A 115,540-nucleotide genomic window follows, 5' to 3' on the forward strand; every position below is an offset into this window, starting at 1 on the left:
CTGTGTGTGTGCCTAAAGCTGTGGAATAAGCAGCAGGGAACCCCGAAATTCAGAAGGAAAAAAAGCTGAGATGTGCACTAAGGACCCAAGAAATTACTCTTCGTTCTGACAGATACGGGGAGGGGGAAGGGCAGCAGTGCTCATTTTACAGAATTTATTCCACCAGCATCATCAAAAGAGATTCTATAGCACTGGAGCTGTGCACGGGGGAGGGAGCTAATGCAACTAATAGGGCTCTATAACGCCTCGCTGTAGCGCCCGCTCTAGTCAACGCCAGGAGCCATTGTCACCTGAGGGCGTGTCTGTTACTGGAGGATCCCCGCCTACGGGGGGAGGGGGAGGGGAGAAGGCAGAGCAGCCCCTCCCTGGCGAGCAATGCTGCAGCTGTGAGCGGCGCGGGAGGGGCACTAAGACCCCGCAGCCCGGCTCGGGGAAGGGGTGGAAGAGCCGACCGAGGGCTGCCGGCAGTGCCTAGGAATCGGTGCTGGCGGAGGCTGAGCGGGGAGCGGAATGGACCTCAGCCTGGAGAGAGTGAACGGTAAGGAGCGGCTGCACAGCCGCCCCCCTCTGCCTCCCCTCCCCTGTCTTGGTTTGGTGGGGTGGGGGGTATCGGGGGGGCTCTTTCGGTCAGATGGCACCGGACTGCGGGGGGAGGGGGTGTCCTCGGTTTCGGGACGGTTTCTGTAGGCGATCGTTGTGCGGGAATTGAAGAAAGTGGTGTCTTATCCAGATAACAGGTGAAAGCAGACGCTCTGCCTCCCTTTGGAATAAATGTACAGTGGCTGCTGCTCTTTGCCCATGTAGGGATGTCCCTGAAAGGATTTCTAGGAAGGTCATCGCTTCCCAGCCCCTACGGGGTCTAATGTCACCCTGATCAGTGCTGCCTCCGTTCTGCCCCTACTTACTGTATCATTCTGGACCCCTGCAGACCTTTTCCAAAGTTATCCAGAGCCCCCCCCCCCCCCCAGCTAGCCCCCAGGACAAGGCATGCCTGCTCCCTCATGCCCACCTGCTGCGCTCTGTTTCTTGCCCCTCTGCAGTGCAGAGCAGCCCACCACCCCCTACCCAAAGGAGGTAGAAAGGGGACTGTGGAGCCACAGTTCATGGTGCAAAGCTTCATCCCTGTGTTCTTGCATTTGGAAGCGGTGCTCCTGGGAATATCTGAATATCATGTTTTGGGAGTTCAGCCCAGACCCTGTTATGGAGGATGAGTTTCCTGTTCTAGTGAAGAATCCCAGTAGCCGGGGGTTATAGGACTTGGGTTGCAATTTGCAAGTGCTAACTCGCATCTGTTTCACAGTCTGATTTTCTCCTACTCTGCAAAATAGAACAAATGAAATGGTTAAAAGCCGGATCCACCCGATCTAGTTAATCCACCTTAAAGAAGTTGCACAGATCCTCCGGATTTTTAAATCCGCTCCCCAAGCAGGTACAATACCAATGAGGCACCTGCCCCCACCCTGTAAAGAAGGGAAGAGAAGTATTGGTGGCCAAATGGGAAACAAGTGTCAAAAGTTGCACCACTGTGCGGATCCTCCCAAGACTTTTAAAACCACCAATGACGGTCAGTGTAAACAATTAATCTGTGCAATGAAAACAAAAACTAGCTGATTGGGAAGGGGAGGTATCTGATTTAAGATGGAAATCTTGAGATCTGTATTTATTCAAAACTTGCTAAAGCTGATGAACAGATCACAGCGGTTTACTAAATAAAAAAAAGCATAGGAAAAGAAATACAATAAATGATGATAGAAAAGAAAGGCATAGACACAAGAAACTTACGTATACATTTAACACATTGTTATATCTACTACTATCTTCCAAGTGCCTGCACCCTACAAAGCCACCTCACTCACTGGTAGACCTTTTGAAATAACCAAGTTTTAAGAAGTGTTTATTATTCACAACCAACAGTTAATGGCATGGAATTCCAAAAATCTGTGATAAAGAAGAAAAATGCACTGTGACATGTAGTTTCTAACTGGGCAAACCCAGGTCCTGGTGATGCCATTCGGTGATTATTAATAGACCATAAGACATGGGTTGAGGATTGATTTTTACCTATTTGTTCAAACAAGGAAGGCACTGAAATATTATGCTCTGTATTCTTTCTAGCAGCTTTGGAATGAGGTGTCTCATAAACTGGAGGATTCTCATGGTGTTGATTGGCAAAGGAGGTGCCCTGCCTCTGCTTTAGAAGACCAGAGTGACTGCTGTGTAATCACATAGCCTCTGTCCTGTATAGCAGGAGTGGGAAGAGCCAGGCATGTTGGTACTTTGGGTTATGCTGCTGGGTGATTTTGTCTGCAATTAAATCTTAGAAAAGATATTTGCCTTCCTCTGTGCTTCAACCCATTACATTATAGAAAATAGAGAAGGGGAGCAAAGGAAGCCCCAGTACCTGTGTGGTGACCAAGGGTGTTGGGGGTGCATGGAGACACAAAGAGGTGCAGTCTCCTGGAATACCTGGGGGAAAGGTTGGATGAGGTCTAGTTATTTATTTATTTATTTATTTATTAACGTTTAAGGTGTTAGATTGTGTCTTACTTCTAAATGGGATCCATGTCTAAGGGATGGATTCTGAGAAGATCACAGATTGTTAGATATGTTGGACTGCAAGAGGTTTATATTGCATGTGTGTAGGAGTAGCCTAGTGGTTAGGGTGGTGGACTTTGGTCCTGGGGAACTGAGGAACTGAGTTCGATTCCCGGCACAGGCAGCTCCTTGTGACTCTGGGCAAGTCACCTAACCCTCCATTGCCTGCCGCATTGAGCCTGCCATGAGTGGGAAAAGTGCGGGGTACAAATTTAACAAAAAAAAAAAAAAAAATGAGCCTGAGATACCCCTGTAGAGAGAGGGTGGAGGTATCAGGTACTTCAGTGTCCAAGTCTACTGATTCTGGAGGAAAACCCTAGATCAAACTTGAGTTTTCATAACTTCCTGTCACCCATTTGCCCTGTTGCATTCTGGTACCTAGAGAAAAAATCAGGGATTATACATCCCACAGTGAACTAGGATGTAAGGCGAAAAGCTGAGATTTGTTCTAATGTCTCCTTCCTGGCTTACCAGTAAAGGCTCTGTTCATCCCAAGGAGGTTTGATAACAACAGGAGATAGCATGGCATCACAAGGCTGAAGCTGGTCTCCACCCACGCCACCCAAAGAGGTTTTAATTCTCCCCAATGCCAGATGCCGCCATCTTGGTACAACAAAAAAAATGACATGGATAAGGTGACAAGCTCCACCTACTGGCTTCAGCCCACATAATGGGCCAGATAAGCTCACGCCATCTCCTGTTATCAAACCCCTTGGTTCATCCCTCCTCCTGAACCCCAGAACTGAGCCAAGCAGCAATGCCAGGTCTGTTCTGTACATGAAGTCTCATAGAGACTGACCACAAAATGCCTATGTTGATAAAGGAATTTTGATGGTATCTGAAGCACTTTTTATCTCTACCTAACAGAACATGGCCTCCACTGGGGTGGGAACTCATTTGTGCATGCACTGACAGTGTGATTGAAGGGAAGATGAAAGGCGGGGCTCTTTGACCTTCACCAGGTCAGGTAGTCGGTCAGTGGTGCTGAGGTCTCCAGTATACCTCCTGGTTCCAGGTTTGTTTAGGGCTCTACAGGAAAGTTTCTGGCTACCAGAGAGAAGATTCAGAGCTACTTATTAACATGACCTGACCTGCAGGTCAGGGAATCACAGGGCTCCTGAGAAAGCCAGGCATGGGATGCTGGGAGGTGAGACTTGGCAGTGTGTTCCTTTCTCTGTGTAACTGAGCCAGGCTTGTGGGTGGGATACATACAGCAGGGGAGGATATGTGAGTGTACTAAGCTGAGTCAAGCTAAGTTCAAGCATTTTGTGTTTGCACTGATAATTAACAGTATTGGTTTCTGAAGCACATCCCCATGTATTGTGCAGCTTTCCTCATTTGGAAACAGTGTTACGGGTGCTAAGATGCATTTGGAAAACATAAGCTGGGGCTGGTCTGAAATTTTTCCCAGGAGCTAGATCACGGAGGGGCTTTGCCAGATGTGTGCACACGTGTGTGAATGTAAGATGTTCCACAGTAGAATTAACCTCACATATGTAATGGTGTGGTGTGGTGTGTGCCCTGGCTCTCGCAGCCTGCAGAACACTGAGAGGTACTGAGATCTCACTCCCAGTGTACAAATGTTAACAGCTACAGGGATCACCAATCCCCAGACTGCAGCTTAGACACAGAACCTCTTCTGAAATAACATTACACCAGTACCACCAGTCTCTCTGGCTCTCTGTAACATAAGAGGGCCAGAATCGAGGTTAGACTTTTGCTGATCTGGCAAAGAGAAATTCCGTTCTGGGTCTAGGAGCTATAGAGTAAAGATGTGCCTTTAATTTTATTTATTATTAGGACTGATTTATCACCTTTTTGAAGGAACTCACTCAAGGTGGTATACAGCAAGAATAAGTCAAACATAAGCAATAGACAATTACAGCAGTAAAAATATTCAAACAACAATAGAAAGTATTTAGTAACAAGTGTTTCAGATTACAGGCACATCTGTAGGAACAAGGAGACCCTAGTGACACAGCAGTTGTCAGTTTTAAAGCCGTTGAGAGCCGCAGGCCGAATTACACCTCGATATTCAAAGCTGGCCTAATCTGGGCCTCAGTACAGGATATCCGGGTCATCAGCCACCATCAGTTATGGAAATGGAATGGAAATGGGACTTGATACACTTCCTTTCTGAGGTTTTTGCAACTACATTCAAAGCGGTTTACATATATTCAGGTACTATTTTGTACCAGGGGCAGTTTATCCAGTTGCCAGCTGACATTTAGATCATTGCTGCCTTTTTGTTGTCATAACTTTATCCAAGCATTTAGCAGCCGTGACTTCGCCCCCGGAGTGCCCTGGCGCTTATTGGGCATTAGTGTGTCATTCAGAGCATTTAGAAAATCTGCTCCCCTGTTCTTATGCCCCGATGCTCAGAAGTAAACATGGGTGCTACAGACCATTAATGCTGGAAACGATGTGCCCCCCCCCCCCCCCCCCCGCCATCAGTGCAAGTGGTTTGCTAAGATAGCCAAAAGCATGCAAATGGGGGTCATTTCTTATTCCCTCCAATGCCCAGAGCACAGTGCAGGGAACCAGGGCACCCATACCACTGCAAACTCTATGCCAGCTTGGAGCTTGCCTTAGGATCCTGAAGAGGCAGGAGAAGCATTTCTCGTCTGGCTGCAAGAAGACAGCCGCAGCACCACCCACCCACGTGCTGCAAAAACAGTGTCCCGTTTTATAAACTCTTGACCTGTTCTGCACCCAGATAACAAAGAAAACGTAAAACTCTCATGTACCTGTCCCTGCATGGATGCCCAAGTGCTGCCTGGTCTTGCCGCTAACCCCCGCTTGGAGCCCCTCACGCAGGCAATGACAGAGAGGCAACTGGCAGCTCTTCCTCCTCCTCTCTGACGCTTCTGCTTCCCGGACTGGGCATGAGCACAAGAGCTTGCTTACCACGCAGTTCTTGTGCACAAGCCCCAGGCACCATCCTCCCTCTTAACTTCCAAACAACTTCCTAATGCTCAACGCTTACCTATCTCTAAGTTAGCCATCTCTCTGGCCTCATGTGCAACTTTCTTTAAATCAGTCACCTTACTTTCTAACTCTTCTTACTCTCTTACCTATCTACATGTTCCATCTTTGCTTATACCCTACACCGTCAATTAAAATGTTCTATTACGTATTGTGTTGGCATTGTAAGTAGTAACTATGCCACACTTTGTATTGCTACTTGAATATTTTTACTGCTGTAATTGTCTATTGCTCATGTTTGATTTATTCTTACTGTACACTGCCTGGAGTGAATTCCTTCAAAAACGCGGTAAATAAATCCTAATAATAAAATAATAACAGTGTTCTTATATTTGCATATCATTAGTGTTGAGCATTAGAGAGTTGTTTGGCCACACTGTTTGATGCGATTCTTCTGGCGCTGTTCCGTTCAGCGCTGGAGTTTTGAGCATCAGTCCCTAAAAGTTACACTTGACTCCCTGAAGCACTCTGACAAATATTTTATATTATATTTTATAATATATATAAGGTGATACGTTTTTATCAGACTTAATTAGAACATGTTTTAATTGGGTTAATTTTGGAAAGTGCATTTTGCACAGACAGGGCTCTTTATTAAATGCCTGGGGTATGTGTCTGTATACTTATACACATACCCTGTGCTTGCAAACATTCCCCAGCCGAAGTTGAGGGACCCCTCGGGACAGGGTTTGGGTAGAATTTGCATATGTGCATACAATGAGCCTGGAAATCTGTGTGCACCTCAGAGCAGGTGTACATATGGCCATGTACTTCCCAGGCCCATAGATTGTTCCTAGCAATACTTTCACTTTTTAAAGCTGAAGTAATATTTGCAATTCCAGAATCTAAGCCACTCATAAAAAGAATTTCACTGCCTGAAGGGGAAAAGTGGGGCAAATGGGAAAGTTGGTGGGTTATCACAAGTTCACTTTTAAGTCTTATTATGTTGCCCTTTCCTTGGCTAAGTCCTTTCTTGTTAGTTTCAAAGCGTCTGACCATTTTAGCTTCAAAAGTCTTACATTCCTGGATTGTTTTTAAATTTCCTTTGCATGTCTAGATCCTAAGGTTAATAATACAGTGTTCAGGTCTCTCTGGGAAACGGAAGGGCTGATCTCAGCAGAGGATATTAGTGACTTCCTCATCAGTTGGTCTTTGTCAGAAGTGTGTAGCAGAGCAGAGCAGACCACCACCAGGACACGGGGATTTTCGCTATTGAAAAATATTCAGATCCCTCTAGAAACATGAGCTCTGTACTATATGTTCATCCTGTCCCATACTTTGATGCACTACAGACCATAAATTTCACTCTTGAAATTTCACTTCTGTGCCAGATTTTCCCGCACCCTCCCCCACTTCACTGCTCTGTTTACAGTGATGGTTTAGTCCATCATTTTTGTGTGCATTTGCATTTAAAGACTGCCATTGAAATGCTTTTATGTTTCACTTATATTCTAATATTTGTCAACATTTGCTTATTTCTGATTTGAAGAAGGGTTACCTTTGAAAGCTAATCAAAAAATGTATTAAGGGTTAGTCCAATAAAAAAAGGTATCATCTTCTTTTCTATATTTTATTTTATTTCTATTTATTACGAAGGAATAATATAAGAGCTTAAAGGCTCTATGCTGTGCTCTTCAGTGCCAATTCCACTTACTGCAGGGAAATGGCTGGCGTTAGTTGGCACACCTAACTGTGATAGCACCTCCACGCCGTAGTAATTATGTGCAACCTTCTAGAATAATGTGCAGCGTCTGTTCACGCTTTCCAAAAATACTAGGACTAGGGGGCATGCGATGAAACTACAGTGTAGTAAATTTAAAACAAATCGAAGAAAAGTTTTCTTCACCCAACGCATAATTAAACTCTGGAATTCGTTACCGGAGAACGTGGTGAAGGCGGTTAGCTTAGCAGAATTTAAAAAGGGGTTAGGCAGTTTCCTAAAGGACAAGTCCATAAACCACTACTAAATGGACTTGGGAAAAATCCACAATTCCAGGAATAACATGTATAGTATGTTTGAGAAGCTCACCAGGTGCCCTTGGCCTGGATTGGCCGCTGTCGTGGACAGGATGCTGGGTTCGATGGACCTTTGGTCTTTTCCCAGTGTGGCATTACTTATGTACTTATGTTCACTTGTCACAAATTGGTGCTTTTAAGAACGCAAGGCACATGCTCCTGCATGCGCCAGTTATAGAAGTGTTTTTCATATGCCAGGTATAAAGTCTGGCTCTGCTCAGGTGTTGAGGGAATCGCTGGCATCTCTACAACCCTTTAGACATAAGTATGGAATTCTTCAGAATGACTCAAGGATACAGAGCAGAGAGAATGAAAGGGATCAGGGCAGGTCGAGGGGGAGGGGAAACCCCAAGCACAGGGAGGAGGATGGTGTCCACAATGTACAAGCTTTGTTTGATTGTAGAATGATTCATATAAAAGAATTTGTAAAAACTAGACTGTAACTAGAACAGAGCAAAAAATGGCCACCTCAGCAGGAGAGAAGACCTGTGGAATCATGGGGAAAATGGAAAGATGGGGGGAAGGAGGGGAGAGAGAAAGGGGCCAGAATAATGGAAGGATTGGTCGGGTTAATGAAGAAACGCTGAGGGTGGGATGCAAGGGTGGCGAGGTAGGGGGTGGAGAAGTGAGGTGAAAGGTGTTCTGTGCTTGTATTACTTAAGTGATTAGTATATAATCTGCTCCTGATTTCACCAGCAGGTTTTACAAGTACTTGGACAGGATTAGAGTTCCCTGGGCATTTGAGGCTTAAGGTCCTTCTTTTTCCTAAAGAAAAAACAAAACAAAACAAAAAACAAGCTGTTTCCAGAAGCAGGATTTGGAACTGTGTAGCTTCTTTCTGAAGCAGCCTTGCTTATCAAGTCTGTAGGGAAATAGGGTAAGGGCAGGTTTTTCTGGTTGGGGTCCAGCTGCAGTTCTGAGGGGCCTGGTACTTACAGCTCTTCCACCCCCTTCGTGCCACCTACCGTGTCCTTCTAACAACTGAGGTCACGACACTACTTCTGACCCTTTTCCTTCCAAATCCTAGCCCTGGATTGAAGGTGTGTGGCAGAAAATCCCCTGTGAATAGGGGAAGGCATCATGACTAGGAATTAACACACAATGGGAAAAGACATTTCATGGTTTATGTCTCACTCTGTGCCCTCAGAACAGGGGCCAACCTAATAAAGAGGTTGATGGTCAAAACCAACGCCAGCGGTAAAAAAAAAAACAGCGCCTGATTTGCATGCGTGTTTATTGTGCACTGAATGGGCTTGCACACAAGTGTTAACATGTGTGCTAAAGGTGGCCACAGATTGTATTGAAATGTATGAAGGTGGTAGAACTAGAGGGCATGAATTGAGGTTGAAGGGGGGCAGACTCAGGAGTAATGTCGGGAAGTATTTTTTCATGGAGAGGGTGTTGGATTCGTGGAATGCCCTCCCGCGGGAGGTGGTAGAGATGAAAACAGTAATGGAATTGAAATATGCGTTGGATAAACACAAAGGAATCCTGTTTAGAAGGAATGGTTATGTGGAATCTTAGCGGAGATTGGGTGGTGACACCGGTAATTGAAAACAAAACGGGAGCTCGTCAAACTTCTATGGTCTACACCCTGATCATGACTGAATAGATATGGATGGGCTGGAGTGTAAATTTTAAGGGGCTTCGATGTTATCTTCAGAACTTGGTACAAGAACAGTACTGGGCAGACTTCTACGGTCTGTGCCCTGAGAAAGGCAATGACAAATCAAAGTCAGGTATACATATAAAGTACACATACCATGTAAAATGAGTTTATCTTGTTAGGCAGACTGGCTGGACCGTACAGGTCTTTGTCTGCCATCACTTACTATAATGTTACTCACGTATTCAAATGGATGTAAATGAGGTCACTAAGGATTCTTTCTGCAATGCACAGAAAGAAATGATGTTCTCTCACGCCAAAAAAATTCACGGCAGGTTAGAGATCACCTAGAAGGTTTTGAGGAGAGGATTTTTGTGTCAGTCTTCCAGATTGAACTGCGGGTGTTTAATTTCTTTTGCAAGCAGAAGGAAGCCCATGCAAGTTTAAGCTCTGATATATTGAGACACAAATATTTTAAAGCACAGAAGAATAGCGCTGATGTGCGCTTGGGCACATGCAAAAGAGCTGCGCTTACTGCAAAATCTTTGTGTGCCTGTGCCAGGCGCGGTTCTCGCTTTACTTTTCAATTGTTAGTGCAAATTAAGCATGCATATCATTTGCATATGATTTAATCCACATTCCTGTATGTGCTTTGAGCATCAGTCCCAAAGTGCACAAGGCTGTGCACACATCTGCGTTTGGCTTTTGTGCCCTATGTTGTGGGTTCCCTATACTGAAATACGTTTTGCACAAGACCTAACTCTGTGCAAAAGCTCATGCTGACATCAGTGCACAGTTCATTTACATTACATGGTTATGAACGTATTAGCTGTTCAATGCAGAAGCAGAGACGTGCGCAGAAAACCTGAAGGCTGAGGAGGAGTTAAGGGTTAGCTCTTTCTTCTGCGGTCAGCATTACTGAGGATTTCAAACTGTTTCTTCTCTTTACTGCCAGCATACAGGACCTGGACAGGGATAGGTACAAAGTGGAAGGGGTGAGGAGCTAAGATTGAGTTGAACCAGAACAGAGTAACGTGATGGTTAGTTGAGAAGTCTGCAGTCTAATTTTAAGATTTATGTATACATAAATATTGCCACACTGGGACAGACCAAAGGTCCATCAAGCCCAGCATCCTGTTTCCAACAGTGGCCAATCCAGGTCACAAGTACCTGGCAGAGACCCAGTTAGTAGCAACATTCCAGAACGTCAAAGAGTAGCAACATTCCATGTAGAACCCCAAAGAGCAGCAAGATTCTAGAATTCTAAAGAACAACAAGATTCCATGCAGAATTTCAAAGTGTAGCAAGATTCCATGTAGAACCCCAAAGAGTAGCAAGATTCCATTCAGAATCCCAAGTACATAAGTGTTGCCATACTGGGACAGACCAAACATCCATCAAGCCCAGTGTCCTGTTTCCAACAGTGGCCAATCAGGTCACAAATACCTGGCAAGATCCCAAAAAAGTACAAAACATTTTATGCTGCTTATCCCAGAAATAAGCAGTGGAGTTTCCCAAGTCCATTTTTCCGAGGTCGAGAGTGAGGGCAAGGGGGAGGGATTGGAGAGATCATGAGAGCAGAATGGCTGAGCCACATTTGTCTATTTATTTATTTTAAAAACATATCCCGCTTAAGGGGCCCTTTTACAAAGGTGCGTAAGGAGCCTACTCATGTCCAGCACATGCCAAATCGGTATTACCGTCCAGCTGCCCGGGTAGCATATGAGACCTTACTGCTAAGTCAATGGGTAGCAGTAAGGTCTCAGGTCAAAAATGGATATGCAGTGGTTTTTATTTTGCCGCACTTCCATTTCCGGCCCCTTTTCCAGGACGCAGTAAAAACTGTCCTGGCGCGTTCCCAAATGATGCACTCATACTGCCACAGGCCACTTTTTGCTGTGGCTTAGTAAAAGGGCCCCTAAATTTAGGGGGATTGATTCCCAAGGGAACAGAGGGTGGCCTTGCCGGGTAATATTTAACGAAGCTCCTCCCAAATAGAAGGCCTTTCACCCTGCTCCTCAGAGGCAGATTACCCACTCTCCCACCCTCATGTATGATTTGTTTTGCAGGCAGTTGCTGTTATGCAGGGAGGTTGCTGTTCTATCACAGCTCCTGGTTACCCGAGCTACGGGGTATTGGCTCAGAAGGGATGAGCCGGAACATAAGTAATACTCTGAGAGCAAGTCTCTAGGTGGGTCAGGTGACCCGGATGTTAAGTTGGCATGAAGCACCATGCTATCTCTTTTGCTCTAGTTGTTAAGGTGGGGCAGTAGTTGAGAGCTGCTTAGCTGTCATGGCAATCAGTTGGGTGAAGGCAGCTTTACTTTATTTGTAAAACACTGTTGTTTATTCAAATGTTCAAAATAAAGCAAGCTGTAGCCTATTTGTAAGACCAACCTGGTTTAAGTGTGGTGGCTATTTAACTGTAAATTGCATAGTGAGGGGAGGGAAGGGTGCTATGGTTTGGAGTGAGGAGGAAGCAGTCCCCTCTACAGGGCTAGAATGCAGGCTGGGGGGTGGGAGGGATATTGCAGAGTTCCCAAAATGGTCTTCTCCACCTTGTCGTAATGCAGAAGCAGCTTACAAACCCATGGCAGAGTAGACTGGCTGAAAAGTGGTACAGTTTGGTGGGCAGGCCACAGCCTCCACAACATAAAGTCAGTGTTCCCTGCATGACTTCTCCCAACTTCAAGTGGCTCGGGAACCCATAACCTTCCACACTGTGAGACAGAGCTGCAGTTCAACCAACAGCATTGATCTATCTATTCTTGTCTTTAACCCCACTGCATGTAGGGACTTGTAGCCTTGATTTCCCAATTACATTTCCTAAGGAAGGTGCGTGCAGAGGGGTTACAGATGGAACTAGGTCAACACTGTTGTCCAAATCAGCAGCCAGCTCTCAACCTTATCTCACAGTGTGGAAGGTTCTGGGTCTCGGAAACACTGACTCTTGAAGTCTGTGAGGCTTTCTGATGGAAGCTGTGCAAGTCCATTGGGTTGCATCCTACAACAGTGCAGTCGTTTTGAGAGCAGGGATCGATCAGCTATTCTTTCTTCAGCTCAGAGTCTGTATTTATCCTCAGTTCCTGGCTCAAACTGTACTGCTTTTGTTTATTGCTGGTTTCCTTGGCTGGAGGTTTCTCTCAAATTGTATAGTATTTTTGTAATCTGAGTACCTGCAGTGCTCTGAAATGTCCAGGGTAACCTTAATCGTGTTTCTAAAGGAGTCATGGGATAGGGAGGTGGTGGATGAGTTCCAAGTTGATGAGAAAAGCACAAGTTCCAGGTTACCACCTTAGTCCCTGCCTCTGAGTCCATGAAAGGATCTTTGCCTCTATAAGGAGAAGGTCTGGTCTCTTCCCCAGAGCCCAGTATCCCACTGTCTCTCTGACAGAGCTAGAAAACTGAAGAGAAATTGCAAAGGGCATTCTGGTGTATTTATCTCTCTGCTTGTAGGTGAGAGCTGCTGTTTGAAATCAGGTTTACTGTCTTCTATCCTGCTCTCTCTGCTGGTTTGGACCATGTCAGTCTTCTGTACATTGAGATCGTTCCAGGCAGAGGGTTGAAGGGTATTTGTGTACAGAGCTACAGCATCAGAAGAAATTAAACAAAAGCTGGGATGACCTGAATAACACACACACCAAAAAAATTCTTCTGGGTGTTTATCTACTCAGGCTACCCACCCTATCTCCCTTCTTTTGTTGTTTCTTACATCCCAACTCGTAATCTGTGCTCCTTAGATTCTTATAGATTATTTCTGCCGAATCCCAGACAGGATCACCTGTTTAATTCTAGTCTAGTTTGTGGGTATTTTCCACCCTCTTGGGGGAAAATTGTGTTCACCCTGATCCCAAAAAATCCTAGGGATGACTTACTTTCTGTTAACCATTATCGACCTGTTGCCTCCATTCCTCTGTTTATAAGAACGTTAGAGAGATGTATAGTGAAGTTGCTGGATGATCCTGTTGATAATCATAGTATTCTCCATGTTTCCCAGTCTGGATTCAGAAAGAATCATAGTAGTGAAACAATATGAGGGGCTCTGATTGCTTATGGTAAATCTTTAATGAGTAAGGGACAAAACGCTAGGATTGGAGAACAGCGGACGTGGTCCCTCTTCACAAAAGTGGTGATAGGGAAGAAGCTGGAAACTACAGGCCAGTAAGCCTCACTTCGGTTATTGGAAAAGTAATGGAAGCGATGCTAAAGGAAAGGATAGTGAATTTCCTGGAAGCCAATAAGTTGCAAGATCCAAGACAGCATGGGTTTACCAAAGGGAAATCGTGCCAAATGAATCTCATTGAATTCTTTGACTGGGTGCGTGTCAGCGGCGTAGAGAAGGCGGGACATGGGCGGGCATGGGCATGGCTACCAGATGGCCGGCTTTCGTGGATAATGGAAAAAAAAAAGCGGCGTTAAGCAGTATTTCGCTGGGTTTACTTGGTCCTTTTATTTTCACAACCAAGCCTCAAAAAGGTGCCCCAACTCACCAGATGACAACCGGAAGGAATCGGGGATGACCTCCCCGTACTCCCCCAGTGGTCACCAACCCCCTCCCACACTAAAAAAATAAAAATAAAACATTTTACCAGCCTCTATGCCAGCCTCAAATGCCGTACCTACCTCCATGACAGCAGAATGTGTTCTATCCTTTGACAGCCCTTCCCTGGTTGTGATGTGGCTCTCGGATGAGTGTGACACCTTTTCTGTTAGGTGCACTGCAGAGTCACATCAGCAATGCATTGTGGTGGGTGTAGGGTAGTGGGCTCTACTCCCATGGTGCTTTGCCCCCTGCTAACTGGGTCAGAGTGTGTCCAGTTTTGTTTCCGGTAGTCCATGAGAGAGTGGCCATTTTTGTAAGACACTTTTAGATCCCTTTCATGTGTTACCCACGTTAGAGAACTTAGTTCTTCCCTTGAATGTTGCTGAAAGAGGACATTGTACACCATTCTGCCAGCTCTGACCTACTGCTCATCTCAGTACCAGGGAGACTCTTTGCCAGTGGGGCACAACCTCTGATCTGCAGTTAACTGTGAGTAAACGTGCTTGTTCCAATAAAGGACTTTTCAAAGAGATTAGTCTTCAGGTGTCAACTGGTGTGCCAAGGTTATACAGCAGCAACAAGTCCTAGAGGTCTGCATGTATGCAGGTCCCTGGAGCACTTTTAGTGGGTATCGCAGTGCACTTAAGGCAGGCGGACCCAGGCCCATCCCCCCCTATCTGTAACACTTGTGCTAGTAAATGAGAGCCCTGCAAAACCCACTGTACCCACATGTAGTTGCCCCCTTCACCCCTAAGAGCTACGGTAGTGTTCTACATTTGTGGGAAGTGGGTTTTGGGGGGGGGGGGTTGGGGGGCTCAGCACCCAAAGTAAGGGAGCTATGCATGTGGGAGCTTTTTTTGAAGTCCACCACACTGACCCCTAGGGTGCCCAGTTGGTGTCCTGGCATGTGAGGGGGACCAGTGCACTACAAATGCTGGCTCCTCCCACGACCAAATGGCTTGGATGTCGCCGGGTTTGAGATTGCCGGCATTTTTTTCCATTATCTCTGAAAAACAAAACCAGCCATCTCAAACCCGGCGAACTCTGGCATTTGGCCGGGTTAAACTGTATTATCGAAAAAAAAGATGGCCGGACATCTTTTTCGATAATACGGTTCCGGCCAGCTGTAGCGCTGCCGCCAAAATAGATCGCCGGCGATGTTCGATTATGCCCCTCCACGTTATTCAATTTGATCTTTCTTCACTGTTTGATTTAGTAGATCTTTTACTGTTTCACTTGAGTGGGTGGACTGGTATTCTCTCGTCTTAGATTTGGAAGCCTGGTTGTGGAGTGCCCCAGGGGTCGGCACTGTCTCTCACTTTGTTTAATGTGCTGCTCCACAGCTTGAGCAGCTGAAAATACCGTTTGATATATATGCAGACGATATAACATTGCTGTTACCGATTGGTAAAGATTGGGCTACTACCTTGAATAGCATGATGGATTGTGTTAGACTTATTGATAGTTGGATCACCAACAATTGTTTTTATAGCTGGGGCTTGAAAATCTAAACTTTCCACATAATTTTCAGACAGGAACTGATTCTTTTGTTTTTGAGAATTCTTCACGAATTTTAGGAGTCGATGTCGATAGTCTTTTGACCTTCTCAGATCATGTTAAAGAGATTGTGCAAAAATCTTTCTGTACTATGCAAAAGCTAAGAGCAATTCATAAATGTTTTGGTTCAATGGAATTCAGATTGCTGGTTCAAGCATTGGTCCTAAGCAGATTGGATTGCTGCAATACTGGAAGTTAGTAAGCAGAATACAATTAGTGCGGTTTCTAGATTTGAATCTTCTACCCCGCTTCTTGAGAAGCTTCATTGGCTTCCGATTGAAGCAAGGGCTGAATTTAAACTCTGCTCTTTTGTTTATAAAATATTAACTGGGTTAGCTCCTTTTTATCTTGCTGACTGGGCTAATCTATTTTGTTCTAATTCTTCTTATTCAGTGCGTAAACTAATGTCGCTACAGTTTCCTTGTAGTAGACAGCTTAGACATAAAGCTATATTTAATTCTTCATTGCATTATCAGGCTGCAGTGGTTTGGAACCTTCTACCTTTAGCAATTCGTACCATCTTGAACTATTTGATTTTTCAGAAAAAGTTTAAAACGTGGTTATTTAAGAATTTTTTTGGGGAGTTTAATCCTGTTTTAACTTTGAAATTTTTTGTATTGCCTGGAAGGTTTTGATCCAGTCTTCTTTATGTAATCTGCGACGAACTGGTCAGATGTTTTACGGACTAGAAGCACAGTATAGTATAATATAGTGTCCACGAGGTAGTCAACGTTTCCTTTCTTAGCACCCAAGGTTTGTAGCAATTTACCCCTTTACATGTTGGGAGAACAGTCTTTTACACAATTTTAAATCAGCCCTGAAAACTTACTATTTTCAGCTAGCATTTGGTTATGGTGATGTTGCTCTCAGGACCAGCTGATCGGATCTATACTGTAAAATTGTAATATTGCTCTCTGTGTTGAATGATTGTGCTATCCTATATTCCTTTTCTTATTTCTGTGTGGTGAGTTTTATTGTATACCACTGAGATCCACTAGTTTGGCGTGAGCAGTATATAAAATATTTTAAATAAAAGGGCCCCTTAGATTGTGAGCCCTCTGGGGACAGGAAAATATCTCATCTACCTGAATGTAACTCGCCTTGAGCTACAACTGAAAAAGGTGTGAGATAAATCCAAAAGTTCCTGATGTGATTCTGCTGTCTTTCTCCATTTCTAGGGCTGATGTTAGGTGTGTGTGTGGTGGGGGGGGGGGGGGGGGGGGTGCAAACAGGATAGTTACCCTGGGTCTCCAAGCTTATTTAAAGCTACAGAACATACAGCTTGCTGGTAGCCTTTGGATTCACTCCCAAAAGTATCAGCCTTGCCCATTCCCTATCCTATTTTTCTCTTTTCTCAGGTGTTTCTCTCGTTTCTTCCCTTCCCCCTCTCCCATGAAATCAGGTTTAAGCTGGAAACCTGTTCTTTGCACAGCCTTGAGAGACTTGCTGAAACAAGTTAGGTGGGATGGATTGGCGGCTTTACTTGTGGAGTCTTTGTGAGAAATAGTTTGATTCCTCCAGTTGATGCTAAAGAGGAGAACAGTGGGGGAGGGGGGAATGAGAAGAATATTAACCTCATTTTTTAATTGAAACCGCCCTAAAGTTTGCGGTCAAACAGATGATGAAGTCTTTAACAATAGACAGAATGAATCCATTGCTCATCTTTCAAGTCTGATTTGATGGGGTTTTGTTTGGTTTTTTTTTTGTTTAGGGCATGTGTTCATGGTTGCAGTGGTAGTACTGTTGAAGCACATGCAAATAATCAGCATTTACCACTCGGGGAATGAGGTTAGACAACTGTGGAAAAGTAGGCATCGAACTTCTGGGCATCTTTCAACCTCCGCAGCTCTGCCGTTGTGTATCTGAGGAGCTAAAGTTTTTGCAAGTTTGGTCACACATTTTAGATGTTACAGACATTATGATTAGACTCAACAATATTCACACTGCATGTGGGTGAGATGCTGTTGGGGAAGGAGAGATTTGAGGAGAGAAGTTCTTCTCAAGCTGAGAACTGGAACTCTAAAGTGATCCTTCTCTTCCAGGAGAATCAGGATCTATAGCATGTTTTTGCAAAAAACAAACAAACCCCAAAACACCAACTTGTTTCACTAGAGTTGAAGGTGTTGAGAACAACTGAATAACATTTGTAAATGTGCAAATAGGAAGGTAGTCAAAAGGGGCAAAAGAGGCAGGAATATAAGAGGTCGTGCTCTTGCACTGGAGCCAAAAGGATGAATAATGGCAGGAATGGGAGGAGGCTGGATCAGGAATTTACACATGGGGTAATAACATAGGCGAGGCAAGTGTATTATCACCCCCCCTCCCAACCCAGCCCCTTCACATCCTTCATGGTAGTTCATACAAAGAGGCAAGATCAAAATTGGACTCTCAGAAGGCCACAGTTTATTTGGTTAACCAAACCCAATCATTAACAATATTGATAACCCCCATTGACACTGATGCCCTGCCCCCTCCCCAATTCATGCCATAGCCACATAGGATTCTATGAGCCACACTCTGCATTAGAGTGAGGAATGTTTCTCTTCCTAGAAGGTTCTTGGTCTTTGATTTTTTTTTCCACTCCAAGAGTTTTGTAGAGCCATGAATGAGTCAGATCAGAGCTGCCAACTCACAGAACAAGCATTAATGTAAAAAAATCCAGCTCAGTGCTATGCTTTCCTTTCACACATGTATATCATCCCTTCCCCTGTCTCTCACATCTCTGATGTATTTTTTGAAAGATTTCTATCCTGCTCCATCTATCTAGATGTGTGTGCAGTTGCACACAATTCCATTCACATTTTCATATGCTCCTGGGACTCCAGTGTTCCTTTTACAGCCTTGCCTTTGAGGACATTACTGTTCCTTCCTCTTTGGTCTTATACAAAGGTCTTTTCCTTCTATCCCTAGTGAAGGCCAAGAGAGCTGGAAAAGGACAGCAAAGGAGGAGGAAGAGAGGGAGTTGGCCATTGGTCACAAATTTAAAAATAAACACTTCCTCTTCTTCAGTAGGACCCTCAGGCTTCTGCTGCTGCTACATGGACTTAGGACGTTGTATGTACAGTCAAAGTCACTGCTGGCATTGCCCAGCCCAACTCATAGACATGGCTGCATTCTTTGAGGCCAGATCCTCACTAAAGAATTCTATAGTATGCCAGACTGCATTAACCCTTTAAAAACTGTAGATGGTACAGAAACAAAAGTCTGAATTATAGACTTTTATCGTGGAAACAGATGGAAGAGTGCAGATACTCTTCGTGGAAATGTTGGACTAGCTGCTTTCATTCAGCTAGATTTTGAAAAGTGGAGGTCACTTATGGCTAGAAATAAAAAGAAAGGAAGCCAGATAGTAGGGCTGGACCTTACCACATAGTCCCAGGAGGGAAAGGGAACCCTCCCATACCTGCCCTGTTGGGGATCCTCAAGTCTGAATTTCCTTTCTGCTAATGGGAGGGAGGGGTTTTCCCATTATTGTTCCTTTGTTTTATCGGGGAAAGGAGAGTTTTCCTTTAAATTTCAAGCTTGGGAAGTTGTTTAGGAATGCCACATGACGTTGTCCAGTATGGTGGGAATAGGGCACTGGGAATTGTTCTCAGTGCACGTCTGAACCCTCTGGTAAAGCCTTCAGTAAACACAGGAGAAACCTTGTCAAAGTAAAATGAAATTGAACCCAAGATAAACACCAGAGGGTCTGTAAAATCTGTCACAGTGTAGCATATACGTTACAGCTACAGAAACACTCACCCCTTACTCTAAATATTATACACTGCTCCTACAACTACATGTATAGACACATGAACAGGCACACAGAAAAAATCCAACCCCCCCCCCCACCCCCGCATAGTACAGCACTGGACTGAACAAGGAAAAGTAGAGGCTGACCAAAAGACAAATCCAACACTGGAGATGTTATGGAGAGATACTTTACTGATGCTAATATTGAGGGACCTGACACAGTCCGTGTTTCAGTGTCACAAAACGCCTACATCAGGGGTCAAATTAATAATTCCTTGGAAAGAACCTATATTCCAAATCAATCAGGAAATATCAAACCAAAGAACTGTACGAGCAGACCCCACAGAGGCTCGCAGTGTCAGTCTATTTGTGTATGCCTTTTGGTCAGTTTGGCTGCACCATAGTTCTTCGGTTTGATATTTCCTAACTGATTTGGAATATAGATTCCCAATATCAGCATCAATAAAGTATCTCTCCATAACATCTCCAGTGTTGGATTCGTCTTTTGGTAAGCCTCTAGTTTAGTCTTCCTGACATAGAGGCTCCTCCTGTTTTTGTTTTGACTCATAGCACTGGACTGCACATAGACAGACTAAAATCATACCTACAACATTTTCTAATGTACCACAAAGGCAATGTGACACCCATGGTGGAGGAAGAGAACCCACCCACAAAAAAAGAAAGTGTCTGAAGACGGACATGTGAGACGAGCCTGCCACGGCTTTCCAGCTATTGCATGGCAAGTTACTGGGGCCCACTAGAGCACTAGAAATCCTATCAGTCCTCCCAGCATGGGCTACTGTCCTAATTCAGGCAGGATATAACCCAGAAATGGTTCTTCCGGCCTGCCTCAGGTTTGATCAAGGCAGGATATGACCCACACGTGGTTCTTCCTGCCTTGTCAGGTTTATCTATGAAGTCCTTCTGTTTCCGCCTATCCCACCGCAGCATTAACACTCTCTCTGCCATCTGGCCGAGGACGGATATGACCAGTATATCCTCCCTTGAAGCCACCTTAGGGAAACAGATGTTGTGTTAAAGGATGTGGACTCTGGTTTGTTCCCATATAGGTGGAGCATCTCACAAAGGACAGATAAAGAGAGCACTAATGTCCTGTGCTTCCAAGCTGGTCCCCCTAACCCCCCCCCCCCCCCCCCACACACACACCCGTGATCCCTTGTCCTAGAGCTCATTATGCTGCTACAGCTTTTAATGCACCGAGCTGCTGCTTCAAACTTCCATTCAATGAAGGGAGGTGAAAAGTTGGTACAAGTCAAAGAAAGCCAAAGATTACAGGACCCTTTTATTAAACTGCTCTGGTAAATGGGTTAGCACGTCTAATGCGGGACTTTCTCCATGATAAGCCCATTTCTAGCACGGCCATAAATTTGGCCTTTTTCTGTTCATTGAGTTTCTAGCCGTGCACTAAATGTTATCATTAGCACACGCCCACTTAAAAAAAATAATAAAGCAGGAGCCCTCGCTGCTTCCTATTTAGGGCTTCCATGTTATGACCACCATAACCAGTAATGTTGGTGTGCTGGCTGAATAATACTTTCACACTTATTCTCCGCCCCGACACGCTCCCTCAAAAAAATCTAAATAAATAAATACTGCTCGCTTAGCGAGTGCCAATGGCGAAATTAACATGGGACACTTTAGTGCGTCCTGCATTAGGGCCATTAATCGCACATTGGCGCTTAACGGTGTAACTGAAGCAGGAATGAAACTTGGCAAAATATATGGGCCTGAGGGGCCTTGTCTACTGTCAGCTTGTATGGGACGAATATGCAAAACAGTTTAACCGGGCAGGAGAGGTTCTCTCCCTGAATGGGTCAGGAGGGGATATTTAGTGGCACTTAAGTGGCCAGTGCCAGTGAGTCTGCCCTCTGATCACCATGGCATTGTCCAGGCAGGACAATATAATCCAGGACAAAGTCTGGGTGGAGCTGGGAGTTATCTGAGCACCACAGCAGCAATATTCAGTGACGGTGGCCACAGAGTTTACCAGGGAAGTTGGACCACATAAATAGCTGTTCTGTCTTTTGCCTGGTTAGCAATGAATACTGGCTGTACCCACATAATTTCCAAGAACCGCTTCTGACTGGATACCTGGATATGACCCAGCACTGAATATCTGGGGCTAAATTAGCCGACAGTGGTGGGCATTTATAAAAACACTGACCACTGCTGGTTCAAGCTTGACCAGTATGTTTTCATCAACAGACAAAACCAGTCCTGGTCTTACTGCCTTACATGCATGGTCATGTAAATCCAGGAGTGAATTAGTCCGGTAGCAACCCTACTGGAGTCATTCACATCTTACATAGGAAAAGTACTTCTTCCGTGTACTAAGTGTCTGCCCAGGCCAAGCACGGGATGGTCCATCTCTTCTGCCACAAAGACCTGTCTTCCTCCGTACGAACCCTGCAGGTGAGAGTCGAAAGCCAAACTTTCTTGTTTCAAACTGATCAGCAGCACTGGGGACTGAAATGAGGGCTTGATCCTGTCAGCTTTTTATAGACCCTGTTATGTTAGAGTCTCAACTGTTTTATGACAAATTCTCTTTTAGTTTTTGATCCCAGTACTCCTCTGTCCTTCTCCCACACAATGAAAGAAAACCACAAGAGTTCTATTGCCTAGAAAGAAGAAGTCAGGCAAAACTCATCCTCAGAGTCTTCACCAGCATCATCAGCTCAGGTTCTGGCCTGCCTTCATGTGAGACTGGGTTTCTTCTCCGAGGGGGGGGGGGGGGGCTCTTTGAAGTCTGAGTCCTTCTCATGTATTCCATTGCCTGAGGTTCCTTAACATTGGAAAATCACATCCTCCAGAGGTTTCATTCCTCATGGATATCAATAGAAATCAAACAAAATAAAACATGGAAAAGAAATAAGATGATACCTTTTTTTATTGGACATAACTTAATACATTTCTTTATTAGCTTTTGAAGGTTGCCCTTCTTCGTCAGATCGGAAATAAGCAAATGTGCTAGCTGACAGTGGATATAAGTGAAAACCTTCAAGCATTACTATGACAGTCTGACAGGGTGGGAGGATGGGGGTGGGTCGGAGGTATGCATGGGGACATCAAAGCATATCATTGATATTCTAACAGGATGGGTGTGGATAGGTGAGGGGTGGGGTGATCAACAGAGACATACAGCTTTATGGTTTATAATGGGCTAGGAACCCCAGGTCCTTGTTAAGTCCTTTCTGTTGGGTGTTAAAATATTCAATCATTCTGACTTCAAAGGTCTTACGTTCTTGTATGGTTTTAAAGTTACCTTTCAGTATTCTCACTGTGAAATCACTGGTACAGTGTCCTGGTTCTGTGAAGTGCTGTCCCACCGGGGTGGGGGCCCTACTGGCTGTATTGTTCATATGATGTCTATGTAAATTGAATCTTGTCTTAAGCATCTGGCCTGTTTCTCCAATATAGCATCCTTCGTTACATTTTTACACTGAATGATATATACCACATTGGAAAAAATGTAACGAAGGATGCTATATTGGAGAAACAGGCCAGATGCTTAAGACAAGATTCAATTTACATAGACATCATATGAACAATACAGCCAGTAGGGCCCCCACCCCGGTGGGACAGCACTTCACAGAACCAGGACACTGTACCATTGATTTCACAGTGAGAATACTGAAAGGTAACTTTAAAACCATACAAGAATGTAAGACCTTTGAAGTCAGAATGATTGAATATTTTAACACCCAACAGAAAGGACTTAACAAGGATCTGGGGTTCCTAGCCCATTATAAACCATAAAGCTGTATGTCTCTGTTGATCACCCCACCCCTCACCTATCCACACCCATCCTGTTAGAATATCATTGATATGCTTTGATGTCCCCATGCATACCTCCGACCCACCCCCATCCTCCCACCCTGTCAGACTGTCATAGTAATGCTTGAAGGTTTTCACTTATATACACTGTCAGCTAGCACATTTGCTTATTTCCGATCTGACGAAGAAGGGGCAACCTTCGAAAGCTAATCAAGAAATGTATTGTTATGTCCAATAAAAAAGGTATCATTTTATTTTCTTTTCCATGTTTTATTTTGTTTGATTTCTATTGATAACCTTAAGAGTGGACTAACACGGCTACCACACTCCTCTACTTAATTCCTCATGGATGAAGGAGTTTTCAGCTCTACAGGAAGAGCAAAAACAGGCCTAAAAAAAACGGAAGATGCTTCCAAAGGGAATGAGCAGGAAAGGCCAAGCCTTAGTCTGGTCACACACAAAGTGCCAATGGCCTAGGGAATTATTATTATTTATTTGGATTTTACTCTCGCCTTTTTCAGTAGTAGCTCAAGGTGAGTTACATTCAGGTACACTGGATATTTCTCTGTCCCAGGAGGGCTCACAGTCTAGGTTTGTACCTGAGGCAATGGAGGGTTAAGTGACTTGCCCAAGATCACAAGGAGCAGCAGCGGGATTTGAACCGGCCACCTCTGGATGTCAAGACTGGTTCTCTAACCACTGGAAAGTTTTTCTTTTAACATCTCATTTGTTACTGTTTTTAATATAGCTCTATAGTTTTGACAGAATGAATTTAATTAGCTCTCCTGCAACTCTGTGAAACAGGTGTGTCAAGGTGAGGACTGGAAAGGGTACAGACCCCCCCCCCCCCCCCCCCCCCCCACTGACTCTGCACAGTCCGATCTGTGCCATCTTTGAAAGGCTATGTCCTCTGATTACCTCTGCAGTGCAATCAGTCTATACAAAGCTGGTGAAGATTATTTCCATGATGCGACATCCTGGCCCTAAACATATTCGACTCCGATGCTGAACGGAGGTTGAGTGTCATGGAATCTGCAGATGTGCATCTCTGTGGCACCTGTGCACCAAGACCATGGGTTCTGTTTCACAATTGATGAGGTGGTTTTGTGAATAGTGCCGTCACCAGCATTTTCAGAGAGGTTTGTTAGGAATTAGCGAGGAGTGAAGAAGGGGTGGGTTGGATGGAGGGGTTACAATATTATATGTTTCTGTTTCTTGTTATTGTACCTTACTTTGAACTTCTTGAAAGAAGCATGTAATTAAGTGTGATAAATAAATGAAAAATGTAAGTGCATGTAGCCTTTCCAGCTCCCCCCCCCCCAAGTCTCCCTCTCCCAGTATTAAGAATTCAACCCCTGCAGTGTAGCACCTGGTTCCATGGTGGATGCTCTCCATAAAAAGCAATTAAATACATCCAAATGAAAAATGGATATGACTTACAGTCCAACACTATTTCCTTTCTGCCCCCTGTAGCCATAAGCCATTATCAAACTAATAACCTAGGAAATGAAACCTTTCCTCCTTGCCATGACTGGGAAATGTATCCTCTGATCAACCACCCGCCTTCTCCGTTCACTGCTCCTCACTGACATTTTTAGGTTTCGGTGTAATAAGCCAGAGGGGATGAAGACAAAGAAATCTTCAGATACTGGGTCTGCCCCTTACACGGCCTATCACCATGACCTCACTGCTCAGCCATGCTCAGACACAAGTCTTCTGTATCCCGGCTCTTCCTGCAGCCTTTGGGTCATTTCTGGGGACTCAGCTTTTGTGTGTGAGGGAGCTGGTTAAGCGCCTTCTCATTACCCAGAGGGCACCATGACCTGCGTTTTTGCTCCCTTTGCTAGGCGCATTCCTGCCTAGCACTGAAGGAAATCCCCAGATGGACCACAGATAAATGGAATCTGCAGAATCCTTTTAGAATATATATTTCAGAGGAATTTAATGCCCATCAAAAGTGCCAAACTATGAATACTTGAAAGCAATTTATCAAGGTAGTGGCAGGTGCAGACAGGATACAGGAACAAGCTGGACTCTACTGATCCCTACCCAAACTTACATGCTGAGAGGACACATCACCTTAGTCAAACATGCAGAACACAGAGAAACCAGACTCTGCATGCACTACAACCCTGAAGAAATAGAAACAGGAATGCATTTCCTCCTGTACTGCAGAGATGCACATTTCCTAAAGCTGAGAGAGAAAATAAGACTTCCACAAAATCAGCAATAACTCCGTATAATCCCAGGGGAAAGGTAATAACCAAAAGGATTTGAGACTGCTCTCGCCCTCTCACCTCCCAATAGAAACCATACCCGTACACAAGAATTCCACCACATCATCATTTGGAAGAAAAACTCGTCCACAAACGAACAGCTGACCTCACCTGAACATAGAAACATTTTCATAAATACGCAACTACCCATCTGAGAGCCTGATACAAGCTTTGCTGCCTGCACAAAGGGCTACCGCAGTGAAGAACCAAGCAAAGCCAGCTAGAACAAGTAAGGTTTCAATAATGCCCAAAACTTCAATATGACTGTTCTGCAGAGAGAAAACCGGAAACAAGAGTTCCCTAAAAATAAGGAGATACCAAAGGATACAGAGTGCTTGGTGGACTCAAAGAAAGACATGAGCAGAAAAGTGGGAGTGTTCAGCAGAGAAACACAATGACCAGGTGGGGGTATAAAGAAGCATCAAAGTAGGGTGGAGTTAGTGGGATACCTTATGGGTCACTGTTATGCTCTTAGGTTGTATATGTGGCTTATTCTTTTTCACCAAATCGGTGCTTCAGTCATCTCCTCTCTTAGATGGGCTGATGGTCCAGTAAATCCACGTGAGCCTGAGCTGTAGGTATGTGAAGAGTTGCTTATTGGGAATAGAGTATTTGGGGAAATCTTCATTTAGTGCATCACCCAAGGCCCAGATTCCCCTCTCCACGTGCTCGTGAAAGACCCAACACTGCATACTGGGGAAGAACTTGTACCTGTTATGAGTAACAATGGAGAAATTCTAGGATTCCTTATAAGCAGTTTACCACTATTCTCAAACGTTTGACTAGGATGTGGCAGATTATATGAACAGGCAACAGATTCCTCTGTAGAACATAACTTGGATGCAAAGGGTTAAGTATAGCCTGTCTGAAGTCCCATGCTGACTAGTTCATGTTAACGGGGTCTCATTCCATACAACCTCCTTGTATGTTCTAATATCTGGGAGCTCCCCTCCTCCCTTACCAAAGGGTTTCAACAAAGTCTGCATCAGTGTCCTGGCTCTTTTACCCTGCCACAAAAGCTTACTACCACATTAATTAACATTTTCCTACTCTATAGGTTAAATACAATGAAAGCATTTGCAAAACATAAAATTATTATGGAACTATTAAAATATATTTGAACACACAGCAGACCTGCAACAACTCCTGTGTTTTCCTGTGTGCACTAAAATTTGTAAAATACTGAAATGAATAGGATGGTGAACTAACAAATGTTTATCTCTAACAATTTTCAAACTAAAAGCTTGCGCCTTGTTTCACTTTGAAAATTACCCAAGGAAAGGGTCAGCACATATTTGCATTTGTTAATTTGTGTGCATAATTTGAAAAATCAAAAGCATACTGCATGTAGAATTCAAAACTTACTCAAACCCAGTGGTAGGAAGACCTCCTCCCACCAGAGGTTAAAAATATGCACAAAATGCTACTTCATGTGTTCTTTTACCCAGATAGAGATCCAACAGTTTTTAATCGTCATATTCCTTCAGGCAAATCACTACTTTACCTGTGAAAATAGCTTTGGAAATTGCCCTTTTCCAGAGCCCCTGACAGACACATCATCAAGCAAGGAAGCCTGAAAAATGTCAATGAAGCCATGCATGCAGGCATAGGATGGACTTCAAACATGCCCGTCCAAATTCTTAGTGCTGGGTTGGCCACTTGGTCCTTCTACTTGTGAATAACTCCTGAGTCTGGGAATAAGACAGGTAAGGAAGGACTGAGAAACATTAGCAGAGGACATGGGCAGCTTGAGTTTCCTGCAAAAACATGCCAGATGTGTCTAAGGGAAATACTTATCCATCCGTTATCTGTTGAGAGATCAGAGATTGGTGAAAACTAGGGATGTGCATTTGTTAGAGTACATTTTGGTTTGCTGGTGAGATTTAGGAAGGAAGTTATCAACATGGGCTACTGTTAAAAGATGTGTGGTTTTACTGTTAACCCCAGTTACTGGTAACTAGGTCTCATTGCATAAAATGGGACCTGTGGTAAAATAATACATCTTAAAGGGCATTTCACATTAATAACTGCGTCTCTTAGTGCAAGCTAAATCAATTTAACATGTGTTAAAATTAGTATTAACACAAATGTGTGAAGTGAACCCAAAAATGTCTCAAAATCAGGGGGAAAAGTCTGAAATGATCTAAAAATGAACTAAAAATTTTTGTGTAGATGCCAAGTGAGAACTGTCATTGGTCTTGCAAGAAAGGTACAGAACAGGAATGGAACATGTTCAGTTTCATGCTTGAAAAATACCTATATAGATTTAAGAACCTGCACCTGTATTTTCTCTCCACCAACCATCTCCATCCCCAGGTGGCCAGTTTTTGACAAGGTAATCCAAGGCGGCTAGATTTAGGCATTTTGAGGGTGCCGTTTTTATTTGTAGCCTCCCTGTCAAAATAATGCTTAAAATAGTTTACAGCATTATTAAAATAAATCCCTACCCCAAACTGAAGCAGTGGGAGAGAAAGTGTCTTGCCAAAGGTCTTAAGGAGTGGCTGATGGGAGATGTGGAATCTGAGCCCATTGTTCTAACTACCAGGCCACTCCTAAATTTTCATCTCGGGAGTTCCATCCCCTATTTCGTTAACTAGCTGAATCCTTTTTGAAAACTGTCCTTGATGTGTTACAGAAGAGCATGAGGGAGAAAAGGGAACATATGGCTGCCAAGGGACATATGCTGGTGTCACTAATCTCCCCTGTATTTTTAACATCTCAGCAGACTGCTGGTTTGCACTGTTCTTAAAGTCACAGTAGATTCTAAACTGGAAGCCTTCTCCTTCCCCGCATTCCTCACAAATCTGTGAAGACTGGCCAGGGCTGGTAAGCAAGAGGGGAAAAGGAGTGTGTGAAGGAGGTGTATGGCACAATGGGAGGAATGGTGTTGGATGGAGTTGCAGGCAGCAATGACTGGGGGAAGGTGTGGGACAAAGGTACATGTTACAGTGGGAGGAGAGAAGAAATGTGGGATGAAAGTGCATGCTACAGTGAGAGAGAAGGTGTGGGACTGAGGTGCATGCCACAGTGTTTAGGGGGGGGGGGTGGAAGTGCATGCCACAGTGGGAGAAAAGAGGTGGGGGGAGGTGCTTGGCACAGTGAGAGGGAAGATGTGGAATGGACTGGACATACATGCCACCCTGGGAGTGGAGATAGATCACTTCATTCTGATAGTTTCAGTCTAGGCTTCCTTTATTCCACTGATTTTTATTTATTTATTTATTGCATTTGTATCCCACATTTTCCCACCTTTTTGCGGGCTCAGTGTGGCTTACAATACATTATGAATGATGGAAATACAGTTTGTTACAATTCGGTTATGGATTACATTGTGAAGAGTTATACGAGACAAAATCAAAGTATCGTTAAGGAATATATCAATGGAAAAAAACATTGAAACATTGGAAGGAAAACAACGGGAAACTAGAGGGTCTGAGGACAATATATAATATATAATAACGAAAAACATATGGTATACATTTTCTGTGATTAAAGGTATGAGTGTGGTGAGATTTCAGGATTGAGAATTCATAAGTGGATGTGTTGATGTATAACTGAACAGTGAGTGTGGATTTTATATGTTTTGGTTCTTTCCGTAGATTTTATCAAAAAGATGTGTTTTCAGTAATTTGCGGAAGTTGATGTTTGGCCGGTGTAGAAGAGAGCAGGAAGGTCTGCTGGGAAGATATAAGTCTTAGAGGAAATTGAGACACGGAAGCTCTTCTACATCTCAGAGGATGGAGGGCAAGAAGCTGATGGACTTCCACAGATTGTGGGATAAAAATACAGAAGAGAATGTGAGGGAGCAACACCCCATCAGACAGGAGGAATGGGATAGTTGGGTAACAGTGCAGGGAGATGCTTGAACTCACTCAGTGGCTTCCAAGTACATTGCAAACACCACAGAACCTGATTCGCTGCTCCTGGGAATTTGTGGTTAGAGCAACAAGCTGATAACCAGGGAAGCCAAGGTCCAAATCTTGCTTTTCCCACTGATTCTCCTTGTGACCTTTTGCAAGTCACTTCTCTTTCTGTTGCCCCAGGTAAAAGCTTAGGGTTAGTTTACTGAAAGGCATTATCACATTTGCATACAGTCAGTCCCATTTTAAGCAATAGAACTTAAATATGATAATGCATATTATCGGACTTAGCATGCACTGATGCAGTAACGCAGTGTAATAAATCAAGCCTTTAGATTGTAAACTCTACTGTATCTGAATTTTACTTGTCTTGAGCTACCAATGAAGAGGCATGAGTTAAATCTAAATAAGTGAAAAATGCAGGACAATGTCACTTTGTTTGTGTGTAATGCCCTGTGTCTGTACAGTATATGCTTACTTTTGTGTGGGTGCTTGTTGAGGAGCCTCTTCTATCAAGGGACGGCTAAGGACACTGCTGATGACAGACAAGTCACAACACATGCCAAGCACTTTGAATCCCTATTACTTTTGGGAATGTATGAGATGCTGGCCTTCAGATATTTGTGATTGAACCCCTGGAAATGATTCTGCAAGCATAAAGTGGAACAAATAAATAGTGAAGAGTTTCTCAGATAACATCGAGATGGCATTTGGCCTGGCAAATGTGCCAGAGAGCAAATTTCCTTAGAAAAAAACTAAGCAAAACTGAAAGCATCTCTCTGCTTGAGCATTGCAATATAAAAGAACTTGAGCAGGAAGGCATATACTGTATAAATGTCTAGGCGCAGAAAGAGTTCAACTAATTGGATGCAAGAACTAGAAAACTCTTCCATGCTCACCAGCTAATCCATAAGAACTTATCTATACTGAGTATATACATCCCAAGAACTAAAGGATGTGGGTTTTCTAGAAATAGATTTAAATGCATAGAAATACTTTTTCTAACCTAGCAGATTCCTTTTTCTCCTTTTGTACCTGGGGCTCATTCAGAACCCATACTGGAATCTGGTACCATAACCTTCATTTGCAAGTACTCCAGAATTTTTGTGGAATTTTGCCCCAGTTTTGTTATTTTGCCCCTGCCTCCACACATACCTAGCTGCCAAGTCCTTAGCCAAGGACCATGCTGCAGGGTCCCTATGTTAATCCTGCAATCATGTATCTGAGTCCCGTCCCAAGGTATTGCCCTCAAACAATGGCTATGGCCTCTTCTCCAGGGATGCTGCTTTTGTAGTATCACCAGCTCCAGTAAATGTGGGGGGAGGGGACTGGAAGACTCAACTTAGCATTTGAACCAAGTACTTTTGGGATAGTGGTGTGGCCGTTGTCCCTTCAGGAATAGGTAACAACATCAACAGATGGAAATTCTTAAAAAGTGCTACAGTACAAAATTAAAGAACCACAGTCTATCTCCACCTGGACAAGTGTTCTATAGAACTGATGCTAATTATTCTGGCTCTGCCTATCCATAACTTCTTCCTTTCTTCACCCTTGACCTTTCATACTTAAATTATTTATGCTATGTTATTTATTTATTTATTAACTGCCTTTATGAAGAGATTCACCTAAGGCGGTGTACAGCAAGTACAGTTTAACATAAAACTTACAATTTTGTTAATAGCATAACAATAGTAAAATAACCAAGAATAAACATAAATATGATAAATGAGGTAAACTAGAAAACAGTAAGTTGAAACCTAATACTAGAACTACCATGAAACAGTATGAAAAATATACACATTTGACAGCACTGGAATTCAAATACCAGAGATATAATTCAATTTTAGCATAATACTAATGATACACCTAATAAACATGCATTAGAACATTCAACTAACAGATATGATGCTAAAGATGTTCTACAATATGGCTTACCATATAGCTGGGACCAAGAGAAGATGGGATGGGAACAAGATGCCTGGTATAGTCAGTTGGTTGTCAAGTGGTGTAGGTGACAATTAAGGGGGAAGTTATCATTACCCTGCATGCTCTGGACTCAAGTATAAAACCACATTTGCTTCCACCTTTTCCTATGTCAGTACTCATATGTGGAATGCATTACCTAAATCAGTAAAAACGGTCCAAGATCATCTGACCTTCAGGAAGTCTCTCAAGACCTACTTATTTGGGCAAGCCTACCTTAAAGATCCTGCCTTGCCTCAGTGACCCCTGGACTCCGGCCCTCTAGTGATCTTTTGGATTTACCTACCTTTTCGCCTTTACCTTTCCACCCCACTTACCCCTTTCTATTTATTGTACTCGCCTATTTGTTACTTAAATGTTGTAAGCCACATTGAGCCTGCCAGCGGTGGGAAATTGTGGGGTATAAGTGCTGTAAAATAAATAAATAAATAAACTTGGGTTACCATTAAGATGTTGTTGTGTTGTTGGGTTTTTTTTGTTTGTTTTTTTACTGTTAACCCCAGTTATTAGTAACTAGGTCTTGTTGCATAAAATGAGACCCTGTGCTAACATGTGGTAAAATAACCTGCCTTAACAGTAGCCTACGTTGATAACTTCCCCTCAACCAGAATTTTGTCTTTGTCACCTTCTTTGTTTGTGGGTAGAAGGGAAGCACTTCATCCCTGCTCATCTGTAAGAGCACTGGGTGGGAAACCAGATGTTATCTCACTTACCCTAGTACAGTGACCAATCTTGAGCTCTGCAGATTTTGAAAGTATTCTGGCCCTTGTGGAGGCAGCAAAACTTTTGGGCAAGAGATGGCACAGTTCTGTCAGCAGCAAAATAACAGAGAGTGTGTTATTGGGAGGTTGCTAAGCAGAACACTGGAAGAAAAGGGTGAAGAGATTATCAGAGAGAAGTTTGGGACATGTGTAATGCTGTCTCTGGGCTCTCCCTAGGAATCAGACACTGGGGGAGGGGGTGGAGCATGAGATAGTGGCTACCAAGGAGCAATACTTTGTGTGAGGAAGGCTTACTGGACCAGATGTCTTCCCAAATTTGTTGTATATGTGTGAACAAGTGTGAGATAGCAGGAAACTGGGGAAAGTAGATAAAGTGGATTGAATGTGTCTGCTTTATATTGGGGGGGGGGGGGCAGGGAATTAAAGAGAACCAGAATACCTTCAGAGGGACCCCCTTCCACACCCATTATGTATTGATTTGTGGAGTTGCGACATGATATTCAACTCTGAAACCATTGGCCACCTCTTGGGGCTCAGAGTAGGTGCTGTGTGAGAGAAAACACCAATTTATGATGAGAAGTAAAGAGTCAGTATGGCATGTTCCCCCATCCACACCCTACTACCAGCCTACTGTAGAAACTGCACCCGCAGAGTTAATGTGATATCGCTTCCTCTCCCTCCATTGCTTCCCCTGGGTACACAGAGGAGTTCCTACAGGTAATGGAAAGGATGTGCCTTCCTCTTCCTGCCTTAGGACCTGCTTAGCATTTCTGCAAAGATCTATTTGCTACACAGCAATCTATTGCTGAAATATAGGGTGACTCTTGTGGTCTGAGAGCAAGGGTGGTAGCAGTGCCAATACCAGATGTGTGTTCATGTATGTAAGATTTCTCTGACGCTACAGACACACTGTCCTCACTACAAGGTCCTCAGAGCGATTGAGCTTCCGTGCCTTCTGCCACTGGTATATTCCTGCCTGGTGTTCTACATGGTTACCCCATGGTGCCTGCAGCCTGTTTGAGGAATGAAAAGGGCCTGCTGAGCGCAACCCCTCCCATGATCCCACTTCTAGACAGGGTCTACCTAAGCTCTTTGTCAGCAAAAAGGTAGATAAGATAACAGGCCTTAGCTAATCCTACCAATGTAAGCCTTCTCCCTAGTGATAATAAGGTTTATCTGATTTTGTTATCTTTTAAATACTGGTGGCATCTGTCATGGAAAATAGCAAGACAGTCACAGGAGAAAGATCTGTATACAGACACAGAGAAATTCTGCATCAATCCTTTGTTGCCCTGTGGATTTTCTGACTTATCTCATTGAAATGTCTCTGGGTAGATGAGTGCTAGTAGCAGTTCACTGCTCTTTGCCTGAAACAAGAGAAATGACATATGTAACATATCCTCTTCACCTGATGGTTCTCCTCCTCTCTGCAGTGCTGGAACAACTCATTCCTGAACTCAATGTGCTGCTCAAGCTGTTGGACCATGAGTACCTGAGCACGACCACTCTGGAAAAGAAGACGATTGTGTCCTCCATCCTAGCAAAATTGCAGCCCGGAACAGGTCAGTGTGTGATGACCTCCACTCTCCTCCCCACTGTAGAACCAGGGGCCTGGTACAGGTCACTCTGTGATATCCCCAACTAGTGGCATAGCTATGTGGGGCCACAGGGGCCTGCCCCCCCCAAATTTCCTCTTGGCCCCTGGTTTTGCTGGTGGGGGTTGGGGACCCCGTCAACTGAAGCATTAGACCAGCGCTGGACAATGCTTCAGCTGGCAGAGGTTAGGGACCCCCACCAGCCAAGGTATTTGCTGCGACAGTGGGTGGGGAGCGGCAGGGCGGCAGAACAAAATGTGCCCCCCACCTCAGGCTCTGGCCCCCTCCCACTGCGAAGTCTGGCTATGCCCCTGTCCCCAACCCCATCCCCACTGCAGAAACGGCAGCCCCAACATAAGTTACTGTGTGATATCCTCCCCTCCCCACTGCAGAACCAGCGACCCAGCACGGATCAGTGTGTGATATCCCCCACCCTCTATAATAATGTTATATAATGGCAACACCCAATATACTATTATCCAGTGGCAGTAACTTAGAGCAAAAAATGTTTCACAGCATCCCTCACAGAGTGAGGCTGGAATCCAAGGGCTGTCTCTGCCAAACCCAGCATTTCTGCTTCCCGTTTAGAGAGACACTGGGGTAAGTGACAGCAGCAAAGGAGAAGACTCCCTGCTATAGAGACACCCCACCAAGCTCTGAGATCCAAGCTGGAATTCTAACTTTTCCTGAGGAAATGAGGCCTGCAGCCCAGCTTCCTTCCTGATAGTTGAACTCTGCTAGGTGAACGGGCCCAAAGGAAGACTAGATTAACTCCCTCCTCCCTGCACTTGGAACCTTTGGCATCTCTCGAGGGTGTGTATGGAATCCTGTGCTTCCCTTTCCACCCAGCAGACATCCTGGGCACACCATGCTACTCCCTCACAGGAAGTAACACTGTATGGTTATAGGGAAGTGAAGCATACACTTAACACACTATCTTGTTCTCCTGCATGTCCCCTAGATGAGGGAGCAAGTCATGCTAGTGGGGGGAGGGGGAAGGGAGCGAAGGAACCTAGGTTCTTAGACTAAGGCCTAGATGCACAAAACTCTAACAACCCTTTAACGACAAAATTTGCCACCGTTGCATGCATTATAGGCCTTTTTCTGAAGCCGCTAGCAGATAATGAAAACGGAATGCAAACCAGAAACTACCATTGAAATGTGGACAATTCGCAATGCACTAACCATACCGACGATTCTAACGAATCATTTAACGTGAGAAATTTAGCGAGATCTCAGACCTGTCGCTCAGGCCTGAGCTGTCATCTCCCCACTCCCTCCTGCACCTTGAACATGCAAGCTGGCAAGTAAAAAAAAAAAAAAAGTTATATAAAACACAAACCGGTAGTTCCCCACTACCCCCTGCACTAACAGAAACAAAAAAAAATTCAAATAGATCGGGAGGGAGCAAAGGCGCTCGTCAGGAGCGTCCTGTATGGGCGCCCTTGCCCCCCCCCCCCCCCCCCGATATCGTCACTGTTCCCCGCTTCAGCCGGTTTGAATAAAAACAAATCTCCGCATTTTCTCATCCCCGGTCCCCCTTCCTTCCTGTGTTTCCTGTCCCTTGCTCCAGGGATCCACCTCCTGCCATCCTCTGCCTCCGCCCCCGTGCCCCGCCCCCCTGGGATCGTCGCCGCCGCTCCCACCCTCCACCGGACCCCCCCTCCGCATTACCGTCCCGCGCAGCGCCTGTCACCTGTATGGGAAGGTGCTGCACGGGATAAAACATCTGATCGCCAATTGCTTCTCCCTCCTCCGACGTCAGTCTGTTGTTCCTGGGCCCGCCCTCCATTGACGTAAGTTACCAACGTAGATAACTAACGTAAGTAACTTACGTCAATGGAGGGCGGGCCCAGGAACAACAGACTGACGTCGGAGGAGGGAGAAGCAATTGGCAATCAGATGTTTTATCCCGTGCAGCACCTTCCCATACAGGTGACAGGCGCTGCGCGGAACGGTAATGCGGAGGGGGGTCCGGTGGAGGGTGGGAGCAGCGGCGACGATCCCAGGGGGGCGGGGCACGAGGGTGCAGGTGGAGGATGGCAGGAGGTGGAGCCCTGGAGCAAAGGACAGGAGACACAGGAAGGGAGGGGGAGCGGGGATGAGAAAATTTGGAGATTTGTTTTTATTAAAACCGGCTGAAGCGGGGAACAGCGGCGATCTCGGGGGGGGGGGGTGTGCAAGGGCGACCATACAGGATGCTCCTGACGAGCACCTTTGCTCCCTCCCGATCTATTTGGATTTTTTTTTGTTTTGGTTAGTGCAGGGGGAAGTGGGGAGCCACGTGTTTGTGTTGTGGTTTTTTTTGGACGTTTGTGGCATGCGCAGAGCAGCCAGCATAACGCTTGGCTGCTCTGCGCATGATTTAAGGGCCCATTACCGACGGGGATTACGATTCATTGATACATTGTACTTCTCGATACCGCAACGAACATGTTTGACCTGTTTTTTTGGTGCATGCTTCGGTTTTTCAAAATCGTTAAGGACTTTAACGATTTAGATTTTTTTACGTTTGTTTGATGCATCTGGGCCTAAGAATGCAAGAGATACTGTGCAAAAAGAAAAATTCAAGAGGGAGCCCCGGTGCATGGCCCCTGCACAGAACTGAAAGAAATTAAGGGGATTTATAAAACAGGGGGGAAATTCTCCACAGTGCCAGATCGTAGCACTAGTTGTGCTACGATCTGGCACTGTGGAGAATTTCCCCCCTGTTTTATAAATCCCCTTAATTTCTTTCAGTTCTGTAAGCTCAAAGGAGTAGGAGAATGCCAGACCCATCTCCCAAAAGATCACAGGCTGGAGCTCAATGAGGGGAGTTAGAACCTGCAGGTTGGGATTATACAGAAGCCGGTAACTGATGTGCTGGTGGGTTATGCTCTGAAATTCAAGTCATTTACCAGATTTTCATTTTTTTTTCTATTTCTGCACAAATTTCTTTTTCAAACTTCTGTGAGGATGTCCACAGTCATTCCTTGCTTGGTGGGAAGGATTTCCTTTTGAAATTTAGCTTGTAGCCTATGGATACGCCTCACACATAGCTGAAAACTTTAATCTGGGATGTGCTCAGAATAATTCCTAGTTGCGAAGGAGTGAAAGGAAAAGCCAGAGATCAACTGGGCTCTGTGGCACCAGGTCCAGAAATGAAATGGAGCAGGCTAGATGGGCTTCTCTCTGCTTATCTACCATCATGTTCTCTGTTTCCTATAAAGAGGAAGGGGAACCCTAGTTTAACTGCAGTAGCGGCCTGGAGCTGACCACATCCCATTCAGGACCCATCTTGCCTTCCCATGACTAACCCTGCATACTGTAGTCCTGTGCCCTCCTTCAGAGAGAGATCTGGAATTCGTTGCCAGAGAATGTGGTAAAGGCGGTTAGCTTAGCGGAGTTTTAAAAAGGTTTAGACGGCTTCCTAAAGGAAAAGTCCATAGACCGTTATTAAATGGACTGGGGAAAATCCACTATTTCTGGGATAAGCAGTATAAAATGTTTTGTACATTTTTGGGATCTTGCCAGGAATTTGTGACCTGGATTGGCCACTGTTGGAAACAGGATGCTGGGCTTGATGAACCTTTGGTCTTTCCCAGTATGGCAATACTTATGTACTTATGTACTCTGAGCTCTGGATTTTCACAGTCGGCACAGAGCAGCCAAGTTCCAGACTGGAGACTTTTGGCCAGTCCTGGTTTTGAACTTATATCCCAAAGCAGTATGGGATTTGTAGTGCCTGATCCTGCCCATTGAAATCATCACTGCTAGTGCCGTAATCCACCCGGATGTGGTGATCAGAAATCCAGGACTGTCCCCAAATCTCCAGCTTGGAACTGGATAACTTGGCATTTCTCATGGGAAGGGGGTCCAGCCTGCTGATCTAATCGCTTGCAATTCTAATTATCCCTCCTCACCTGTGCTGGGTCCTTTCTCTCTTCTCCAGGAAATGAGGTGGATTACATGTATGTTAATACACAGGCCTACTGCAACGGCACCAGCTTTGTAGAGTCTCTCTTCAAAGAATTTGGTAAGTATCTTGAACTCTGGTGACTTTGAGAGAAAAATTAAGCAGTAGTGACCCTGCAATTATGCAATTTTTTTTGTTAACCCTACTGGAAAACGTTTTTCTAAGCATTTCTGCCACAGTACGATAGAGGAGTGACAATACAGAGGTCATGTGTATATACAAATGGGTATGGAAGTTTGTCTAATCATGTATTCTGTACATGTATGTCTGCAGGTCAGACTGCCAGTTGCTGGTTTTGGTATCTGTTTAGATTATTGCAAAACTTGGCATTAAGTCTTTGGGTGGAGGAAGGATGTTGGAGTAAACACTCAGGACAGTAGAAAACAAAATCTGACTTTGATCGGAGTGATATCCTCCTACAGTTACTCAAGCACCTGCAACTGGCAGCCAGGATATTTTCTTCACAGGCAAACTAGATGGGCTGCCACCATCTACCATGATCCTCTGTGTACATACGTGTGGTGTGTCATGCCTTTCCCTCTGTATGTTCCTCCTTGTTGTAACGTGTCTTTCTCATCCCTCTGTAGACTGTGACCTGCAGGAACTGCAGGACCTGCAGGATGAGGACAGGGACGCAGGGGAGAGCCAGGTCTCCAAATCCCCTAGACCTGTACGTATTGCAGCTTTCTTATTGCTTCTGCTGAAAAGCACATTGGGATCCTGTTAAAATTTCTAGGACATGTTTCACCCTAAGTATTACTCTTATAAAATGTGATCTCGCCCCTTCGCTCCCAGCATCCAGTGATGTTAGGAACAGGGTGTCAAATTATCTCGTACATCCTAGACCTGACTATTTGTACTGACCATGATGTCATAACAGTGACCTACATACATGAGCAAATCAATTTCTGTTTTCTGTGATGTAATTTTTAGCTTATTCCAAACATATTTCAGGGGAGCTGAAGGATATGTTTGTAGAGTTTAAGTTGCAGAAGCTTACCAAGCAAAATCAGTAGTTTGTCACATGCAGGCCTGCCAAGTCTCCTGTTGCTTTGTAGAGCCATCTGCCATCCAGAGAGGAATCTCCTGCAGAATGTGGGAGACTTGGCGTTATCACTTTGCTCTTTCACTGTCCTCAACCAGAAATGGCTTCAAATCTCACAGCCAGTACTTCCCACTGCAAGATTAACAGGCAGGAAGTGTCAGCTGTGGGATTTGAAGCTGACTGAGTCGCAGCGCTGGCAGAGAAGAGTCAGAGGAGGCGGAGCATGAGCTGGTTTGGGAGGTGGAGCCAGAATCTCCCACTTAAAAAAAACACTCTGCTTGAAATCTCTGTATGCATAGGGATAGTTTTCCATAAAAAAGACAAACACCTTTTATACAGCCTGAGAAGAAATGCAGCTCTAGATCTCATTGTCCATTTGGGACTTTACGCAGTGGCTAAGTGCAGGTTTCATCAGTGCACTGCCCAGATCCACTCTTTGGTCTCAGGTCTCAATGATTGCCAAGGACAGTGTGTTTTTTTTATCGAACTTATATATCTGCTTTTACTGAGCCTACTGCGGACTACACTAAGAAGTAATTCTAGAGTAAATCGGTTCTCATTATATGAGAGATTATAAGTAATTATTGCATGCAATGTTTTTATCAGGTTTCCGGGGATCCCCCACCCCCACCCCCACTCCCCACCACACCCCCTCCTGAAGACTACTATGAAGAAGCTGTCCCCCTGAGTCCGGGGAAGACTCCAGAGTACATAACCTCACACAGTAAGTAATGGCTGGGTAACCTCCCCCTCCTTCCCCCAGTCAGGAAGTCCTGGAAAGGAAGCATAGGGGTGCGGACAGAGAAGACAGGATATCCCCCCTCTATACCCAGAGGGGCTTTTCCAAACTACCAGCCCCCACCCCCCGCCTTCCCAGCTCTCCAACTAGAAACTAGATCAGACGGGTAATTCTATAATGTAAGTGCTAACATGTATGTGGCGTTATGCATGGAAAGTTTTAGACCTACCAGCATACTCGCATGCATACGAACTAGCATGTACCGAAGCGCTAGTTCAGGGGTACTCAAAGGGGTCCACAGGCCAGTTGGGTTTTCAGGATATCCCTAATGGATATGCAGATAACTCCGGAATCTCTATATAGAACTAGATTCTATATATCGCATCTAAAAAAAAAAATCAGCACTGAAACGAAATACGCATAGGTGTATTCTATAAAGTACACTTAAATTAGCCATACTATACAGAATAAGCCTAAATGTTCATGCACTTTTTAGAATATGCCAGGCGCCCATCTGAGCGACTACATTTATACATGGACCGGGTGTGTTCGATAACAATGTGCATAGATTTTAGAAACCCATTCCATGCCCCCTTTTCAACTATGCAACTTTGAATTTACGCACATCACATTACAGAGTACGGTTAGACAGTTGTGCGTGTAAATTCTAATTAATGCCAACGCTACTCACTTATTGCTGGAAACAAAGTGTAGTATTTGTATTTGAGTAGCCGTTTACCCTGCAGGGAGCAAATATCAGAAGTATTAGATGTTTAAAGAGCTTTGTGGTAGTTTGAACCCACATAATTGAATGAAGAATGAATGGTGAGGATGAGTTGCAGTGTTGGGTTAGTATTATTTAGGAGCTATGTAAAATTTTACATCATTTTAATGATGAGAGTCTTCAATAAAGACATTTATGGAATTTTCATTAAAGAGTGAGGTTGTTACTTGATGGTTGATACATATTTATTAGGGATATTCTGAGAACCTGACTGGCCTATGGACCAACCCCCTTGTTTGAGTAGCCCTGCAAATACCATCTTAACTTGCATGAGGTGTATTTGCAAGGGGGGTGTATACAGGAATGCAGCATGGCTGGGAGTCCCACTTACAGAATACTTAGGTACACTCCTGCCAGTGCACAGGTTCCTAATGCAAGCTTAACACCAATATATCCCTCCCTGAAACAGTAAACAAATTGTATGTAGATAGCAGATGCAAAATGTGCACTAACACACGCCAGTCACATGCGTACATGTCTGCGCTAGTGGCAAGTATATGTATTAGCACTCGTAAGATTGCATGTGCTGGAATGCAATGATACCCACTTGCCAGCATCCAGTACTTTACTCTTTGTTCAGCTCTGTCTATTTTTAACCGTGTTCTTCACAGAAGCCAGAAAAAAGTTGCAAGTAAGGGAAACAGAAGAGGAAAGGGGTTGGGATATGATATACTGCCTTGCTGTGGTTACAATCAAAGCGGTTTACAGATTATATTCAGGTCCTTAAGCTGGCAGTAAAAAAAAGAAACAGCTTCAGCTCCTCACTAACGCTCCTGTAGAAGAACAGGGAACCAGGGATGGCCCGACAATGATCTGGGTCATTGGGCTCCTGCCACCACCCCCACCCCCTGCTCAGTACAGCTCCCTGGGCCTACCTTGAAGGGCCCTGGTGGTCTAGTGGCTTTTCTGCCCGCCACCACTGCTCTACCCAGTGCTGCCACTTCTTAATGGCTGTTGAGACTTCCTGCGATAGTCTTGTGGGTCTCATGGGTCTCGTCAGTCATTTTGAGTATGTGGCGGTGCTGGACAGGGCAGCGCAGCGGGCAGGATAGAGTGGGGTTCTTTCCTGTTTGCAGGGATTTGTGGTTCTGATTTTCCCCATTGGATTCCTTAAGAAAAGCAGGTCTATTGGGGGGTTATAATAATCTGCTATTGCTTTATTGCATCTAGAGATTTGTTTTTGTCAAAGTACTTCTTCCTAAGTTAACGGCTCTCAGCCCCTAGTTTTGGTGGTCTAAAACAAGTTTATAATAATTTCTTGGAGTTGTTTAATTTGATCTTTTTCTAACTGTTTTTCCTATTCAAGTAGTAATGCTTGTAAAAAAATTGTGAAAATTGAATAAATAAAAAAAAAAAAAAAAGAAAAGCAGGTCTATAAGTCCCTGCATGCACTGGGGTAAGCCCAGGACTGGATCAAGCCTGTCAAGCAAATCTGGATCTAGTGGCAATCCTAGACTCTCACCCCATCCCTCTTGGTACCCCACCTTCTCTTTCTCATTTTGCCTAGATAGGGTTAACTTCAAACAAGTCTTGCTCTATTTGAACTCTTGTCTTGTACAACATTACGACCTTTCTGTACAAAGAGCATTGAATACAGAGGGCTAATGTAACCTAGAAGGCAATATGGGTGGTCATTTGAGGCAAGAAAAAAAGCTCACTTCTGTTTTCTAACTTAAGCTAATTCCACATGTACACAATACACTGAGAATGAGGGGGGGGGGGGGGTCTGTGGCTAGGCTGAGCTATTAGTGCAGGTCACTGCTTGTAAGTCTTGAGGTTATTACTGAGCGGCTGCCAGACCTGCACTACCAGGAAAAGGGATCGGCTGAGGCTCTGTCTGCTCACCTACCTGAGACAGAGAGGAAGACAGACTCATCCGTTACTGCTCACTGCAGTCTGAGCAGGAGGCACTGAAACCCAGCCAGAGATGGTTGAGATGGAGTCAGGGTGGTGAAAACAAGAGTCAAGGGCAATCCAACGCCCATCAACTCCATCACTCCCAGTCCCAGCCTGCAGTTGCTGACCCAGGTCTGTGTGCACAAGGATTGTAGGACCTGGCAATGCAGATTCACAGTCCCATGGAGGACACGGGTCCCTACATAAGTACATAAGTATTGCCATACTGGGAAAGACCAAAGGTCCATCAAGCCCAGCATCTTGTTTCCAACAGTGGCCAATCCAGATCACAAATACCTGGCAAGATCCCAAAAAGTATAAAACATTTTATACTGCTTATCCCAGAAATAGTGGATTTTCCCCAATTCCATTTAATAACGGTCTATGGACTTTTCCTTTAGGAAGCCGTCCAAACCCACTTTCTCTGACAGGTCCTGGGCCACCCTCGGAAGAGATACTGCTTCGGTAAAGAGCTGCTGTGCAAGTAGGCAGATAGTGTCAACTGAGAGTCCTGGAGGCCATTCTGAGTGGGAGATTGGAGAGCCATAGTAGGGGAGAGGGAGGAAGATGGCTTTTTCAAGGAAGTCACACATGGGCCTTGATTTTTAGGCAGCAGAATGATCTTCTCTAATATGGCATTCCTTGATGTAACTTTTTGATCTTGTGTGAGCTCTACGTTCCTCTCAGCACCTGCCCTCTCCTCTCTTCTCAGACAGTTCCAGCCCTCCTAACTCCATTGAGGATGGATATTATGAAGATGCTGATAACAACTACCCTGTGACCAGGATCAATGGAGAGCCGAAGAACTCTTGTAGGTGTCACCCCAGCTCAGCACAGTTTTTGTCCATCTTACTTGGTTACAGTGAACATGATAGAAGTCTTGTACAGGGGCTCCTGCTAATGTTCATTCATGCTTGTCCAGCAGGCCCTGTAGGTACCTCTGTATTTTGTTTGTTTCAGGGCTTTGGAAGCGGTGGGTGATTCTGCCCTGCTGCTGTAAGTCTCCAGTGTGTGTACATGCAGTGTGTATATGAGTATTGGTGTGTATGCTGCAATGTGTGTGAACATACTATGCATCTATTGATGCATGCATGTTGTATATTAATATGCATGTTGTGTGTTGGTGTGTACACATGGGTTGTTAATATATGTGGGAGCAGAATGGATACAAAGTTATTATTTACATTGTGATGTTATTCTGAAGCCTTGTGTTAAGCCTAAACCTGTGACTTGTGGAATGTTGGCTCACCTTGAAGCCACAAGATCCTGCTTGCCAGGCTGGTTTTCTAACCTATCAGACACCTCCTGCTTCTCTTTGGCTTCCAGCGCAGTTGGAACTTGGGCTGGGATCTGAAATAGTAAGCCTTTCTTTCAATATGTGGAGAAAGGAGGAGCAGGTAGGGTGGGGAACTTCACCTATATTATATCCCCTCCTACATTAGTCTGGTCTTTTCAGGGACAGTCCTCAGCTGGGAGCCATACATTAGGCTCTGTCCAGAACTCTGAAGTAACTGAACCTGACCACTAGGTGTCACCATTGCACAATAACCCTAAAATCAGTAATTGTGGCTATATCAGATTTCCAAGAAAGCATTGGTGTGACTAGGGTTAAAACCCCAAATTCAATCAGCTAGGGGAGGTCAGATGCTTTACTAGTTTTGGTCGTGATGTAGATGATTAGAAAGTACAAACACCAGGGAACACTCAATGAAGTTTAATGAAAATACTTTTAAAACAAATGGGAGGAAATATTTTTTCACTCAAGGAATAGTTAAGCTCTGGAACTCGTTGCCGGAGGATATAGTAACAACAGTTAGCGTATCTGGGCTTAAAAAGGTTTGGACAAGTTCCTGGAGGACATAGAGATGGGCATGGGGAAAGCCACTGCTTGCCCTGAGATTGGTAGCATGTAATGTTGCTACTATTTGGATTTCTGTCGGGTACTTGAGTACTGGGCTAGATGGACCTTTGGTCTGAGCCAGTGTGGCTATTCTTATGTTCTTATATCATCAAAACCCAGATTAGACTAAAACATAATTTTCAGGGAGTATAAATCAACTCAATTTGAAATCATTTTTTTATAAATGAAAGGAAAAAAATAGTTCAGAAGACGCATAAGGAAAGACACTGACATTTGTTTACAGTCACAATCAAAAATACTCCCATTATAGAAACTGAAAATGTACATCTCCAGTAGAAGAAATATACTGTTTATCTTGTAGAAAAGCTTGAAAATACAAAAGAGTATCTGAATAAAAACTGACAGTGTGATTTGCAAAGACTGTTAGAGAAAATACTGCTTTAGTGCTGAAAAATCACACGGAAAACTACATGAACTTGAGAAGGATATATGTGACTAATAACCAAATAGCTGAAACTTTCTTAACTTCAGCCAAGTGGAAGAATGTCAAGGTGGGGACAGATCAGATGGGTCAGTCTTATCGTTTTCTGTTGTTCTTTACTGTGGGAATTAACCAGATCAAGTGTTATTCATTTTAATTGGGGGTAGCAATCTTTTGGCTGGACAGCTCAATATCTGACCAAAAGTTATCTGCGTGGGTTGGGAACTGAACTCAAGTTGTGTACATAGCAGAACCATTTGCTAGGTTCTGAAAACCTGTGGCTCTGGTTTCAGAAAGGATTTAGCAGCCAGCTCCAGGCTCACTTTGTATAAATAAGCATTATGAGGCCTGCATGTGACTTCTCCATAGGCTCTAGATGCAATCTCTAAACCAAGAGAGTTTTAGCTTCGGCTGTGATGCTTGGACAAAGTGTTTCAGAATGAAGGAGCACGGGGTAGATTTTTGCCCTATCTGGAGTGACAGGGGAGTGTCTTACCATTCCCATAGACAATGACTCCGATGGAATGAGCAGCTCCTATGAATCATACGATGAGGAAGAGGAGGAGGGGAAGACTCAGAGAATGACCCACCAGTGGCCATCAGAAGAAGCATCCATGGACCTAGTGAAGGACAGTCGGATCTGTGCTTTCCTTCTTCGCAAGAAGCGCTTTGGGCAGTGGGCCAAACAGCTGACAATCATCAGGGACAGCAAACTACTGGTGAGAGAGCAACCTGCTCAGTACAGCTTTTACTGGGGGCGAGCGAGAAGGGGGAAGAAGCAGGATATGTGATTCAGCATGTGAATGTAAGCATGCCTTTGTTTCTCCATGCATGTCTATGGGTGTGTGCCAGCAAAATCCCTAAATGTAAAGAGTAAGCGATGGTATATATTTTAAATAGTGGTGTTTAATGTTATATTCTATAGATGCAGGGCTTTTATTGAGGGGGTACTGAGTACCGGCACCTTTTCCATTGTCTGCTAAATTTGACCCATGGTCCTCAAGTTTTAATGAAAGAGCTCAGGCTCTACACATCAATTCTGCCTTGTCATAGATTCTGTGACTGGTTGCAGGGGGCCTGGCTATTGTGGGGGTGGGTCCCTCAGTGATCACCCCACCCCTGAAGGGTGGCCTGGCATTTGACTGCCGGCACCTTTTTTGCTAGAAAAAAATGCACTGTATAGCTGTAATTTGAAACAGGACTTATAAGCTGCTCTTGAAAGATGAATGCTATGTACTGTGATACCTGATCTAAGGCTGACATTAGGATGCACTTATTTCATGACCACTGCCTGTGTTGAATATGTGTCATGCAAAGCATTATGGGAGAAGTCACTGTGAACATAGGACATCCCTGGGCCTTGGTGGTGCTCTTTGCTGTGATTTGATGTTTGCCTGATCTAAAGTGGATTGTGTTTTCAGCAGGATGTCTTTGATTCTCTCTGTCTCTCTTTCTGTATATGTTTTTCACTCTGTCTCTTTGCCCTTCCTTCCGTGTTTTATCTTTCTTTTAGACCTATAAGAGTTCCAAGGAGCAGCAGCCACACTTAGAACTGCCACTCAACATGTGTAACGTTATCTACGTTCCCAAGGATGGGCGACGTAAAAAACACGAGCTGCGCTTTTCACTGCTGGGAGCTGACGCACTGGTGCTGGCAGTACAGAGCAAAGAGCAGGCCGAGGAGTGGCTGAAGGTACCATTCCATGAGCGGGGAGGGGAGGTGGGCACAGGTATTATCCCCCAATGTCAGACTCGCACATCCTATCATCCCAGTCGGCTCCGGTCCCTAGCACGGATCAAGCTACCACCACGCCATGTATTAGTGGAAGGCAGTCACCTCATCCTCTCACCCCCACTATCTCTGATTCCAGCATCTCACTTGGGTAGGAGCAGGAGGGTCTGTTTAACTACAACAGGTTTGAGCTCTTAGCTGTTGGACCGAGCTGCATCCGGTTCCTTCTTCACTTGCCTCAGCATTGACTAAGAGCTGGGCTGGGTTGTACTGGGACAGGGGCTGGAAATTCTGCCTCTTCTACTCCTGTTCATTGCACTTTGTACTGTGACCAGGACAAGTCCTTTCACTTACCGTGCAGAGTTCTGTCACCCTGGGCCAGTGTGACATTTCTTGACATCTGCTCCCAGTCACATCCACTAGTGTGTAAGAGATGAGCAGGGACAGAAACCTGAACTAAAAAATTTGTGATAGGAGCAAGACAAGTACTGAAACATTGCAACTGTGGAGAATACGCAAAGGCCCAAGAGTTACGATTCTCTCTTTGCAGGTAATCAAGGAAGTGAGCTGCGCCGAGGCTGGATCGGGAGGCCTGGAAGCTCCCACATCACCAGTACTTGTCCACAAACTGGAGCTAGGCAAGGTAACTGTGCTGCACTATCTAATTGAGCTTTGAAGGAGACTAATTAGGGGCTCATTTTCAAAGCTCTTAGACTTACAAAGTTCCATAGGTTACTATGTAAGTCTAAGTGCTTTGAAAATATGCCTGTCTCCTTTGAACATGCATTAGACCAGGGGTCCCAACCTTGGCCCTTGCACAGCTGGGTTTTCAGGAATACCACAGTGAATATGCATGAGATCTATTGCATATAATGGAGGCAGTGCGTGTAAATAAATCTCATGCATATTCATTATGAAAAGTAGATTGGGCAGGGGCCGAGGTTGGACATGGACACTTCTGTATTAGACCTTTTTTAACATGTACTAACCAACTGTTCATATATTAATTCATGTGTTAAATTATTTTATTTATTTGGATTTTGCTTACACCATTTTTCAGTAGTAGCTCAAGCATTCAGGTACACTGGGTATTTTCCTGTCCCTGAAGGGGCTCATAATCTAATTTTGTACCTGAGGCAATGGAAGGTTAAGTGACTTGCCCAAGATCACAAGGAGCAGTAATGGGATTTGAACCAGCCACCTCTGGATGTCAAGGCTGGTGCTCTAACCACTAGGACACTCCAGATGTATGCTAATGAATGCACATCCCTTTTAGGCATCTTAAGGTTGGCAAGCACAGAGCAAGCCTAAGGTCAAGAGGCTTTGTTTTAAGGCAGCTGTAGTTAAGATGCCTATATTTAGACAGGTCTTCTGGGCAGCTTAACTCTCTGAATACAGATGCCTAACTTTAGCCCCTAACTTGGTAGACCCGGTGGAGGCACTCAGTCCTCTGTGTGTATCAGCCTCACAGTGTAACCCAGGAGTACCACAGCTAAGGAAAGAAGATGTATACAGATATCTGAGCCCCCTCAGACTCCAGGCTCAGCCAGAGGCTGATAGAACTGGTTTCTTTTATCAGGCTCTGTGGTCATTCAGAATTACTGGGGCATGGTTGAGGTGATGGTGGCGGTGAAGCCTTCAGCCCCCGAAGAAGCTTCCCTTAGCTTCAGATGTGTCATTGTGGAAGGGCTGATCCTCTGTATACTTCCTTATTGACTGTGCAATCAGATGTGCTTGTAACTAAGGGTCTGTTATTCAACATGGATTTGGTTATTAGTCCCAGTGAAGGGGTAGCAAGGGTTAATCTTACAACTTTGGTTTATCAAAAGTTATCACTAAACCCAGTCTCTGCTTCCCACCAGAGACTGTCACAGGACAAACAAACATCAGATTCGGACAGCTTGGTGAATGGAGAGAGTCGGTCTTCCAGCAGATGGCAGGAGACCCGGGAGCATGGTAAGAACAGAGTATATGATCCTGTTCTCAGGGGCTCTTGATGATAAATCATTTCATGTTGAAGAAAGCCAGAGGGCCCATCAAGTGTAATGGCCAATACAGGAAGGGAATGAGGCCCTATGAGCTGTAGCCAGTTGAGCAGCACCCTGAGAAAAATATTCCTCCCTGATCCCGTGTTCATGGAGGTCTGATCTTGGATTTAGATGGTTGATTAAGTTCACAGTACAGTACATTCCACAAGGGCTAGGGTTATCATATGGCTCCAGAAAAAGGAGGACACATTGATCCAGTCCGGGTTTTGCTTCCAGTGAAAGCAATGGAAGTAAAACCCAGACTGGCTCAATCTGTCCTCCTTTTTCTGGAGCCATATGGTAACCCTAACAAGGGCTTACACTCTGAGTAATCAATATTGACAGCGATTTAAGCGGGCAGGAGAGGATCTATATTCAGCATCCATTAACCGGGCAGTATGGCTTTCCAAGGCCCTTTTTTAAGTGGGCCGGAGAGGGGTGCTCCAAGGCTGGAGTCAGGTAGGACTCAATATTGACTGGTGAGTCTGCACCTGAGGCAGTGGAGGGTGAACATACTTTCCCAGAGTCACAACGAGCATCAGAGGAAAAAGCGGGATTTGAATCTGGCTTCCATCATTCTCAGGTGACATGAACTGGCACCAAGGCAGGAGAAACTGGGTCCAAAGAATGAACAGATACCAGTGTGGCCAAACTACAATGTTTTGCTGGTGATTAGACACAAACGTGGCCAAGAACCCCACACAGCCATGTTTCGGCAACTGCCTGCATCAGGGGTCTAAAACTGTTATGTTTATAAACAAGAAAGGCACAAGGTGGCTTATGTTTGTTTTGTGTTAAATCAAATTGCTAACGCTATTACAGACAGCAAGCCTGTCTGCAGGATATAAAGTTACCCTCATTCCCAGGCCACTGCACTTACCACTAGGCCATATCTCCACTCCTCCCTGCCCGTGTTCTCCCTCCTCCTCTTTGTCAGCACTTCCCTCCTTGGCAACGCACCTCCCCTCCTCACCCTCTTTTGGTTTCTGTCAGGGAAGAGTAAGAAGAGTGGATTGGCAGAACTCAAAGGTTCTGTGAGCCGGGCCGCCAGCAGAAAGATCACCAGAATCATCAGTTTCTCCAAGAAGAAGATGGCAGCAGAGGATACCCAGACGTCGTCCACGGAAGAGGACTTTCCCTGCTATGGTACGTACAGGGAAATCGGGAGGCGGGGCAGTGTAATCAGAACCAGGACATCTCACAATGGGACTGAAGTACCAACTCTTTCTGTATTACCATCGTGTGACTCGCCTCTTCTTTCCTGCCTTTTTACTCTGATACAGTGAATGCTTCCTGATATAACATTTCTTACCCTCAGATAGCCCTGAATGGTCCCTGCTGACCCAATGGATTAGAAAATCTTTTCCCTTGCCCCTGTCTCTCACTGCCTTTACTTTTGTTCCAATGTATTTATTTATTGGAATTTATTAACCACCTTTATGAAGAGATTTACCCAAGGCGATGGTGGAAGCCAAGGCTGAGGTGTCCGTGTGTTCTGCTCTTCCCACAGGCTACTTAAACGTTCTGGTGAATCACTGCTGGAGGGAGCGTTGGTGCAGGGTCAAGGGACACACCCTCTATTTCCACAAGGATCGGACGGATCTGCGAACACACATGAACGCAGTGGTCTTGCAGGGCTGCGAGGTGCTACCAGGGCTCGGGCCCAAGCAGCCATTTGGTTTCCGCCTGGTTCGCCAGGGTGAAGAAGTGTGCGCCTTGGAGGCATGTATCCAGGGGAGCTTGGGTGGGAGAGGATTGGATCCGAGGCTGATTATCACTCTCTGCCCTTGGGCCTGAAAGTTCCATTATAGTACCAAAACATATTGTCCAACTACTATCTTGGAAGAAACTCTACCAGTGAGCGAAAGAAGCAGCTTTCTTGCTCAGCTAGTAGAAGGTCCCTATCTGCTGTAGCCTGGTTATCCTTCCCCTATTACTTCTCCCTTCCAAGAGAACAGAAAGCTGATATGGCGGAAGGGAGCCTGGGAAGCCCAACTGCCTTAAATAAAGCCTCATTGGTGTTCATACTGCAGGAATACTGATTATGGTGTTTGAAGACTTCTATACTGGTCTGGAGAATAATATTTTAATGTCTTCCCCACTCTGAGATTTATCAGTCACTGTAATATGCAATAAGGGTAATTTAATTTCATAAAAGGGTGCCCTCATCATAGATGGAAGAAGTGCTTATGTACTTATGTACTAAGTGACTACATCCTTTATAAGATAGGTGCCAAAGTCAGCCCCCATATCACACAATTTTTACCTGCTCAAAGGGAGGGGTAAGGTTGTGCATGTTGTATCTCCGTCTCCTCTTGCATTATATAAAGTGTGAACATTGCAACTCCATGTAAGTTCTGCCCAAACTGTGCACCTGAGGACACCGGCATGCAATGTATTCAGCCACATCATTATATAAAAGAGTTATTTTCCACATGTAAATGGTTACTTTGTAAAATTAAACTCCCTCCCCTCCCCAAGGATTCCAAGTTCCTGGGATCAGATTGTGAGGAGGGACCCAATGCCTCCTCCAAGGACCACGTTCAGAGGGTGAGGGGAATCTGATGTCTCCTCCCTTGTGTTAACTGGTTTTTCTTTCTCTTTCCCAGGCGAGCTCCTCGGAAGAAATGGGCCGCTGGCTTGGACTACTGTTGGTCAAGACGGGCTCTCGGGCAAAACCAGAAGCCCTGCACTACGACTATGTGGATGTAGACATGATTCCCAGCATTGTTAGTGCTGTCCATCACTCCTTCCTGTAAGAATGCCTTTTGGGGATCTGGCAATGAGCAAGGAGGTGGGGGAGGGGCAGGGACAGAAAAATAAGCACAGGAAAGAAATCTTGGCCAACCCATGGTTTGCCCTTCTCTTCCTTTCTCCTCTGCCTTCCTGCTCCTATTGTGTTACCTGGTTGCATTGTGGTTTGACTTTGCCAGCTGATGCCATGCAGACAGGGCCATGAGGTGGGGGGCGCAGGAGGGGCAAGATTCCCCCAGGCTCGGCCTCCAAGATGGGGCCTAGTGCCAGCAATAGAAAAGCCACTATCTTCAGGCTTCTTGTGGGAGGCACAGATAGAAGGGCTGGATTGATCTGCTAGGCCTGTGTGCTTGGTTTTTGCATTACTTCTGCTCTGCTGGCCACATCCTACTTCCTATGTGAACTACTTCCTATTTCTGCATAGGTAGGAGGGGACACAGCAGGAAGAAGGACCCATTGGCAGAGCAGTGTTTTATTTATTTGGATTTTGCTCACACCTTTTTCAATAGTGGCTCAAGGTTTAGGTACGTTGGGTATTCCCATGTGCCTGGATGGCTCACAATCTGAGTTTGTACCTGAGGCAATAGAGGGTTAAGTGACTTGCCCGCCCAGAATTGAGTGTGTGGCTATGCCCCTGGCTCCCATAATGCTGTAAGCCAAACATGTGCTCATGTATTATATAGACTGGGAGTGCCTCTGTCTCTACATATGCGCTATGCATTGTATGGGGCTCATTTTCAAAATCCAAAAAAACATCATAAGGTGGCAGAAGGATGTTTTTCTTTCAAAAACATCTAAGTTGCTATTTTTGACACCCCGGTTTAATATGTTTTGCTCCAAGGGGGCACGTTGGGGACATGTTGTGGGCAGGAAATGGATGTAACCAAAAGACAGACATTTTCCTACAATGATGGAACAAGACAAAAATAGCCAAGGCCAAAATTAAGATATTTTGGCTAGACCTATTTCAACCACAAATAAGTGACCAAAAGGTGACCTAAATGACCACTGGAGAGATTAAGACATAACCCCCCTTACTCCCCCAGTGGTCACAGACCCCTTCCCACCCACCTAACATATAACAGCAGCAGTACATACCAGGCTCTATGACAGCTTCATATATGATGGCCATTTTTCTTAGAGTAGCCAGCAGGTCCCAGGAGTAGCCTAGCGGTCGGTGCAGTGGACTGTAGAGAAGAGGACCCAGGCCCATATCCCATTCTCACAAGGTGGAATGTATGAGCCCTCCAAAATACACTACCTACTGTATCTACATGTTGGTGACACCTGCAAGCTTGAGAGCTGTTGTAGTGAGGTACAGTAGATACCAGGGGTGTAGCCAGACTTCGGCGGGAGGGGGGTCCAGAGCCTGAGGGGGCACATTTTAGCTCCACCCCACCGGCACCGCCGACCCCCTCCCCCGCCATTTTTAACCCTCCCACCACCATTTTTGACTTACCCGTCGCCACCACCATCTTTGATTCCCCCCCCCCCAGCGCCAACCCTTTCGACCCCCTCTTCCTGCCATCGCCAACCCTCCCCCGCCGTCGGGTACCTTTGCTGGTGGGGGTCCCCAACCCCCGCCAGCCGAAGTCCTCTTCTCCGGCGCGGCCGCGTTGCTGATCTGCAAAGGCAGGCTTCTGTTTCTGTGAGTCTGACGGCCTGCACATTGTACAGACTCACAGAAACAGAAGCCTGCCCTTGCAGATCAGCAACATGGCCGCGCCAGAGAAGAGGACTTCGGCTGGGGGGGGGTTGGGGACCCTCGCCAGCAAAGGTACCCGATGGCGACGGGGGAGGGTTGGCGGCAGGAGGGGGGGTCGAAGGGGTTGGCGGCGGGGGGCCAGGGCCAAATCTAAGGGGGCCCATGCCCCCGTGGCCCCACGTAGCTACGCCACTGGTAGATATTTTTCTGTTCCTGGAGAACTCACCAGACAATACAAGGGGGTAATGGTGAGATGTGTACCTGGGACCTATTATGTGAAGTCCACTGCAGTGCCCCTATGCTGCCCCTCTACTCTGCTGGGATTTAGGTATGGCCAGTCTTCTAAGAATGATACCCCCAGACATCCCTGTGGCTGGTTTTGGGGTGTTTTTCTCTTGGATGTTTTATTTTCCAAATTGGTCCCAAAAGAAAAACACACTGAACATAAAATGTCTAGGAAAAAGGTGATTTTCGAACCAAAAAGATAAATGTTTTTCAGGTTCCAAAATGACTATGTTCACCACTCAGTTTTTGGACATTTCTAGCAAACCGTCCAAAATCGTACTTAGACGTTCCATGGAAAATACCCCTCCGCATGTTCTGTGCGCTGTATGTATTCTATAGGTTGGAAGTCCCTGTACATGTGCTCTACGACTGTATGTTCAGATCAACCTGGGGAGAAGTACAGGAACGGTTTGTATGTCTTGTTCAGTAACAGCTTTCTGCTTTTTTTTTTTTTTCCAGGTGGGCAACCTCCTGTCACAACAGCAGCAGCGATCCTCGAGTGTACGATGATGTCCCCTATGAAAAGGTGTGGGGGGAGGGGAGAGGTAGTGCATTTAAGACACAGAAGGTTAAGGGTCCCATGGCTGATCACAGAAGAGAATCTGAAGGCTGGAGGAGTAGCCTAATGGTTAGTGCAGCGGGCTTGGATCCTAGTGACCTGGGTTCAATTCCCAGTGCAGCTCCTTGTGACCTTGGGCAAGTCACTTAACTCTCCATTACCCCAGGTACAAAACTTAGATTGTGAGCCCTCTAGAGACAGAGAAAGTACCTGCATATAATGTGGACAGCATTGCATACATCTAGTAGCACTATAGAAATGTTAGTAGTGGCTAAAATGAAATTGATATCTTCTAGATGAAGGAAGGTCTATAGATACCTGTATATTATAAAGCTATCTGGGTTGCTAAATCAGTCAGACCCCGGTGATTTAATAGCTAATGTTATGCATTGCCATGTAAAGATCTGCACAATGACAATACCTCATGACCGGGCTTAGGACCCACAATCACAAGATTCTAGAAGGATTCCTAGTGCTTGCATCCTAGTGTATTAAAAAAAAAAAAAAAAGATTCTGAATAGGGAAACTGAATACCTGCAGCTGAAGGTTCAGAGGAGCAGGAAGAAAAAAGGCACAGCCCAACATCCAACTGTCATTTCTAACAACTTTCAGAGAGGTGGAATATTATTAGGCATCCTCTGAACCTTAATCCAGACACAGCACTTGGCTGGCTCAGACAGAACCATACTCAATTATCTTCTCTATCGGCTCTTCCAGGAGGGTCTTACAACCACATAAACTGAAGGAATTTGCAATTAGGCCACTGTAACTTAGATGTAGTCAATCATTAACCTTTGCTGTGTCTGCCAGTCACAAATTCATTTTAGAAGTAGTATGTTTTTATTTATGTTAAGCCAGTGACAAAGAACAATTACAATCTGAATCCTAACTAAGCAGTTTGCATACACAATTTACACAATAATCAATGCATATAGAGGGCATATTTCAAGTTATATACACAGGTGCAAAATTTGAGGCTCAGATACAGTCAAGCAAAATTTCCACCCCATCCCTCCCCGCTCATAAATCAAACAACAGATCCTGAAAGCTTCAATGTCCCCCCCCCCCTCCAGTTCAAATTAGGTAACCAAACCAAAAGACAAAAGAAATCAGGTAGTCATAGGAACCACTAGCATAATTGCAAAACACTAGGAGAGATCTTAACTTCTTCTCTCCTCGGAACACTGTGGCAGAGCTTGCTAGTTCCTTCATGTGTGACTTTCCATCAGCATCTAACACCCCTCCCTCTCCGGCCCTCACTCTGTGTCAGCTCTTGGGACTCTCCATATGGTCTGTGAGATGATAGTGTCACTTTGGATTGAAGTGAACCCTTCCCCACTGATTTTGTCTATTTCATGCAGGTGGAGGAAGTAACACGGCCAACAGGAACACAGGTGAAACGTCATGCCTCATCCTGCAGTGAGAAGTCCCGTCGCGTGGATCCCCAAGTTACGATAAAGCGTCACGCCTCCAGTATGTCTGGGCCCCACCTGGTCCCTCTGTAGTCATGGCCTTGTGGGAGGGGGTGTCGGTGTGTAGAATTTACTTTGCCTGCACTTCAGTTGTTTTCTTCATAAATTAAAGACCTTCCCTTTCTCACTCAGGTGCGAATCAATATAAGTATGGGAAAAACCGTGCAGAGGAAGATGCTCGGAGATTTGTGAGTCAGAAGGAGAAGTTGGAGAAGGAAAAGGCGTCCATTCGCACTGAGCTGCTGGCCTTGCGCAAAGAGAAACGAGAGATCAAGGAGGCCATAAAGAGCAGCCCAGGTAGAGGGAATGTTCCGGTTATCTTCCCATTTCAACTCATTATAATCAGTAAAGAAGTCACAAAATCACATTTGGCTATACACTGAGAAGAGGCATAGAAGGAATGTGAAATAATTTTAGGGTAAAAGTGGTCCCCTGTGTACAAGTACGTCTAGTAGCGCTATAGAAATGATAAGTAGTAGTAGTAGGTTCGATGTTAGTGAGATGGTTTGCCATTCCCTTCCCCAATCAACTTTCCTCCCAATAAGGCTGGGTTACTCCTTTACCGTCCAAAAGTAGATGGATGGCTGAGTTGGCCAAAGGACAACTACCTGACAGAAATCCCAGTGCAGAATTAAAACTCAGGTTGTGGGTGTAGTAGGCTAGTGACATACTGATTGCATCATCTGTCCCCCACCCCAATACACACACACACTCTCTCTCTGTCTCCCCCCCCCCCCCCCCCCCCCCCACTGGAGGTTTTCAGAGTTATTTGCTGTATGGGACCTCATTCAACCACTTGCTGTCCCATTGCACAGTGACTCCCCACTGGCTGGTGTGAATGCAGCCCCAACACCAGTGACCTGAGCTGGTAGGCCCTTCTGCATGAGGGTGTGCAGCCCTGCCAGTGAGTTGGCCCTCATCATTTGATTTTTGACTAATGTGGGCACTGAGCAGGAGGAGCACCTCTTTACCTCTTTGGTTGGTTTAGCAGTTTTGCTGCTGGTGAGTACAAAATGGTTCTTGACAGTGTCAAGGTTTTGTGGAGTGAGCTGTTTTGCTGGATTCTGGGGTCACATGATTTTACTCTTGGTATTTTATGTGTTGTAACGCCGTAGGAGTCTTTTGAAATAAGCTTCCATTGTATTTCTATAAGAAAAAGCCCAGTACTTGTAACAGGTCTGCAGGCAGACTCTGCCGATGAATTTGCAGGCAACTAACAGATGTTAGTGGTAAAATCAAAATAAGGTCACTGTAGCATGTTTATGATCTAGATTATTTTAAAATGAAATGCTTATAAAAATATGAGCACCTGCCAGCATCCCAGGGGTTCCTGTGATACGTGCAGAACTGAAACTCTGGCTTGCTGTCCCTCACTAGCATTTGTTGGTTCAGGGCAGGGTATGTACTCTTGACCCTCCCCCCCCCCCCAAGCAGAGCCTCTGTTCTGGGATTCCCCCCCCCCCCTTTTCTTTTGTATGACTCTTTCCTCCTCCCCCCTCCCCCCCCCCCCCCCCCCCCCCCCCCCCCCCCCGCTGCTGAATCAGCACAAGTGCATTTTTGGCCTGTCCCTGTCTCTCTAGCTAACTGTGGTTAGCACCCCCATCTAGTGGTCAGAGGAGAAAAGTGCAAAAGCACCTTTGCATTGTCTATGAATCTCAATAGAATTTAGTGAAATTACTGAAAACAGGAAGTATTTCCAGATGGAGATCTGTCACTTTCCAGCTGTGGCACCTGCACTGCTGCTGCTGAAAGTGCTGCCAGGATAAAGCAGTGGTAGTATGATGCCACACAAGACTTGGAATTCTCTACAAATTGGAACCCAGAATTAGTTTCACTTTTGTGTGTCTTCAGATAATATTTTAAAATTCTGCATTCTTGACGTTGGATTTTTTGGTGCAGAATTCCCCCTTCATAAGGTCTGGCTCCTCAGCTTTATCCCTTTTTGGGCTGAACCTGCTCAACATAGTTTGAATGCTGCCCCCCCCCCCCCCCCTCCATACTCACCTTTCATGTTATTTTTTTTTAATTATTTGTTGCATTTGTATCCCACATTTTCCCACCTCTTTGCAGGCTCAATGTGGCTTACAATACATCATGAGTAACAGAAGTACATGAAAAAGTATAAAGTATACATTTAGTGATAACTGAAGGATTTTGGGTAGCATGATAATGATAAAACATGATAGTGTATTAACAAGCAAACATATTAAGAAGTATTTAAGAAATATATAAGAGTTTTATTTAAGAAAATATACATTTAGTAGTAGCTAAAGGATCTTGGGTACCATGATAGTGAGAAAACATGGTAGTGTTTTGGCAGGTAGACATAGTAGAGGCAGTTTTGGATGTGCGTTTAGGAGTTTATGTTTGTTGATCATTGTTGTATGCCTTATTAAAGAGATGAGTCTTCAGTAGAACTCGGAAGTTAGCTAATTCATAGGTTGTTTTTAATTTGTGCGGCAGCGCATTCCAGAACTCTGTGCTCAGGTAGGAAAAGGTTGACGCGTGTGTTAGTTTGTATTTGAGACCTTTACAATTTGAGAAATGAAGATTGAGGAATGTGCGGGATGATTTTTAGCATTCCTGGGTGGTAGGTCTATCAGGTCTGACATGTAGGCTGGTGTGTCTCCATGAATAATTTTATGAACTAGGTTGCATACTTTGAACGTAATACGTTCTTTTAGTGGAAGCCAGTGCATCTTTTTTCGTAGGGGTTTAGCGCTTTCGTATTTTGTTTTACCGAATATGAGTCTAGCTGCAGTGTTCCGAGCTGTCTGAAGTTTCTTGATTATTTGCTCTTTGCAACCAGCGTAGAGTGCATTGCAATAATCTAGGTGGCTGAGTACCATTGATTGTACCAGGTTGCGGAAGACGGTTCTTGGGAAGAAAGGTCTTACTCTTTTTAATTTCCACATTGAGTGGAACATCTTCTTGGTTGTGTTTTTCGCGTGACTCTCAACTGTTAGGTGTCGATCAATGGTGACTCCAAGAATTTTTACGGTGTCCGAGATTGGAAGATTCAGTTTTGGTGTGTCAATGGTAGTGAATTTGTTCGTGTTGTGTTGTGAGGTATTAGGCATTGGGTTTTTTCTGCATTGAGTTTCAGCTTGAATGCGTCCACCCATGTGTGCATGATATGTAGGCTTTGGTTGATGTCATTGGAAATTTCCTTTAGATCATGTTTAAATGGAATGTAGATCGTTACATCATCTGCGTATATGTATGGGTTAAGGTTCTGGTTTGATAGTAGTTTCGCCAAGGGTATCATCATTAAGTTGAATAGAGTCGGTGATAGGGGGGATCCCTGTGGAACTCCGCATTCTGGTGTCCATGTAGATGATGTAGTCAAATTAGATGTCACTTGATATGATCGTGTGGTTACGAAACCCTTGAACCAGTTGAGAACATTTCCTCCAATTCCGAAATACTCGAGGATATGTAGTATCACATGATCAACCATATCAAAAGCGCTAGACATATCAAATTGTAGCAGTAGTATATTCTTGCCAGTTGCAATCATTTGTTTAAATTTATTCATGAGAGTAACTAGTACTGTTTCCGTGCTGTGGTTGGACCGAAATCTTGACTGGGAATCATGTAGTATTGAGAATTTGTTTAAATAGTTTGTGAGTTGTTAGGTTATTAGGGGTATGGATGCTACTGGCCTGTAGTTAGTTCACTGGCGCTCTTCTTTGTGTCTTTGGGTATAGGAGTAAGTAGAATGTTTCCTTTTTCCTTCAGGAAGAGTCTGATTTGTAGCATATAGTTTACGTGATTCGTGAGATCTATTATAAATTGATGAGGGGCAGATGTCATGAGGTTGTTTGGGCATATATCTAATTTGCAGTGAGATTTGGCAAATCTTTTGAGCATTTGGGAGATGAGATCCTCTGATAGTATCTCGAAATTGGTCCAGGTTCTGTCTGCTGGGTATACACCTGGATCTGGATCTAGACAGTCAAGGAGTGTGGCGTAATCGGTGGTGCTGGCTGGTATTTTAAGTCGTAGTTGAACGATTTTCTCATTGAAGTATTTTGCGAGATTGTCTGCTCCTGGTGTTTCTTTGTTGTTGGTTGTGATTGGTGTGGTATCTAGTAGTTTATTCATGAGTTGGAAGCGTTTGTGTGTGTCTGAATTCGGTCCGATTTCTTTTTTATAAAATAATCTTTTAGTTTGTCTTATGGTATACTTATATTTTCTTTGAAGTTGTTTCCATGCGTTAAGTGTTGGGTCGTCTTTCTTTTTATTCCACACACGTTCTAACCTTCTAACTTGTGTTTTGAGTTTTTTCAGTTCTTCGGTGAACCATGGTGTTGATTTCTTCCTGTGTGATGTTCTGGTTTGAATTGGGGCAATGTTGTCTAGTATTGTTCTACATCTATCGTCCCATTCTTGGAGGAATTGGATTGTGTCTGCTCTTGTTGTCCATCCATTTTGGTAGATCTGTTGCCAGAATATTACCGGGTCTATTTTTCCTCTCGTGGTAGGTTTTTCGTTCTTGTTCGTTATGTCTTTCGTTCGCCATTGGAGGGAGATGTATGCTTTGTAGTGGTCTGACCACGGTGCAGGTGTCCATCTTGTGTCTGTTAGTAGGAGATTTGAGTCTGGATCGAATTTCTGTGTGATAATGTCTACTATGTGTCCTTTTATGTGTGTTGGTTGTATATTTGGTGCTTGAAGATCCCATAGTTGTAGGAACTTTGCATTCTTGTGTGCTTGTCAAGGTAAGATCTTCAAGGTGCAAGTTGATGTCTCCTATTATGATAAGGTTTGCGGTAGAAACACAAGTGTTCGAGATGAAGTCCATAAGGTGTGTTTGGGAGTCTTGCCATTTGCCTGGTGGTCTGTAGAGTCAGGGCCGGTCTTAGGCCGAGACAACCGAGGCGGTTGCATAGGGCCCCGCGCTTAGGGAGGCCCCATGCGGCGTGCCTCAGTCAGCCTCTTCACAGGGCCGGTCCGACACGGTATTTATCTGCCCGCCCTGGCGCGGTGGCGCCCTCTTCTCCCCCCCAAGTAAGGATAATTTTTCTTTTAAATTTACCCTCCGTCGCCGAAATCCGACTGTACAGCACAGCAGGCAGCGTCAGTGAAAGTGCTCCTCCCCTCCCGAGTCCCCCCGACGTCACGTCTCTAGCAGAACGCAGAAGCTCTTCCTGATTCGATCATACTCAGTGTCCCACCCTCGAGGACAGGGCAGGCAGGCAGTTGAACATGGGAGGGTGGGAGCGGGAGGGCAAGGGAGAGAGGACCTGGACATGGATGGCAGGACTCAGGGAGAGAGGGGAATTGCTGGATAGGGATGAATGGATGGGGGCAGAGGAGAGGAGCATGAATGGGAGGGCAGGGCTCAGGGAGAGAGGGGAATTGCTGGATAGGGATGATGAATGGAGGGGGCAGGGGACAGAGAGGAGCATGGATGGGAGGGCAGGGCTCAGGGAGAGAGGGGAATTGCTTTATAGGGATGAATGGAGGGGGCAGGACTCAGGAAGAGAGGGGAATTGCTGGACATGGAGGGGAGGGAGGAGAATTGATGGATATGGATGGATGGAGGAGGGAAGGGGAGAGAGGAGCATCAATGGACATGGATGGGAGGACAGGGCCCAGGGAGAGAGGAGAAATTGCTGGACATGGAGAGCAGGGGAGAGAGGAGAAATGTTGGGCAGGAATGGAGGGAAGGAAAGACAAAGGAAGGAGATGCACATGGATGGAGGGGAAGGGATAGAGGAAAAATGCTGGACATGGATGTAGGGGAGGGGAGGAAAGTAGATGCACATGGAAGGAGGGGAGTGAGGAGAAATGCTGGATATGCATGGAGGAGAAATTGCTGAATTTAAGGGCTGGATCGGAACACTTTGAAGGCAGATGCTGAAACTGGAGAAGGGATAGGGACAGGGCTACAGATGGTAGACAGGACACATAAGGACACAGGAGGATGGTGGACATGGTGAGAGAAAAAATATCAAATGGAAAGAAGACACTGCATAAAACAGAAGACACTGGGATCAAAGCGAATAGAAAAAACAAATGATCAGACAACAAAGGTAGAAAAAAGTATTTTATTCAGAATTTATTAATTGGAATGTCAGCTTTTGGAAATGTGCATCTGTGATATTTTGCATGTAAGTTTCAATTTTTCTAGTATTGCTGCATGCTGAGTCTGACTTCTTGAGGTAACTTTCCAGTTCAGTATTTTGCCTTCATATCTGTTGTGTCATGTGTTTTTCATGTGTGATCAAGGTGCAGTATCCTGCTAGCGTGTAGCATTTGCAGCCCTTTTTGTTTTGTTTTTTTCATGAGGTAGTGTATTGGTGTTTTAGAGCCTGGTGTAATTACAGTTCTGTCTTTCCACGCATAAGGTTGTGCTCGTCCTGTCCTTGGAATTAGTGCTGTTATGGTTTGGTAAGGTTATGAGTATATTTTTGCACAAGTTTGTGTATAGTGTTTTGCAGTGGAGAGATTGTGTGTCTGCACCTCTGACCCCCCCCCCCCCCCCCCCGGGGTTATGAGAATTGTAGTGGACTTGAACTGAATAATTTCTGGGGAGGGGGGGTTCATGATAGCATTGTGCTTATTATTTCAATCAGATTTTCTGTACAAGTTTAGCTTCATTTGTCTTTATTTGAAATTTCATAAATAAAAAATTTTCTAAAAATTGAATAATATTATCAATGGGGCGGGGCTAGGATGGGGCGGAGCTAGGATGGGGCGGGGCTAGGATGGGGCCCCACCAAATTGGTCTGCATAGGGCCCCGCACTTGCTAAGACCGGCCCTGTGTAGAGTAGGATTGCGTTGAGGTGATCCTGCAAATTTGGGTGGCTGATTCTGCAGCTCTCTTTGTGTGCCCCCCAGTTCCTTCTGCCTCCCCAGCTTTCTTACCCTTTCTCTCCTCCCGTTTTCCTCCCTCCCAGCAAGACCTCCAGTTTTCTCTCTCCCCAAACTCTCTCTCCCCCATGCAAATTAAATGGCAAGAGGAGGAGGAGGAGGAGGAGGAGGAGGAGAAGAAAAGGGTCTGCATACTGGGCTGATCCTCCTTCTCTGTCACCCAGAGTCTGACTGCTAATTTGAACTGCTTAGCTAGATGGTGTTCTGCACAGTTCAAATCAGCAGTCAAGCCCAGGGTTGCAGATGAAGGAAGATGCAGCCGGGGCTGGTGTTAGACATTTTAGACATTCAGGGGTCCAGGGCAGAAACCAGGAGGGGGCCTGAAAGCTGGCCTTCTGCCTATGCCTCCTTCAGCTTGAAGCAGGCTTGGAGCCCCCTATGCTACGGGGGTCCCAGGGCAATTGCCCTGTTTGCCACCCCCTAACGCTGGCCCTGGATGCAGCTCAGTGTGCAGCAGTAAATGTGTAAATTTGTTCATGTTCCCACTGTGTACAGGTGTATTATATATACAGCTCTACTGCTGCTGCTGCTGCTACTGCCTCCTGGTCCCTGTGCAAGAGGGGAATTAAGTGCAAATTCTGCATTGTGTAGTTACGCAGAATTCTCCCAGGAATTTATTGATATAAATTGTTTTGCAGTACCACATGCACATAGCACTGTACAGGGACACATAGAAACAGCCCCTGTTTCTCAGAGCTTACAATCTAGTCAAGACAGACAAACAGGAAAAGAAAATAGGCTTTGAGATCATGACTGAGAAGAATTGAATCAGGTGGCTTATAGGTGGGATCAATATGATACCCATTTAACTAGAGGGAAGATCCACCAAAAGGTGGAAAACTCAAGCACCCCACGATAAAAACAACAATGTACAAAAAGTGGGAGTACGACCAAGGAAACCAGACACTGGAAGACGTACTTAAATAAAAATTTATTAAAGATTTGAAGACTCGACACGTGTCGAGTCTTCAAATCTTTAATAAATTTTTATTTAAGTACGTCTTCCAGTGTCTGGTTTCCTTGGTCGTACTCCCACTTTTTGTACATTACCCATTTAACTAGTCCAGTAATTCTCAACCCAATCTTTGGAATATACGTAGCCAGTCAGGTTTTCAGGATACCCACAATGACTATGTATGAGATAAATTTGCATGCACTTCCTCCACTGTAGGCAAATTTATCTCATTCATTGTGGGTATCCTGAAAATCTGACTGGCTATGTATATCCCAAGGGCTGGGTTGAGAACCACTGAACTAGTTGGATGGGTAGCTTAATGGCAAGAAAATTGGGTGGTCACTCAGGGAAGCTGAGGTTCAAATCCTGCATCTCCCACTGTGATCTTGGGCCAGTCACTTCACCCGTTGCCTGAGGTACAGCTTAGACGGTGAGCGAGGAAATAAGTCACATGCTTGAATGTAACTCACTTTGAGCTCAGATTTTAAATGGAGCAGATACCGTGGACCGTGGAGCTTCTCACCTGATGTATCTCTTTCTTATCGGGACAGGGAAGAAAGCAAAGGAGCTGGAGGAGAGGCTTAGGGGACTGGAGGAGCAGTGCAGAGAGAAGGAGAGCAGACGAGTGGACCTGGAACTTCAACTGTCTGAAGTGAAAGAAAATCTGAAGAAGTCGCTTGCTGGAGGACCCTCGCTGGGTCTTAGTATGACCAGCACCAGTAACCCAGTATGCTATTCCCTTATTTGAACTCTACTCCTGCAAAAGCAGCTCAGCCATCAGACCCTCAGTGTAATGGGACTGTATGGCTGGAGTTCATTCCAGAACTAGCCACTGAAATTGGGTAGAGATAACTGACCCATCACACTTTGCACAGCTTCATCAGACCACTAGTTTTCTGGTTCTATTGGTGCCTACTTTAGCGAGCACACTGAGAAGGTATCTGAACCATGAGATGTATTTCTGGAGATAAATGTATTCGGTGTTTTCAGATCCTGTTTCTCTTTGCTGGATGAGAGAGCAGTTGGATAGTGTAGTCACATCTTCATGTTCTAACACACAATGTATTATGTGCTATAATGGCTTTGAAAACTACCCCTCTAAATAAAGAAGTAGATGGGATGGCCAGATGTGCAGCAGGGCCTCCACTGGCATCCGTGCCACCAAGAAGCTGGACAGCAGCTCCACCTCGACCTTGAGTGCCTCTAGATCTTTAACCAATCCCAGCTGCCTGTATTCAGACAGCAGTGCCCACCTGCTCCAGATGTTGGCTAACTGAGAATAAAGGTTCAGGGTTTAAATATATTTTATATTCCGCAGATGAATAAGGAGAAAATTCTATAATTGGCACCTTGATTCAGGTTCTACAAAGGGGCACACCTAACACCAATTCTGTAACAGCAGATAGACACGCTTAGGTCATTGTAGAATGCTAGCACAAACCCGCATTGGTTCACCAAAGCTTAAGTTCTACCCCTTAAGCCATGTCAACAGCAGGTGTATGTGATGCACATAACTGATAGTATTCTATAAGTTCAATGCGTCACTTGATGCCAAGCCCATACTCTGCCCACATTTATATCTATGTTGGAGTTATGCACTGTAGCACTAAGGTGCTATGTGATAGAATACAGCTTAGTGCATATATGTGTGAAAGCACCAATTAAAAGCGCCCTTCAAGCACGTAAATGCTGTGTAGCTCTAGGCACGAGCTTGTAGAATTGCCCCATAAGGTTCTAAGGAGTTTACAAAACAATAAATATTAATTAGCAATCGAAGTATAAAACAAGATTCAGGCAGTGGCAGAGATGGCTCTTGCTGTACGGGTGAAGGTTGGCATGTTTAACACACATGCTGCCTGCTTCCAAGGGGAGATGTTTTCAGGGGCCCATATTGTCACCTGCATGGCATGGGAGCTTTTGCACTTTTGGACCTTGTATCTGATTTTCAAAAGAAAACTACCTGGTTAGTTTCCCTGTGGAAATCGGCTACTTGTGCATCTTGCACCAGCTTTATCTGAAGGAAGAAGATGTCACATACACTTGAAAATGAAATACATATATTTATTTGACTTAAACTTTTGTACATGCTTTTTCCTCTTCTCTTGCTCCCACGAATGCCTCTTCCTAATTTTGCTAACAGTACGTACATTCTCCAAACCTACAAGTGCAAGTTTTCATCAGGGATATCACCCCTCTTACATAAGCACTGCCACGCTGGGAAAAGACCAAAGGTCCATCAAGCCCAGCACTCCGTCTCCGACAGCGGCCAATCCAGGCCCCAAGAACCTGGCAAAACCCCAAAATTTAATAACGCTCAATGGACTTTTCCTTCAGGAATCTGTCCAGACCCCCTTTAAACTCAGCAAGGCCTCCTTTCTCCTGCCTTTTCCTTAGTCTTCTTTCACTTTTTCATTTTCACCAGTTCTGGCTTATTAAGTTGGCTTTGATTTGTGTCTGACTTAAGTCTGGTCTTACTGTTGTGTTCTCTCTTTCCTTCTTCCTCACCCCTTCCCCTCCAGGCTACAGGAGGACCGCAGACAAGCAGCTGTGCAGACCAGCAGCTGCCTGTTAACTGTGCATCAGAGATGAGGAAAAGAGCCCCCTCCATCGTGGCTTCCAGCACAGGCAATGTCCTGCAAAAGGCCAAGGTACTGTGAGGGGGCCACTGCAGACCCCAGCACAGCCATTCAGGGAACAGGAGAATCCAAAGGAAAAGAAAGATACGGGAATTAGTTATGAGAAACAATATAATGGATATTGATGGCTGGACAACAAAACAGCAGACCATTAGTACTGAAAATCCAAAGCTGTCCAAATGTATTCACCACATCAAAAATAAATACATAAATAATTAAAAGCCCGACGTGGCCATGTTTTATCCCTACAGGGGCTGCATCAGGGGCAGTCAAGACTGTCAATAAATGCATAAAAATATGTTAGTATAAATCATCAAACCATTACTATTCTAACTCTAATGCCTTCTCTGTTTATGGCAGGCCTGGGAAATGAAGAAAACCTAAAGCCATCAGCAGGATGTACACAACTTATTCTTTGAGATTTCTAAAGACTGCGAAAGGCAGAGATACCACATCTGTGGGAACAGGAAGAGAAGTGGAAACCTCTTCCCGAACAGCTCCAAGACGAGAAAGCCCAGGGAAAAAAGAAAGTTCTAAAAACGGAGGCAAGCCGGAAATGTGGGAAAAGGGTGTACAGTGGGGAGAGGTTCTTTCACACACTGCTAGCAGTTCCTTGGAATCACTGCCAGTCTGCACCAGTGTCCAGCACAGGAGAATATGTTGCTTGTATCCTCAGCACCAGGGCACCTAGACAAGGAGGGTGGTGAGCTGAGGGGATGGAGCTGTATCTCTGGACTGTGATTTTTTTTTAAAAAGCCTCAGCAATGATACACCAAAAAGGAGGTGGAGATGATGAACTCTGCATGGAGAACCTGATAATAAAGGACCCTGAAATCCCATTTTAGCACTGGAAGACCCCGGGGGTTTTAGCTGCATTCACAAAGCTGTGTCCCATAATCCTTCCTAAATTATTTATTGGCAGATAATGGAAAACATATATTTGCAACACATCACCTCATTTGCTAATAGTTGATGGCTTTCTACAGTGTTGAGCTGTTGGAGCACAATCCATTCTGTTCTCCTCTGCTGCATTCCTAACCATTGTTTCCTATCGCACACATTGAAAGTTAAATCGTTTGTCTTGGAGCAGTAGGAAGTGTAAGGAATTCATCAGATTTTCTTTGGATAGTACTTTAGAAGCTTTGTAGAAGTATGTCATGAAGAATGAGACATGGTGGGATGGATGATGGGTGACACGACTTGGTATGATAGGCAGGGGCGACATGGTGCGTTGAAAAGGCGTGGATTGTGTATGAATAGTGCAGATACAATTTACTATGGATGGGACAGACTGCAGCAATATCAAGCTTTGTTTTGGCATGCATGAAGAAGTTTGATGTGGGTTTAATATGGATATTTCTATTCTTCAGCTAATATAACACCTTATTTCCCCACAAGGGGCCTCAAAGTGGTCTACATCATAGAAGATAAAACATATCAATACAAGATGGTGTAGCACTTTTATATGGGCTAAGGTAATCAATAGAAATAAAAGAAAAGAAGATGATACCTTTTTTATTGGACTAACAATAAGATTTTTTTCATTAGCTTTCGAAAGTAGCCCTTCTTCGTTAGATCAGAAGGACTATCTTCGAAAGCTAATCAAAAAATGTATAGTTAGTCCAATAAAAAAGGTATCATCTTATTTTCTTTTCTGTTTTCTTTTATTTCTATTGATGCTAATTACCTTTAAAAGTGGACTAACATGGCTACCACATCTCTCTACTCAATATGGCCTGAGTAAAGTGGTTTAGTTAAGTCTGGTTTAGTGTTGATGACTTGGTTTTATTCATGATATGGCTTTGGATACAGTGGGAGGATTGGCAAGGATGAGGCTCTTTGATATGGTTTAATATGCTTGGAGACTGAGCGATGTAAAATTTAGGATTAGTTTGGAAACCTAGGGAAGAATGTGTAGAAAGTGACCACAGATGTCTAGGTCACTAAATTAGGCAGAGGATGAGCAATTTGTAAGGAGAGATTACTTTCAACCAGGAGATGAAAGCAAGAACCCAAATTGTCTGAGCTTATTAACATTAACTTTCCTTTTTTGGAATCTAAGGCTCCAGGTGCTGAAATGTGCATGAGAGAGCTCCAAAGGGAGAGAGGAAAATACGTGGTAAGTATGCAGCGCTTGACAGATGCACATTGAATGTTGACATGTCATGCATATTTTCAGCTTTACAGAGCTCTGTGTGTTTCTACGTTGTTGCTGCTGTGCTCTGAACCTAATTTCAGTCAGGCCTCTAAACTTCAAATTAGGTTCCAAAACCTCAAGTTTAGACATTTTAATCTGCAGATAGGTAAAATCAGAATTATGCCCTCATCTTGGCTGTGCATCCACCAAGAGAATGGAAACAAGCTAGAAGTTAAGGATAGAAACCTTCTGAGCTTCATTTCCTGAAGGAGAGATGAAGGAAACTTTTCTTTACATATCTTACCACTGCTGTCTCACAAAGTGAATAAATGACTGGTGCATGAGACACCACTGTAGTTTCAAAAGGAACAGAGTATTTTGGGGTGAAGGAACTTGTGATTGCGCTAATGTTCAGCAGTAGGAATTTGTGCACATCACATTGATTTCATGTGCATTAAATTTAACATGTGTTCACCTATGAATTAACACATGCAATCAGTTTGCATGCAATAAAAATAGTTCTGATGCATGTTACCTTTTATTTACATGAATGCGTGAAACTGAATAAAAAATGAAATTGAAAAAATTGGGACGAAAGGCCAAACAAACAAAAAACAAATGGAAACTTTTTTTTTTCCCAGTGCACATGTCTGTTTAGTAGACAGGAAAAATGGCTTCAGATGTTGCCAATGTTTGTCGTATGATTACTATGTTTCGGTGCTAGTTTATGGATGCTCTTTGCAAAGGAAGAAGTGTTTCTGGGACCAGAAGCCATGTTTAGGCTGTTCAGTTGTCACTGGATGATGGGCCGTATTTCTGAAGAGCGAGGCCTCCTGGCCTATGCTGGCAGATTGCCAAACATTACTTTATTTTAACATGTCAGGCACGCATGGCTTCCATTTTAAGCTTTGCGATTCAGGTTCATGTAGCTTTTTATAGCTACCTATCAGCTGCACATCGTGTAGTATGAATCAATCAATATGTGCCTGCACAAGCCCTGGCTGAGTGTTGCTGTCTCTGTGTTTCTAATAAGCTTTGCTGAATGGTTCTAGAAAATCAGAACAATGGACACGAAAGGAATATCATCTCTCTTCTTCCATTCACCTAACTGTAGCAAGTGCACAAGGTTTTTAGCAATCTGGATGAAGAGGAGAGATTTCCCCTCATGTACGTGTGTCTTATAAAAGATTCCTTCCCCACAAGGTGTAGGAGAGAGAACAAAAGAGACCCTGCCAGGAGGCTCTGAGCCCACTCACCCCTCCCACCTCTCTCTCTCTGCCATGTAAATACTATTCTCTGCTATGCCAGGGAAGTCTAGAACTGTAAAATGAAGAAAAAAAACCCTTTTGTATATTATATTCTCTGTATTGTCCAGGAACTCCGTGCACTTTATGCATTTCTTGGGTCTTTTCTAATAAAGACATCTGTACCATGTTGTTTGTTATGACTGAGCATCTGAGGTGCTTAAAAGGTCTGTCTAAGCTGGAATCACAGTCTGTGACATTTGGGGTCAATAGGGCTTGTTAACCTTATCAGCACTTTGAAAAGCAACAGCTGTGGAGGGAAATGTGCTGAACCCAGATGTCAGACTGTCTCCTCAAGTCTGCACATACTGTTGTAGGAAAGGCTTCATCCTAAAGAAGGTATGGCACTTTTTAACCTTTCATCTTCTCTAGGTGCACAGAAGGCAGGTGAGCAAACAGAATAAGCAGCTCAACCTGTTAGGACTACACTACCCTTTCTTCAGAAACTGATATGGCACCCCCCCCCCCCCCCCCGAGAGGGGGCAGGTTAGACATTAAACTGAAATGTTGTTTGTTGTGCTTACAGATATATGCATGCTTCTTAAAAAAAAAAAAAAAACAACAACTCTGCCTTCTTATTCACTGGCGTTTACTAAGCTACAGCGTACTGGGAGATGCAGGGCTGGAAAGATCTGAAATGCTATCCTAGCTGCTCACTAGCACTGCAACTTGGTCCACAACTGAGATAATTAACGTTGCATCCTTGCCTCCCTGTGAAGAGATATAGCTGACATAAATTGAAGATCACACCACTGGGATTAGCATTCCATATTTATTTATTAGAAGTTTGCACACCACCAGACCAATTGTGGGAGAAAGCCTGAAGCCTCTTAGGAGCATACCTCTAAGCAGGGACCCTATGGGGCCCTCGCTGCCCAGGTCTGTGCCCACAGTGAGAAAACCTTAGCCCAGACCTGGCAGTAGGGCTTCAGATTTCAATTGCTCAGTCAGAGGAAGGTCTGTGGACTGACCCCAAGAGCGTCTTTCAAGGTAGTGGCCTGCTTAGAACTTCAATCATGACCCAAGTCTCAGGACCCAGATCTCACTGCTGCTGCAGCAATCTAGACTGCAACCATCTGCCGGAGGCAGAGAATACTGGACTGCGCCAGTCCCTACAGTGGCAATAATGTCGCTAAAATTCAGTGTTCTCTGCCTCCGTCTGCTGGATTGGGGGGTGCAACCCACTTGTCTGGGCTGGTCTAGCAAGAAAATAAAGAAAGTACTGTTTATACGTTACAGGCTCCTTTTTCAAAGTGGCGTTACCGATTAGCATGCGCTGAATTCAGTTCTCATGGGCTGTGCATTCACCACATGCTAATCCGTAGCGTTGCTTTGTAAAAGGAGCCCTCAGTAAAAATGCTACAAATCAGTTTTTGGTGCAAGTTCTAGCCAAGGCATAAACTTGCTAACAGGCAAAAATGAATACAGAAATTGTGCCTGATGAAAACTTGCTGATAGTGCTGCAGGCTTTTTATCTAACGTGGAAAAGAAGAAAAGAACAGACCTTATTGTAGAAAAACAGTCTTTAATTGGGTTGTTTCAAAGCTCCCAGGACTTACAAATGGATCAGACATGTGGGGTCTTTAATGGTGTTGGTGAACAAGGCTGAATGGGCCCACTTTTCTTTTTATCAGGGTTTATTCCTTTTGCCACAATAAACAGGTATGTTCTGGGTTCTTCCTCCCCTCTCTACATCTTCGCACTGTAAGAGAACTGAATTTCTGAAATTACACAATAAGCAGCTCAGTAATTCTGTACATTCTCACAGAAATGACGCTTTATTACATAAGACAAAAATAATTAGCTGCAAGTACAGAAGCAGTGCTGGCGATAGGTCTTATCTAGCATTTGTTAATGCAGCTTATAAGTCACAATGGAAAAATTAGATCTTTTCTGTTATATACTCTCCTACCAGCAGGAGGAGACTGAGAACAACTGGTTCAATGCCTTTACCCTATAAAGGGTTCTGTGCAACCCCTAACTAGCCAAAATTCCTCACCTTCCCTCCAGACCAGTCCAGATGCACAGGGAATATATCCAACATCGAGGGCTCACAGAGGAACGCAATGATGACGAGGTGGTTACCTTGCAAGTTTCCTGGAGCAGAATCAAACTATGCTCCACCCAGGATACTGCTTGTCTCTCCTGGAATGTGCTTTCAGAGATACAGTGCTGCCTGTCCTTGAATGATATATGCTGCCACCAGGCCACTGCTGTCTTAGAGGCTGCTCCTCCTTTCCTGGCTTCTCCAAAAAATACAAACACAGAGCCTGAGAAGCAAACGTCCTCTCGCTTCTTCAGGTAGCAAGGCAAGGCCCTCGCCTGGAGAGATGATGAGGAAGCTGTTATCATAAACATAACCCAGGGTAGTACATTCATGGTGTTGCTATTGCATATATATACTACTAAAATTAAGACTGATTTATGAGATTATCTCTAGTACATCAGATTCCCTCATTTCACCTCCTTAGTTTGATAGTGGATTTTAAATGCAAATGTTTATAGTATCACAAAAAAAGGTTTTGCAAATTCTGTAAATGTATTACCAGTAACAAAATTTTTTGAGCTACTGCTGATTTGTAACATAATACTTGGTTATCTCTCTCGCGAACAAGGATTACTCTGTACTGCTGACAATGTGCAGCACAAGAAAGTCGGGCAAGAGGTAACAGGAAAAACTCAAAACTTCATCTCATATGCCTCTGATTCCCAGGAATGCCAGAAACCAGTTTTATCCTGTATGATAAGAATATACCCTGTGCCAAGCTAATTTACATAGACACAAACACATTCTCTCATGTTACAAATGTGTTTTCAGCCAATCTGCAATTTCTCTCTTTGATAGGTTTTGGCATTGCACAAATTCCTTTGGTCCAAAATCCACAATTCATTACCACTGTCTTGATTTTATTGCATCTCAAGCTAGATTTTGTTCTTGTGATGATGTTTACTGTGCCGAAACTGAAAACTCTTATCTCTTCTATCTGGTCGATAATAAAAGGAGATCATTATGAACACTATCCACTTTAAAAGGTAGTTTTGTGGCTGTACATGAGGAATGGTGATATTGAATAAACAAGTATATGTTTTTCTTCCTAGTCATGAACCCAAAGGTTATATAATGCTTTCAAGAAACCCAGTTATTAACTTATTAGTGGAACATAACCACAGAGGCATGGTATGGTTACATTTTCAATATGGTAATACTATTTATTTATTAGGATTTATTTAGCTCTTTTTTGAAGGAATTCACTCAAGGCGGTGTACAATAAGAATAGATCAAACATAATACTAGGGCCCAGCTAAAGAAAAAGGTTATACAGTTTATTTTGAGTTAGTCTTCACTGGACCAAATTTGCTTTCCTTGTGCCATCACTATCCAGCGGGTGGAGAATAAAGGATTTTGTTTTTTTAACATTTATATCCTACATTATTCCAAGCAAAGTCGGGTTCAATGTGGTTTATATTTGCCTCACCAATCTACTACATTTATTTCAAGGGGTGAGCAAATGTGGATAAAGGTGAGCCGGTTGATTTGTGTATCTGGAGTTTCAGAAGGCCTTTGACAAAGTACCTCATGAAAGACTCCAGAGGAAATTGGAGAGTCATAGGAAAGGAGGTAAGGTTCTATTATGAATTAAAAACTGGTTAAAAGATAGAAAACAGAGAGTAGGGTTAAATGGTCAGTATTCTCAATGGAGAAGGGGTTTCCCCAGGGGTCTGTGCTGGGACTGCTGCTTTTTAACATATTTATAAATGACCTAGAGATGGGAGTAACTTGTGAGGTAATTAAATTTGCTGATGACAGAGCTATTCAAAGTCATTAAATCGCGAGAGGATTGCGAAAAATTACAAGAGGACCTTATGAGACTGGGCATCTAAATGGCAGATGACGTTTAATGTGCGCAAGTGCAAAGTGATACATGTGGGAAAGAGGAACCCGAATTATAGCTACGTAATGCAAGGTTCCACGTTAGGAGGCGCTGACCAAGAAAGGGATGTAGGTGCCATCATTGATGATACATTGAAAGCCTCTGCTCCATGTGCAGCGGCAGCAGCTAAGAAAGCAAATTGAATGTTAGATATTATTAGGATTTGAATGGAAAACAAAAATGAGGACATTATAATGCTTTTGTATTTCTTCATGCTGTGACTGCACCTTGAATACTGTGTGTAATTCTGGTCACTGCATCTAAAAAAAATATACAGTGGAATTAGAAAAGGTACAGAGAAGGGCAATGAAAATGATAAAGGGGATGGGACAACTTCCCTATGATGAAAGGCTAAAGCAGCTAGGGCTTGGAGAAAAGACGGCTGAGGAGAGATATGATAGAGGTCTATAAAATAATGAGTGGAGTAGAATGGGTAGACGTGAATCGTTTGTTTACTCTCCAAAAATACTAGGACTAGGGAGCATGCAATAAAGTTATAAAGTAGTAAATTTAAAACAAATCAGAGAAAATATTTCTTCAATCAACATGTAATTAAACTCTAGAATTTGTTGCCAGAGAATGTGGCAAAAAAAGTTAGCTTCGCAGGGTTTAAAAAAGGCTTGGCTAGCTTCCTAAAAGAAAAGTCCACAAGCCATTATTAGTATGAACTTGGGGAAAAGCCACAGCTTATTTCTAGGATAAGCAGCATAAAATGTATTGTACTATTTTGGATCTTGCCAGGTACTTGTAGCCTGGATTTGCCACTGTTGGAAACAGGATGCTGGGCTTGATGGACCTTCGGTCTGTCCCCATATGGCAATACTTATGTTCTTATGTACTTAGAGTGAGACAGAATAATAAAATCCAGTTATATCATTTATTTGTTTGTTACATTTGTATCACACATTTTCCCACCTATTTACAGGCTCAATGTGGCTTACATAGTACTGAAAAGGCAATCACCAGGTCCGGTGGAGGAACAAATACAATTAGATGTTAGGGTCGAATAAGGCAAGTTACAGGCATGTTAGGGGTCAAGAATGGGGGGGGGGGGGGGGTAAATAGTGTCCAATATGATCTTTGGTTTTGCTGTGTTGCTGAGTTGAGGCATTTATTTGGTGTCGGTAGGGTATACCTTTCCGAACAGGTAGGTCTTTAGTGATTTCCTGAAGTTTAGATGGTCATAAATTGTTTTCACAGCTTTAGGTAGTGTGTTTCATAGCCGTGTACTTATATAGGAGAAGTTGGATGCGTAGGTTGTTTTGTATTTGAGACCTTTGCAGTTTGGGTAGTGGAGATTTAGGTAAGTTTTGATGAACTGGTTCTGTTTCTGGTTGGGAGATCAATCAGGTCAGCCATGTATCCTAGGACTACACCGTAGATAATCTTGTGGACCAAGGTGCATATTTTGAAGGTGATACGTTCTTTGATTGGGAGCCAGTGTAGTTTTTCTCGGAGGGGTTTGGCACTTTGAAATCGTGTTTTACCAAATATCAGCCTGGCTGCTGTTTTGGGCCGTCTGAAGTTTCTTTGTGAGTTGTTCTCTACATCCAGCATAGATTCCACTGCAGTAGTATGCGTGGCTTAGTATCATTGATTGTATTAGGTTATGGAATATTTCCCTCAGGAAGACAGGTTTTACACATGGCAGTGTATTTTTTCAGTGTTCAGTTTCAATTGAAATGAATTTGCCCATGAGTCCATGATGTTCAAACCGCGTTTGATTTCACTGGCGATTTCTGATAAGTTGTGTCTGAAAGGGATGTAAATTGTGACATCGTCTGCACAGATGAACGGGTGGGAACAAATAGATGAATGTGTGTGAAACATTTAACAAAGTTGAGATCAGCCTATATACCCAACTGGGCATTTAAAAGTTTGTCCATTAATGATGCCATATCTTCAGAAATCATAGTAATAAGCATAGGCAGTTATTCAAAGATTATCTCTTGCACACATCAGAACAGGCATCCATCACATTGCAAAAGTAAACAACTACTTCTATAAAGTACATCCAAAATTTAATTTGTATTTTCTTATTTCCATCTTCCAAAATTCCAGATAGCAGATGTACAGATCAGGAGGACCCAAAGCACTCCATAACAAGTAAAGTAAGAAACAACACAGTTTACACCTAATTGTTCAGCCACCCTTAGGATTCACCTTTGGGCTTAAAAAGCAAAACCAGGTGCAGGTAATGTCTGAATAAACAAATTAAAACAATCAAAAGTTTAAAGCAAACGCCCATAATATGTAATACGTGATAGCAATAATGAAACAATGACAGAATATTCACATAGCAATCAGCCCGAGGCAACAAATTTATTTTCCACTGAACATAATTAACTTTGTATGAACTTGGCAGCTGAACTGGACAATGTTGGCACATTTAGGGGTATGGTTACTAAGGCACGTTTGCGATTTTAATGCACCTATAAATTTAAGGCATGTTAGCATTTGACTGCATTAGTGTTTAATGTGTGTTAAAAACGCTTACACGCCTATAGCACGCATTGGTAAACACAGGTGTTAGATTGACTCTGGACTTCTGCATGAAGATAGCGCTGCTGTCATTATTCAATATCTTTTAAATAGTAGTAAAAATTATGAAGTGCATTTTTATAATTTACCACTGTAATCTATAAAACAAAAGGTGCAAGTTCCCACATGCCATCTTTTTCTTTTGATGTAGATGCAGGAAAAAAAATTAAAATGCTAACAGGTTTCAACCTAATTCATGTTTAATGTGGGATATAAATGTCATAAATAAGTAAATATCCAGTATACCTGAATATAACTTAACTTGAGATAGTACTGAAAAAAGGTGTGAGTAAAAATCAAACAAATAAATAAATAATAAAAATAAAAGCTTTGAATGTTAAGCAACTGATTCTCATAACATGGTGTCTGTTTTAGTGGCCCTTTACCAGGAGAAAAAAAAATCTCTGCACCACGAATCTAACACATGCTAGGGTGTCCCTATAACCAGCCTCTCCAAATTACGATTTATAATAACGAGTCTCTACCTATGAAAAGTTCTTCCGTTCTTATACTTCTACTGTGTAAATCCGTATGCTGCACTGTTGCAGGAATTACCACTATTGTTAGCAGAATCTGTGGTACTTCAGGAGTCAACAGCACACACCAGAATGAGGGAGAAATCTTCTTTATTTGCCAGCAAACAAAGTAGGACATCAGCACTAAGAGGCAGATGCACTAAAGCTAAATGAGCCTTTAATGACTCTCCAACGAGGAAAATTTGATCCGTTGCATGCATCAAAGGGCTTTTACCGAGGAAGACAGCAGCTAACGAAAACGGAATGGAGATGAGCAATTAGTGTGAAAACCCCATTGAAACGACATGCACTAACCTTTTCCGATTGCCTTTACGCAGGAAAAAGGCAGGAAATCTAACGAGAGGTCTGGACCACTCGTTAGGACAGCTCTGTGCCAGGAAAAATCATTAAGTAAAAAAATAAACAAACTTTGAGCCAATCCCAGCGCATTAGCAGAGCTAAAAGCGCTGTGATTGGTCCAAAGGACGTCAGAAAACACATAAATAAATAAAAATAAAAAAAGGATCGGGAGGGGGCAAGGGCGCTCATCAGGAGCGTCCTGTACGGACGGCCTTGCCCCCCCCCCCCCGCTGCTCCCCACTTTCCGCCGCTCCCCCCACCCCAAAAAAGCAAAATTCTAGCAGCCCCTGCCCCCCTCCCTTCCTCACTACTCTCTCACCTCAGCTCCGCCTCCCGACATCCTCCGTCCTGTGCCCCGCCCCCTTTTGGGGTCGTCGCCGCCATTCCCCTCCTCCATCGGGCCCCCCTCCCTCTTACCGGGCCCGTGCAGCGCCTCTCTCCTCTGTCCGAAGACGCTGCACGGGCAAGAAGAAAGCTGATGCCTGCCTTCGCCCAGCTTCGATGGCGCGTCTTTCTCCTGCTGGGCCCACCCCTGTCTGACGTCAGTAACCTACGTAGGTTACTGACGTCAGACAGGGGCGGGCCCAGCAGGAGAAAGACGCGCCATCGAAGCTGGGCGAAGGCAGGCATCAGCTTTCTTCTTGCCCGTGCAGCGCCTTCGGACAGAGGAGAGAGGCGCTGCACGGGCCCGGTAAGAGGGAGGGGGGCCCGATGGAGGAGGAGAATGGCGGCGACGACCCCAAAAGGGGGCGGGGCACAGGACGGAGGATGTCGGGAGGCGGAGCTGAGGTGAGAGAGTAGTGAGGAAGGGAGGGGGGCAGGGGCTGCTAGAATTTTGCTTTTTTGGGGTGGGGGGAGCGGCGGAAAGTGGGGAGCAGCGGGGGGGGGGGGGGGGCAAGGCCGTCCGTACAGGACGCTCCTGATGAGCGCCCTTGCCCCCTCCCGACCCTTTTTTTTTTATTTTTGTTTTGATTTGGGAGCCATGTGCTTGTGATTTGACTGTGTTTTGACTGTTTGTGGCATGCGCAGAGCAGCTAACATAACGCTTGGCTGCTCTGCGCATGATTTGGGGGCCGATTAACGATGTGTATTGTGATTCTTTGATACATTGTACGTTTCAATACCGATCTCAGCATGTGTGACTTTTTTTTTTGGTGCATTTTTCGTTATTTTAAAATCGTTAGGGACTTTAACGATTTAGATTTTTTTACGTTTGGTTGCTGCATCTGCCTCTAAGTCTCTTCTTCTCTTTCTCAGCTCTCTGGATCTTATGGCTTCTGTCTCAGCGCCTTCTCTTCTTCTTAGCTCTCTCCTTCTTTCTTCTAACGTAAGCTGCTTGTGCTCCCAGTTATATACAGTTTTAAACCCCTCTAGCCCCCCTTACTTTCCAGATGGTAAAGAATAGATTGATTACCCTGCCTTGAACTAATCATTACTTACACATTACTTCAAAATATCATTTACATAGGTTTGATATTTCCTAAACTGACCTATGACCTGAGGCCTCTCACACTAGACATTGTGGCACCTATCTCTTGGCATTTTATTATTCACATAATCAGTTTCCCAATCAACTTCATACTAACTGGGTTCTGGCATTCATTAAGGGGTCAAGGGGCCAATCTTACTTAATCTCACACAGATATAGTTTGTTATTACTTTCAGGACCAGTCCTACACTTAGCTATTCATCAAGAAACAAAGTTGACTTTTCCTGACCTCTTTCACCTAGCTAGGACTGTGGATAATTCAAACCAGATGATCTATTTACACTTGCAGAAATATCACTTGAAAGGTCAGACAAAGTTGAATTGAAAAGATATTCTACATAGAAATAGAACTTATTAATTACACAGAATAAAACATATTCTAAAATAAGCAGAAATCAGAATTCCTTATAAAACAAAATCTAACTCATCAAAAATTATTTAAATGTACTCTATTTTCTTCTAATCAACATTAGCCTAATCTTTTTTTTTAAACTATCTTCTAACAGTGCTTGCTTGTTGATCCCTCGAGATTATCCACTATGCCCAATGGCCTTCAGATGTGGTAAATAATTACTTCTCTCTGACCTTTTAAACTCTAGTCTAGCAAAAGCTAGACATTCTTGAGCAATTGAAACCAGAGGCATTCCTCCATCACTTGCAGAACTGAACCAAACTTTTAAACACCAATTAACAAATATAATTTCTCTGCCCAAGCTGCCTCAGCACAAGCCCGCATGTTTGATAATATAAGTGAGATTAAATAAAAATGCTAGCAACGACAATGTGGATGCAGCAGCTCCTAGGTTTCCTTGCTTTGCTTTGAGTGTACCGGAATGACGGCTGCACGGGGGAGGGAGGGGAAACATAGACCAACCTAGTGGCTTCAACGTATTGACGTCACTCCTTGCATGTATACGTGTGCCTCCGTCACGTGAGTGCGTGGTGTCGTATGGGTCCTGCCCCTCTCGCTTGCGCGTGCTTCTTCTCGTAGTCTGTCTGCTCTGCGGCGGCGCGCCTGGCTGAGACTGGGAGTGAGGAGTTGAGCGTATCATCATGGCCGCGCGGTGTCTGCGAGTGGCTCGCGCCCAGGTCAACGGTTTGTTGCAGTTGAACGGCGCGCAGCGTGTCGAGTAAGGAGGGTAACGGGTCTGGGGGATGTGTATAATGGGAGCTGTGGAATGGAAGGGGGGGGGGAGGGAGAGGTGTGGCTCGTCTCAGCGTGTGGAGGAAACCTCGGGGAGCGGGAGGCAGAGGTTGAAGACAAAGCGGCCGCTTATCCCGGCCACCTGCGAGAGTCTGCCCCGACCCACGGGCTCACTCCCAGTCCCACCCCGCCAACCGCGAGGGATGAGTCAGTCCCCTGACCCATAGACACACGCACCACGTGATAGGCTCACTCCCAGCCACCCGCGAGGGATGAGTCTCTCCTGACCTCCTCCCACACTCTATGCACAACACACTCACCTCCACGCGCTGGAACATCTGCTGAGTGGCAAGTGGCCCCCACCAGTCCGCTCTCAGTCCAACACACCAGACATCTAGCAAGTGATGATGCTTCCCCAGACCCCAACTCTCTCCCGCATTATAGACACGTGGTGAGTCTCTTGCAACCCGCTCCCACACCAGACACTTGGCGAGCGAAGAGTCGGAAACTTCTTAGGTACTCGCTCATCATATGGTGGGGGGGAGGCACACTCACTGTAACACAGGCCCATAGCAGATATCTGGTGAGGGTGGGGGTGTCGAGACCCCGGATTGCCTACAGGGGCGGGTGGAATGGATTGCCTGTGATGGGGGAGGGGGGAATTGGCGACTCTGGCGAGCCCAGATTGGCGGGGGGGGGGGGGGGTTGATTGGAGGGCCCAGATTGGCTGCTGCAGGGGAATTGAGTGGGGGGGGGGGGGGGGGAATTGGAGAGCCCGGAACACCTGTAGGGCTGGAGTAGAGAGCCCGGATCGCCTGCAGGGGGAGGGAGTGGAGAGCTTGGATCACCTGCAGGGGAGTTGACAACCTGGATCACAGGGGGAGGGAGGGGGGGGGATCCAGAACCAGATCGCCTAAGGGGGAAGGGGGTGGGGAGCACGGATCACCTGAGGGGGAAGGGGGAGTGGAGAATCCGGATCGCCTGGGGAGGGGGGGAATGGAGATCCTGGATGGCCTGCAGAAATAAGCAGTGAATCTTCCCAAATCCATTTTAATGGCTTATGGACTTTTCTTTTACAAAATAATGCTAGTCTTTTTTTTTAAACCCAGCTAAGGTAACTTTTTACCACGTTTTATGGCAACAAATTCCAGAGTTTAATTACATGTTGAGTGAAGAAATATTTTCTCTAATTTGTTTTAAATTTACTACTTAGTAGCTTCATTAGAAAGAGTAAACAAGTGATTCATGTCTACCTCTTTCACTCCACTCAGTATTTTATTAGACCTGCATCATATCTCTCTAACTGTCTCTTTAAGCTGAAGAGCCCTAGTCTTTTTAGCATTTTCTTATAGGGAAGTTGTCCCATACCCTTTATTATATTCATTGCCCTTCTCTGTACCTTTTCTAATTCTGCTATATCTTTTTTTGATATCCAGGACTAGAATTGCATACTATATTTGAGGTGTGGCAAGATCATGGAACAAATAAAAAGGCATTATAATATATTCTCAGTTTTGTTCTCTGTTTCTTTATTAATTCCTAATATTCTGTTTGCTTTCTTAGCTGCTGCTGTTGCACAGTGAGCAGAGGATTTCAGCATATGACATTTAGATCTTTTCCTGGGCAGCGACTCCTAATGTGAATCCTTGCATCATGTGGGCTATAGTTTGGGTTTCTCTTTCCCACATGCATCACTTTGCACTTGCTTATATTAAATGTCATCTGCCATTTGAATGCCCGGTCTCATAAGGTCCTCTTGCAATTTTTCACAGTCCTCTTGTGATTGAATAGCTTTGTGTCGTCAACAAATGTAATCACCTCTCTCATTATTCATGTTTCTAAATAATTTATGAATATGTTAAAAAAGAAGCGGTCCTAGCACAGACCCCACTATTTACTCTTCGCCACTGAGAATATTGGCCATTTAACCCTACTCTATTTTCTTTCTTTTAACCAGTTCTTAATCCACAATAGCATACTGCCTACCTTTTAGCCTCACGTCAGCTCCCAGGGGCTTCACCAAATGTCTAGCAGTGGTCACAGTATTGCTATGCAGACGATTCCTTACATAGATGATTGGCTGGTCAAGAGCACATCGCAAGAAGGAGTGCAAGAGTCACTGCGGAGCACTTTTTGGGTGCTGAAACTCATAGGGTTCGTCATAAACTACCCCAAGTCCCATCTCCCAACTCAGCAATTAGAATACATAGGAGCCCTGCAAGATACAGTGCAAGCTCCGGCCTTTCTAACCCTGGCGAGAGCAGATAGCTTGATAGCGCTCACCTCATAGGACTGGAGCAGCAGGCAGGTCGCAGCTCAGCTGATGTTGAGATTGTTAGGCCACATAGCCTCCACAGTGCATGTCAGACCCATTGCTTGTCTCCATTGGAGAGGTGGCCAATGTTCTCTGGCTTCCCAGTGGTCTTAAGATATACACCTCCTTTATCCCCTTCTCGAGTGCATCTGTACCTTTTGTCTTGGTTTCCACAGCCTTCCAGCCTTTGTAGAAGTGCCTGCGTACATGCCTCCCTCACTTAACTTGGAATGGGGGGGCTCGTGGTGGGCTTCACATCCAAAGAGTGTGGTCTGCTGAAGAGACAGATCTCCACATCAACCTTCTGGAGCTAAAGGCTATTTGGAATGCTCTAAAGGCTTTCAGAGATCAATTACAGAACCAAATTGTTCTCATCCAAATCGACAATCAGGTTGCAATGTATTATGTGAACAAGCAGGGGGGTATGGGATCTTATCCTTGTCTCAGGAGGTGGTATGGATGTGGCAGTGGGCCCTGCTTCATGTGATGATAACTACAAGCAATGTACCTGGGTAGCAAGGACAACAGCCTGGCGGACATGGGTCACAAGTGTTTTTTTTTCAATATGAGCATAGCCCGCAAGATTTTCTGAGAGTGGAGTACCCTCTCGGATCTTTTTGCCATTCATCTCAAACTATAGGGTCCCTCAGTTTTCTCCAGGTCCAGATCACATCAGACTGGCGTCAGATGCCTTTCTCCATCATTGAGGAGAAGGTTTTCTGCGTGTATCCTCCAATACCTCTCATAGAGAAGACTTTGCTGAAACTCAGGCAAGATCGGGGAACAATGATACTGATTGCTCCATTCTGGCCGAGATAGATCTGGTTCCCTCTCCTTCTGGAGTTGTCCTCAGAGGAGATGGGAGTGTGTTCTGACTCTCATAATGCAGAACAAGGGGTCCCTTCTGCATCCCAACCAGCCACTTCCTGGCCCTCTTGGCATGGTTGTTGAGAGAGTAGAATTTCAGTTCTTGAATCTGCCTGAAGATCTTGCTTGCTTCTAGGTAATATTCCACTAAGAGGTGTTATTCTTTTATATGGAGAAGGTTTGTCATCAGGTGTAAGAGCAAGGCCCTAGATCTTTCTCTTGCCCTACATAAAAACTGCTTGAATACCTCCTGCACCAGCTCTGAAAGGGTGCATCTCAGTGCAATCAGTGCTTACCATTTTTGTGTAGGGGGTAAGCCCAGCTCTGTACAGCCTCTAGTTTGATTCACAACCCCTCCCGCTGTGTCATGGGATCTCAATGTTCTAACCCAGCTGACAAGAACACCTTTTGAACCACTTGACTGCTGTCAACTGAAGTATTTGATCTGGAAAGTGTTTTTGGTGGTGGTCACTTCAGCTTGCACAGTCATTGATCTTCAGGCCCTAGTAGCTGATCCACCTTACATAAAGTTTCATCACAACAGAACAGAGTAGTTCTTGATCCTAAGGTAGTGTCTGACTTCCATCTTAACTAGTCAGTTGTTCTGCCAACATTTTTCCCAAAACTGTATACCCATCCTGGTGAAACTGTACTGCATATCTTAGACTGCCAGCGAGCCTTATCCTTCTGTCTGGAGTGGATTAAAGCCTATAGACAGTCTGCTTAGCTTTTTGTTTCTTTCGACCCAAACAGGATGGGGTTAGCCATCGGTAAACGCACCATTTTCAGTTGGCTAGCTGATTGCATGTTCTTCTCTTTTGTCCAGGCTAGGCTGACTTGTCATGCCAAGGCTCAATGTCAGAGCCATTGTTGGTAGCCTTGAGGTCAGCCTCCATTTAAGATTTGCAAGGCTGCAACGTGGTCTTCAGTCCACACATTCACATCACACTACTGCCTTGAGCAGGACACCCAATTTGACAGCTGGTTTGGTCAGTTAGTACTGCAGAATTTGTTTGGTGTCTAGAATCCAACTCCACTCTCTTAGGCCCAGCTTTCTTATTTTCTAGGCTGCACTTCCACAACTAGATTGTATATAGTTTAGTTTAAGGTTGTTTGACTTTCAAGGCCTCTTCATTTTGAGTCCCAATTGCCCTAGCATTGTTGTTCTTGGTGAGCCTGGTAGCTAGGGATTCCCAGATGTGAGAACACTTTGAGGACAAGCAGGGCATTAGTAAAGTTGCTCACCTGTAGCAGGTGTTCTCTGAGGACAGCAGGCCAAGTATCCTAACATGCCCTCCCACTTCCCCTAGGAGTTATATTCCCTAAGCTATATTATTCTACTAAGGAACCTGTGCTCGTGTGTCAGGCGGGAAGGCACCTGAGCATGCGTGGTGGGATGCTGCTAGAATTTTCTACTATCTGTGTAGGCAGCGTCCGCACCGGGCTCTGTTGGATGATGTCACCCAGATGTGAGAATATTTGACTAGCTGCCCTTGGAGGACACCTGCTACAGGTGAGTAACTGCTTTACTGCCCCGCTGAGAAGGAGCCCAAGTAGGAAGAGAAGATTCTGGGCTGTGAGGAGGGCAGTGGGAGGGGAGGAGCTTTAAATTTTAGATGATCGAGGGTCTATGTGGCCTCCAGTAATTGGAAGGCATTGTTTCTCAACCTAGGTTGTGGGTATAATTTGGAGGGGGCAACTAATAAAATATATAGGGGTCAATTTAAATTTTACTTTGTGCCTCAATAACATAGAGGCATATTTTCAAAGCGCTTAGCCTTCCAAAGTTCCATAGAAACCTATGGAGCTTTGGAAGGCTAAGTGCTTTGAAAATGAGCCCCATAGTAACATAGTAGATGACTGCAGAAAAAGACCTGCATGGTCCATCCAGTCTGCCCAACAAGATAAACTTATATGTGCTACTTTTTGTGTATACCTTACCTTGATTTGTATCTGTCATTTTCAGGGCACAGACCGTATAAGTCTGCCCAGTACTATCCCTGCCTCCCAACCACCGGCTCTGGGACAGACCATATAAGTCTGCCCAGCAATATCCTCGCCTCCCACCACTGGCTCTGCCACCTAATCTCAGCTAAGCTTCTGAGGATCCATTCCCTCGGAACAGGATTCCTTTATGTTTATCCCACGCATGTTTGAATTCCGTTACCGTTTTCCTCTCCACCACCTCCCGTGGGAGAGCATTCCAAGCATCCACCACTCTCTCCGTGAAAAAATACTTCCTGACATTTTTCTTGAGTCTGCCCCCCTTCAATCTCGTATCGTGCCCTCTAGTTCTACCACCTTCCCATCTCCGGAAAAGGTTCGTTTGCAGATTAATACCTTTGATATTTGAACGTCTGTATCATATCACCCCTGTTTCTCCTTTCCTGATACAGTTTGTGCAAAAACTTGCTAATTATTTTGTATGCAGCTCATTAGTATGGCTTTCCAGTAATAGGTCCTACTGAAACAGATTTGTAGGCTTTTTGGTTCATTTTATTTCTGATATTGAGATCAGTTCCAGTTTCTTTGCAGCTGACATTAAGTAGATGTAAGTGCTAGGCTCTTATAATCTGAACTAAAATTCAGGGTTTGGGTTTTTTTTTTTGGAAGGGAGCAGTCCTTCATATTCACCAACATCCATTGATATTCAAATTGAAATCACTTTTGTTTAGAACACCTTTTTAGGTATAGAAATATTTTGTTTGTGCTTAATCAAGACTTTAGTTAAGTTAGTCCAGTAAAAAGTAAAGTGGTGTGGTAGCCATGTTTGTCCATTTTTAAAGGTAATAAAAATAAAAACTTTTTACTGGATTAATTTAATGTATTTTTGATTAGTTTTCAAAGGCAATACCTTCTTCAGATCACAAACTCTGAAAGTAGTATTGCTGTTAAAAGCTAATCAAAAGATGTATGTATTTAGTCCACTAAAAAAGAGGTATCGTCTTATTCTTTGTTCTGTTTCTGTTTATTTCTAATAGAAAGGAATCACCTTTTTGTTGGTGAATCTGTATTTCTTTGTAAATGTTAGACATTTCCCATGTAAAACTGGTAAGCTGAAGACTACAGTTATCTTTTAAACTGTCTTGAAAGGCAAATTTGTTCAAGGTTGTCTGCTGAGGGAGAGGAGTAGGTGGAATGGAGACAGAGCCTTCTGCCTATCCTTTGTTTCAACACTTGCCTCCCTTCCTCCCTCCCTTCCTCCAACACCCTGCCCAGCGAAGCCATGCAGGAAGCTCTCTGCTTCACGTAGGCTAGTCACACACTTGCAAATATAACTGGACAGAAGGAGGGACTAAGGGCCTGTAGTATCCTGCTCTGAAAGTTAGTCCAAATATTGCATGATACTGAGAAGAAATGTTATGGACAAATCTGATTCAATAGCTCTGTCAGGAGGGTTTGGTTTTTTTTAACATGGGCTATGAGATGTAGAAACAGTCTGACAACAGATAATGATTGTAAGGTCCATGTAGCCTGCCTGCTTTATTTTTTGTGGAAGCAGTTTAGCTTTTATGTGTGATGAGGTTCTTACCCAGATGTTATCAAAATGGCCTGCTAAATTAACTTGGTCTTGTGTGGAGTTCATAAGTAGTTAGGCGGTTGCATAGCCTGACTAAGAGTGTGAATTTTACAGAGATGGTACATTTCTGTGAACATGCACAACCAACAAACTGGGTTATCATAGATATACTATGCATCAAATCTGTTAACCTTACTAACATTTCACGGTATAACCACCCAGCTACCTTCCCAGAGATGTGCATGTGAAAGGTCAAGGGCGCTCTCAGAAATGGGGGTAGGGGAGCTTCTGTTCACATAATTGTCTTCCACGGCCCTGTTATTGTAGGCTTTTTCTGCAGTGATCATTTCAGTCTCTCACCAAAACAAGTATAAATAAAAATTAAAACAGTTCACAGTATTAGGTATTTACTTTGGACAATTCTTTGAAAGCATTTTTAAAGTGTGTATAAGCAATACTCTTGAGAACGTGATATAGAGAATTTTTATTGCATTTCCCCTACCTCCCCCAACATTACAGCTTTCCAAAGAATCCGTCTACTTGGGAGAAGAACTTCTTACAGAAAACTCCAACCTTTGGTATGACTGTAGTACGTGTTGGAAACCTATCTTTCACCTCTGAAGCCGTGATCTGTTCTTTATAAATAACTCAGGGATATACTCCTGCTCAGTTAGTCTCTTCTGAACTCCAGATGGGCATTAAGGGAAGTGATAGGTTATGGACTAGAAGCTTGCAATTAGGAGAGCGTGTGACCTGGTTAGGAATATGCAGAACAGATTACTGTCCAGCTTTCATCAAACAATTTATGCACTTTGTCTTATTTTTAAAAATAATTTAATTATATCCCATCTATATACAACTCTGAGCGGCAAACAAAGAACACACACAAGAAAAAAAGCTTGCATAAAACAATAATATTGAACCATAAGGTTTAGTTTTACCCAGATATCTGACTATTCAATGAAGGATTCTTTCACTAATGTAAAAATCTGTGGTGTGCACAACTCAACAGTAACAACTGATTTATGTAAATGAAGTGTTGTAGGCACCTTAATGAAAAAAAGTTGTTTGCTTTAGTCTTTATAAGCTTTTAATTCATGATGATTGAGTTGATTGATCTAACTAGGTCAAATTCAAATTTTAAAAAGTAAAATTGGAAGCTGTAGGTTGTGATAGGCTTTGAAAGGATGACAGCTGTTCTTCCTGAGCTTTTGAAATAATATGATGGAAACACTAATCTGAAGAAGGGACCCCTCTGATCTTGAAAACTCTTGCACACTACAAATTCTGTTTCCAAAAGGCATCAAACTAGAGTTCTGTAGGACCAATATGGCTAGTATAATGAATAAAAGAACAGCGTATGAAAAATCTGCGTTCCCTTAATGTATGGCTTGTTGAACATCACACTGGTTACTTAAACCTGCACATTCTGTGATGGGGAAAAGCGAATAAGACTTTGTTCTGTCTATTTTTGAATGTAATTGGGGGGAGGGGTGGAGATAGAGAGGTTCTCAGCAATAAATGAAATTAAGCATAATAATGTGCAGCAGATGATGGTGGTGTGGGGGAGCATTCAGTGGCCATTTGACACTGCTGAGGCAGCCATTCTTTGTCCTTTCTGGTGCTCCTTAGTCTTAGCTGAATTTTGTTTCTGCTTATTACAGGGAATGTTCCTGTGTGTTTAGTACAGCTGCTCAACAGAGGAATTCTGGGGATGACTGTAATACGGATGATACTCAGACCAGTCAAAAACAGTTGGACACTGTTCGTGCTCTGGAAAAAAAAGCCATGAAATTAGAGGAACAAATCAATGATTTAAATGTGAGTTGTGTTCAGGGAATTTGTTTCTACGGTTCATTTGTTGGGATATTGTTTCCCAAGTCCAGTCCTGGAGTACCCCTTGCCAGTCAGGCTTTCAGGATATCCACAATGAATACGTATGAACTTGGTTTGCATACACTGCCTTCATTATATGCAAGTCTCTTTCATGCATATTCATTGTGGATTTTCTGAAAACCTGACAGACAAGTGGTTTTCCAGGACCAGACTTGGGAACCTGAAAAGTGTGGGAGAGAGGATGTTTTACATTCAGAATATGGTTGTATGTATCAGTATATTGTAATTTACTTCACGTATACTTCGATCATGAACCACAGGATAGACTGGACCTAGGTTTTGAGCATACAAGGACTGCATATGTCACATATAGTAAATCAATTTATTGTACCTCAGCAGAACAGTTAATATTGCAAGCCAAATTTTAATTGGATATTGGATGGATAAATCGTTGCTATGCTTGCTAGGCAGCGTTCTTTTATTACTGTATTCCCAATTTCTTTGAGCAGATACGATACCAAAGGGCTGTGGCTGACTCTGAAAATGTTAAAAGAAGAACCCAGAAGTTTGTGGAGGATGCCAAGTTGTTTGGTAAGGAAAGGAGGGAGCACAACTTTATGACCGCAGTGCTGGGTAGCTCATTCATATTAGCTTACCTTATTTCTTGGCTCTCTTACGTTTTCCAGGTCTCCTGTATGTTTTCTTCTTATGGTTCATTTTCCATATCACCAAAGAGCTTGAAGATACATGATGGAGTAGCCTTTGCCAGTTGCATGACAGCCACCAACTTCAGTTTAGCTTGCTGTACCCTATCTTTTTCTGTTTTCTAGATTAATGTAAATGGTTTCTGATAGGGTCTATTAGCTTGGATCAGGGCTGACCTTAGCTCATTGATAGCTGTTATTTCTGCTTTGGAAAAAGTAGTGCTGCAGTTAAGAGCTGGGTTTTTAAGATCTTTAAAAGTATCATATTTGTACAAGAAGATATGAATACAAGGATTGATGGCATTACTTAGAGCTAGTTTTAAAAAAGGCATACACTTAAGAAGCATTGTAGGTAAATCTTTCCCAGGATATTGAACATATATCTCAAAACTCATTGAATGAACTCAACAAGCCCCTCAAAGGAGATTAGCCATTGTCTTGCTGAACTGCATTTTCCATTGTTCTTGTGTAGTTTGACTTGTGTCCCCCTTTCCCCACATTCCCAAAAAAGAAAAGATATTTTATGTGACTAAATTTCAATACCACAAAATTTACACGCATTCAGATTCCAGCATCCAACTTTGACTCTTCAATGCACAGTGTTGCTTATTTAGGCCATAAAACTTTTCAAAACACTTAAGAAGGATTAATGCATAAATTTGAATGTTAAAGTACATGAATGTTCCTTGAGATTCTTCTTGCTCTAGAAGAAAAAGGATAAGCATTATAGATGTTAATGAATTTTATATGTGTGGGCTTAGCTCTGGTTCCCACAAAGTGAACATTTAGGGGCCCTTTTACTAAAGGGTTGGCACACAGCAATCCGGAAGTACAGGAGCCTGGTGGTAGTTCCCACCTCCGGTGCACTCTATTTCCAGCGCTACAAAAGTTTTTCTATTTTTGTACTGCCAGGGCTTACCCGGCGGTGATTGGGCAGTGTGGGAGCCCTTACCATCAACTAAATAAGTGGTGGTAAGGGCTCCCCCGGGAAATGGCTGCACGTAAAGTGGTTCACTTACCGCAAGGATGTTTCTTTAAAAAAAAAAAAAAAAAAACAGCCTTTTACCCGCTGCAGTAAAAGGGGGCTCCACGCACATCAAAAACACATGCCAATACCACCACAGGCTCCCTTTTACTGCAGCTTGATAAGGCCCCATAGCGATGGCCAACCAAGTAGAATCCTGCAAACTTATATGTTTCTGTTTTGTTATGTTTTCAGCTCTAATTGTTTGGAAGCCGTGACAAGTTTCACAGAACTAGGCTTGTGTTTGAGTTTTTACTGGCTTGGTCTTCATAAAGTAGTGGACAGATTTTTGTCAACTGATGTTGACTAGGCTGCAGAATTTATGGGAACTGCTTCAGACCTTTGGTCACACATGTTTGCTGTCTCCTTAGGGATACAGAGCTTCTGTCGGGACTTGGTAGAGGTAGCAGATATGGTGGAGAAAACAACAGAGCATGTTGCACAAGAGAAACTCAACAGTGAGGAAGCAGCACTGCAAACCATTTCTGAAGGACTCCTGCTTATTGGTGCCAAACTACAAAGCGTTTTTGCCAAACATGGCCTACGCAAAATGAACCCCATCGGAGGGGCATATGATCCTTATGACCATGAAGTAGTTTGCCATGTGCCAAGTGAGGGTATGAAGCCTGGTACGGTGACCATAGTTTCCCAGGATGGCTACAAGCTTCACGGGCGTACCATCCGTCATGCACATGTTGGGTTAGCCGTGGAGTCACAGCAGTGACATGATCCTATCACTATACATCGATCAAATGAACAGCAGACTCTTCACAGTGAATTTCACCTCTATGTTTTTTTTATTACTATTTATTAGGTTTCTATAATGTGAATGTGCTTTGTGTTGGCTGCTCTTAATCCCAAGATGATAAATTATTTAATTATTGGATTTTTTTTTAACATTAAGATTTAGAATCTTGCTATCATTCAGGCTTTCTTACAGTGCTTTCTCCACTCCTGATTTAGGAAGCAATCATATGAAATTTGTTAAAGGTTAGCAAACCCACATGTAGGATCACTGAGGACTGTAAAACCATGGGACTTTTGAAAGTTTTTAGGTATTTTTTTAAAAGGTACTTTCCCTCCTTAAGCAGATTGAAAACATGTTTCTAAAGTAGGTAACCACTTGATTAGATGAGCCCTAAATATCTGAATAAAAAAAGAAAATTGAAGGTTTGTCCCTTTCTGAATTTTGCATAGCAGGCACAGTTGTACCCTGTGCATATAACAGTATTTTCAAGGTGCAGAGTCATCTTGTGCACATAAGATTCCTCTGTTAGACTTGTCACTATGCAACTCACCTTCTCCCTTGTCTGATACAGAAATTCTGAGGAATTTGATTAGGATGATATAACATTGCAGGGTTAGATTTTCTCTTGATGCTTTGGGAGCTTTTAATAGTTTTAGTGAGGTCTAGTTAGGAGCAATGAGGATGTGTTTTGGAAGAGCTAATGCTGTGATAGTTGAAATGAGCTTGTCTTTGATACATTGGACATGAAGCTTAGAAGGGAATAGCCAAGACAAAATAGAAACAAGCAAGTTAGGATGAGTCAAAGAGGATATGGAGCACATTTTCAGGCAATTAACTTGTGCTGCTGCCACTTGATTCCACTGGCGGCCTTTTCCTTTTGTTACCTGAAGAGTAGGAAAGGTGTAAAATCTTACATGGAAGATAATTGTACACTGGGGAAAAACTGCTGACTTGGTTTTAAAGGGTTCACATACATTTTAAATGTCCGAAAGTCAGAAATGCTGTGCAGTATTGTGTGAAAGGGCTCATCTTAGTGGACATCAGAGTAGAGGTAAATCTTTAGCTTTTACAGAACAGAGAATGATTTTTGAACTTGCTGACTCTGAGGAGGGCAGTGAACTTTTACCTTTTCTTCAGTATCTAAGCTCTGGGAAGGGACTAGCTGTTTTTTTTTTTTTTTTTTTTTTTTCAAGGAAAAGATTCAGTATATAAAGTACTCGTACTCGCTGGCCAGTCTTGCCTATATAACAGTTCTCGCTGTGGGTGGTACTCATTCAAAGAAAATATTTGAATCTAATCTTGACATATAATAACAAATGTAACAATTTATTTAAATGACCACTTGCAGTCTCATCATCCTCAGTATGTGGGTGCCAACGTTTTGACTTGCAAGCTTGATATCCTTCTAAAACCTTCTGTTTTGAGATCATCTTCCTGCATGTCGAGTTGCATACATTTTTATATTGTCTGCTTATAATGTGTAAGTATTCTTTTAAGTTTGCTCCATGATAAGGTATTTTCTGTATGGTCAAAAATCCAGAAATTATAGTTTAGTCTTCTGGTGCTATGAAAAAATTCTGTTTGCTCAGTATTTGCTGGTGAAGCAGCCTTATCCTGCAAGAACTGAATTGGAGCCTAAAGTGAATATAAAGGCTTGATCTTTCTCACTATCCAGAATCTACTCTTTTGTGGAGGCATTATTGATACAGCCTTTTTTCTGTTAATTAAAGAGCAAGATTGTAAAACTATTGGTTTTACGTTGTATTTCTGGGAATTTGGGAGCTATGAAGATGTTTGCAGTAGCTTGTAACTTCAAGGTCATTTCTGGATTTAGTGAGTTACATTCAGCAACAGCTTTTTTTTTTTTTTTCCCCTGTCACTGGAGGGTTTACAAAACCAAACAAATGTCATGGTGCATTTAAACAATGTTGCAGGTATCAGTAATGTTTAATGTGGGGAAAGGGTTGTTGCTTTTTTGATTCAGCTGAATTAACCAAGATCCGTCTTTCGCAGCCTAGTGCAATCCCTCGTGCTCAGCCATCTGGATTACTGCAACTCACTATACGCAGGTTGTAAAGAACAAACATTCAGGAAACTTCAAACAGCCCAGAATACGGCAGCCAGACTCATCTTTGGAAAGCCAAAATATGAAAGTGCAAAACCATTACGAGAGAAACTGCACTGGCTTCCACTCAAGGAACGCGTCACTTTTAAAGTATGCACATTAGTCCACAAAATCATTCACGGCGAAGCCCCAGCCTACATGTCTGAGTTAATAGACTTACCACCCAGAAACGCCAAAAGATCATCCTGAACCTTCCTTAACCTCCACTTCCCCAATTGCAAGGGCTTGAAATACAAAGCACTACACGCGTCAACCTTTTCTCACATGAGCACGCAGTTTTGGAATGCACTGCCGTGCAACTTAAGAACGATCAACGAGCATGCTTCCTTCCGCAGATTATTGAAGACCCATCTTTTTGAAAAAATTTACGGAAAGAACCAAAACACATAAAGTCCACACTTACTGTTCACTAATGCATCATACATTCACCTCTGAACTCTCATTCCCGTATTATCACATCACTCATACCTTTACTCACAGAAAGATATATACCATACGTCTTCATGCCTTATTATCGCCCTCTAAGCTCCCATTGTTTCCTTCCAAAGTTTCAATGTTTGTGTTCCATTGTTACATTCCTTAACGACACCTCGATTGTTTTGCATAACTCTGCACAATGTAATCCATAACCAATCTGTAACAAATTGTATATCCAACATTTAACTCATATTGTAAGCCACACTGAACCCGCAAAAAGGTGGGAAAATGTGGGATACAAATGCAATAAATAAATAAACTAGCTGCTTCTGGGCTGATGATGATGTTAGTCTTTGTTCATAACTTAAGGGGAAAGTGCATATGTAGTTTTCACCCCATGTGGAGCTGAGCCTTCAACAGAGGACCACAGCTTGCAGCTCCCTCTGTAACTTGGTACATATGCACAGAATCTGGCACCATAGCATACTGATGTGAGGAGAAACATTTAGGCTTGGAACTGCAGCTGCATCTCACATAGAGCACTGTACAGTTAAGACGTGCATCAATTTAATGTGTTAAGTCATTCTATCATGAACGGTTTTCATTCATTTTTAATATATATAAAAGTAAAAATTGACAGATACTGGGACTGTCCAAGGGTCCATCAAGCCCAGCATCTGTTTCCAACAGAGGTCAATCCAGGTTACAAGCACCTGGCAAGATCCCAAAACAGTACAACACATTTTATTCAGCTTATCCTAGAAATAAGCAGTGGCTTTTCCCCAAGTCCATCTTAATAATGGCTTATGAACTTTTCTTTTAGGAAGCTATCCAAATCTTTTTTTAAACCCCACTAAGCTAACTGCTTTTACTGCATTCTCTGGCAACGAATTCCAGAGTTTAATTACACTTTAAGTGAAGAAATACTTTCTGTAGTTTGATTTAATAGTCTACACATTATCCCTAATTCACCACACACTAACCACCCCTCTCACGGACACCAACAACATAACCACAATACATAATCTTTACAGACTACCCGGATACAATACACCTCACCAGAATAATAACAACCAAAACAATGGAAGAACTACCTTACGCAGACAAAATCACTACAAAGGAAAGAAAGGTCATAATAAACCTACACTACAGGAGAACAGACAACTTCTGAAAATCAATACAACCACAAAACCAACAGACCCCTACCAAACAATTCAAGTGGGATACATAAACGCCAGATCAGTAGTCAACAAAACAACAATAATAACAGACTGGATCACGGCAGACAATCTCAATCTATTCATGAGCGAAACCTGCATCCATGATCACAAGGACCCCATAATTTTAGAACTCTTCCCCCCAGGCTACAAAATCACTCACTGGACAAGAAAAGAAAAAAGAGGAGGAGGCATAGCACTAATCTGTAGATCTCGCTTCACCGTAACAACAACAGCTGAGTCTATAACACCAAAACTTGAAATTGCCTCAGAATTCACCATACTACCCTGCTTGACCACCTAAACATCTTGTTTTATAGACCACCAGGTAACTGGCAAGAATGCCAACCACACTTAATGGATTTTATATCGAATACATGTGTATCTAACTCCAATCTACTTATAATAGGGGACATAAACTTACACCTAGAAGACCCTAACTCAACCAATGCACGTGAATGCAAGGATTTCCTCCAATTATGGGACCTCAGCTGGCCTAATATGCAAGCTACCCATGTCAAAGGACACACAAACTGTCCTCGGACTTAAACCTTATACTAACAGATACAAAATGGACAGACATACCATGGTCAGACCACCACAAATTAAACCTAGCCCTACAGTGGCGAAAAAAAGGCACATAGCAAAAGCAAGAACGCACAACCTACACCACGAGAGGCCAAATTGACTCTGTAATATTCTGGCAACAGATATACAAAAACGAATGGATAGCACAAACAGACTGCAAACATTACCTCCTAAATTGGGACAACAGATGCAGGAGCATATTAGACAAAATTGCACCATTACAAACAAGAACCACATGAAGACACATCTTGATACCTTGGTTTAACGAAGAACTGAAAAAACTAAAAACAAGTTAGGAGACTCAAACGAGCATGAACAAAAATGAAAGATGAATACACACTTAACGCATGGAAACAAATGCAAAGAAAATACAAATCTAATATAATAATTCGCACCTCCAACGTTCTGAAGCTGACTCCATGGCAGTGAAACCGTGAAGCCCTGTAGTGTTCGTAGGCTTCATAATTGCTCCGTCCATGGTAACGCGACGTCAGAAGAAGGGACCAACCACAGGAAAGAAAGCAATTTCCTGCTTCAGCACCGTGAGATATATCGCCCCCCCCCCCAAAAAAAAAGAGTTTAAGCTCCGTTTCGACTCCCTCTAACTCAGCTGCGAGCACTACTGCCGCGCAAAAAGCTTCCGGCCCGGCACGTCCTCCCTTGCACTGCACGCAAAGAAGCAAAGTTCCCCGATACGCCGCAGCCACTTATCACGCCTCCATTCTTCATCGTAATCCTATCCAGCAGCAGTGGTACAACGCACGCAGGCTCGGCTTGTCTCTCTGTCTTAGCTATGCTCCCGCTCTTGCGGAAACAGGAAATGAGGGCGGGACCAGAACTAACACAGACGGGCCGAGCCTGCGTGCGTTGTACCGCTGCTGCTGGCTGCCGAAACGTTGACGTGGTGAGTGAAGATGAGTTTTAAAAATCGTAGGGAGGGACGACGACCCTGGAACTGGGAGGGGAGGGAGTGAGGGGGCCTGGAACTGGAAGGGAGGGGAGGACGCTGGAACTCGGAGAGAGGGGGAGGACCCTGGAACTCGGAGGGGGGATGGAAAGGGGAGAGAGAGGGGAGGGAGAGAGGAGGGCCACGAACTGGGAGGGAATGGAAATGGGAGGGAGGGGGGCATGGAACTTGGAGGAGGGGAGGTGTGATGCACATGTAGGGGGGGGGGGAGGCAAGGGACAGAGGAGAATTGCTGCACCACGATGTATGGAGGGGGCAGGGGAGAGATCCTGCATATGGATGAATGCAGGGGAGAGAGCATAATTGGTGCACACGGGATAGACACTACACTCTCTCACTCACACAGATATACACATTGGCTCTCAGTCACACACTGTCTCTCTCTGACACATACTCATTCACTCTCTCACACATACTCTCTCCTAACAGTTCCCTTAAAAACATAATTGCCATTAGAGGACAACCTTGCTAGCGCCCATTTCATTTCTTTCAGAAACAGGCCTTTTTTACTAGTATACAATAAGACAAACCAAAAGAGCATACTACAAAACCAAAATAGGGCCAGACTACAAAGACGCGCATAAACTTTACCAACTCGTGAACAAACTTCTAGACACCACACCAGTTACCACAACCAGCACAGACACCCCATCAGCAGACAACCTTGCTAAATACTTCAATGAGAAAATTATAAAACTACGATCCACGCTACCACTTAATACCACCGATCACAAAAAATTCATTGACTGCCTGGACCCAATTCCCAATGAATACCCAGCAGACCGAACCTGGACAAACTTCGATCTTCTGATCGACGAAACCGTCACCTAAGCAATCAACAGATTTGCCAAATCCCACTGCAAATTGGATATTTGTCCCAACAACCTAATAAAATTCACACCCCAACGCTTCATATCTGACCTCACGTCACACCTGAACTACATGTTACAACATGGACTCTTCTCCAAGGATAAAGGAAATATACTACTTACCCCTATACCCAAAGACTTAAAGGAAAAAACAAATGACACAACCAACTACTACCCGGTAGCATCCATCCCTCTGACAGTCATACTAATGGAAAGTATGGTAACCAAACAACTTACCAACTACTTAAACAAATTCTCAATACTACATGAATCACAGTCAGGATTTCGATCCAACCACAGCACCGAAACAGTACTAATCACTCTCCTAACCAAATGCCAACAAACAATTGCAACCGGCAATAGTACTTCTACAATTTGACATGTCCAGTGCATTCGACATGGTTAGCCACCAAATACTATTGAACATCCTAGAGTACTTCGGGATTGGGGGAAATGTACTTAGATGGCTCTGTGGCTTCCTAACCGCAAGAACATATCAAGTGATATCAAATTCAAATACATCATCATCATGGAAACCTGAATGCGGAGTACCCCAAGGATCACCGTTCTCACCAACCCTTTTTAATTTAATGATGACACCTTTAACCAAATCGCTATCCAACCAAGGACTTAATCCGTACATCTACACAGATGATGTCACGATCTACATCCTGGTCAAACACGATCTAACTGGAATCACAAATGAAATCAAACACAGCCTCCAAATAATGAATTCATGGGCGGATGCATTCCAACTAAAGCTCAACGCAGAAAAAACACAATGTCTCATTTTCTCCTCACAATATAACACGAACAAACCCACCACCATAAACACCCCAGACTACACCCTGCCTGTTTCAGACAGTCTGAAAATTCTCAGAGTTACAATTGACTGAAATCTCACACTTGAAAGCCATGCGAAAAATACAGCAAAGAAAATGTTCCACTCAATGGGGGAAATCAAAAGAATAAAATCTTTCTTTAAGAAACTCCAAGCTGCCCAAAACACAGCAGCTAGACTCATATTTGGAAAAACAAAATACGAAGAGAGTAACTACACTGGCTCCCACGAAAAGAACGAATTGCATTCAGAGTTTGCACCCTGGTCCACAAAATCGTTCACGGTGAAGCCTCGGTCTATAAGACCTCATAGACTTGCCAACTAGGAACACAAAAAGATCAGCACGCACATTCTTGAATCTCCTCTACCCCAGCTGCAAAGGACTTAAATATAAATCCACATATGCATCTAGCGTCTCCTACATAAGCGCGCAACTGTGGAATGCACTACCAAAGGCCATAAAGACAATGCATAACCTAACAATCTTCTGAAAACTACTGAAAACCAACCTGTTCAAAAAGGCATACCATAATGATCCATCCTAAATACTAGACAACTAGACTCTACATGAACTAGACAAAACCGAACTCTCTACACTAGACTGATAACCTATGTTGTTACTAATGAATGTTATGCAATACGCACTACCACTTTATTTCTCATGCCGGAAATGAACTTTCTATAGTTGATTGCCTAACTTATTCTATAATTCACTCTATCATTTAGGAACTTCAATGCAATACCACTTTGTATTCTACTTTACCATTTATGCACCTTAATGCAATACCACTTGTATTTCTTCTTAGGAAAGTTGTCCCATCCCCTTTATCATTTTCATTGCCCTTTTCTGTACTTTTTCCAATTTCACTGTATCTTTTATGAGATGTGGTGACCAGAAGTGTGTGTAAATCTAATTATTGCCAATTAGTGCTGATAATTAGTTCAAATCCAATTATTGGGGCTGAGTAGCTTGTTAACGAGTTAGGTTATGCACATTGTTATGGAATATGCTTTGACTTCCATGTGGAAATCTCAGCACTATATATAAAATCCGGGGGTATATGTCACATCAGATGTTGAGTAGGATACTTTCAGCCCCTTGATGCAAGTCCTTCAGCTGGACCATGGCCCATGGAAGATACTTATTAAAGCTTTGTCAGGTTCCACTAGAAGCATTTAGCATTCTGTTAAATGCTTAAGATAGGATTGTAAAGCGGTGAGAGTAACAAGATGGAAGTTGCCTGAGAGGCTTTGGTAAATAAGAGAGCAAATTAAAGTATAGCGCCTCGGGAAGCTGCCAGTGGGTGAAATGGAGGCTCTTCTGCATATAAAGCTGAGTATGCTGTTTAAGCTCTCCTTTATTTTATGGCAGAAGCTAATTATGTTGCAAGTTTTCTCTGATAAATTTACAGTTAATGGGGTGGGGGGAGTGAATCACATGTCCCAGCGGAAGCATTGCTAGTTCACCATGGATGTCTGAGGTCTTTTCCCATGATAAATAAATAAAGAGAATCAATTTTTTTTTGGAATTGTAATATGGGTCACTTTGTGTTGGATTCCTTTTTGTTTGTAATGTATTATTTTCCAGGAAAATTTCAAAGAATTGTGTTCTACTTTCCCTTTCCATATTAGTGCAAAGCTGGCAAGTTTAAATATTTGTGGACTTTGTACATTACTTATTGGCTGTATTATTAAACAGCAAGTTAAACCAGCTCAAAATCCCTATGCAGAGTCTTGCTTTCTTAGTGGTCAACTATTTCTGCAGAACCCCCTCATGCTATACTATGTTATACATGTATGTGCTAGCCATGCACTCCGCTATTCTGTAACAAGTGCACAACTGGCTTAGCAGGTAAATGCAAGAGGCTGCATTCATGGGGGTGGAGCATGGGCCCATTGCTGTAAGTTATGCACCGAGATGCCTTATTCAGGCGTGCACATTTACACCTGCCTTTGACATGGCATGTGGGTGCACCTAAATGCCCACTTCTACTCGTATTCTACAGTGGTGCCCAGATGCTGTTACAGAATTTAGTGCATTTTGCCACCTTGCTTTAACGAATGGTCCCCTAATTAGTGCATTGTAGTATGTGTTGAAGTTATTCTGGGTCAATAAAGCATGATGAGTTCTGTAGCTACTTAGATGACTACATGAATTCATGATTGAATAAATGCTATCTACGGGGATAGGGAGGGGAAGAAAGGCTTGCTTTCTGTGTACAGTGGAGATTTCTTTATTTACTGTGTTTTTGAAGAAATTCACCCAAGATGATGTACCACAAGAACAATCTGGACAAAATCTCAATACATCTGGCTTAGCAGGCTGCTTATAATTGTCAACACATTAAATAATCAAACATTTTCATAGACAGCATAGGGTGTAAGCGGAGATGGAACAGAGTAACAGGAACTAATTGAAAAATAAGGAGATTAACTTAAAGAAAGATGCGTGAATATGATCTCAGCTAGTCTAGAAGTGGATTAGTAAGTCCTGCTCCAGTCTATGCAGCTGGCGTTAGTCCTTGTGCGTGTGTGACTAGCAAGTTAGTTGTTTTAAGTAGAGCCTTTCAGGGCGTGCATTCCAGAGTGGAAGGGCTTCTCTGGATAATGTTCATGGGCTGGTGTCACATCACATGATTTCCTTTGGAGAGGATGTAGTTAGGGGAAACTTAATGAGCTTGGAGGTGTGTAACATAGTAAATGTGAGCAGATTAAGCAGAGGGAGATCCTTCAAATACTCTGGTCCATTTTTCCTTTAAGGGGCTCAAAGTTCAGACTTCGTTTTAAATTTAGTCCTGTATTGTACTGGTACCTTAATGGATTCAAAAGTTTACATGTTGAGTTAGGGCATGAGTATGTACTCCCCTAGGGCAGTGGCTTCTGAGGGGTGCCAAAGAGCAACTATGGACAAAACAAAATAACAGGTTCTGACACCCAGACAAACTCCAAAGAAACAACAGTAGGGTGGTGAAATGATCAGGATTGTTGGCACAAAGCTGAAGGTTTGCCTAGGGTTCCTGAACTAGCCCTGAAGGCAGGAAGATTTTAGACTGGAGAAAATGAATTACTCCGACATGCAGCACTCAATGTATAAAAGCAGTGTGTATCAAACTTTCTGTAGCAGCAATCCTGTTTTTGTGACCACAGAAAGCACGTGAACCCCAAAGGCACAGACCAATATTTCTATTTGAAGCCTGGCCAGGTTGTGACCCTGTTTAGTTGTATGAGTAAAGATTATGTAACCCTTTCAAGAAGCTGTTTTACTTTTGATTAGCACAGGAGTTGCCCTACTGGGTCAGACCAAGGGATGGAATCTCGCCACTTTTGGGACAGCTCATAAGCTTAAGATATAACCATGTAAACACAAAGCATGGGCAGAACTGAAGTTCTAGCTGAAAAGGCCTACACCAATGACCCCACGTAACTCTCTTCACCTACCAACACAGCATGACTATGATCGAACAGGACATCACGCAATCTTCATCCAGTCCGACCCTCCACTTATACCTCATACGATCACTATACAACTACTGCTACTACTAAACATTTCTAGAGCGCTACTAGGGTTACGCAGCGCTGTACAAATTAACAAAGAAGGACGGTCCCTGCTCAAAGGAGCTTACAATCTAAAGGACGAAATGTCAAGTTGGGGTAGTCTAGATTTCCTGAGTAGAGGTGTAGTGGTTAGGTGCCGAAGGCGACATTGAAGAGGTGGGCTTTGAGCAATGATTTGAAGATGGGCAGGGAGGGGGCCTGGTGTATGGGCTCAAGGAGTTTGTTCCAAGCATGGGGTGAGGCGAGGCAGAAAGGACGGAGCCTGGAGTTGGCAGTGGTGGAGAAGGGTACTGAAAGAAGGGATTTGTCTTGAGAGTGGAGGTTACGGGTAGGAACGTAAGGAGAGATAAGGAGGGGCTGCAGATCGAGTGCATTTGTAGGTTAGTAGGAGAAGCTTGAATTGTATGCGGTATCTGATCAGAAGCCAGTGAAGTGACTTGAGGAGAGGGGTGATATGAGTATATTGGTCAAGGCGGAAGATAAGACGTGCAGCAGAGTTCTGAACGGACTGAAGGGGGGATAGATGGCTAAGTGGGAGGCCAGTGAGGAGTAGGTTACAGTAGTCAAGGCGAGAGGTAATGAGAGAGTGGATGAGAGTTTGGGTGGTGTGCTCAGAGAGGAAGGGGCGAATTTTGCTAATGTTATAGACAGGGCCGGTCTTAGCAAGTGCGGGGCCCTATGCAGACCAATTTTGTGGGGCCCCATCCTAGCCCCGCCCCACCCATTGATAAGATTATTCAATTTTTAGAAAAATGTTTATTTATGAAATTTCAAATAAAGACAAATGAAGCTAAACTTCTACAGAAAAACTGATTGAAATAAGCACAATGCTATCATGAAACCCGCCCTCCCAAGAAATTATTCAGTTCAAGTCCACAATTAGTAGTTCCAATTCTCATAACCCTGGGGGGTCAGAGGTGCGGACACACAATCTCTCCACTGCAAAACACTATACACAAACCTGTGCAAAAACACAGTCAGAACCTTACCAAACCATAACAGCACTAATTCCAAGGACAGGACGAGCTACAACCTTATGCATGGAAAGGCAGAACTGTAATTACACCAGGCTCTAAAACACCAATACACTACCTTGTGAAAAAAAAAAGGGCTGCAAATACTACACGCTAGCAGGATACTGTACTTTGATCACACATGAAAACACATGACAACAAATATGAAGGCAAAATACTGAATGGAAAGTTACCTCAAGAAGTCAGACTCAGCATGCAGCAATACTAGAAAAATTGAAACTTACATGCAAAATATCACAGATGCACATTTCTAAAAGCTGACATATTCCAATTAATAAATTCTGAATAAAATACTTTTTTTCTACCTTTGTTGTCTGATCATTTAGTTTTTCTATTCGCTTTGGTCCCAGTGTCTTCTGTTTTATGCAGTGTCTTCTTTCCGTTTGATATTTTTTCTGTCACCATGTCCACCATCCTCCTGTGTCCTTATGTGTTCTGTCTACCATCTGTAGCCCCCTGTCCCTATCCTTTCTCCAGTTTCAGCATCTGCCTTCAAAGTGTTCCGATTCAGCCCTTAAATTCAACAATTTTCCCTCCATCCACATCCAGCATTTCTCCTCTCTCCCCTCCACTCCATTTCCAGCAATTTCTCCTCTCCCTGGGCCCTGCCATCCCATCCAAGTCCATCCTTGGCCCTCTCTGCCCTTCCCCCCTCCATCCACATCCAGCAATTCTCCTCTCCTCCCCTCCATTTCCAGCAATTTCTCCTCTCCCTGGGCCCTGCCATCCCATCCAAGTCCATCCTTGGCCCTCTCTGCCCTTCCCTCCTTCATCCACATCCAGCAATTCTCCCCTCTCCATTTCCAGCAATTTCTCCTCTCCCTGAGCACTGCCATCCCATCCAAGTCCATCCTTGGCCCTCTCTGCCCTTCCCTCCTCCATCCACATCCAGTAATTCTCCCCCTCTCCCTTCCCCTCCATTTCCAGCAATTTCTCCTCTCCCTGGGCCCTGCCCTCCCATCTGTTCCTCTCTCCCCTGCCCCCCTCCATTCACCTATGTATCCAGCAATTCCCCTCTCTGAGCCCTGCCATCCCATCCATGTCCCTCTTTCCTCTTCGCTGTGTCCCGCCTTCTTCTGACGTCATGATGTCAGAAGAAGGTGGGACACAGCGAAGAGAAGCGCTTTTACTGGGAGCGCTTTCACTGACGCTGCCGGACTGGAGGTAAATTTAAAAGGAAAAAAAAGGAAAGGGATCGATCGTGGGGGAGAGGGCGGGCAGTTGGGACGAGCGGCGGCGATCCCCGGGCGGCTGGAACTAGGTCAAGGCTGACTGAGGCGCGCCGCGCGGGGCCCTATGCGACCGCCTCTGGTTATAGAGGAAGAAGCGACAGGTCTTGGCTATCTGCTGGATATGTACAGAGAAGGAGAGGGAGGAGTCGAAGATGACATCGAGGTTGCGGGCAGATGAGACGGGGACGATGAGGGTGTTATCAACTGAGATAGAGAGTGAAGGGAGAGGAGAAGTGGGCTTGGATGGGAAGACAATAAGTTCGGTCTTGGCCATGTTCAATTTCAGGTGGCGGTTGGACATCCAGGCAGCAATGTCGGATAAGCAGGCCGATACTTTGGCCTGGGTTTCCACAGTGATGTCTGGTGTGGAGAGATAAAGCTGGGTGTCATCAGCATAAAGATGATAGTGGAAACCATGAGATGAGATCAGGGAGCCCAGAAAAGAGGTGTAGATTGAAAAAAGAAGGGGTCCAAGGACAGATCTGTAGGGGTATTTCCCTGTGATCTAGCCTGAGCTGGTCTTGGCCTATACAAGCCTATGGCATCTTGGTATAATAAGATGGCTGCTGCAACATCTCTGTGTCAGCAAGATCCAGCTTCAGCTTGTGGAAAATCACTGACAGGCTTGCTGAAGCCAAGGACATTCTGTGATCCAACCATCCCCCTTCTATCTCTGAGACGCTGGGAAGGGAGTCATACTCATGGCACCAGAAGTTACCATCTCCAAGGTCACAAAACAAAGAACTCTTCTTACCCATGCACTGTACTGTATGAGAGAAGAATTGGTCCAGGCTATCATTGAGAGAGAGGTCTGGAAAGAACGCGGGGAGAGTGAGAGAAGAAAGTCGTTGGAGACCCTCAGAGGAGAGGAGTACCTGTGAAGGAACTGAGAAATCCAGCAAGGCTCGGGTGAGCTAGAGACTGTATGATACCAACCTTGTGACCTGCATAACTGGTGCAAATACCTGTGGCAGAGATATTGGCTCTGAGAACCAAAGGAGAGACTGGAACCTGTGTGTTTGCTGAGAAAGACCTGCACTACATAAGACACAGACAGCTGAGTTAGCGTCTGGGGAGATTCTGCTCCGGTCTTATCCGAAGCCGTCATCAGGACAGCGTGGTAAGATCACAGTGATATATTTCCTGGTCTGGGGTTAGGCAGTGGTTTTATCTAAGTACGACTGGTTTATGTCAGCTCTTGGTCAGGGACAGCTGCTAATGTGTACTTTGCATAAGATGTGATAAGTTTCATAAGGATCATTAGGATATCATTTGTACTGTTCTAATCATTACTTTACGTAGTCTCAGGATTATCAGAGTGTAGTTAGACAATATATTTTGTTAGTGTGCCTATCAGTAAAAGATATTATTTTTGCATATAAGCTATTGCAGAGTGTCTATTTTTCTACCTGTAATAAATAATAACAATTATCATCTGTGATGTGGCTTTGTGTTTTTTTGGCGAAGAACAAAACACTGGCAGGGTGCCAGCACAAGGTTTCTTTATAATATTTCCCCTAGACTGAGCGGAAACCTTGTAATAAGTTTTATCAGGGAATAATTATTGCCCTAATTACTTATTTTCACCCTACAGATCCCTGAGGAACTCCAACAGAGAGTGGGATGGGGTGGAGGACGAATCATGAGAGTGTACTCTGAAGGTACGATGGGAGAGATAAGAGGAGAACCAGGAGAGGACAGAGTCCTGGAACCCAAAAGAGGACAGTGTGTCAAGAAGTAACTTGTGATTGACAGTGCCAAAAGCGGCGGATAGGTCGAGGAGGATGAGGATGGAGTAGTGACCTTTGGATTTGGTGAGGAACAGGTGATTGCAGACTTTAGATAGTGCCGTTTCTGTCGAGTGTAGGGGGCGAAAGCCGGATTGAAGCGGATCGAGGATGGCATGAGAGGAGAGAAAATCAAGGCAGCGGCTGTGAACGGGCGCGTTCAAGTATCTTGGAGAGGAAGGGTAGAAGGGAAATGGGGCGGTAGTTGGAGGGACAGGTAGGGTCAAGTGATGGTTTTTTGTATTTGTTATTCACCGACTGGGCAAACGCCTTTGATGGTACTATGTAAGCCACATTGAGCCTGCAAATAGGTGGGAAAATGTGGGGTACAAATGCAACAAATAAATAAAAAGCAACTGAGGCTTGAACCCTAACAGAAAGCTGCTGTGAATTTCAAAGACTTGGCACTGTGACCTATTGCAAATGTGAGAAACAGGTGATAAGTTTAACCATTAGTTCAAATAGCTAACAAGTACAGCCTGTAGTATGTGTCAGATGCCACAATGGACTGAGACTTATAATGGCTTTTTCACGTCTAGCTTAGTTTTGGTTATGAGCAGAGGCATATGTTTCATGTTTAGTGAAAAAATGCAAAACAGCAGATTTCTAAATAATACCAAATCCTCTCTCTCTGTCTTCCAAATCAATGAGCTCTTTGTAGGCCTGGTTTTAGGCATAGGCAACAAAACTATGATAGGTGCTAGAGTGACCCTACCACTGTTATGCCTCCAGCTGGGTTTCATGACAGAGCACCACTTGTCCTGTTGAGCAGCTCTGTAGCACCCACTCTAGTAATGCAATTCAGTGGGGGGGGGGGGGGGGGGGGGGGGGGACCTGTGAACCCTCACATGCTGATGTGTTGTGAAGCCTATGTTGCACAAGGTGCCAGTGTCAGCACAGGAACATAACATAAGAAGCCATACTGGTTCAGACCAATGGTCCATCTAGCCCAGTATCCTGTTTCCAACAGTAACATAGTAACATAGTAGATGACAGCAGAAAAAGACCTGCACGGTCCATCCAGTCTGTCCAACAAGATAACTCATATGTGCTACTTTTTGTGAATACCTTACCTTGATTTGTATCTGTCTTTTTCAGGGCACAGACCGTATAAGTCTGCCCAGCACTAGCCCCGCCTCCCAACTGAAACAGGCCCTCGGCTAAGTGAATCAGGAGACAAGAGGCAAATGATTCCGAAAGCAGGACACCTTTATTGCTAGCAATGAACAGTACTGAGTTCAGTCTCAGGATACTGCCTCCTGAGCGTCATCTGACATTCGGTCTTATACAAATTAGTGATCATGCGCATAAAACACACCATACGTCACACATACACATGCGCAGTACATGCACATGCGCAATACATTAGTAATTCTGTAGTTCTCACAGAGAAAAGATACGTCAGTTTCATAGCTTTCATAGAAATTGTTACTTTGCAAGAAAATGTAACTTATTGTAGTGTTCCAGCACGTTCACACAATACAGCCTCTATGCATAGATCATGAGACTGCATTGGCAGAGCCCGCTGCCTTCCCTACAAACCTAAATTGCTGACTACTACAACTTGTTATCTGGCTGCTGGTTAACGAATAAGTACTACTAGTAAAAAATCCAAACTACACATGTTTAGTAGGCTCATTATATAAAAGCTGGGGTTTTGGTACAAATAGAAAATCCTGCTAGTACAAAAGTCCACAATGCAAAAGTACACAAAAGTCCAGTAGTTATTCAAATGTGGAGCATGCCACAGGTAAGGCAAAAGTTCATAAGTGTTATTCACAAGGGCTGAGGTTGTCTTGGCAGTCCAGTAGTTGCTACATTACAGTCGTCCACTCCTACAATTCCCCCCTTTTGATACTTGAACATCCGGTCCGGTGGAGAGTATCACCTCCAAGAGTCCTAAAAAGGAAGAGAGAGACAGGGAGAGTTAGCGTAAAGAGGCAATAAGAGGGCCCTAGGTCCTTGCGCAGCCGTTGGATACTTCGCCGGGGTTGAGACGGAGGGTCCCTAATGGTGCCCCCCCCTTTGTAGCCGGACTTTGCTGTCACAAGGAGGGCGGCCCATCGATCACCTCAGGAAAAGAAAGGTCAGCTTCAGCTTCATCAGCGTCGGACTGCGATATGGGGGAATACCGCTGTAGGGCCATAATCTGGGCGGCCGCACGCCGATCGGCAATGGTTTCCATGGTGGACCGGAGACACCTGAAAACAAAGGGAAGAGACAAAGGGATTAATAAACAAGACAACAAGAACAGGCCCCCCATGACAAGGATGCTCTTGAGGCCCCCAGAAGTCGGCAACCAATCGGTTAGGGAAGAAGTCCAATCCCAAGCACTGTTCCATGTCTGAACAGGGACATGGGCCAACTTCACCATGCGGTCGGTGATATCCTTAATAACATGACTCTGGTCGTCAATCTGCAGACAACAGTTACTGAGATTGAATTTGCCACACACCCCGCCCTCTTGAGCCAATAAGTAATCAACGGCGAGGCGGTTCTGATAGACTGCGGTGATTAGCTTGGTATTCTGTCGTGCCAAGATGTTGAGCGCAAGAGCCGAGTCATTCGTGAGTATTTCAAGTACTGCCTGCAGACGAATGATGCGATTCAACATATAGATAGGGGTGCGATATCCATATGTGCCATCTTCAGCCCAGGTGGCCGGGCCATAATAATGGATTATGCGTTCCGGCAGCCACTCGTTGTCTTTCCAATCTCCGATCTGGACCTTTGTGGCGCGGGTGGACCGTCGCCGTCTGTTTCCAGGCCCCTGCTCCATGTAGAGGGGAATACCAAGCATCTCACCCGCCCGAAGGGGTAGGAGGAAGAAACTGGGTCGGACTGTGCCTAAGAGGCAGGTACCAAACCAGCGGGCCGGGAGCTGTTCGTAAGCCCTGCGGCCGCATATATAATAGTAGCCTGCCGGGGCTATCCATTTAAGAGAGGCATTACCCCCGCAAGTCCACGTTACATTCAAGGTAGGTTCAGTCCAAATGGGCGTCGGTATGGGCAGATCATCAGTTTGCCACCAGACAGTTCGGCTACCATTGTATTGGATGACTTCCGTGCAGGCTGAGTCACCAACGGGAACAGAGTATTGTTTGGAGGGGGCCCGGCTGGCACACATAGAGCCTATGATGTTTGTTCTCAGCGCCCATTCATAAGGGCGCGGACGTTGTGGGAAAGTGATATTAGTGGAATTCAAGGCATCCCACATTTGCTGGTGGACTTCCTTCGCTTCCCAGGGCCACTGTTCTCCCATATCGGTGCCACCACAAACAAAACAGTTAGCAATTCCAAGGGAGAGGGCAACATTCTCGGCCAGATTGAGAAACATATTTTGAGCTTCGGGGGATACGGGAAACTTAGTAGCTACTTCCTCAGCGCGAGCGATTTCATCGAATACCTCCTGGTATCCGACGACGGTGGTCTGATAGTGTGTGGGAGGCTTTGCTTCAAGGCTTTGGCATATGGTAATGTAAGTCATCGGGTCCATTCCAGTGCCGTCAATGCCGAGGCCCCAGGTTTCTTTCCAGGGGGTACCGTGGCCTCGGAGGGGCCAGTCTAGGGATACAGTGTTACCAGGACCTCGACGAAATTCGCCCAGGCCAGTACATCCGGGATATCCTCCTCCCATATAGGCGCATACTCGTTTCCATCCTGAGGCCCGGGTGTCTGCGGCACATGGGAGCCAAGCCCAAGGGGAACCATATCTCCAATCTAAGGTTAGGGGACAAACATATTTGTGGTTGTTTGCATAAGTCTTCCGCCAACTTTGGCTTCCACACTTACGAGACCAAGGATGCTTGTCCACAGCAGCACAAACGTCGAAGGTGAGGGTGGCCACCGTCTGGACACCGGCAACCAGGACACGGGTAGAGTTAACATAATATAGGAGGCCATCTCCCTCGACCCCTGCGGACGACGTGACGATGCGCCCTCGATACGCTGGGATTTGGTACTGAGGAAGTCCAACGCTCAGGGTGACATTGTAATATCTGGGGGCTGAGGGAGAGTGGCAGACAGTGCGATTCTTGTTCTCAAGGCATCTGTGAAACTGGTGAGGGCCGTCCGGTGTAACAATGACACAGGGAGGAAGGGGATGACAGCCCTTCTCTGGGGGCTGAGACTGGTGAATGAGGGTAGTAATGAGGTTATACCCTTCAGCCTTTCGGTGGCACACCAGGCGCAAACACTCGGTACAATTCAAACTAAGGGCCGTCGGCCCCACCGAAAGTGGGCAGAGGTGGAGGATGGAAATCAGCTGGAATATCATGATGGGGAATGAGGTATCCGAGCTGTTGCAGCAAGAAAAGGATGAGACTTAGGATGACAGCTCCAATAAACAGTTACCCGAAGGCGCAATATGTCCAAGGACTTGGTTCACTTTCTCTTTAGGGTGAGTCGCAGGGGAGCATCCGGGTGGCTGTAGGCCGTCCAGGCTATGGATGCGTCACCGGTGGGCGCAGCTGGCTTCAGCCTGGTCCAATGTATCCACACAGGGCTCCCTGCAATTTTAACAGCGGTTGGGGTGGTTAGGAGGACAAGAGATGGCCCCTTCCATTTGGGCTTCAAGCAATCAGACTCGTCCCATTCTTTCACCCACACTTCATCTCCCACCTTAAACTGGTGTGTAGGGCTAGTAAGGACCAAGGGGCCTGCACTCTCAGTGTATTGTTGGATATCCTGCACTACCTCCCGTAGGGCCCTTAACTGTTTTACTAAGGAACTCTCACCCTGTACTTGCAAGGAATCGGGAAAGGAAGGCAAAGGTGGTGGTCTGGCGTACATCATTTCGTATGGAGTGAGACCAGTAGCTTTGGGGGTGCATCTAAGGTGTAGTAACGCTAAGGGAAGTAGGTCGGGCCATTTAGCTTTGGCTTCTTGGCATAGTTTGGCTAGCTGGTTCTTCAGGGAGCGGTTGGCTCTTTCCACTACCCCACTGCTCTGGGGTCTCCAAGCACAATGTAGCTTCCAATCGAGGCCCAATCTCGTACTAAGTTGCTGGGTTACTTCACCAGCAAATGCAGGCCCGTTATCCGAGTTGATCTGTTTAGGAAGGCCATAGCGAGGCAGGATGTAGTGTATGAGCAAGGAACCTCTTTAGCCATCTCCGTCCTGGTGGGCACGGCTTCAATCCAGCCAGTGTATGTACACACTGCCACGAGGATAGCTTTGTAGCCGCGGGCCGGAGGCATGTGGGTGAAATCAACCTGGCAGACTTGGAATGGGCTGGTGCTCCGGAGGAGGTGGCCAGGCGCAGGACCTGGTCCTGTTCGGGGGTTGTTCCGGGCGCAAGTTGTGCACCGACTGGAAGCATTCTTGGTCCAGAGGGATAGTTTGTTGACATAGTAGGTCTTCTCGAGTAGGCGTCCTAAGGCGTCCCTGCCCAGGTGAGTACGATTGTGTGCTTCCCTGACCACCGTCCAGGCCAGGGCTTCGGGTATCCATATTCGGCCATCTTGTAGCAGCCACCATCCATTGCGCGATTCCAGGCCCTCTTGTCTGGCCCACTCGATTTCTTGGGGGGCATAGATGGGGGCCTCTGTTGGGAGATGGACAAAAAGCACGGGGTCAGGGCCATGAGGGAGCTGACTTGCCCTTTTGGCTGCATCATCCGCCCGTTGATTTCCCCGGGCAATGGGATCCGTCCGACCTGTATGAGCCCTGCAGTGTATCACAGCTACCTTCCTTGGTTTCCATACAGCCTCGAGTAGTTGGCAGATCTCAGTGGCGTTTGCGAGCCCTTTTCCCTCAGCTGTTAGGAAGCCCCTTTCTTTGTACAATGCCCCATGCACCTGGAGGGTGAGGAAGGCATATTTGGAATCAGTGTAGATATTCACAATTTTTCTTTCTGCCCAGAGGAGGGCCCGAGTGAGGGCGATCAGTTCAGCCTTCTGGGCTGACGTTCCGGGTGGCAAGGCCATGGCCTCAATCACATGGTCCTCAGACACAACGGCATAGCCAGCTTTCCGGATCCCTTCGATCACTTGGCTACTTCCGTCCGTGAACAAGGTGATTCCCCCCTGCCAGGGCTGGTCTTTAAGGTCGGGTCTGCTAGAATGTACAGTGGCCATCACCTCGTCACAGTCGTGGAGTGGCGGTTCTGGAGCCAGAAGAAGGGTAGCAGGGTTTAAGTTGGTGGTGTCCTGGATATGTACCTCCGGATTCTCGCATAGGAGGGCTTGGTACTTGACTAGTCGGGAATTGGTCATCCATCGGGGCCCATGACTCTCGAGTAGGCCACGAATAGTATGGGGTGTAGTCACCAGAAGCGTTTGGCCAAAGGTGAGTTTGTTGGCCTCATGTATCAACAGACATGCAGCCGCAATGCTTCGGAGACATCCCGGCCAACCTCTGGCCACGTTGTCCATGCCCTTGGAAAGGTATGCTACGGGCCGTTGCCAGGTGCCAACCATTTGGGTGAGTACTCCAATTGCCAACCCCTTCTTTTCGTCGACAAATAAGTGGAAGGGTTTAGTCACATCTGGCAAGCCGAGCGCTGGCGGGGCCACAAGGACCTCCTTGAGGTCCTGAAGGGCCTTCAGTTCGTGTTTCTCCCACTGGAAGGTTTGGCCCTCGAGTTCAGGTCCTTTCAGCTTGGAGTATAAGTCCTGGGTCAGAACAGCGAAGTTAATGATCCAGATCCGGCAATATCCAGCTGCTCCTAGTAACGCACGCAATTCTTTTTTATTCGCAGGAACGGGTTGGTTGCGGATAGCTTGGGTACGGGGTGTACCGAGCCTTCGGGTTCCTTCTCGGAGGTGAAATCCCAGATACTCGACTTCGATCTCGCATATCTGGGCTTTCTTGCGGCTGGCTCAGTACCCCTGAGCTTCCAGGGTTTTCAAGAGGTAAAGGGTAGCTGCTGCACAATCCGTGTATGTTTCCCGGGCCACCAACAGGTCGTCCACGTACTGGACGACAGGCCCGTACTCACACTGGTAGATCTTCAAATCTTGAGCAAGCTGATTTCCGAATAGAGTAGGCGAATTCTTGAATCCCTGGGGAAGTCGGGTCCAGGTGAATTGCTGCTTGATGCCCGTTTGTAGGTCTTCCCACGTGAAGGCGAACAACTGCTGACTATTGGTAGCAAGAGGAATGGAGAAGAAGGCATCCTTCAAATCGATGACACTATACCACTTGGTTTGGGCTGGCACTTGGCCTAAAATGGAGTACGGGTTGGGTACGAGGGCGACTATGTCGGCCACCTGGTTGTTGACCTTCCTTAGGTCCTGGGCAGGTCTATACTCTGATGTCCCTGGCTTCTTAACAGGCAACAGTGGGGTGTTCCAGGCAGATCTGGCTGGTTTCAGGACGCCCTGTTGGAGGAGTTTCTGTAGGTGTGTTTGCATACTATGCCGGGCCGCATACGGAATGTGGTACTGTCCTTGATTGACGATTTGAGCATTTGGTTTGAGTTCAATCCAGATGGGGATGGCGTTAACAGCCAGCCCACCGGGGTTCACTTCTGCCCATACGCCGGGCACCCCAGCCATGAGAGTTCTTCTCTGTCGTGCGAAAGGGGTGTCCTGGGAGTACCAGCAGTCGTCGAGGCCCGTGAGCAGGGGGGCGTGTAGTCTCCATTCTTCTCGGACAGGGCAGATAAATGTCACTGGCCGGCCTTCAAACTGGGCTTCCACTTCTCCCGTGGGCTTGAATCTTAAAGTGGCTTGGAGTTTGCACAGCAGGTCCCGACCAATCAGGGGGACTGGACATTCAGGGATATGTATGAACTGATGGGACACCATTGTTCCTCCGATTTGGACATGGCGTTCCTTGAGGAGCGGGGCCGTGAGGGACTTTCCTGAGGCTCCCACAATCGGTATAGTTTGTTTCGTAGGAGGAGCAATGGCAGTGGTGATGACAGATCGTTGGGCCCCTGTATCTAATAGGGCCCTCATTTGTTGCGTCCCCACTCGAATTTCCACCAGAGGGTCAGTGGGGACTCTGCCCTCCCGGCCACTTCATGCAGAATAGCCCTGAGCCGCATCTAGGGCCATTTGCCACTCCTGTTGTTCAATGTGTCCCCGGCCCCGGCCTCGCCCTCGCTGTCCTTGCCTGGGGTCTCTTGGCTGGTCATCATCCACCCCCTCGTGACTGGTCGCGTGGCTTTTCCGGGCAATCCGCCCACCAGTGTCCTTCTTGTCGGCAGTTGGCGCACTGATTCCGTCCAATAGGGGACCTCGATCCTCTACCCCTTCGGCCTCTGCTCCTGCCCCGTGGTCTTGATCCCAATCGCTCTTCCAGGACAGCAGCCAATGCATCTGCATTTTCACGCATCTGTCTGCTTGCCTCCTTGCGAGCCTCGGATTGCTCCTCCTGATCGCGGTATCCGAACACGTGATCGGCTATAGCCTTCAGCTGGCTTATGCTCATTTCTTCAAATCCTTCAGTCTTCTGGAGTTTCTTTCTGATGTCTGGTGCCGCCTGGCTAACGAAGCTCATGACCACTGTGGGGACATTTTTTGGATCTTCGGGATTTATTGGTCTATGTCTTCTGTACGCCTCCATTAGGCTTTCGAGGAAATCCCCTGGGCTCTCGTTTTTCTGCTGGACAACGTTGTGGATTTTCCCCATATTAGTGATTTTCTGCTTTCCCTTTTTTAAGGCGGTTAGGTAGGCCTGCTGGTATTGACGGGTGCGGTTCTGACCATCCTCGGTCCGGTAATCCCAATCGGGACGTGCAGTAGGCACCTCCCTTCTTAAGCGGTCTTCTATCTGCGCTTCGTCTGGGTGGGCTCTTCTGACTGCTTCTTCCATATTCTGTTGCAGTAAGCGGCGTTCTTCCGTGGTTAGGATGTGGGCACTCAACTGCCGGAGGTCACCCCAGGTCGGGTTGTAACTGTATATTATGCCTTCCACCAGTTCTACCAGCTGTTCAGGTTTCTGTTTGTAAGAAGGTCCATGTACCTTCCAGTTATACAAATCAGCACTTGAAAATGGGACGTGCATGTAAACCGTTGACTCAATGGGCTGGCCTTCCGGGGTCGGAGTGTAAGTAGTTGATTGTCGAATAGGAAACAGGTCAGTGACATTCGCTTGCTGATTTGGAGGGAGGGTGCTTATCGGACTTGATTGGGGAAAGCGAGTGATCGGTTTGGTAACCCTCTGGCTCTTACGGGATGTCCCGGGCGCTGCCGCCTCGGAAGAATCTTCGGCGTCCGATTCCGAGGCAGAGGCTTCGGCATTGCCCGGGTCCTCCGCCAAGTTCGCGAGGTTAGGATATATAGGACTATAAGGAGGGGGCGCTAGTTCAGGTTCCTCCTCGTATGCCTCTCCCGTACTAAGGATAGGGGCCTTCAAGGCCTTCTCGGAGGTTTGGGGGCCCTGAGCTTTCCCTCGGGTTCCTCTCTGTCTTGGGAAGGTGTTGGTAGCACGGGGCGTGGTCTCATCACTAGTAAGATGGGGCAGTACGGGGCGTGGTCTCAGTGCTGGTAGCACGGGGCGTGGTCTCAGCGGTGGTAGCACGGGGCGTGGTCTCAGTGCTGGTAGCGCTTCGTACGACCTTCGCAACGGCAACGGTTGCTGGGGATTGGGGAACGAAGGTCTTGGGCGTGGTTTGAGCTTTCAACTTGATCTTGCGGCCCTTCCTTTGGCTTATTACCATAAGGGCGGCCTTTTCCACCTTATGCTGAGCCCAGGCCGGCGGGTTCCGGACTACGTTAAGCCACCCTTCCACATATGGAATATCCTCTGGGCAGCCTGGGTTCCCTTCAACTATAACCACATCCATAACTGCAGCCACTTTCTCGTAATCGAATGACCCCTCCGGTGGCCAGTCGACAAATCTCCCTAAGCCGGGCCACATAAACTGACATCGCTGTATCATTCCGGCTCTACTGCACTGTTCCTGGTCGAACACTTCGCTAAAGTGTTCCGTCATTAAGTCTAACGGAGTAGACTCACCCCCGCCCATCCTAACCTGAGTGCCAAAGGATAGGAGACAGACAGAGGGGGAAAAGGGGCGGTGGAGGAGTAAGGGGTCTCATTCCACCAGACACAAAAGGGTCAACAACCGGCCTGACCGGAATGCGGTCGCCCGATCCGAAACTGCAGGCCCAATCACTCAACTTTCATACGCCACAAGAAACCCTCCCGTTCGGTTTCTTCGCAATGCCTAGTGGGTTTCGGGACCTAGTCCGTATTAGCCACTGGCCAAGAGGGTGATCAAGCCTCTTCTTCGACCCTTTACCGGGTCGGTCGCTACCCAGAGTATACTCGCCTGTCCGTCGTCGATCCAGGCCCGTTGGCGCGCTTCTCTCCAGAGTCGAGTAAAAGGTGTCTTGCCGGAACCACACAGCCCCACCGCCAGTCAGCCGGCGTCTATCAGCCCTCCCTCGGGAGATGGACGCTGATATCAGCGGTGGCCACTCACCACCTTCTCGGGGGGGGGGGGGGGGAGCAGATCACCCGACCCGACTGTGGCAGAGGAGGGGAAAGAATATAATCCGTTTCCCTTTTGTACTCCTGGCTGGCTCGCCAAATGAAACAGGCCCTCGGCTAAGTGAATCAGGAGACAAGAGGCAAATGATTCCGAAAGCAGGACACCTTTGTTGCTAGCAATGAACAGTACTGAGTTCAGTCTCAGGATACTGCCTCCTGAGCGTCATCTGACATTCGGTCTTATACAAATTAGTGATCATGCGCATAAAACACACCATACGTCACACATACACATGCACAGTACATGCACATGCGCAATACATTAGTAATTCTGTAGTTCTCACAGAGAAAAGATACGTCAGTTTCATAGCTTTCATAGAAATTGTTACTTTGCAAGAAAATGTAACTTATTGTAGTGTTCCAGCACGTTCACACAATACAGCCTCTATGCATAGATCACAAGACTGCATTGGCAGAGCCCGCTGCCTTCCCTACAAACCTAAATTGCTGACTACTACAACTTGTTATCTGGCTGCTGGTTAACGAATAAGTACTACTAGTAAAAAATCCAAACTACACATGTTTAGTAGGCTCATTATATAAAAGCTGGGGTTTTGGTACAAATAGAAAATCCTGCTAGTACAAAAGTCCACAATGCAAAAGTACACAAAAGTCCAGTAGTTATTCAAATGTGGAGCATGCCACAGGTAAGGCAAAAGTTCATAAGTGTTATTCACAAGGGCTAAGGTTGCCTTGGCAGTCCAGTAGTTGCTACATTACAGTCGTCCACTCCTACACAACCACCAGCCCCTTGATTTGTATCTGTCTTTTTCAGGGCACAGACCGTATAAGTCTGCCCAACACTAGCCACGCCTCCCAACCACCAGCCCCGCCTCCCACCACCGGCTCTGCCATCCAATCTCCACTAAGCTCCTGAGGATCGCTCCATGGTGTGACCGCACCTTGAGTATTGTGTTCAATTCTGGTCGCCGCATCTCAAGAAAGATATAGTAGAATTGGAAAAGGTGCAGCGAAGGGCGACTAAAATGA

General features: G+C 44.8%; 2 protein-coding genes across 4 annotated transcripts; both read left to right on the top strand.

Moving 5' to 3' along the window:
• Positions 1–297: 297 nt before the first annotated feature.
• AFAP1L1 (actin filament associated protein 1 like 1) lies at positions 298–65,781 on the top strand. 2 transcript variants are annotated; one of them, XM_030211816.1, is made up of 19 exons: positions 298–538; positions 33,107–33,235; positions 37,200–37,283; positions 37,811–37,893; positions 38,875–38,992; positions 42,400–42,498; positions 44,537–44,748; positions 45,543–45,722; positions 46,312–46,404; positions 47,624–47,717; positions 48,782–48,934; positions 49,299–49,510; positions 50,398–50,543; positions 52,992–53,058; positions 54,453–54,564; positions 54,696–54,860; positions 62,953–63,128; positions 64,921–65,049; positions 65,398–65,781. In XM_030211816.1, exons 1-19 carry the CDS (start codon positions 511–513, stop codon positions 65,419–65,421), a joined length of 2,304 nt encoding a protein of 767 aa, XP_030067676.1. In that variant the 5' UTR covers positions 298–510; the 3' UTR covers positions 65,422–65,781. The 2 variants fall into 2 exon arrangements, with proteins under 2 accessions (XP_030067676.1, XP_030067677.1); XM_030211817.1 differs by lacking the exon at positions 298–538 and adding an exon at positions 27,355–27,443.
• A 12,513-nt stretch (positions 65,782–78,294) lies between these two features.
• GRPEL2 (GrpE like 2, mitochondrial) lies at positions 78,295–91,218 on the top strand. 2 transcript variants are annotated; one of them, XM_030211818.1, is made up of 4 exons: positions 78,295–78,445; positions 86,825–86,981; positions 87,506–87,587; positions 89,096–91,218. In XM_030211818.1, the coding sequence occupies exons 1-4, from the start codon at positions 78,369–78,371 to the stop codon at positions 89,446–89,448; spliced, it is 669 nt and encodes a 222-aa protein (XP_030067678.1). In that variant the 5' UTR covers positions 78,295–78,368; the 3' UTR covers positions 89,449–91,218. The 2 variants fall into 2 exon arrangements, with proteins under 2 accessions (XP_030067678.1, XP_030067679.1); XM_030211819.1 differs by lacking the exon at positions 78,295–78,445 and adding an exon at positions 78,662–78,910.
• Positions 91,219–115,540: the final 24,322 nt, after the last annotated feature.

The sequence above is a fragment of the Microcaecilia unicolor genome, chromosome 8, assembly GCF_901765095.1.
Source record: "Microcaecilia unicolor chromosome 8, aMicUni1.1, whole genome shotgun sequence".
Classification (NCBI taxonomy): domain Eukaryota; kingdom Metazoa; phylum Chordata; class Amphibia; order Gymnophiona; family Siphonopidae; genus Microcaecilia; species Microcaecilia unicolor.

Coding starts and splice junctions, on each gene's coding strand:
- GRPEL2 (XM_030211818.1), top strand. CDS start 78,369: ATGGCCGCGCGGTGTCTGCGAGTGGCTCGCGCCCAGGTCAACGGTTTG. Junction 78,446..86,824: donor AACGGCGCGCAGCGTGTCGA/GTAAGGAGGGTA, acceptor TGCTTATTACAG/GGAATGTTCCTGTGTGTTTA. Junction 86,982..87,505: donor AACAAATCAATGATTTAAAT/GTGAGTTGTGTT, acceptor TTCTTTGAGCAG/ATACGATACCAAAGGGCTGT.
- AFAP1L1 (XM_030211816.1), top strand. CDS start 511: ATGGACCTCAGCCTGGAGAGAGTGAACG. Junction 48,935..49,298: donor AGAGGACTTTCCCTGCTATG/GTACGTACAGGG, acceptor CTCTTCCCACAG/GCTACTTAAACGTTCTGGTG. Junction 54,861..62,952: donor GGCCATAAAGAGCAGCCCAG/GTAGAGGGAATG, acceptor TTATCGGGACAG/GGAAGAAAGCAAAGGAGCTG.